Below are 142,968 nucleotides of genomic sequence, written 5' to 3'. Positions count from 1 at the left end.
TATTTATTCCCTTTTGTTGTCCTTGTTGTTTTATTGTTGTGGTTATTATTGACATCGTTGTTGTTGGATAGGACAGAGAGAAATGGAGAGAGGAGGGGAAGACAGAGAGGGGGAGAGAAAGACAGACACCTGCAGACCTGCTTCACCACCTGTGAAGCGACTCCCCTGCAGGTGGAGAGCCGGGGCCTCGAACTGGGATCCTTACACCAGTCCTTGTGCTTTGCACCACGTGCGCTTAACCCACTGCACTACCACCCAACTCCCCTAGCCCTGAGTTTTATATAGAAATAGAAAATAATTGGAAAGTTTGAAACATCTGAGTATATGCCCTGGGTCTGCTACTAACCAACTGTGCAAATTTAGGCAACTGATTTAGATTCTCCAAGCCTCAGATTGCTGTAAAAGTGGAATAATACTCATGACCACAGAATGTGAGCTCAGGTCTACAGGGATGCAGAGGTCACATAGGCTCCTAAGCTGAATATGGGCTCCTGATCACATCAAATCGATGGGGTTTATAGTCAACAATATCATATACCTTTCCCATAATTGGGATCTCTTCCCTGATGCAGCTTTCTGGTCCTTTTTCCAGCCATGACATCATCTCCCCAGACAATAACTTGGATCCACCTGCATATCAGATTTCAGACTCAGAGGGGAAAAAAAAAAACAACTAGTAGGGAGTCGGGCTGTAGCGCAGCAGGTTAAGTGCAGGTTGCGCCAAGCACAAGGACTGGCACAAGGATCCTGGTTCGAGCCCCCAGCTCCGCACCTGCAGGGGAGTTGCTTCACAGGCAGCGAAGCAGGTCTGCAGGTGTCTGCTTTCTCTCCCCCTCTCTATCTTCCCCTCCTCTCTCCATTTATCTCTGTCCTATCCAACAATGACAACATCAATAACGACAATAATGATAACTACAACAATAAAACAACAAGGGCAACAAAAGGAAATAAATGAATAAATATTTTTAAAAAGTATACTCATGGGCCCTTTGGAATATAACTAAAATATGCCTACTATCTATCTACAAAACAGAGATCCTTAACTCTTCATCTAAACTATTCCAGCCTTTAGGTTCATGATTAACCAGCAATTTGTTTGGCTTTATATGTTAACTCTCTTTTCAGCCACCAGGTTCCAGTTGCTAGCATGATGCCAACCCGACTTCCCTGGGCAGATGATCCCACCAATGTGTCCTGGAGCTACGATTCCCCAGACCCCCATCCCACTAGGGAGAGAGAGAGACAGGCTGGGAGTATGGATGGACCTGTCAACACCCATGTTCAGCGGGGAAGCAATTATACAAGCCAGACCTTCTACCTTCTGCATCCCATAATGACCCTGGGTCCATACTCCTAGAGGGATAAAGAATAGGAAAGCTATTGGGGGGGGGGGGATGGGATACAGAGTTCTGGTGGTGGGAATTGTGTAGAGTTGTACCCCTCTTATCCTATGTTTTTGTCAGTGTTTCCTTTTTATACATAAAATTTTTTTTTTAAGTGGAATAATGGGAGTCGGGTGGTAGCACAGTGGGTTAAGCACATGTGGCGCAAAGCGCAAGGACCTATGTAAGAATCCCAGTTTGAGCCCCCATCTCCCCAGCTGCAGGGGAGTCCCTTCATAAGCAGTGAAGCAGGTCTGTAGGTGTCTATCTTTCTCTCCTTCTCTTCCCCTCCTCTCTCCATTTTTCTCTGTCCTATCCAACAATAACAACAACATCAATATCAGCAACAATAATAACCACAATAAAAAAAAGTGGAATAATAGCCAGTTTGTCGAGCTTTTGTGAAAGTTAAGAGGGGAACATGTAAAGTGAAGTGCCTCACCCCAAGTGATTTTTATTGAATAGCTATGACTACAGTAAAGACCATGGATTTATACAGGCAGAGGATAAAGACTATTGTTTAGACTTTGCTGACTGGGACAAGACTAATGTCCACCTCCAGGGATTTCATCTTGTGACTGAGATCAAGAGTCTGTGTTTCTCTTTCTGGACCCCCTAGTCCTGGCTCTAGACCCACAGACTGACACAGAACTCTGAATTGCAGTGGCCAAACCTGCTGACTGCCTCATGGCGCCTGTAACACTGGCTGCTTTGTGCCACCTCACCAAGGCTGTTCTGACCTGTTTCAAACTCTCACTGGCAGGAGCTGGTAAAGCCAGACAGAGGCACAGGAAGGGGACAGTGGTGACCACAAGGAGTGGAAATATCTTCTACACAAACCTCCAGGCTTGGAGGTGTGTTGCTTCCCCAGAGCAGACATAACTTTATTTATTTATTTATTTATTTATTTATTTATTTATTTATTTATTTCCTCCCTCGTTGGGAGGTGAAGGAGAAGAGAAAGAAGAGGTACAAGATGTCTTAAGCCAAGGGTAGTCTTCAAGTTTATATCATTTTAAAAAATTACTTCTATATTTTGGATGATACAGAAAGAAATCAAGATGAAAGGGGGCATGAAAGAGAGACGCCCGTGCACTGCTTCACCGCTTGGGAAGCTTTCTCCCTGCAGCTGGGGACCTGGGGCTCAGACACTGGCAAATGTACACTCGGCCAGGTGTGCTGCCAATGGTCCCCAAGTTTATATTCGTTAGAGACCTCTGAGCCTCTCTGCTACCTAGACAGGTGCCCTAGTTTCTGCAAGTGAGACTAAGACCAGGCTCCCAGGGTTCGATTCAGTTCTCTCAATGACTTACAAGGTGGAACGGATGCACTTGGGCTGGACTCTGCAAAGCCCTACCCAGATATGAAAGGGACAAAAACCCAACTCTATAAAACTGAGATGAGCCAACCTACCCCCAGGTGGGTGTGCCCAGTGCCCAGGTTCCTGACCTTGATCTTATATTCTTCCTCACTTCCAGATGCTACATGGAAATACATCTGTCACCCAGTCCCAGCATAACAGCCTTCTAGAGAGAGCAGGCTGTGAAGAGAAAAGCAAGGGTCTACCACTTACCACTTCTCGCTGGCAGATCTGCCCCATGATGGGGAGACCCCTGCTGCGCTTGGTCCTCTTCTGTTCTTGGCAGCAGGGTCTAGAATGCCTGGAGAAAAACAAAGCCCACAGGCAGCAACAGCATCAGGGCTTGTCGGCATTGGCCCTGCCTTTACCAGTAGGGAAGCTAGAGACCCTGATATTTAAGACCACAAGGAGGTCTGTTTCCAGGCCTCTGCTTCCAGAAGGATCTAAAATCCCAACAAGTAAAATGTCAGGAGGCTTCTGGCAGGATATTTATTATCTAGAAGAAATTTCTTGGGCTCTTGTTCGCTACAGTGATGTCTCATCAACTCTTCTATTTACAACAACTCTGGAAAAAGGGATGTCCTTTGAGGAGGGAATCAAACAGAAATGGAAACTAACCAAGACAGCTTCAGAAGTTCAAAATCTGAATGGAGGGTAGATACCATAATGATTATACAAAAAGACTCTCAAGCCTGAGACTCTAAAGTCCCAGGTTCAAGCCCCTGATCTGGTAGAAAAAAAAAAATTCAGAAGTGTGATCTTCACCAAGATATTATTCTTTTCCAGAACAAGGAGTATCTCTGTATAAAAGATATTTTTCAAACTATAAGATCAATGTACATTCATCACACACATACACCTAAGTTAGAAAACATACGTAAGGAGCTGAAGAAATACCATAATGGTTATAAAAAAGGCTTTCATGCCTGAGGCTCTGAGGTACTGTGTTCAATCCCCAGCACCATAAAAAAAAGCTGAGCAGTGCTCTGATCTTTCTGTGTCTTTCTCTCTGTATCTGTATCTCTATCTCTCTCATTAAAATAAAATGTTTTTATAAAATAATGAAAAAAGAAAAGAAAATATAAGATAAGTAGCTTAAAGAGCTAAAATCATTTTTACTCCTATGCAAATGAGTTCTGTTAACATTTTGGTATATAGCTTTCCATCTATATATTTATTTCTGGATAACTGCATTCCAGTAACAAAATAAGATGTGACTCTAGTCCTACGTCCATAATCTGGTACTTAGATGGCCTCGAGAAGATGCTCAAGCACTCCAATACTCCATGTTACCTAGTACCAGTCAGCCTCCTGTGTTTACCTCAGGGTCACTGTACTATCACAGAGGGCTACTGGCGACCCTCAGAGAAGCTACCATCATGGACTGAATAGAAGCCGGCAGCAAGAAATGTTGTTGCCAGTGATCGTTAATGGCGTCGCAGAAGAAAGAGTTCCACTCATAGAACACTGACTATATCACACTTTTCACACATTCTCTTATTTGATCCTCACAATGATATCACAAGAGGATCCAAATGGGATCTTTTTCCAGAGATGAGAATGCTTTAGAAAGGTGCCGTGACTTATCCAAGGTCACACAGCAGGACATGGGAGACAAGCAGGGGCACAGATACACTCATGTCTTTCTCATACCATATTGTGTTCCCCGGCTCTCCACAAGGACAGTCTGCAGAATCTAACCACTAGCACTCAAAACAGTCCATCAAAAACTTCTCCATGCACTCTTGTTTTGTCTTTGGATGCCTGGGCAACTTTCCAGGACTAGTTCAAACACTGCTTTGAATCACTGAAGCACCAGTTCAGAGAACAAACGTGACAACTTTTCTGTTAGTGTTCTCTCTCTTTCCTTTCTTTATACTTAGTTATTTTTTATTATTTTTGTTATCATTTGGGTTCCACCTCTCCAGGACAACTTTTCCAGATAGGAAGAAAGAGACAGAGACAGAGAAGCATAGACTGAGAGGAAAAGATACCAGGACACTGATCACTTCCTCCAGTGTGATAGGTTGGGGGGTCTCTAACCTGGCTCACATGCACAGAAAAGCAGAGTACAGTACCCTGGTGAGCTGTCATGCTGAACTGGTATTTATTTCTTTTTCCTTTTTTTTTTTTTTTTGTTTTTTACTCAAAAGTTCTGATTTACTTATTTTTTTCTAGAGTGGTATTTATTCCTTAAAGTCACCACAGGTCTGTCATACACTAGAGAAGATTATGCTATAGGCCTATTATTCCTTGTCTTGCTATTACTACCCAGTTAGTTGATAGGCAGAGAGTGTTTAGTACTGACCCAGAATTTCCAGCTGAAGCTCAAAGTACCTTGCTTGTCCTGGAGTTCATGTAGAAAGTGGTGGCTCCAGGGGCAGGTGATGGCGCACCTGGTTGAGCGCACACATTACAGTGCACAAGGACCCAGGTTCAAGCCCCTGCTCCCTACCTGCGAGGGGGAAAGCTTCACAAGTGGTGAAGCAGGGCTGCAGGTGTCTCTCTGTCTCTCTCCCTCTCTTATCTCCCCCTCCTCTCTCAATTTCTCTCCATCTCTATCCAATAATCAATCAATCAATCAATAAAATATTTTTTAAAAAAAGAAAGTGGTGGCACTTCCAGGACAAGAAGAAAGAGAAATGCCTGAAAAGCATGCCCATAAAAGCAGACATGAGCCCAAGGTCAAATAAATGAGGTTTACAGTTAATGGTATTTGTATGCTTTTCTCATATTTGGGAACTACTCTGCCCTGATCTAACTTTCTAGTTTATTCTCAACTCTGACACCATCTTCCTAGACTCCCAGCCCACCTACATGTTAGCAGTTGGGCTCAGTTAAAAAATTACTAAAGTTGCATCCAATAGCACAGCTATATACAAGATACTGGGTACTGTACAGCAAACCCTAACAAAAGGACTTTTCAAAGTTAACCCAATTACCAAATAATGTGATGATAACATTAACTATCGATTGTCTTTTTGAACCCTAAGACAGCAGGAAGCTCACATCTCCACTATAGAGCCCCTACTTCCCCCAGTCCTGGAACCCTTGGATAGGGCCCACTTTCCCGTATGCCTCTCCCAATCCATATCAAATAATATTGCATCCGCCGACCACAACCTAACCAACGCAACGATTGCCACCTCAACATGCTTCACCTCAGACTGTGTCCAGAGACTTCACGTGTGGAATGACAACCCTTCAGCTTCATTACTCGGGTGAGATCTTTCTTTTCATAGTACACTCTGATTTCATCTCAGGTGGTTCACTTTCTAACAAAGTCCCAAAACCTAGATATACACCAGTTTCTGTGAGAGAGATCATATGTTCACACGTATCCATAAACTACTGCAAAATATATACCTGAAAGCAGAAGTACACTAGAGTTTGCAGTGAGTACCTCCTTAACACTTCCTCTCCACTATTCCAAGCTTTGGGTCCATGATTGTTCAACAATTTGTTTGGCTTTGTATGTTAACTCTCTTTTCAATCACCAGGTTCCAGATGTCATCAGGATGCCGGCCAGGCTTCTCTGGACTGAAGACCCCACCAATGTGTCCTGGAGCTCAGCTTCCCCAGAGACACACCCTACTAGGGAAAGAGAGAGGCAGACTGGGAGCATGGACCAGTCAATGCCCATGTTCAGTGGGGAAGCAATTACAGAAGCCAGACCTTCTACCTTCTGCAACCCTCAGTGACCCTGGGTCCATGCTCCCAGAGGGATAGAGAATGGGAAAGCTATCGGGGGGACAGGGTGGGATATGGAGATTGGGTGGTGGGAATTGTGTGGCATTGTACCCCTCCTACCCTATGGTTTTGTTAATTTATCCTTTCTTAAATAAAAAATTTTTTTAAAAAAATTACTAAAGTTATGGGCCCTTTGGTATATAACTAAAATAGACTTCCCAGCTCCTTCCAACATGAAGACCCCAAATTTCACCTGCTAAACTTTTACCTTTAGGATCCTGATTATTAAACAAATTGTTCTGCTTTATATCTTAATGCTTTTCAGCCACCAATCTGCAGGCACTACCATGACACCAACCTGACTTTCCTGGGCAGATGACCTCACCAATGTGTCCTGGAACCCTACCTCCCCAGAGCCTTACCCCACTAGGGAAAGATAGAAACAGGCTGGGGACATGGATCAACCTGTCAATACCCATGTCCAGCAGAGAAGCAGTTATAGAAGCCAGACCTCCCACCTTCTGCACCCCATAAAGATCTTCGGTCCATACTTCCAGAGGGATAAAGAATAGAAAAACTTCCAATGGAGTGGAGGGGACATGGCACTCTGGTGGTATGAATTGTATAGAATTGTACCCCTCTTATCCCATAATCTTGCTGACCATTATTAAATCACTATAAAAAATTTAAAAAGAAGAAATTGGTGGCATTTCCACTGACCCACTATGGTTCAATTCTGTGTGCACACCCTATGCCAAGATGGAAGCTGGCCTTCCTGTCACTCAGTGACACTGGGATTCTCCTGGGGGCCTGAAGAAACCTCTGTATAACTCTCTCCTCAGAATCTAAATAATTTATATAAGCAAAGCATTGCCTTCCCCAAAAAAACTGGCCAGCACACCATCATAATACTATTTTTTAAATGCCTGCTTTGTTTCCTATGTCTAATAAAAATATTTTTTTTTACTATTCCAGCACTTTAAAAATAGAAACATCCATAATTAATTTGCTTTTGCTAATGGCTGGATTCTGTTTTCAGCTATGTTTTTTATTTCATTTTGGCTTTTTTCAAAGAACACAAGTAATTATTATCTGACTGAGCTACACATACCTCAAAGTAGTAATTTATAAGAGTCCCTCATAAGAAAGATTCCCTATTTTACAGATGAGAAAACCAAAGCTCCAAGATTTCAAGTAACATGTTAAGGTCATAGCTGGAGCTGAGGTTTGAAATCAGGCTGACTCCAACTTCTTTGCTCAAACACCATGCTACACTCACTCCTGACATCCTAGCATCAAGTCAGACACCAAGGTTACCAAGAAGGGCACAGGAAGCCAGAGAGAGAGTCCGTTCAATAGACGCATGGCTTACCATGTATGTGTCCCAGGATAAAGCCCCAGCGTCACATGAGAGTGACATAGCAGCACCGGGGAAAGTTCTAATGCAATGGTCTGTCTGTATATCTATCTGAAAAGTTGGACTGAGAGTAGTAAATCATGTGTGCATAGGTCCCACCTCTGAAAAAAAAAAAAAAAAGAAGGGTTTAGGGTTGGGAGAGGGAGGACTTATCAAGCCAAGAGGAATATAGCACATTATTTGCCTTCAGAACACTCACTCGGGAGATAGCATAATGGTTACTCAGAAGACTTTGATGCCAGAGGCACCAATGGTCCCAGTTTCAAGCCCTAGTGCCATCATAACCCAAAGTTTAGCAGTGCTCTGGTAAAACAACACTCACATCATGACAACTAGGGGAAAGGTTCAGCTGGTAGAGCACTGAACTTGATGCTTGAGGCTCCTGGTTCATATACCACAGCGATCCTTTGCCTTCTCTCTCTGTCTCATATGAAACTGTCATATGTATTAAATGAAATAAATCACACTGAAGATGGCAGTAGTTATTTCAAATAGACCTAGAGCTGCAGGTTTGGTCCATTTACAAATTACTGTGCAATCTTGAAAAAGAATACATTCCTCTCTGGACCTATCTGTAAAGTAGATGGATTGAAACTTCAGGATCTACCCTTTGAGATCAGGGACTTGGGTATCTTGTCTTGTTTTATGGAGAAGGATAAGAAATTATTAATGCGGAGTCAGGCTATAGCTCAGCAGGTTAAGTGCAGGTGGCGCAAAGCACAAGGACCGGCATAAGGATCCTAGTTTGAGCCCCTGGATCCCCACCTGCAGGGGAGACGCTTCTCAAGCGGTAAGGCAGGTCTGCAGGTGTCTATCTTTCTCTCCCCTTCTCTGTCTCCCTCTCCTCTCTCCATTTCTCTCTGTCCTATCCAACAACGACGACATCAGTAACTACAACAATAAAACAACAATGGCAACAAAAAGGAATGAATGAAGAAATATTTTTTAAAATTTAAAAAAAGACAGGTACATTGGTAAGATAGTTGATATTTAAAAAAATTATTAATGCAAAAAACCAGGAGGAGTTGGTTCAGGTAGTGTGAGGCCTCTAGGATTTCATTTCCCACTCACTTGTCTCAGATGACTGAAGACACCTCTGCTGACTCTTCACTCGGTCTTATTCTCATTTTTCTGGGAGTGACAACATGCTGTTATTGTAGCCCTGCTATAGATTCTCGGCTAAAACAAGGTGTGAGTGGGTGTCTTGGTTCTTTCCTTCCACTGGGTAACAGTTCTTTGGTTGGTTAGCTGGAGTCCTAAGAACAGAAGGGGACAGAAGATGCGTTTGTCATGAAATCAAGAGTCACCAAAGAACTGGAAAGGGTAGAGCCTGTTGCAACTATCTGCAACAGGAAGGGCACAAACATTGTTTCCAACAAAGAGGGCATCACTGCAGCTTCATGGCTCATGCTTCAGAGGCTGGGGCATCTGGGTGCCCCGACATTCAGATGGGGCTTTCTGGTTAGAAATTCTCTGCCAGATGGGAACCTCACAGAAAACTTGAGTGGGGGAAATAGGGATGGTGAAAACAGTGACGAGAGTGTGTTGAAACATGGCATAGAGCACAGAAGCGGCACACAGGATTTGTATGCAAGAAGTCCAGGGTTCAATCCCCGGCACCACAAATAGCCAGAGCTGACTGGTGCTCTGGTCAGAAACAAAGCAAACAAATTTTTTTTTAAAAAAAGGTAATTATGACAACATATATGCTGAGCCATAAACGTGCCAGGCTCTGTGACAAAGACTTTTTATGTATTGATTCTAGGACTTTAATAACAAAAGCAAGGAAAACACCTTTCTTCTGGTCCATGGACACTGAAACTTAAAGAAGTCTCTTATATGTGGAAATCTAGATGTAGCAGAGTCAGGTCTGGACTAGGGGCTCCTTCACCCTAGGACTTTTACTCTATTTTAATGTTATAATATCAGAGCCTTAGAACAAACAAGTAGCAAGTAACTCAGATCTAGAAAAACAATTCAAGTTTTGTAATCTATTACTTTTTTTTTTTTTTTTTTTTTTAAGCCAGAGCCTTGCTCAGGTCTATCTTATGGTGCTGCTGGGGACTGAACTAGGGACCTTGGAGTCTCAGGCAGGAAAGCCTTTTGCATAACCATTATGCTATCTCCCTACCCCCCAAAATCTATGGCCAGCTTATTGAGAAAACAGAGATTACATAATGTCAAACAGAGCAGGGTAAATTAAGCCCAAAGTTCTAGGCAATACCTCAGACCTCCTTTCTCCCTTCTCCATCCAAAGTTGCTTTTTTTTTTTTTTTTTTTTTTTAACAAGAGCACCGCTTAACTCTGGTTTATGGTGGTGCAGGGAATTGAACTTGAGACTTTGGAGCTTCAGGCATGAGAGTCTCTTTGCATAATCATTATGCTATCTACCCCTGACCCAAAAGCTGCTTTTTTAAAGGGAACATTCTCTTCCATAATCTTAGGGTGACCCAAATGTTTCACTTCTTTTTTACTATTCTTTTTTTTTTTTTTTTTTTTTCCTCCAGGGTTATTGCTGGGCTCGGTGCCTGCACCATGAATCCACCGCTCCTGGAAGCCATTTTTCCCCCTTTTTGTTGCCCTAGTTGTTGCAGCCTCGTTGCGGTTATTATTGCCATTGTTGATGTTGCTTTGTTGTTGGATAGGACAGAGAGAAATGGGGAGAGGAGGGGAAGATAGAGAGAGAGGGGAGAGAAAGATAGACACCTGCAGACCTGCTTCACCGCCCGTGAAGCGACTCCCCTGCAGGTGGGGAGCCGGGGGCTCGAACCGGGATCCTTACTCCGGTCCCTGCGCTTTGCGCCACTTGCGCTTAACCCACTGCGCCACCGCCCGACTCCCCTTTCTTACTATTCTTAAATCCTGCTGCCCTCATGAAACTTAACAACTTATAGGAGAGAGAGAGATATTGCTTATGAAATGGCTAGGGAGGTATCATAACAGTTACACAACAGACTTTTACGCCTGATGCATGGGCTCAGAGGTCCCAGGTTCAGGTTCTAGCACTACCATAAACCAGAACTGAGCAAGTGCTCTCATGAAAAAAAGAGAGAAAATAAGTTATATGAACCACAGTGATTTGTTTTGTTTTTAGGTAGAGACAGAAGGAAAAGGCAGAGAGTGAAAGAGACCACAATATTGAAGCCTTCTTCAGTGTAAGGGGGGCCAGACTTGAACCTGGGTCGTGCACACAATAAATCAGTACACTATTCAAGTCAGCTAGTTCGCCAGCCCATGAATTACAATTACAAATTGAATTGTGTGCAGAAACTATCATAAAGAGCTACAAATAGCAGAGGTCAGGCAGTGGTGCACCTGGCTAAGCACACATGTTACAGTGCATAAAGACCCAGGTCCAGGCCTGTGGTTCCCACCTGCCGGGGAAAAGCTTCACGAGTGGTGAAGTAGGGCTGCAGGTGTGTCTCTCTGACTCTCTACTTCCCCCCAATTTCTCTCTGTCTCTACCCAATAATAAATAAATAAATAAATAAAAACATGTTTTAAAAAGGAAGGAAAAAAAACACCTGGGGAATGTTATGCATGTACAAACTATTGTATTTACTGTTGAATGTAAAACATTAATTCCCCAATAAAGAAATTAAAAAAAAAAAAAAGGAAGGAACGAACAAACTACAAATAGCCACACAATGTCTAGACCCAGAGGTTCATGGAAAGCTTCCTAGAGAAAGTGACCATGGGTCTGAGATATATTGATATGGCCTGATTTTCTTTGGAGGTCCCAGAGGCAGGGACAGATAAGCCCTAATGAAAGAGGGAAAGAAAGTAGCAGAAGAGAACGATGGACTCCTAATACTTATTAACAAACATTGCTCCTTCCAGACTCGGTTCTTGCAGACAGTGAGTGGGTCTGGGTCTCTATCCAGTGGTTCTCAAAGTGTGGTCCCTGGACCAGGGGCAGCAACTTTATTTAGGAAATTGTTACAAATGTACATTCTCAAGCCCTGCATGAGACTTAATGAATTGGACATTTTGGCTACAGAACCAACCATCTGTGTTTAGCAAACCCAGCAGTCCATTTTGTGACTTGCTAAAGTTGAGAATCATATTATAAACACCTGTAGTCAAGTACATTTACAACTACACACACACACACACACACACACACACACACACACACACACACACACTGTTAAGTATAACAGATTCTAGTTTTCTTCCTCTCTCTCATGCTCACCACATGGAAGAGGAGCTTGCAGGTGATATTCTGAGAGAAGGTGTGCTAGGAGCCCACAGCTGCCAAGATAGACTGTTTGATAGACTGGGGTGGGAGATTAAATATAAGGATTCTAGTAATGCAGAGTTATCGCCTAAGGATTGGTACCCCACTCTCACTTGCATCCAAGATGAGATCTCACCATTCCCAGCAGGCTTTTCCACTGTTGACTGGGAAATCTGAAGTCTGCTTCCTCTGACTTCCTTGCATATGACTTGACTCTCTGGATTCCAGCAGAAAATCTGTTTCTTTTCTTATGATTCTCCAAGGACGACAACTATACTTATTCATGGTATTTAGTGAAAACACATCACTGACCAACCAAACGGTGTAAGGAAGACCCTGAGCTTATAAAAGCTCTCTGTAAAGCTTCTGTTCGAGTTTGGCTGGTAAAAGAGCTGACTTGGATAGAGTGTGCGGCCTTGCCTTACGCATGACCCAGGTTTGAGCCTGGCCCCTACAGCACTGAAGGAAGCTTTGGTGCTGTGACCTCAAAGCACTTTGTTATAGTCTCTTTGGACAGGTTAAGAACTTCTGCTAGGTCAGCTGCCTGAGGGCGATTTTGCATATTGGCTCACATCCTGAAGAATGTTAAGTGAAAGGTCATGAGGATCTCGTGTCTAACCTTGGTCTGATCTCTTAGGTCACTAACATCTTGTGTGTGTGTGTGTGTGTGTGTGTGTGTGTGTGTGTGTGTGTGTGTGTGTGTGTGTGTGAAGTTTTGCATTCATGATTAACTAGTTAGGAAGAAGTTTTAGAAACATATATTGAAGCTACTGACATTTTTCATAGGCCTTAACTACTTCACAAGACAGTACCTCTTTTGTTTTGGGAGGAAACAAGACTCAGCCTATTTCTTATATCATCTGAGACTCCTCATCTCATGAGTTGTGTATTAGTTACATATTACTTTAGCCATTATGCATGTCATTCATGTTCTACCCTCCTCAGTCTACCTGCAACTGGACACTATCCAGTTCCTTCACATGGAGAAAATGCCAACCCCAGATAGATTCTATCCCAGAGAACATGCTAAAAAGACTCAATTCAGGGCGGAGGGTAGATAGCATAATTGTTATGCAAACAGACTTTCATGCCTGAGGCTCTAAAGTCCCAGGTTCAATCCCCCACATCACCATAAGCCAGAGCTGAGCAGTGCACTGGCAAAAATAAATAAATAAAATAATTTTTCAAAAGACTCAATTCAGAGGGGCTGGGTGGTGACACACCTGGATGAGTGCACATGTTACAATGTGCTAGGACCTGGGTTCAAACTCCCAGTCCTCACCTGCGGGGAAAAGCTTTCGAGTGGTGAAGCAGTGTTGCAAGTTTCTCTTTGTTTCTCTCCTTCTCTATCACCCTCTTTCCTCTCAATTTCTGGCTGTCTCTATCCAATAAATAAATAAAGATAATAAAAACAAATAAAAAACTCTATTCAGAAAAAACAAAAACATGGCAGAATAAAAAAAAACTTATCAGGTACAACACAACAGACCCCTTTGTGGGCCCCCATAGGACCTTGTCTTCAACTTAAATCAACAATAGTAGAGAATGTTCCATCCTCTGAAGGGAAGATGGACAACATACTCTATGCTACACCTGAGGAAGATGAGTCGATATTGGGTTAGCTTGGAATGTTCCTACTCATGACGACAGAATGTGAGCTAAGATCTACAGGGATGCAGAGGTCACATAGGCTCCTAAGCTGAATATGGGCTCCAGATCACATCAAATCGATGGGGTTTACAGTCAACAATATTAATACACCTTTCCCTTATTTGGGAGCTACTATCTTTCCTGATCCAGCTTTCTGGTCCTTTTTCCAGCCATGACATCATCTCCCCAGCAATAACTTAGATCCACCTGCATATTAGATTTCAGACTCAGAGGGGGAAAAAAAACTAATATAGCCACAGCCCCTTTGGAATATAACTAAAATATGCCTAATAGTTATCTACAAAATGGAGACCACCTTCCCCCACCCCAACTCTTCATTTGCACTATTCTAGCCTTTAGGTTCATGACTGGTAAACAATTTGTTTGGCTTTGTATATTAACTCTCCTTTCAGCCACCAGATTCCAGATGCTAGCATGATGCCAACCGGACTTCCCTAGGCAGACAACCCCACCAATGTGTCCTGGACCCTCGCCCCACTAGGAAAAGAGAGAGGCAGGCTGGGAGTATGTATCAACCTGTCAACGCCCATGTTCAGTGGGGAAGCAATTACAGAAGCCAGCCCTTCCACCTTCTGCGTCCCACAATGACCTTGGGTCCATACTCCCAGAGGGATAAAGAATAGGAAAGCTATCAGGGGAGGGGATGGGATACAGAGTTCTGGTGGTGGGAATTGTGTGGAGTTGTACCCCTCTTATCCAATGGTTTTTGTCAGTGTTTCCTTTTTATAAATAAAAAAATAATAAAAACAACTTAATTTATCTTTCAAACTTTTATTCTCCTCCTCTTCCTTTGTAGTAAGAGCAAAAGGGCAAAGAAATGATGATCCCATTTAGAAAGTCATACAAAATAGAGTCACCTCTTAATCTAATCATCCCACTTACAGTCTATAGGCCCAAAAGGCCCTCAGGCAAGCTTCTATCTGGATAGTGTGAGGATGAACATACAGGGTGCTGGTAAGAAGCATATCAACCAAGATAAAAGATCAAAAGAAACTTACTAGGAAACGGGGCTCCAGAACAGCTCGCATAAAGTTGATCACATTCCATGAAAGTTTACTCTTCTGAGACTGGAGTCACAACTTTTGTGCACTTGTTGATGCCTGACAGAAACTGACTACATGCTTTTAAACTAGCTCCCCACCAAATGCTGGAGAGAGAGAGCGAGAGCGAGAGAGAGAGGGAGAGAGAGAGTGCTCATCTACCAGTCATCCAGTAGCAACCTGAGCCAATTTTCTATTTTATTTTCACACACACACACACACAAGAAAATTCATTTTACTAAATAACAATCCATTGAATTAGGCCTCTTCATAGAGGAAGCAAAAGACTTCCTAATCTCAAGCAAAAAAATGCCAGCTATGTGCTCCCACAGGGTTTCAGCCTCTGAGAGGCAGCTCAGCTCACTGGGCTATCACAATCAACTCCCAGCTGGAATGCAATTCACTTCTTTTTTTAAAGCAGAACACCAAATGCCACTCAACAGTTCAGATCCCAGCTTCAGTCTCAGGACAACCCACTCTGTTCTCAACCCAGAAACATTCCCTGACCTCACAAGCAGACTCCAAAACCTAAACAGATTAAAGCAGGACCCAGAGTTCAACCACGGCCACGGCATGTTAGCTCTCTTTAAGAAGAGAGGTAGACCTCCAATTTTTTTTTTAAGTTCATGTTTTTTTTACATTTATTTATTTATTTATTTATTTTCCCTTTTGTTGCCTTTGTTTTTTATTGTTGTTGTAGATATCGTTGTTGTTAGATAAGGACAAAGAGAAACGGAGAAAGGAGAGGAAGACAGAGAGGGGGAAAGACACCTGCAGACCTGCTTCACCGCTTGTGAAGCGACTCCCCCGCAGGTGGGGAGCCAGGAGCTGGAACCAGGATCCTTACTGGTCCTTGCGCTCAGCGCCACCTGTGCTTAATCCGCTGCGCTACCACTTGACTCCCGTACCTCCAATTCTATCCACTTAAGTGCTGCCTTCCATGTATGTGCCAGGCACTGGGCGGAAAGGGTGTGAGGGGGGGGGGGCAGAGATCAGAGTGAAACTTTGAAGTCTTCAAAAGGTTGACGGACAAAACACAGATCCAGCCCACATATACCGAAGGTGAATCAGGTGATCAGAGTTGGGACAATATGTGCTTTCGGGGTCAGAGGAAATGTGGAGTGCTTCCAAGAATATGGATCTAAGGCAGAATGCTGGCTAACCTGTCCATTTCCCTGGGAAATGGCAAACTCCTCTCCTCTACCCCTCAGGCCACAATTCCACCACGAGGTTTTTTGTGTGTTTAACTCTCCGTTGTTATCTCCAAAGCTCACTATAAAGCAAAAAATATTCCCAGCACTGGAATGATTAGTATTTTAGTTAGGTTCGGATGGAACTATAAAAAAAAAATTGGGAGGTGGGGGCGTCAGCAAGATATCTGCTTTGTTATGTACATGGCCTAGGTTTGAACCCAGCTCCCATTACACTGGGGAAGCTTTGGTGCTGTAGCATCTCTCTGTCTGTCTCTGTCTCTGCCTTTTTCTTAAATCATCCCAAGCAGTGAAGCTCCAGTAACAGCAAAAAAAATGGGTGTGGGGGAGGATACAAGACTTTGGTGGTGGGTAGGGTATAGTGATTATAGTGATTTACACACACACACACACACACACACACACACACACACGGGTATGAAACTATACCCCTGAATTCCTACAGTTTTGTAAACCACTGTTAAATCACTAATAGTAAAAATTACCCAAAAATGACATAATCATAATGGTTATTCATGAATATGGCTAAGTCTCCCCCCCAAAAAAAAAAAACGCTAGATACAGAATAATATATGAAGTAGAAAATCATTTTTATTACCAGTGCTACAAATACAAACCATATCCCTGTGTATCAGCTGAACCATATGAAACATCTGGTTTGATAGGCAAAAAAAGAAGAAGAAGAAGAAGAAGAAGAAGAAGAAGAAGAAGAAGAAGAAGAAGAAGAAGAAGGAGAAGGAGAAGGAGAAGGAGAAGGAGAAGGAGAAGGAGAAGGAGAAGGAGAAGGAGAAGCAGAAGCAGAAGCAGAAGCAGAAGCAGAAGCAGAAGAAGAAGAAGAAGAAGAAGAAGAAGAAGAAGAAGAAGAAGAAGAAGATTTAGAGAAGAGTAATTACAGGCCTGCTCCTGTGGTCAAGGAAGCACCTCAATGGGTGAAGGGCAGGACTTGCATGGGTGAGGCCTTGGGTTCAATCCCAGCACTGTATATACAAGAGTGGTGCTCTAGTCTCTCTCTCTCTCTCTCTTTTAACCAGGCTTATTTAATCTGGTTTATGGTGGTGCGGGGGATTGAATTTGGGACTTTGGAGCCGCAGGCATGAGAGTCTGTTTGCATAACCATCATGCTATCTACCTTCCACCCTCTAGTCGCTCTCTTTCACTTTTTTTTTTAAACTGTTCTTGAACCAGACACTCGTGCAATGGTGGCAACTTGTAGTGCCACCTTACACCAGGATGAGCTGTGCTCCCGTCTTCCTCTCTGTCACACACAGTCATAGATGCACTTTTAAACATCTGCTCCTGGGGGTCAGGCGGTGGCACACTGCTTAAGTGCAAATATCATGATGCGCAAGGACTCTGGTTCATGTCCCTGCAGGGGGAATACTTCACAGTGATGAAGCAAGGCTACAGGTGTCGCTCTGTCTCTTTCCCTCTCTATCTCCCCATGTCTTCTCAATTACTCTCTTTCTTCACCCAACAATAATAAAAACATATACTTTTAAAATCTGTTCCTACCTCTTGTTTGCATATTAAGCCCAATACAAGCACTTTGTGTCCCTTTGTTAGGGGTAGGAATGTGTCCAAACTCTAAGCCCCAGCTTAGGGGCTGGGCAGTGGCACACCCAGTTAAGTGCACATAGCACTAAGTTCAAGCACCTGTGGGAGGATCCTGGTTCAAGCCCCCACTCCCCACCTGCAGAGCGGAAGCTTCATAAGTGGTGAATCAGATCTGCAAGTGTCTTTCTCTCTTCCTCTCTACCTACTCCTTCCTTTCCCAATTTCTCTCTGTTCTATCCAATAAAATAAAATAAAATAAAATAAAACCCTCCTTAGGTAAAGAGATGGGAAAGTCGTTAAGGCTTTTCTAGCTGCAGGCACTCACGCACTCATTTCTGGGAGCTCCTGGGTGGTAAGCTACTGAGATACTGAGGTGCTTCCCCTTAGCACTACTTCCCCTTAAAACACTAAACACCAGTCCTGAAGTTCCTGAGCTAGGAGAATAGCTGCCACAAACCAAAGTGTTTAACTCTACGTTTAGTAGGCCCTGGACTCGCCACTATTATCCGTCTCTCCTGTCAATGAACCCATTCTACAACCTCAAGCTAGGGTCTAATATTAAGCCCTGACCTAATAAAGACAATGAGAGAGCAGAGGATGACCTTAGGCATATAAACCGATCAGGCAAAACTAGCTCAACATCTGACAAACAAAACTTGAGAAGGATGTCAACAAACTGGGAAGCACAGACTTTGAAGCAGATACACTAGTACAAGCAAAGAATATAAAAGATCACAGATATAAACCCACAACATACATGATACTAAGTAGTAAAAAGCACAAAACTTTTTGTCTAAGATCTGAAACAAGGCATGGACATCCAGTCTTATCACCTTAATTCAATGTTGTATTGGAAGTCCTAGCTAGAGCAACGAGGCAACAAGTGAATAAAAGCACCTTTGTTAGTAAGGATGGATGGAAGTGCCACTTTTGCATATGACATACATAGAAAACCCTAATGTCTCCACCCAAACACTGTTAAGATTAAGAAATTCAACCCCCCCATAAAATAATTTTAAAAGATGACTAATTCAGTCAAGTTACAGGATAAAAAGATCAATAGGGAGTCAGGCGGTAGCGCAGCGGGTTAAGTGCATGTGGAGCAAAGCGCAAGGACCAGCTGAAGGATCCCGGTTCGAGCCCCTGGCTCCCCACCTGCAGGGGAGTCGCTCCACAAACGGTGAAGCAGGTCTGCGGGTGTCTCTCTTTCCCTTCCCCTCTCTGTCTTCCCTTCCTCTCTCCATTTCTCTCTGTCCTATCCAACAACAACAACATCAATAATAACTACAACAATAAAACAAGGGCAACAAAAGGGAATAAATAATAAATATTTTTTAAAAGATCAATATACAAAATCTATTGTATTTCTATACACTAAGGATAAACTATCAAAGAACTTTTAAAAATTATTCATTCATTAATGGCAATGGGGAGAGAGCTTCATAGCTGAGCTGTAACTTCTGTGTTGAATTTATTTCTCTCTCTCTCTCTCTCTCTCTCTCTCTCGATTTATGGCTATGGCAGGGATGAAGAAGAGAGTCAAGAAACCTACAACCTGACCCCAGTATTGCACTAGTCTTTGGAAAAGCCTGTATTGCTGATCTCCACCTTTGGTTTGTGGTCTGATCTCCAGATTCCTCATATTCCTAGGGGGAGAAGGGAGATGACTCAAGCTCCTATCAGCCTACTCACAGTATTTGCCCCCAGGCCTCAGCCGCTCCCAGCAGTGCAGGTTCTCCGCCACTAGGAACTATGGCCCCACTGCCTCTCCCTCTAGCTCAGTGGGCCGACAGCAGCCACTGTCACTGAGGCCACAGTGCCTCACTTGAGAGGGGAGAGTTGCCTACTGCCTCCTAGTTATGCCTTTAACTGTTTAAAAAAACAATAACTCCATAGTTTTGGACTATATAACATGTATGTATAGACGCAAATTATATGTCAATACTAGCACAAAGACAAGAGGAAGGTCAGTAGAATTATAAGTAAGATTTTCCCATTGCCTGTGAGTGGTAAAACATTCATTCCAGGTGAGTTGTAACATGCAAAGAATCCATACTGTAATCCTTGGAATGCCAATTTAAGAATATCAATTTTCCAGTGTGGCAACATCAATATTATCTATTTAAATCATGTCAGTGTCATCATTTGATGAAACTCATCAAATAGAACACATTTTTTTTTCTTTTTTGCCAGAGCACTGTTCAGCTCTGGTTTATGGTGGTACGGGGGACTGAACCTGGGACTTCAGAGTTTTAGGCATGACAGTCTTTTGAATAACCATTATGCTATCTCCTCCACCCAAATATTTAATATTTATTAATTTCATTATATCTAAACTTTATCACTAAAGAAAAAAGTATAGGCATAATTCAAATGCATGAAATAATATGTAGTAAAAATATTTGATTAAACCAAAAGAATAATGTGATATGTAAAACAAAATAGTGCATTAAGGTGGAAGGATTAAACCCACTAATAATAGTAACTGCATTATAAGCAGATTCCTCCAAGTTAAGAATTTACATTCAGGGAATCGGGCGGTAGGTAGCACAGCGGGTTAAGCACGGATGGCGCCAAGTTCAAGGACCTGTGTAAGGATCCTGGTTCCAGCCCTTGGCTCCCACCTGCAGGGGAGTCCCTTCACAAGTGGTGAAGCAGGTCTGCAGGTGTCTATCTTTCTCTCCCCCTCTCTGTCTTCCCCTCCTCTCTCCATTTCTCTCTGTTCTATCCAACAATGATGACATCAACAACAATAATAACTACAACAATTAAAAAACAAGGACAACAAAAGGGAATAAATAAAAAATTTTTTAAAAAGAATTTACATTCAACACAAAAACTAGACAAAATACATTCTAACTCAATACTATTTGCAAGAGACACATTATAAACGTAAAGACGTAGCATATTAAAAGTAAGAGGACAAAAAAAAAGTAAGAGGACAAGTGGCTGGATAATGGCACACCTGATAGAATATCCCTGTTACCATGTGTGAGGACTCAAGTTCAAGCCCCTAACCCCCAACTATAGGAAGGAGAGGATGCTTCATGAGCAGTAGAATAGTGCTACAGGTGTCTCTCCTTCTCACTATCCTCTCTTTCTCTTTCACCCTCTATCAAAAAATTTTAAAAGGACAGAATTGAAATAACATGCAAAATATCAACCATAGGATTTCTGTTACGTCTATATTAATATAAAAGTAGGTGTAAAAAGACCAAAAGCAAACAAAAGTCTCCTATAACATTGAGAAAAGGAAAGAGAATGCTCACAAGAATGGTATTAATGGAGATGGACACATAGAAATTTTAAAAATTATTAAGAGAAATTGGTGTATTGCACCAAAATGAAAGACTCTGGGGTGGGTGGGTGGGGGAGAATACAGGTCCAAAAAGGATGACAGAGGACCTGGTAGGGGTTGTATTGTTATGTGGAAAACTGAGAAATGTTATGCATGTACAAACTATTGTATTTACTATCGAATGTAAAACATTAATTCCCCCATAAAGACATTCAAAAAAATTATTAAGAGAATGTCAGTAAATCTTTAAGTCATGCGTATAAACAAACATATAGATAAATAGAACTGAGACTTCAGAAGTAAAGCCATGCATTTATGGTCAATAGATTTCTGACAAGATTTCTAAGACCAGGCAATGAGGAAATAATAACCTTTTGATAAATTATACTAATTTTTGACATTGAATAAATATATGCGAAAGAAAGAGGTTGAGTATTATCTAACACTATATCTAAAAATTAACCTAAATTTATCAAAAAGTAAAATGTAAGGACTAAAATTATCCTACATTTACAAGGAGACGTAAAGGTAAATGTTGTTTTTGGCCTTGCAATAGGAAGTGGTTTTCTAACTATACCATCAAAAGCAAAAACGAAGTAGTAAATTGGACTTTATTAAAATTACAACTTGTGCACTTCAAAGGACACTGTTAAGAAAATAAAAATTACTCATCAGAATGAGAGATTGTTTGTGGACCTGATTAAGAACACTTGAAATTCGATGATAAAGAGATTCCGTTGCAATTACAGAAGCCAGACATTCTACCTTCTGCATCACACAATGACCTTGGGCCCATACTCCCAGAGGGATAAAGAATAGGAAAGCTATCAAGAGAGGGGATTAGATACAGAGTTCTGGTGGTGGGAATTGTGTGGAGTCAGACCCCTCTTATCCTATGTTTTTGTCAGAGTTTCCTTTTTGTAAATACAATAAAAAATGTTTAAAAGAAAAAAAAGAGATTCCATCTTTTTGCCACATGCGCTTAACCTGCTGTGCTACCGCCCAACTCCCAAGATTCCATCTTTTAATGAGTTTAGAGTTTTATTAAGACTATGTCCAAAGAAGATATCTAAGTGGCCAATAAACACATAACAAGATGTTCAATGTTGTTAGTCACCAGAGAAATGCAAAGCAAAACTATAGATGCCATTTCACACCCACTAGATAGCAACGATCAAACAGACTAAGAGCAACAGGGCAGGTGAGGATATGGTAGTAATGCCCCTACATGCACACACATTGTTGGTGGGATTGTAGACAGAACAGGGTGAAGTAGACTATAAATTGTCATTTTTATGTTGTTACGTGTACAGGAGCTAAAACAAGTGTGCAGATATTATCAGTGAGTAATGTAAGGTAAATTCAGTTGATTGTATTATTGGAAATGTTCCTTAGGTTTCAAATTTTTCAAGGTAAAAGGGTTAAAGTAATAGATACATTTATTAGGGGGTCAGATGTGACATACCTGATAGGACATACATGTTACAATGTGCAAGGGCATGGGTTCAAGCCCTTGGTCCCCAGCTGCAAGGAGAAAACTTCACAAACATTTAAGTGGTACTGCAGGTCTCTCTCTCTCTCTCTCTCTCTCTCTCTCCATCTCTTTCTCTATCTTCCCCTTCACTCTTGATTTCTCTCTCTACATAAATAAAAATATATTATTAAAAGAGGTCTCTGGTGGTGAGAACAGCGGTGTGGAATTATACCCCTATTATCTCATAATTTTTAAAAGATTTTATTTATTTGTTAATGAGAATAGGATGAGAGAAGGAAAGAAACAGACATCACTCTGGTACATGTGAGGCCAGGGACTGATCTCAGGAACTCATGCTTGAGAGTCCAATGCTTTATCCACTGTGCTACCTCCTAGACTACTTATCTCATAATTTTGTAAATCAATATTAAATCACTAATAAAATAAAAGTTTATTATAGCAATTGTATAAAAGTTCAATAATAAAGTGGGCTACATTTTTAGTTTATTTTTTTCCCTGCCACCAGAGTTATCACTGAAGCTCAGTGCCTACACTACAAATCCATTGCTCCTGGTGGCCATTTTTTTTTCATTTTTCAAAAATTATTTTTTTATTAGATATGACAAAGGGGGAAGCATAAAGGGAGAAAGAGACACCTGCAGTACTGCTTCACTGCTCATGAAGCCTTCCCCCTGCAGGTAGGGAGCAGGGGTTTGAACCTGGGTCCCTGCACATGGTACTCTCTACACTAGACTGGGTGTACCACTTACTGACCCCTTAGGCTGCATTTATTTGCACTAACAACCAAGTAATCAGGAAGCTCGAACCGAGATCATTACACCGGTCCTTGCGCTTTGCACCATCTGTGCTTAACCTGCTGTGCTACTGCCCGACTCCCTAAAAGCAAACTTTTAATTGTTGATCAAAACCATAAAGAAAAGCTATGCAAGGTGAGAAGATATTTTAAATGTTTAAAATTGACAAAGACTAGATACAGAATATATAAAGTACTCCTAAAATTTACAGAAACAACAAACTCAACGGAAAAATAGGCAAGTGGTCTGGGAGGTGGTATAATTAGTAGAGCTTTGGAAGGCGAAATATGAGGTCCCAAATTCAATCCCCACAGAATATATGCTAGTGGGCTGCTCTGAGATCTGCCCCTATCTATCTATCTATCTATCTATCTATCTATCTATCTATCTATCTATCTACCTATCTACCTACCTACCTACCTACCTATCTATCTAAAACAAATCTTTAAAAGTCAAGGAAAAACAAAACCTGAATAAGGCATTCATAAAACATAAGGTCAGCAAATATATGAGGGTTAATCTCAGCGAAATGTAAACTAGATCCCCAGCTAAATACCACAGCATAATGATTAGAATGTTTAAATTCAAAAACAACAATAAATGTGCTGGAAAACACCTGGGGACACTGGAATTCTCACATATTGTTGATGACGCTGTAAGTAGTTCAACTCCTTAGTTTACCATTTGCCTAAAACTTTTAACTAGACAACCAAGCTCTCCTACTGTTCTTCTGCTTCTAGTTATTTAATCAAGAGAAACAAGAGCACATGCTCATAATTTATTTGTTGTCCAAAGACCCCCATATAGAAACTGTCTGAAGATGCCTGCCAACCGACCCAAATTTTCAGATGATATAGGCTGATCTAGACCAATTTTACTTCATCTTTTAAAACTCTCTAAAAGGGACAATTTAAAACTCCACCCTTAGCTCTGGACCCAACTATGACTCTTATTCCCAAATAAACACTTTCTTTTTAAAATTTATTTATTTGTTGGATAGAGACAGAGAGAAACTGAGAAGGAAGAGAGAGATAGAGATATATATAGAGAGATACCTGCAGCCCAGCTTCACCACATGTGAAGCTCCCCCACACCACAGGTGAGGACTGGGGGCTTGAACCAGGATCCTTGTGCATTGTAATGTGTGCTTTCAACAAGACATGCCACCACCCAGCCCCAAATAAACACTTTCTTGGTTATATTACAGTTAATTATGTAACTTGACAGAATCAGGATGGGGTGGGGGGGGCATCTATTTATTTTATCTATCAACTAAAAAAGGTCACTGAGCATGGTCCGGGAGGTGGCGCAGTGGATAAAGCACTGGATTCTCAAGCATGAGGTCCCGAGTTCAATTCCCCGGCTGCACATGTACCAGAGTGATATCTGGTTCTTTCTCTCTCTCCTCCTATCTTTCTCATTAATAAATAAATAAAATCTTTAAAAAAAAAAAAAAAGGTCACTGAGCAAAGATGCCCACAAGGGTAGAAACTATAAATGAAGATGCTATTCCTAAGAAGAAAAGTTTGTGAGGTTCACATGAGGATGATTTACCTTATTGTATGATTGATGGTCTTGCCTAGTAAACTTTGAGAAGTTAGCCCTCCATTGCCCCAGGTGTTTCAGGGGCTGGCCTGTCCAAAGACCACAAGATGGGTGCTTGACTTCTCTATAGTTCCGTTCTGGTTCAAGGATTCTATGATGCCAACAATTAGTTTGAATGTGCAAGGTTGCCTAGATACTTGCAACCTTTCTCGTTTGACAATAACTAATGTCAGGAAACCTGCATCTTTCAAAGTAGCAAATTCTTCCAGATTTATTCTTTCAGCATCTCAATCTCTGGGTTGGATGACAAAGAAAGAGATTCACCCCCCCATCCCTGTCAGTGGAATGACTAAGAGAGAATGACTGGGAGTTGGGGGTGACTCACCAACAAGTGGGAGAACCGGGTAAAAATAATGAGTTTTTGAGACTGACTAAGAGAAGATTTGATATGGCAAGATAGTTTCCTAAAGAGGTATAATTTCAAAATAAAAAGGATAAATTTACTAAATTCATACAAACTCTCTCCAGAACGTATAACCTTAAAATAAGAAAAAGTTTATTTTGTTAAATCTAAATACCACAGCAGCATCTCTATGTAGGCTTACTGAATATATGAAAAAAAATTAAAGGGAACCATGGTCTGGTAAGTAATGCAGTGGATAAGACACTGGACTCTCAAGCATGATGTCCCAAGTTAAATCCCTGGCAGCACATGCATCATCAGAGTGATGTCTGGTTCTTTCCTTCTCTCCTCCTATCTTTCTCATTAATAAATAAATAAACTCTTTAAAAAATTTTCCTAGGGAATGCCAGCTTCCTTTCTTTGACTTCTCATCCTTTTAGACACAGTCTCCTTCAGTTTTTTGTTGTCGTTTGTTTTTTTGTTTTTTTTTTTTAATATTTATTTTCCCTTTTGTTGCCTTTGTTGTTTAACATTGTTGTGGCTATTGATGTCGTTGTTGGATAGAACAGAGAGAAATGGAGAGAGGAGGGTAAGACATAGAGGGGGAGAGAAAGACAGACACCTGCAGACCTGTTTCATCGCTTGTGAAGCGGCTGCCCTGCAGGTGGGGAGCCGGGGGCTCGATCCTCATGCCAGTCCTTGTGCTTTACACCATGTGCGCTTAACTCTTTGTGCCACCGCCCGACTCCCTGTTTGTTTGGTTTTTTTTTCTATCTGAACATCCTCTTTCAGCATCAATAAATGCAAGTCCTTATGAACCTCAATACACTAAAATATGCTCAGGTGTTCTGGGATACTATTGTTTCAGTCCATTTCCCATGACAATGGTAGCCAACTTTTCCAAGGAAAAGTTTATTTTATTTTAAAATTGATTTTATTGAGGAAATATTTTACAAAACTGTTAGTCTTAGAGGTTCAAGTTCACTTTATTTTTTAATTGTATCTCCATCAAATAAATATTTAAGAAGAATGTACTATATTCACTAAGGCAATTCAAAAAATGTGTCTATTTAAGAATTTACAATCTCCTAAACCAGACAAGAAATGCATAGAGATCTGGAACGTGATGGCAGAAGAGGACCTAGTATGGGTTGAAGTGTTATGTGGAAAGCTGGGAATAGTACACATGTACAAACTATTGTGTTTTGCTATCAACGTAAGCTATTAATTCCCCAAGAAAGAAATTTTTTTTAAAAGTGCATAGAGGTAAGTCTATGGCATGATGTAAAGTCAGCAGTAGCTCAGATAAAAAGAAGATGAAGTAGGGCATCAAAGTAAAAACCCAGTGGTGAGGGGTAGACATGCAGCTTCCTGGGCCAGTGGGGGGTGGGAGTGGGCGGGAGGGATGGGTCACAGTCCTTTGGTGGTGGGAATGGTGCTTATGTACACTCCTAGCAAAATGTAGACATATAAATCAGTAGTTAATTAATATGAGAGGGGGAAATCAATTGTATGTCTCAAAGTTTCTCAAAAGACAAACTGAATCTTTTTAATATACAGGCTGTGTATTTGATATGCGGACTCTCTCAAAAGCCTAGACCAAGTAGATTAGAAGCATCCAATAGCACAGCTATATACAAGATACTGGGTACTGTACAGCAAACCATAACAAAGGGACTTTTCAAAGTTAACCCAATTAACAAATAATGTGATGATAATATTAGCTATCGATTGTCTTTTTGAACCCTAAGACAGCAGGAACCTCACATCTCCACTATAGAGCCCCTACTTCCCCCAGTCCTGGAACCCTTGGATAGGGCCCACTTTCCCGTATGCATCTCCCAATCCAAACCAAATAATATTGCATCCACCGATCACAACCTAACCAAAGCAACGATTGCCACCTCAACATGCTTCACCTCAGACTGTGTCCAGAGACTTCACGTGTGGAATGACAACCCTTCAACTTCATTACTCGGGTGAGACCTTTCCTTTTATAGTACACTCTAATTTCATCTCAGGTAGTTCATTTTCTAACAAAGTCCCATAATCTAGATATACACCAGTTTCTGTGAGAGAGAGCTTATGTGCACACGTATCCATAAACTACTGCAAAATATATACCTGAAAGCAGAAGTACACTAGAGTTTGCAGTGAGTACCTCCCTAACACTTCCTCTCCACTATTCCAAGCTTGGGATCCATGATTGCTCAACAAATTGTTTGGCTTCGTATGTTAACTCTCTTTTCAGTCACCAGGTTCCAGATGCCATCAGGATGCTGGCCAGGCTTCCCTGGATTGAAGACCCCACCAACGTGTCCTGGAGCTCAGCTTCCCCAGAGACACACCTTACTAGGGAAAGAGAGAGGCAGACTGGGAGTATGGACTGACCAGCCAACGCCCATGTTCAGCGGGGAAGCAATTACAGAAGCCAGACCTTCTACCTTCTGCAACCCACAATGACCCTGGGTCCATGCTCCCAGAGGGCTAGAGAATGGGAAAGCTACCATGGGAGGGGGTGGGTTATGGGGATTGGGTGGTGGGAATTGTGTGGAGTTGTACCCCTCCTACCCTATGGTTTTGTTAATTAATCCTTTCTTAAATTAAAAAAAAAAAGAAGAAAATGGAGAGAGAGAGAAGAGAGGTGTCCACTTGAAAGGTCCATTTCACTTAGCTCTTTAAGAGGAGTAGGGAGACTAGGCTATGTGGATTGTAGGGAAGTCATTGTAGAGGCAGAAAGGACTTCTTTCAAGGAGGGCTGAGGACTTTCAACTGTTCAAAAGCAAGAGTTATAGGGTCATATGGCAAGTGGTCACTCACTGGATGGATTCATTCAAATAAAATTTGACTACTTGTTAAAGAAATGTATTGATAAAAGAAATTCCATTCCCACCTGTTGGTAGGAAGTTTGAACTAGAAAGATACTCTCAAAAACTTCTGACTCTGTGACCCTTATTTCATCAGCGGAGTATGAAGTTACTTAGTGACTCTCCTAGATGAAGTAATACCTCATGCAAAGATTCTTGGGAAATCAGAGATTTTTATTCATTTATGGGCTTTTATATACTGAACAGTCTCAAAGACAACTATGAACACTGGCAATGAATACCACAAGTAAAATTAAAACAGATTTCTTCTAAAGGTGTCTCTTTCCATAATATATGTGTAATAAAATCTGCAGGGGTAGATAGCATAATGGTCATGCAAAGAGACTCTCATGCCTGAGGCTCTGTAGTGCCAGGTTCAATCCCTGATACCATCATAAGCCAGAGCTGAGCAGAGCTCTGGTAAAAGAAAAGAAAAGAACGAAGAAAGAAAAGAAAGGAAATTTCACAGGGTCCTGACATAAATCATTTTAAGCATAAAAAAAGTTCCCAACAGGGTTCCCCAGCAGTCAACTCTTCTTCTTCCTCCTGGGGATGGACACCCCAGAGTCTCTGTTCTTTCTTCAGATTTGAAATCAGCACAAGTTAAAGACAAGTTAGGTTAGGTCTCCAGTGTATTACACAAGTCCTTATCCTTCTCAAATATTTATCTGCTAGTGGAGATGTAATCTGCTCCAGGTGGTGGCTAAAATTTCCCAGTGGGAAACTTGGATAGTTGGAATACATGGTTGACTATGAATGTTTCCTAGCCCACCAGCCACAGGACTCAAAGTCATAGAAAACTGACAGATCAAACATCAGTTGAAAATGTACTGGATGGGGATCTGTTGGACAGCATGCTATAATTCAATAAATCAGTTCATCTTTGGCTCTGATATGCCAAGTAGAGATATCATGTCATGCCCTTGAAAACCAATAACGGAATATCAAGAGTTGTCAAGAACCTGGGATTTTCCTCAGTCAGCCAGAAAGCAAGGTCAGTCAGAACTTTGTCTGTTACTCCCTAACTCAACTGCTGGAGATGAGACTGGTCAGCATCCAGGGTGTATCTACCATGACCCTAGTTCTCCTGTGCCTGCTGCAACCTCTTGGCCACAGCAGTAATTAGAGCCGCTCCCTTGCCACTCCCATCTTCTGACAGCATGAAGGCCACATCACACTGAGGGGCCAGTTCCTTCACAGTTTCTTTCAGTATCCGAGAAAAGCTATGAAAAAGAAAAAAAAGAAAGAAACATTATCAGCATTCACATATGGGACCAGAGTATTTACAAATGATTTCGATCTAGTTTTTGTTTGTTCCTTGAGGTCCCAGAACAATTTCTCTTCTTTCTTTCTTTCTTTTTCTTTCTTTCTTTCTTTCTTTCTTTCTTTCTTTCTTTCTTTCTTTCTTTCTTTCTTTCTGTTTCTTCCTTCTTTCCATTCTCTCTCTCTCTCTCTTTCTTTTCCTCTATTGGAGGTGATTAATAGCTCACAGTCAACAGTCAAATGCAGTAGTTGGTACATGTGCAACATTTTTTAGTTTTCCACACAACACTCTAACCTCCCCCCCAATAGGCCATCCTCCACCATCATGTTCCAGGACCTGAACACTCCCCCCACCCCAGAGTCCTTTACTTTGTAGTTTCAATTTATGTTTTCCCTTCTAGAACAGGTTTTTTTTTTTTTCTGGGGGGGGGGTAATCTTTATTTATTTATTTATTTGGATAGAAACAGTCAGAAACTGAGAGGTGAATGGGAGGTAGGGAGGGAGAGACAGAGAGATACCTGCAGCCCTGCTTCACCACTCGAAAAGCTTCCCCCCTTCAGACTCAAACCCAGGTCCTTGAGCATCATAACATGTCTACTCAGCCAGGTGTACCACCATCCAGACCCTAGAACACTTTCTTAAGCAGCTTCTTAAATACATATTTTAACAGTATCTTTATCTGGCAACTACTAACGCCAAAGGATATTCTAGGTGCTTTATACACCCAACATCAAAATGTAAGATATGATAGTTGGGAATTTTCACTATCTTTATTACATAAATTTATGCTCAAAAGTTCAGAAATTTGACCAGCAGCAACATAGTTCACCTGACAGTAGACCTGCTTTGTCATAGGCGCTACCCAGGTTCATGCCCCTGGGCTACCTAGCTAGGAGGCCTATGACACTAGGGGAAAATTCAGTGTGGTGGCATCTTTTTTTTTTTCCTCCAGCTGGGTGCCTGCTCTATGAATCCACTGTTCCTGGTAGTCATTTTTTTTATTGTATTGAATAGGACAGAAACAAACTGAGAGAAGAGGGGAGATAGAGGAGAGAGAAAGACCCCTGCAGACCTGCTTCACCACTTGTAAAGAGACCCCTCTGAAGGTGGGGAGCCGGGGTTCAAACCAGGATCCTTATGCGGTTCCTTGCTCTTTGTAGTATGTGTGCTTAGCCCATGCGCCTGGCCCTTCGTATTCATTCCTTTCTTCCTTTCCCTCCCTCCCTTCCTCCCTCTCTTCCATTTTTTCTTTCCCTTCCTCTCTTTCCTGTCTTTCTTTCCTTTTTTTTCTTTCTTTCAAATTCATTATTTTGTTCTTCCTTTCCCTCCCTCCCTCCCCCACTCTTCCTTTCTTTCTCTTTCTTTTAACCAGAGTACTTTTAACCAGAGTGGTGCAGGGGACTGAACCTGCCATTTTGGAGTCTCAGACATGAGAGTCTCTTTGCATAACCATCATATTATCTACCCCCCAACCCCCATTGCTTTCTCTCTCTTCTCTCTCTCTCTCTCTCTCTCTCTCCAGAGCACTGCTCAACTCTGGCTTATGGTGATGCTGGGGATTGGACCTGGGGCCTTAGAACCTCAGGCCTAAACCATTTGCATAACCATCTTGCTGACACCCCAGCCCCTTGCCAGTTATTCTGAATGAGACAGGATAAGGATCAAGGAATACAATAACAGTAGTCATAAATACATTTCAACATGATCAGAAATAAGTGCACAATTTTTCTCTATATCAAAATAAAATGTAAAACACTGAGCAACAAAAGTTCTCATTATTGACGATTTATGATTTTTATGTCATACTCTGCAGACACCACTTAATTCCTGCAGCATCCTGTGAGATGGGTATGATGTTTGCCTTCATTTTATATATAAAGATCTGAGCTCGTGGCAAAGGAGTTTGCTGAGTGAGTACAGCACAGGACTTGCATTGTGAGTTTCCCAAGTTTGAATCCCAGCACCACATATGGTAGAATGGCATTCTGAATCTTTCTCTCTCATTAAATAATGTTCCAAGTCTCTGATTGTCAGAGAAATGCAAATAAAGACAACAATAAGATACCACATCACTCCTGTGAGAATGTCATACATCAGAAAAGGTAACAGCAGCAAATGCTGGAGAGGTTGTTCAAAAGGAACCTTGCTGCACTGCTGGTGGGAATGTAAATTGGTCCAGCCTCTGTGGAGAACAGTCTGGAAAACTCTCAGAAGGCTAGAAATGGACCTACCCTATGATCCTGCAATTCCTCTCCTGGGGATTCCTCTCCTAAGGAACCCAACACACCCATCCAAAAAGATCTGTGTACACATTTGTTCTTGGCAGCACACTTTGTAATAGCCAAAACCTGGAAGCAACCCACGTATCCAACAACAGATGAGTGGCTGAGCAAGTTGTGGTATATATACACAATGGAATACTACTCAGCTATCAAAAATAGTGACTTCACCGTTTTCAGCCCATCTTGGATGGACCTTGAAAAATTCATGTTAAGTGAAATAAGTCAGAAACAGAAGGATAAATATGGGATGATCTCACTCTCAGGCAGAAGTTGAAAAACAAGATCAGAAAAGAAAACACAAGCAGAACCTGAACTGGAATTGGCGTATTGCACCAAAGTAAAAGACCCTTTTACTTTTTGCACAAAAGTAAAAGGTTTGTGTGTGTGGGGGGAGAATACAGGTCCAAGAAGGATGACAGAGGACCTAGTGGGGGTTGTATTGTTATATGGAAAACTGGGAAATGTTATGCATGTACAAACTATTGTATTTACTTTTGAATGTAAAACATTAATTCCCCAATAAAGAAATTTAAAAAATAATAATAAACACCAGGGGAATAAAATAAAAGAATTAAGAAGTGATGTTCAAAGAGAGTAATAAATGCTTTCTGGCCTCCTGGATTCTAAAGTGGAGTTGGGATTCAAACTTGCACTGTTCAGCAGGGTTCTTATACTTGTCCAGAATATCATAACCTGCTCGTACGTGACAAATGTTCTACGCTTGGCAAATCAAGCAGATCCACCAGGGCTCACATCTGTCTGGTCCACATTCAGCCTCAATACCCTCCCACCCATTCTTGCGAACTGACTGTGGGTGCAGCTTGTACAGGGTGCCATCCACGCCCACAGTGATCTTCAGGTGCTCCAATCCTTGGTCTTCCCTTCTTTTTTCCACAATTGCAGCTAGTCCAGCACCACAGAGCTGGGCCGCCCGCCGGGAAACAGCTCCACACACCTCCTTCACCACAATACTGTCCTCACATGTGCTGTCCAGGCCAAGCTGCTGCAGGATACTCCGGACCTGGAGAAGGGCCAGTCGATCACTGGGGTCAAAAAGAGGGAGATGTTAAGACCTGCTTCCTGGGGCCCTGGCAACTGTTCCACATGACTCACAGCCCTCACTGCCCTCTGGCTGCTCTAGATGCCCTAGCAGGAAAGAGGAGAAAACAACGCAGGTGGTGGCTACATCGAAACAGATTATCTTAGCAGCCAAGACTGGAGAAGGTTCTGACAGTTCCGGGATATCCCGTCATTATTTATGTATGTATGTATTTATTTATTTATTACCAGAGAACTGCTGACCTCTGGTTTATGTTGGTGCTAAGGATTGAACCTGGGACCTTTGGTGCTTCAGGCATGAAAATATTTTTGCTTAACTGTTATGCTGTCTGCCCAGCCCTGTCCCATCATTTTTTTTACCCCTCTTCTTTATGGTTTTATTGATATTTTCTATTTTTTTATTTTATAAATAAAAAAGAGGAAAATTAGGGGGTTGTGAGTTGAGTAACTTACTGAGCTCAAGCAAAGTTAGGAGATAATCAAAGAACAGCTAGAACTATAAGTGAAAATTTCTCTGAACAACAATGGTTAAACTGTGGTCAGAATGATATGTTTAATATGATTACAATTACAAAAATATGTTTTATATACATTCAAGAATTTAAACATCAGCGGGGGAGGTAACGTATGGTTATGCAAAAAGACTTTCATTCCTGAGGCTGCAAAGTGACAGGTTCTATCTCCTGCCACCACCATAAGCCAGAGCTAATGGTAAGTTCTGGTAAAAAAAAAAAAAAAAAAAAAAGTTGAAAGAAAAGAAAAAAGAAGAGAAAGAAAAAAGGACAAAAGAGGGAAGGAAGGAAAGGGAAAAAAATAATTTGAACAGTAATATAAATTCCAAAATCAAAACAGATGTATTTAGTAGGGTAAATGTGATTATTTTGAAAAGTACTTTTCTATGGTAGACACATCATATTTTCAGAAACAAACGGAAATCACTGTAAGCTTAAGCTAACTTCTGCGTGATAGCTCAGGACATGCGGGCTGCTGGCCCACATCCTCATGCTTTCACACTGATACGGCAGGAGAGAAGGGCACTCGATGCAGGAGGACGGTGTCCCATCCTGGGTTTTGTGTGCACTGTTTAAGTCTCAAATCTGCATGGCACCAGCACATGTCGATCTAGGCCTCTCACATCGAAAAGAGGAACTTGATGACACATTACCTTTCAATCTGGGACAGGAATTTGGTTTCAAAGATGCCCCGGGTCCGGAGACGCTCTGAAATCTGCCCACGGAAGAGGAGACCCTGCTTAGTCAGGTCAATCAGGATCTGCCTCACGATCTCCCCCAGGTACATCCCACTGGTCATCTTCTCATATCTATTGGAGGAGGAGAGATAAGGTAGGTGTAAGCAGGGAAATGAATGCTGTGAATAGTTCCTGTGGTTTGTGTGTGGGAGGCATCTGGTCTGGAGACATTCAGAATAGGCAGCAGATTCAGAGAAATGCAATGCAAAAAGCAGCAGGCGGTGGGAAAGCCAGGCTTTGATGTGATCTTGACAAGGAGCTAGGTCCCAGTTCCACTGCACATCAGCTGCTTCATAGGAACAAGCACTGTCAGTTATCATCTAGGATAGAGAGAGCAAAACTCTGATCCCACAAGACTTTTGAGAGGCAAGCATCTAGTGCACCAAGCGAAGAGCAAGTCCCTCTCCCAGCCCCCAAGCCAAATCTCCTTTGTCTTTCTTTGCATTACAAATCTATTCTGCTAAAGAATCGTGCTTGGCTATATAATTTGCGGAAATCAGTTCTATTAGAGATTTTGCTCCAGTAAACTGCACACATCAGGCTGTCAGCATTCTACACCCTTTCTATCATATTGTGTGTTTCACGAGGGAAGGAGAAAGAGGAAAAAAGGGCTTTGAAACCAACAAACATGACCAGAAGGTCAGACAAAATGTGTAGCGATTATTGTACTATGTGCACTTAACCCAGTGTGCCACTGCCCGACCCCAAATGTGTGACTCTTATCAATAATGATAAGCTGCACTGTCACTGCCTATAGAGACAGGTGAAGATCTGAGTGTGCCCGAGACATGTGCGCTGAGATTGTGTTCTCTTACTGCTCAAGACCTCTGCAGTCTAAGGAACCAAAGCAGAGACAAATTAGGAGAACTACAAAGCAGAGACAAATTAGGGGAACTTCAAGGCAAGTTCGAATGTGCTACCTCCTTACGGGGAAAAAAAAAAAAAAGCTTCTCGTGGATTCAGACAGAAAGTTAGATTGCTTCATGGTGCTCAGATGCCCTCCTGTGATATTCAGGCCTAAGACCCCTCCCTTTTGAGCAATCCCTGAGGTGCTGGCTTTACCACGCCTGCCTTCTAGACGCAAAGGTTGGTGCCAAGGAAGACAAGGGACCACCAGGACTGGCCTTGGCCTTGCCCACGCCACTCCCATTACAGTGTTCTCAGTGAAAGAGTTTCCAAGGTGTCCATGGTATGTGTGACCCACTGAACTTCTTGATTGGCTCTCCACTTGGATATCTCTATTCTCACCTTAAATTAAGACACTAAATTTAGTTGTGACAAAGGCTACTTAGCCTGACAGTAAGACATTTACTATTTGGTACTTTACAGAAAGAGTTTACCAACTGCTCTAGTAGATTTATACAAAAACATTCACTAGTTTCAATCTTTTTAGTATGTCGCAAGTGATTCTGAGCCGCAGTGGAGATGACATCGTAGATGAGAACTAGAGTCCCTGTGCATCACTGTGGTCCCTTCCCATTTCCAGAACAACGGATTTCAGCAGGCTGAGAACCAGCTCATAAAAAAGTAGAGGGGTGGGAGTTGAACGGTAGCGCAGCGGGTTAAGCGTACACGGTGCAAAGTGCAAGGACCGGAGTAAGGATCCCAGTTAGAGCCCCCGGCTCCCCACCTGCAGGGGAGTCGCTTCACAGGCAGTGAAGCAGGTCTGCAGGTGTCTGTCTTTCTCTCCCCCTCTCTGTCTTCCCCTCCTCTCTCCATTTCTCTCTGTCCTATCCAACAACAACAACTATGACAACAATAGCAACTACAACAAGCACGACAACAACAAGGGCAACAAAATGGGAAAAATAGCCTCCAAGAGCAGTGGATTTGTAGTGCAGGCACCGGGCACTAGCAATAACCCTGGAGACAAAAAAAAAAAAAAAAAAAAAAAAAGCAGAGGGTTAAAGAATAGGAAAGCGGGGAGTTGGATGGTAGCGCAGCAGGTAAAGTGCACGTGGCACAAAGCACAAGGACTGGTGGGAGGATCCTGGTTCGAGCCCCAGCTCCCCACCTGCAGGGGAGTCACTTCAGTGCGAAGCAGGTCTGCAGGTGTCTATCTTTTACTCCCCCTCTCTGTCTTACCCTCCTCTCTCCATTTCTCTCTGTCCTATCCAACAACAATGACATCAATAACAAAAATAATAACTAGAACAACATTAAAAAGACAACAAGGGCAACAAAAAACAAAATAAAATTTTAAAAAAAGAATAGGAAAGCTATCAGGGGATGGGATGGGATATGGAGTTCTGGTGGTGGGAATTGTGTGGAGTTGTACCCCTCTTGTACCCCTCTTATCATATGGTTTTTGTCAGTGTTTCCTTTTTATAAATAAATTTTTTAAAAAAAGGTTTAGGATGAGCTGGGGAGACGGCATAATGGTTATGCAAAAGACTCTCAAGCATGAGGCTCCAAGGTCCCAGGTTCAATCCTAGCACCACCATATACCAGAGCTGAGGATCGCCCTAGTCTTTCTCTTTGTATCTCACTCATTCTCTCTCTCTCTTTCTCTCTCTCTCTCTCACTAAAAAGGCTTAGAATATTGGTCGCTGGGAGTTGGGCGGTAGCGCAGCGGGTTAAGCGCAAGTGGCACGAAGCACAAGGACCGGAGTAAGGATCCCGGTTCGAGCCCCCGGCTCCCCACCTGCAGGGGAGTCGCTTCACAAGTAGTGAAGCAGGTCTGCAGGTGTCTTTCTCTCCCCCTCTGTCTTTTCCTCCTCTCTCCATTTCTCTCTGTCCTATCCAACAACGGCAACATCAATAACAACAACTACAACTACAACAATAAAACTACAAGGGCAACAAAAGGGAATAAATAAATAAATAAATATTTAAAAAATATATTGGCCTCTACACTGTGCCTACTACACAGCCATCCTGAGATCCCTCATGAAGCCACCAGGCCCTGCTCTGTTACTCCTGCCCCACAGTGCGTGAACTTTCCCCAAACCTCTGCCTCAATTCCAGAGCCACCCCCAGCCTTTATAGTACCATGTGGTAAGCATAAAGCAGCATCCCTTCCTTATACTTGTTAAAAACTTGAATGGCACGTGGATTCTGTTCAAGTAAGATACTGACATGTTACAGAGGACTGTGCTAAGTCTATGAAACTGCAGTTTCTAAGATTTGAAAAAGGCGTCCCCCTTCAGCCTGGCAAAGTCATTTATGCTCAGCCAGCATAAATGGACACATGCACCCTGCTTACCTCTGTTTGCCAGCGTTCAAAGAGCCCTCATCCACCTCTTTGTCATACTGTGTCCGGATGTCATCGATGCAGCTGTTATCTCCAAAGCCTCCCCACTCGGTGTTAATGCACATCTTCCCCTCATCTCCGTCCACCATCTCGATGTTCTTCATGTCTTCCATGTAGCACATGTTGCTTCCTGTTCCTAGAAGGAATCGTACAGAGACTATAGTCTTTCAGCAACCCTGCACTGTCTCTGGGAGCCAGTGGACAGGAATTTAGGCCAGGTGGTGTCAGATACAGCTGAGTATGAATGCCAGGTTTTCAGTCATATCTAAGGACAACCTTCGACAAGCATCTCATCTTTCAGAGGTTTGGTTTCTTCATCTGTAAACACGAAATATAGGACTAGGGAGACAACATAATGGTTATGCAAATAATTTTCATGCCTGAGTCTCTCAGGATCCATGCCCAGCACCACTATAAGCCACAGCTGAGCAGAACAGTTCTCTGGAGGGAGAGAGGGAGGGAGAAAGAAAGAGAAAAGATTAGTTACAAAGATTAGTTACAAAGGGGGTCAGGTGGTGGTGCACCTGGTTGAGTACATATTTCATAATGCACAAGGACCCGGGTTTGAGCCCCCAGTCCCCACTGGCAGGGGGAAATCTTTGCAAGTGGTAAAGTGGGGCTATCGGGGTCTCTTTGTCTCTCTCTTTCTATCTCCCCATACCTCTTAATTTCTGACTATCTCTATCAAATAAAAATATAATAAAAAATAAAAGAATAATAAAATTTTTTAAAAAATAGATCTGTTACAAAGAAAAGGCTGATATTCAAAAATTTCCTCCACATAGAAAATATCCAGCAAGTGATTTCCTTTACAAGAGATTTATCATAACACAATTACACTATCATATTATTATCATCACACTTATCATTAATGTTAGTTAATCAATAGGTAGACAAAGTAAGTGGCTAAGTGGTCATCAAGTTAGCAGTCAGAGCTGGAAGGAGTATTTTAGTCTTGGATAAGTATACCATTATCTACCCTCTTTTTCTTTGTCCATAACTTGGTCTCCAAACTTTTCTCAACACAACAAACTAGGCAACTATGGTATCAGTGTTTAATCAAATGAGACTTTCCTCCTTGTCCTTCTACAACTACCCCCACACAAAAATGAGAAAAACCAAGTCCAAAGAGAATAAGTAGTTTTCTCAATGTCACAAAGTGGGTAAGAGTCAGAGTGAGGGGTGTTGAAGACATATCAGTATGTCCCCATTTCCTTATTCCATCTGCCTGGTTCCAAACAACTAAATGAAGCAATTTCTATCATTACTTAAGTCTGCTACTTGGAATGCCTTTTATCTTTGCTTTCACCTGTTCAGATTCTACTCAGCCCCTCACCTATTAGAAAAAGTCATCCCCTTGGGGGGCACACCTGGTTGAACACACATGTTACCATGCACAAGGACCCAAGTTCAAGCCCCCAGTCCCCATCTGCAGGAGGAAGCTTTGCGAGTGGTGAAGCAGTGTTGCAGGTATCTCTTTGTTTCTCTCCCTCTCTACCTCCCCTTTCCCTCTCAATTTCTGGCTGTCTACCCAATAAACAAATAAATATAATAGAAAAATTTTAACTTCTTTTAAAAAAAGAAAAAGAGTCATTCCCTTGGAATCTATCCTTGCCCAGATTTCTCCCAAAGACCCCTAAAATAGCTATATCACATTGAAGTCCACTCTCTTCTATTCTCCTTGGATTCTTTATAGTTACAGGAAAGGAGGGGGGGAGGACTAGAACACACACTTTGGAACCAGAATAAAAATTCAGTTCCCTCAACCCCATACCCACATGATTCAGTTGTGTGGTCCCCTTTCTTCCAGATTTGAAAGCCCACTCCTCTATGCCAGTTTTTTTTTTCTTTATTAGTAAAGATAACTATTACTTTGAACATTTAGTGAAGAATGATATTAAGTAAAAACTTGGAAATTAAAATACTTGGAATCTCCACCCTAGCTTCACCAACCTCATCTGCTTTTAATAAAGCTGCTTCACAGCTGATGTCTACAAAACAAAGCCCTCTCATCCCTCAGTGTATTAAAAGAACCTCCATCAAGTTGCAGATGCTACCACCCCTCTAGAGCCCCGCCCCACTAGGGAAAGAGAGAGACAGGCTGGGAGTATAGATTGACCTGCCAACACCCATGTTCACCAGAGAAGCAATTACAGAAGCTAGACCTCCCACCTTCTGTACCCCATAATGATCCTGGGTCCATGCTCCCAGAGGGATAAAGAATAGGAAAGCTTCTAATGGAGGGGATGTGATACAGAACTCTGGTGGTGGGAATTGTGTGGAATTATACCCCTCTTATCCTACAGTCTTGTTATCATTGTGTGGAATTATACCCCTCTTATCCTACAGTCTTGTTTATTTTTTATTAAATCAATAAAAAATAAAAATAAAATGTAATAAAAAAAGAGACTCTGATGGGAATAGGTTAACAGCACAAGCTTGAACACTTACCTGCAATCAGACCAATTTCACAATTGGGGTTTTCATAGCCACAGGTCATCATTGTTCCCACTGTATCATTCACAACTGCAACTATGTCCAGATCAAACTCCTGCAAAGGAAATGGTCTAATGTAAGCAGAATGTACCTGCGGAAGTCTTGGGGAGGGTCAGAGGAAGAGTCAGCTCAGAGGAAGAGGCTAGAGTCACAAGGACCATGCCTGGGATGGCAGAGCTTAAAGTCCAGGGACAGAATCAAAGTCAGGCATGAACCCCAACATACATTTCTCCTTTTGATGGCTTCCCTAAGCATGTCCACCACATCTTCCCCTTCACAGTCAGTGGCCTTGAAGCCTTTGGTCCACTCAATAAGGATTCCCTGAAATAAAAGGATAGGAAATTCATTTCAGTTACAGTTTGCTGGAACCTCTACACAGCCTTAACATCTGAGAGAAGGCACTGTAGCTGACTGCTGAACAAATGCACATGCTTTTAACTATGCTTCCGTCTCTGCAGCTCTAACACTAGGTCCAAGAGTGTCACAAAGCATTATGATCATCAGACAAGGCCTACTACTGTCCGAGATAACAGCAACAATTCATCTTCATTAAGGATCAGTTGATGTTCTCTGGCCTTGATTGGACAGAACCAAGGCCTGGATTGTTGTGACCCTGCTTTCATTTGGCCAAGAACTAATAAAACGTAATTAAAGACAAAACTACAAAATATGTACCAAAGCATTATATCATGGAAAACTAGAGGCTATCATTGCAACAGTATGGATCTATTGGGTTACCATAAAAATCATGGTGTAATTTTGCATAGAAAAACAGAAAAAAATATGTCATGACTTCTATAGGAAATGCTATCCAACAACGAGAAGTCACTATTGCAGGAAAACACTGGGTGTTAGAGAAAGATAGTCACCAAACATTGCTAAATGAACACTAACTGGACAAAGCAGATGGTGAATTATTCTAGCAATGAGTTTTAAAAATCACAGACATATATACAATCAAACCTGGAAAATTATCTAGGACAGTGTGCAAACCAGAGGGTATACAGTGGTTCTGGTTACAAGGTTGTGGATGCTTTTTACTTTTTTTTAATACTGAGAAAATTTTTTTTTAATTTTTTCCATATTTTTATTTATTTATTATTGGATAGAGACAGAGGAAAATTGAGAGAGGGAGGGGAGATAAAGAGACAGAGAGACATCTATAGCCCTGCTTCACCATTCGTGAAGTTTCCTCCTTCAGGTGGGGACCAGTGGCTTGAACCTGGATCCTTATGCACTGTAGTATGTACACTTAACCAGGTGTGCCAACATCTGATCTATTTTTTAATTTTTAAAACGAAGCCCAAGCTTACACTGTTGAACAGAAGCAGGAATTAGTCTAGTAGCATTAAGACTCTGGAGTACAGAGGAGGAATGGGTTGAAGGCAGACAAAGATGACAATGACACCAAAGATTTGTTAAGACTTAGTCTAATTCACTCAGTGTCTCCATCACATACATTTTTTTTTTATCATCATGAGGTCTCTGGCTGACTGACTATGCTGATCTGAGTTCTTCCTGCAATTCAGAAGTATTGTTTTTATGCCAGTCCTGTGATGCTGACTGATGTTAAGTATCAGAGCAAGAGAGTTCTGCTCTCCATGAAGTGGTGAATGATTTTTAAAATGTTATTATTTATCTATTTATTTATTTATTTATTTATTTTACCAGGTCATTGATCAGCTCTAGTTGGGACTTCGTAGCTTCTAGTAGGACAACCTCTTTGCATAACCATTATGCTATCTACCCCTACCCCCATGAATGATGTTTTTATCCAAGAATCTAAGAACCTAAACTCTAAATAACCTAATCCTAAGAACTTAAAATTCTTATGAAATAAAAACCTCATGATACAAGTTCCTATTATATTATGAATAATTTATAAAGATTATTATCCAAAATGATCTTCACTATTGCCTAAATAAGTGACCATGTGATAAAAACTCCTCCAGAGGGGGTCGGGCGGTGGTGCAGTGGGTTAAGCGCACGTGGCGCAAAGCGCAGGGACCGGTGTAAGGATCCCAGTTGGAGCCCCCGGCTCCCCACCTGCAGGGGAGTCGCTTCACGGGCGGTGAAGCAGGTCTGCAGGTGTCTATCTTTTCTCTCCCCCTCTCTCTCTGTCTTCCCCTCCTCTCTCCATTTCTCTCTGTCCTATCCAAAACAACAAAAGCAACGTCAACAATGGTAATAATAACCGCAACGAGGCTGCAACAACTAGGGCAACAAAAAGGGGGGGAAATGGCCTCCAGGAGCGGTGGATTCATGGTGCAGGCACCGAGCCCAGCAATAACCCTGGAGGAAAAAAAAAAAAAAAAAACTCCTCCAGAGATTCTAATGTGAAGGGAAAAAAAAGTACCTCCACCCCCTCTGATAACCGTCATGATTCTCACAAAGTTTTAGAAGCACTCAGGCTCTCTCTCTCTCTTTCTTCTCCTTCTCCTCCCCCTCCCCCTCCTCTTCCTCCTCCTCCTCCTTCTTCTTCTTCTCCTTCTCCTTCTTCTTCCTCCAAATCATCACTGGGGCTTAGTGCCTGCACTACCAATCCACTGCTCCCATATTTGTGGCCCATTTGTGTTGCCCTTGTTGTTGTCATTGGATGGGACAGAGAAAACTCAGAGCTCAGAGCAGAGGGGAAGACAGAGAGGGGGAGAGAAAGACAGAACCTGCAGACCTGCTTCACCGCTTGTGAGGCCCCCCCCTCCCGCAGGTGGGGAGCCGGGGCCCCAAACTGGGATCCTTACGGCAGTCCTTGCGCTTTGCACCATGTGCACTACTGCCCTCCCCTTTTTATACGCCCCTTTGTTGTGTGCTACCTTAAAAACTCTTGTGAACTTCAATTAATGATACTAGTGATGATAGAATAATAAAGTAGTCCAAAGTTTCTCATGTTTCTGCAGCTGCCCTGAAGGGAAAACAAAACAAAACAAAAAACCCTAAGTGAAATAAGTAATGACTCAGTGGTACCATGATAACCCACTGATGGAAGAGAGAAGTCCGCCAAGCTGGCTGTGCACCCGGCAGGCCTGCTTCCGTACCTTGTCTATGTTCTTCTGTCTGCAAGGAAATGAGAATGTGAAGCCCAGCGGCAGCTGTGCTCCCTTGAGGCCCATGTAGTCTAGGAAGTCAGCAATGCACTGCACGATGTGGTCAAACAGCTGCAAGGAGAGAGGAGCAGTCACTCCCGGCCAGCAGAACAGACTGGCGCTGAGGAGCACAGAACCCCCTAGCCAGGATATACCTCCTCGCCTGTGCCCTGCATGATCTCTAGGGGGATGGCAAAGATCTTGTTGTACATTCGCACCGACCTTCGTCCACTTCTCATCTTCACCAAGAGGACCCGGAAGTTTGTTCCCCCCAGGTCCAAGGCAAGGAATTTTCCTTTCTCTGTAGTGGAGAAGGGGGAGGAGAGTGTTACATTCAACCATGATACAGAGAGCAGAACTGAGACGGGAGACATTTGGATGAGGAAGAAACACTGAAACAGAGCAGACGCAGAACCTCCTGGGACTAAGGACCAGAAGGACAAAGTATTAATGTGGCACAGTGTCAGAACACTAGGTAAGTCCTCGGGACTTGTCTGAGGCCTATGATAAAGGTTCAGACACCACCTAAACCAACATCAGAGAGCTGCCCTCGAGACAAAGACCCCAGAGTTTCTGAGAAATGTTTTTTTCTTGAGTAAGAGAGTCCACGCACAGCAAGAGAGTCTGTCTACCAGGGCCTGGCAGTGGTACACCTAGTTAAGTACACACACTAGAGAGCATAAGGATTCAGGTTCAAGTTCCCACATACAGGGGGAAAGCGTCACAAGTGGTGAAGCAGGGCTGCAGGTGTCTCTCTGTCTCTCTCTCTTTCTATCTCCTCCTCCCCTCTCAATTCTCTCTGCCTCTACCCAATAATAAATACATTAAAATTTAAAAAGAAATTTAGAGAGAGAGAGTCTGTATACATTCACCAAGGAGACAGGACTCTGAGGGCATTTCTGGTTTTCTAACTTCCCTGATTCAAAGCATTCCAGGCCGTGTTAGAGATGCAGGGTGTCCGATAAAGACTGCGTGTGATATCTATGCTCATGGAAACCCTTGGGGTTATAGCTATTTTGACAAAAATTAAAAAGTGGGAAATAAGAACAGGATTATGTCATGGAGCCTCAGTAGTAAAATTAGACAAAATCTTAAGAAATCTCTCTCTTTATCCTCATGAACTCTCTGGTTGACTGACTATTCTGACCTGAGTTCTCACTGAAATTCCTAAGTGCTGTTTGGGTTCTGGTGTTAGAGTCAGTTTGGGCCAGGCTACCCTGCTAAGCTCTTTCACCCAATGCACCGTGTATGTATGGCCCAGAGGAAATGCCTATCACAGTCATGAAAGGATTCATCCCACTCCCACTGTCTTCTTCCCCAAGTTCTTCCACTCCACCTGATGAATAAGAAACTACATCAGGTCCAGCCCTCATTACTATCCAGAACCATCCACATGTAATGGCAGTCATTTGGGCGATGTTATATCGTGTCCATATATTCTATATAAACTGTCACCTTACTTCTAGCCTCATATAGTCTGTTCTAGTCATACAGGTCATTTTACATTGCCTTGACTTTGCTAGGCATCACTCTCAGTCAGTTCTCTAACCCCTCCACCTGCTCTGTTTTTCGTGATAGCACCTGTCATTAGAAGGATTCACATGGCAGTTGTTTACTGTGTGTCTGCCCCATAGACTTAGAGTTTCACAAGTCTAAGGCCTGTGTTTTCCTCACTACAATATCACCAAGTCACAAACAGAGCCCCATATGTAGTGGGCACTTAATGAAACTTTTCCCCCCTCCAGAGTTACCGCTGGAGCTCAGTGTCGGCAATGCAAATGTGCTGCTCCTGGAAGCCATTTTTTCCATTTTTTTTAATTATTAGTATTAGGATAGAGAAAAATTGAGAGAGGAGGGGGAGATAAAGAGGGAGAAAGACACCTGCAGACCTGCTTCCCTACTCATGAAGCATGCCCCCTGCAGGTGGGAAGCTGGGAAGCTTTCAGAAATGAAGGTAGAAGGATAAACTAGATGGAGAAATAATTAAAGTATTGTCTTTCACTTCTCTCAGTTTTCTTTTTCTTGAGTAAACTCAAAAGTTATTAGTTCTGGAAAAGATCTTTGTTCTCCACCATCGCAGTGTACTGCTCTGCAACTTTGAGTATGTCGCCTAATCTCTGTGATTCTCAGTTTGGCATCCACAAAACACACATCATATATGTAGCACACAAAGTGGTTGTAAGGATGAAATGAAACTTATGGTTCAAAAGAAACCTGGAAGATGTAAAGTGCATTACAAAGACCAGGTGAAGATCATGAGATTCAGAGAAGTGAAGTAACTTGTCTAAAGAACCAGCACCAGGGGGGTGCAGAGGTGGGGGCACCTGGTAGAGTGCACACCCCACCACGTGCAAAGACCAGGGTTCAAGTCTCTGGTCTCCACCGGCATGAGGGATGAAGGAAACTTTACAAGTGGTGAAGCAGTGCTGAAGATCTCTCTCTCTTCTCTTTCTCCATTTATCTCTGTCTCTATCTAAAGCAAACAAACAAACCAAAAACAGGAGCTGCCAGGAGCAGTGGCTTCCTTATGCAGGAACCAAGTCCCAGTGATAATTCTGGTGGCAATTAAAAATATAATAAAAATAACTAATTCCACTGTGTAGTGATTCCTCTCCATTCCCTTTTAGAGTACAGAAGACCAGGAGAAAGAGCAAGGATCAGAAAAGTCAGAAGCAGAAATTGATAGAGAGTGGGGAGGTCGACACTCGATCCCCAGAAGAGAGACAGACAGGAAGACAAATGTGACGATAGGAGTCCAAGTGGAAGCTCCCAAACGTAGTATCTGGCCCTTCTGTTTGCCAACAGTATGGGTGCGTTCTTGTCAACTACAAAGACTTACATGTCTTCCCGTTGCAAACTGCTTGACTTCAATGGACTCATTAGCGCTGACCTCCTGCCGACTACCCACGCTTCAGTTCATTACAGACATGGATTGAAGACACCAAGACCAGAAGAGTCGGATTGGGTTTAAGGAATTTTGATGGAAACTTAGGCAAGGAAAAGGATGGTGACCAACCTACCTGTGCCATCTGGCATCCCATAGACATACGTGGGCAGCATCTTGACTGTAGCCAGTGGGTGGGTGTCCCTCTTCAGTCCATATTCAAACTCAGCCCGCATCTTGTCCTGAATACCCACTAGTTGCTCTTGGGTCAGCTGGAACAAAGCTAGCACCCTATCAATTTGCTTCCGCTGGGCCTGCAGGCGGCAGGCAACCGCTGTCACCATGGCAGCCCCCTTGGTGCTGCCACTCTCCGACAGGAGAAAACGGACATCACAGTTCGGGACCAATCTCCTCACCACCTTGTGCAACCGCTTTGGATATCTGAAAGCAGGGATGATGGCAAAATATGTAATGATCACAAGATCTGGGTGCCAGGCCAGCAGGAGCAGACATAGGAATAGCCACGGGGTAAAAGCCTTCTGGGCCAGGCTGCCCCTCTTTAGTTGCTGGATGGGGTAGAGGAAATATTGGGGAGACGTGAATGAGAATAGCTGAGGATGCAGAAGGAACCCCCAAAAGGCTCAAGTAAGTGGCTTATTTTATCACCGACATTCCAACCAGTAGGGTTTGATTGCCTGTAATGTATTAGCTGAACATATATCATCCCAAAGGAGAGGGTTTCTTTTATCTCTTTTGGGGGTCTGGGTGGTGGCACACCTAGCTGACTGCACAAGTTACAATGCTCAAGGACCCAGGTCCCTTCCTGCAGAGGGAAATCTTAGCGATTTGTGGTGAAGCAGTGCTGCAGGTGTGTCACTGTCTCTCCCCCTCTCAATCTTTGGCTGTATCTATCTAATAAAGATAGTAAAAAAAAATTTATTATTATCTTTATTAAGGAGAGAGGATTCACTTCCCCTCTTCTGGGAAATTCTCATTTCATATTTTCCTATCAGGATCCTTCATGTGAAGTTTATTTATTTTTCCTCATCTATAGCTGAAGATATCTTACTTATCAATCTTTTTTTTTCTTTATTGGGGGGGATTAATAGTTTACAGTTGAAAATACAGTAGTTGTGGGAGTTGGGCAGTAGCACAGTGGGTTAAGTGGGCACAAAGCACAAGGACCGGCTTAAGGATCCCGGTTCCAGCACCCGCCTCCCCACCTGCAGGGGAGTCGCTCCGCAAGCGGTGAAGCAGGTCCGCAGGTGTCTGTCTTTCACTCCCCCCTCTGTCTTCCCTTCCTCTCTCCATTTCTCTCTGTCCTATTCAACAACAATAATAACTACAACAGTAAAACAACAAGGATAACAAAAGGGAATAAATAAATGAATAAATACAAAAAAAAAGAAAATACAGTAGTTGATACATGCATAATATTTCTCAGTTTTCCATATAACACTCTAACCCCCCAGCTAGGTCCTCCTCCACTTATCAATCTTGACAAAAGGGTTGGTCAACTGACTACAGACGATAAATAGCTAGATAGATAGAAGAACAGAGAAATGGCCTTGCTAGTCAGGAAATTGACTTCAGCAGAATATTCTTTAAAAATATCCCCCAGGGGCCCTATTCGGGGAGTCCTGAGATTCCCAAACAGACATGATGGGCCTAGACCTCAAATAAATCCCTCTCTCCATTGTTACCAGTCATCTCTACCAGGAACAACACAATAGACCCCTTTGTGGGCCCCCATAGGACCTTGCCCTCAACATGGATCAACAATTGTAGAGAATGTTCCATCCTCTGAAGGGAGAATGGACAACATACTCTATGCTACACCTGAGGAAGATGGGTCGATATTGGGTCAGCTTAGAATGTTCCTACTCATGACCACAGAATGTGAGCTCAGATCTACAGGGATGCAGAGGTCACATAGGCTCCTAAGCTGAATATGGGCTCCAGATCACATCAAATCGATGGGGTTTACAGCCAACATTATTTATACCCCTTTCCCATATTTGGGAGCTACTCTCTTCCCTGACCCAGCTTTCTGGTCCTTCTGCCAGGCATGACATCACCTCCCCAGACAATAATTAGGATCCACCAGCATATCAGATTTCAGGCTCAGGCAAAACAAACAAACAAAACACTAGTATTGCTACAGGCCCTTTGGAATATAACTAAAATATGCCTAATAGCTGTCTACAAAATGGAGTACCCACCAACTCTTCATCTGCACTATTCCAGCCTTTAAGTTCATGATTGGTCAACAATTTGTTTGGCTTTGTATGTTAACTCTCTTTTCAGCCACCAGGTTCCAGATGCTAGCATGATGCCGACTAGACTTCCCCTGGACAGACAACCTCACCAATGTGTCCTGGAGCTACGATTCCCCAGAACCCCACCCTACTAGGGAAAGAGAGAGGCAGGCTGGGAGTATGGATCAACCTGTCAATGCCCAAGTTCAGCAGGGAAGCAATTACAGAAGCCAGACCTTCCACCTTCTGCATCCAACAATGACCTTGGGTCCATGCTCCCAGAGGGTTAAAGAATAGGAAAGCTATCAAGGGAGGGGATGGGATACAGAGTTCTGGTGGTGGGAACTGTGTGGAGTTGTACCCCTCTTATCCTATGTCTTTGTCAATGTTTCCCTTTTATAAATAAAAAAATTAAAAAATTAAAAAAAGAAAGTAAAACAACAATAAAAATTCATCAGTCTTTGTAGAAATTATATATATATATATATATATATATATATATATATATATATATCCCCAAAGGAAAGGGGTGAATTGCATAATGGTTCTGCAAAGAGACTCTCATGCCAGAGGCTCCAAACTCCCAGGTTCAATCGCCTGTATCACCATAACCCAGGACTGAGCAGTGCTCTGGTAAAAAGAAAAGATAAATATTTTTTTAAAAAGATTAAAAATAGCCCCCCCCAGGGGCTGGACGGTAGCACAGTGGGTTAAGCACACATGGAGCGAAGCACAGAGACCCGCATAAGGATCTCCAGTTCGAGCCCCCGGCTCCCCACCTGAAGCAGCAGGGGGAGTTGCTTCACAAGCAGTGAGGCATGTCTGCAGGTGTCTTTCTCTCCCTTCTCTGTCCTCCCGTCCTCTCTTGATTTCTCTCTGTCCTATCCAACAACAATGACAGCAATAATAATAACAACAACAACGATAAACAATAAGGGCAACAAAAGGGAAAAACTAGCTTCCAGGAGCGTAACACCAAAGCCTTCTCCACAGTAGTGGGGGAAGGAGGCTTGAAACTGAATTAAAATGTATGGCAAAAGAGGTGTACTAACCAAATGAGCTACTTAAAATAAATAAATAAATAAATAAATAAATAAATACCCCCCCCAAGCAACCCAGCTAGTAAAACAAGTGGCAGTCTCTAAACCCAGCCTTTCCCATGTAATCTCAGAACCAGCAGGAGACAGCTGGCTGCAGCTGCCCAGGCAAGTCTAGAGAGAACACTGGGATTCCGCGCCAGGGAAGACTATTGCTGGGAGTGCGGTGGGCAGGCAGCACTCACTGAGGGTGTATCTTGTAGACGGTGCCGTCCATGCCCACTGTGGTCCGAAGCCGCTCGAGCTTCTTGTTCTCCTGGAGGCGTGTCAGTATAGCCGCCAGGGCTGCTGCACAGAGATTGGCCGAGCGGAAAGAGACGATGGTGCAGACATGCTGGACGGCAATGCAGTCAGCCTCCGAAGGCTCCAGGCCCAGGTCTGTCAGGATCTCCCGAGTATTGGCAAGGCCTTCTTTATACCTGGTCAGGGGACATGAATGAGAGAACCACACTTCTCCATCTCCTGGAGGACCCCCTTTGAAAGTCAGTCTCCCCATCTCTTGGGATTGTGAAAATTAGTAGGTTGGCATTGGGATGCATTGGATCGACCTTCTCGTGGTGCATCCCATGAGTACCCATGCATTGGGGAAACTGACGATCCTTCCGAGCAGACTGAATCCACATGGATCCCAGTCACTTTCAAAGCCAGCAACAAGCAGCTCCTGACAGCTTTCAACATGACGCTGTTGACTGGCTATGGAAGAAGGGCAAACGCTAGAAGAAGAAGTAGGTTGGCACATGGTTACATGACAACAATTCCAACAGTGATTTAGCAGCTGCCATTCATTTACTGAACGCTCACTCTGTATCAGGTGTTTGTCCAAGGATTTAACATGTATAAAGTCAATCTTCCCAACAATCCTAGGGGAAGTATTATCTCTGTTGCATAGCAGAGAGAGGTGAGGCATCAAGAAGCTAAGTAATGCATCCACAGTCAGACAGCTAGTTAATTCCAGGACCAGAATTTGAATTCAGATGTTTAGATTACAGATTAAGCACCGCAGTATCTTTCACTGAAACAGTCCTTGCCAAGTAACTCTGAAAACTCAGGTTCTCGGGGGCAGGTGCTAGTCTGCTGCCATGATTACAAAGCTGAGGACAATGCCAGGGGTACTAAGCCTGAGAAGCATGAGCCTCAGTTGACAGGCGCCAGCTGCCTTCACCAGAGAGCTCCCCACTGTGGAGCTTCCTGGAAGGCCTCAAATTACTAAAAGACAGTTCCCAATCCATCATATAGGAAAGGGTTTTGCCAGGTTCTATGCCCAGTACCACCATAAGCCAGAACTGAGCAGTGCTCTGGTCTCTCTCTGAATCTTTCTCTCTCTTTTCTCTCTGTCTCTATGTCTTTCTCTCTGTAGCTCTCTCATTAAAATAAATAGAGGGAGTCGGGCGGTAGCGGCAGCAAGCTAAGCACATGAGGCGCGAAGCTCAAGGACCAGCGTAAAAATCCCAGTTTGAGCCCCCGGCTCTCCACCTGCAGGGGAGTCACTTCACAGGCAGTGAAGCAGGTCTGCAGGTGTCTATCTTTCTCTCTCCCCCTCTGTCTTCCCCTCCTCTCTCTATTTTCTCTCTGTCCTATCTAACAATGATGACATCAATAACAACAACAATAACTACAACAACAATAAAAAACAAAGGCAACAAAAGGGAAAATAAGTATAAAAATAAATTTAAAAGTTTTTTGAATTTTTTTCACTTTATTGTTAACCACTGAATGTTATCCAAAATTATAGATGTAATTGTAACTTAATTGTATCATACAATATTAAACTAATGGTAAAATCCTCCTGGAATTTACCAAATACTCACTAATATATGTTTACATTGCTATATGAACATGTGCTCTCAGCTGCTAATAACAGAAGTATAACTGGTTTAATCATTATGAAAACCCATATTGTGGGAGTCGGGCGGTAGCACAGCGGGCTAAGCACAGGTGGCGCAAAGCACAAGGACCAGCATAAGGATCCCGGTTCGAACCCCGGCTCCCCACCTGCAGGGGAGTCGCTTCACAGGCGGTGAAGCAGGTCTGCAGGTGTCTATCTTTCTCTCCTCCTCTGTCTTCCCCTCCCTCTCTCCATTTCTCTCTGTCCTATCCAACAACGACAACAACAATAATAACTACAACAGTAAAACAACAAGGGCAACAAAAGGGAATAAATAAATAAAATAAATATTTTAAAAAACCCATATTGCAAATAGTTGTTCCTGCAAATACAATGTTTTTAAGAAGTTTTGCTACATCATCAATTCTTCATTTGAATGCCATGCATGGACTTAATAAGTCCAAGAATTATACTGTATGCAAAAGTGTATACAAATAAGTATTTGGGGTATTATACAGAGCTTGAATCATATTCACAAAGGGGACTATAATCCCTAAAAAAAAAGTCATGTCACTCCTTTAGGAAGGAAGAAAGCAACAAACAAACATGAAGAAGGGACAGACCCACAGCTGAATCCCTGACTGATAAAACCAACAAGAACATCTAGTCTGAGCCATGCCAGGAACTGCTAGCCCCACTGAAATATGTCCAGTGGTGAAGAAAAAAGACCTGAGTCCTTCTGCTATAGCACAGCCATGAGCAAGCCATGGCCTGCCCATTCCAGAGGGCCAAGGTAGGAAAGACCCAGTTAACTTACTTCTCCATGGAAGCCACATGTCGTGTTTCAATCTTGCCCTTGGTGTGGAGAGCAGACGATTTCTTGCCGCCAAATAGGAGGCCAGCCTTGGCCATCTTCAGCAGGATGAGCCGGACGAGTTCGCCCATGTACAAGCCACTGATCATCTTCTCAAACCTACAGTTTGGTCAGTAGATCATTATAAAGAATGACTCTGGTTATGCAGCATCCTTTTCCCAAAGCCCATGAGCCACAGTGCACAGTTAGGAACATTTGCAGTGGAAGGGCTGCCTGATGGGTTAGGAGACATCCATGCTTCCTATCCTCGGTATGATGTGCCCTTGGGCGTCCACACCTGCTCTGCGCAGCATTCTCCCCACACACAGGAAAGAGGTGACTAAACTAGAGAAGAGTTAAGATTCCTTCCTGCTCACAAAACACTAGATTTCCAAAATCTTTCCGTGTGTGTGTGTGTGTGTGTGTGTGTGTGTGTGTGTGTGTGTGTGTGTGTGTGTGTTTACTAGGACTTCACTGCTTTGGGCCAACTTTTTCAGGGAGGGAGGGAGAGAGAGACCGAGATCCCACAGCATCAAAACTTTCTCCAGGGGGTTGGGTGGTAGTGCAGCAAGTTAAGCGCAGGTGGCGCAAAGTGCAAGGACCAGCGTAAGGATCCCAGTTTGAGCCCCCGGCTCCCCACCTGCAGGGGAGTCACTTCACAGGCAGTGAAGCAGGTCTTCAGGTGTCTATCTTTCTCTCCCCCTCTGTCTTCCCCTCCTCTCTCCATTTCTCTCTGTCCTCTCCAACAACCAACGACATCAACAACAACAATAATAACCACAACAAGGCTAGAACAACAAGGGCAACAAAGGCAGGGGGAGGGGGACTGGAGAATGGCTTCCAGGAGCAGTGGATTCATGATGCAGGTACTGAGCCCCAGCAATAACCCGGGAGGCAAAAAAAAAAAAAAAACTTTCTCCAGAGAGGTAAGGCCCAGGTCTGAACCTAGTCATGTGCTAGACAAAGTAGATACCCGATCGAAGCGAGCTGCTGTGCCCACCTGACTGCAAGAGTCTGCATCCAATCACTGCTGGTCATGTGGGTGCCATTCTCAGGACAGACACAAAGAACTTCAACTTCAGAAACCTCAGCTACATTCCCAAGATCACCCAACTATGGCATAGCAACTCCAAATTTGGAGAAAAGGAACTGATGTAAAGTGAAATGTAGATGGTGAGGATAATTAAAGCCCCCAAACTGGGCAAAGATCAGGTGCCACTGTTTTTGGATCCTCACCAGTGAAATGAGCACATGGGAACAGGTGTGTCCCAGGCAGAAATCTGGAGGCATATAGTTCCAGGGTTCAAGAGGTTTTCATGAGTTACTTAAAATATTTCTTCATGGGGGTCGGGCGCAGTGGGTTAAGCACACATGGTGCGAAGCACAAGGACCAGTGTAAGGAACCCAGTTCAAGCCCCCGGCTCCCCAACTGCAAGGAAGTCGATTCACAAGTGGTGAAGCAGGTCTGCAGGTGTCCATCTGTGTCTCTCCCCCTCTCTGTCTTCCCCTCCTCTCTCCATTTCTCTCTGTCCTATCCAACAACAATGACATCAATAACAACAACAATAATAAACCACAACAATGATAAAACAACAAGGGCAACAAAAGGGGGGGAAATATTTCTTCACCAGCTCTTTTTAGAAAAATGGTTGATTCCGAGATCGCTTTCTCTCCTCTCCTCTCATCTCGTCTCGTCTCGTCTCGTCTCCTCTCCTCTCCTCTCCTCTCCTCTCCTCTCCTCTCCTCTCCTCTCCTCTCCCAGATCAACTAGGAATACCAAAGGAGACCACCCAGGACCAAAACAAGACAGGACTAGAATGACCACAGGAACCCAGTAAATCACCTGTGAGTACAAACACACGTGGCTGATGACAGAGAGGAGAGAGGGGCCTAAGGAGAGATTAAGTGACTGCTAACAGTTCAACAGTTTATCAGTGGAGACACCACCTCCAGTCTGCTCCACCAACAAGGGGACAGCTGAAGGGAGGAAAGGACTCCCCAGAGACTCACCAAGTGCAACTCTGAGTCTCCATTGCTACTACCCTCAGAATCTGGAGCAGCAACAGGGAGGGACACCAGGGTACAGAGATCTAACCGGGAAACTCAGAAGACCTATACCTCGGTGGCATAGCTGAGGGGCTGTGAAAGTCTCTTTGCATAACCACTGGATTATCTCTGCCACACCCTGCTTTATCTCTTGGTCAGGAGTCAGTGATTAAGCTAAGAAGCCTATTGATAGTTTAAAAGCCCTCAGGCTCCCATAGCCTACAGGGAAGAAAAAAAAAGAGGTTTTTACACCACTGAGCTCCAACTCAGGGATTGAAAAAACTGTTAACTTCCACCACGGTAAACCCTTTAATTAAATTACTTAGACACAAGTCAATCCAGGCAATAGTAATCAATAATTTGAAAAGTACTGATAAAGGGAACTCATAACATAATATATAAAATGGTTAAAACAACAAGAAAAAATATTGGAGACTCGAACCAGGACAGGAGTCCAGCTAAAAGTCCTCCAGAGGGTGAAGCACAAAACAACGAGTTCAACATCCAAACATTAGCTAAGGAAATAATAACAGGAGTGAGTAAAGAATTTGAAAAAATTGTAATCAGAAATGCAGGAACAACAAATGAGAATATGGAAGAAAATTCTCCAAAACTAAGTAAAGAAGAAGTGGATAACATGAACAGGCCCATCACAGCTAATGAAATTGAAACAGTTATCAAAAATCTTCCCAAAAATAAAAGTCCTGGACCAGATGGTTTTACAAATGAATTCTACAAAACTTTCAAAGAAGAACTAATACCTCTACTTTTAAAAGTCTTCCAGAAGATTGAAGACACTGGAATACTCCCTGCCAGCTTCTTTTTTTTTTTTTTTATTTAAGAAAGGATTAATTAACAAAACCATAGGGTAGGAGGGGTACAACTCCACACAATTCCCACCGCCCAATCTCCATATCCCACCCCCTCCCCCAATAGCTTTCCCATTCTCTATCCCTCTGGGAGCATGGACCCAGTGTCATTGAGGGTTGCAGAAGGTAGAAGGTCTGGCTTCTGTAATTGCTTCCTCGCTGAACATGGGCGTTGACTGGTCGGTCCATACTCCCAGTCTGCCTCTCTCTTTCCCTAGTAGGATGGGTCTCTGGGGAAGCTGAGCTCCAGGACACATTGGTGGTGTCTTCAATCCAGGGAAGTCTGGCCGGCATCCTGATGACACCTGGAACCTGGTGACTGAAAAGAGAGTTAACATACAAAGCCAAACAAATTGTTGAGCAATCATGGACCCAAAGCTTGGAAAAGTGGAGAGGAAGTATTAGGGAGGTACTCACTGCAAACTCTAGTATACTTCTGCTTTCTTACTTTGGTGCCATACTCCAAACTCAGTCAATTTCTGCTTTGCGTTTCTACTTCTTTTTTTTTTTTATATGCATAACATTCCCCAGATTCCCATTTAGCAATAAAACCCCCACTATTTCATTCATCATTTTTCATGGACCTGTATTCTCCCCACCCACCCACCCACCCCAGAGTCTTTTACTTTGGTGTAATACTCCAATTCCATTTCAGGTTCGACTTGTGTTTTCTTTTCTAATCTTGTTTTTCAACTTCGGCCTGAGAGTGAGATCATCCCATATTCATCCTTCTGTTTCTGACTTATTTCACTCAACATGATTTTTTCAAGGTCCATCCAAGATGGGCTGAAAACGGTGAAGTCACCATTTTTTACAGCTGAGTAGTATTCCATTGTGTATATATACCACAACTTGCTCTGAATGACTCTGAAAATGTCCAATAGTTCTAGGTTATCTATCTCTTCATTTAGCTCCCTTATGTCTTTACTGATTTTCTTCCTGGATGATCTGTCAAGTTGAGATAGTGGGGTGTTGAAGTCCCCTACTATGATTGTGTTACTGTTAATATATTGCTGTAGCTCTTTCAGTAGAAGTTTGATGTATTTAGATGGCTTCTCATTGGGTGCATAGATATTAATAATTGTTAAGTCCTCTTGATTGATCCTCTGAGCATTAAGTAGTGTCCATTCCTATCTTTTTTAATCTTATGTATTTTAAAGTCTATCATGTCAGATATGAGAATAGCTGTTCCTGCCCTTTTTTGTGGGCCATTGGCTTGAATGATAGTTTTCCATCCTTTCACTTTAAGTCTGTGTTTGTCTTGTTGCGTTAGGTGAGTTTCCTGTAGACAACATATTGTTGGGTTGTGTTTTCTGATCCATCTTCCTACTCTGTGTCTTTTAATAGGTGAATTTAGGCCATTCACATTTATTGATATCAAAGATTGAAGATATTTTAACGCCATTCTTGTAGAGTTTTAGAGTGTTTTGATATATGTTCTATTTGTGGTGGTCTGGTTGTTTATAGGAAACCTTTCAGAACTTCTTTCAAGGCAGGCTTGGTGATGGTTGCTTCCTTCAACTGTTGCTTGTCTGAGAAGGTTTTGATGCTTCCATCTAGTCTGAATGACAGTCTAGCAGGATATAGTATTCTTGGCTGAAAGCCTTTCTCATTGAGCACTCGATAAATATCTTGCCATTCTCTTCTGGCCTGTAGTGTTTGTATGGAGAAGTCTGCTGCTAATCTTATGGGTTTTCCTTTGTAGGTGACTCTTTGTTTTTCTCTTGCAGCCTTGAGGATCCTTTCTTTATCCTTATTCCTTTCCAATCTAAGTATGACATGTCTTGGTGTCTTTAGGTCTGGGTTAATTCTGTTTGGGACCCTCTGGGCTTCTTGAATCTTTATGTCTTTGGTGTTGTCTAGACTAGAGAAATTTTCAGCTATTATGGCCTGGAGAACGCTTTCTTCCTCCCCTTCTCTTTCTTCCTCTGGTAAGCCAATAATGCATATATTGTTTCTTTTGAAGTCATCCCATAGGACTCTGTTGTTGTTTTCAGCATCTCTTAATCTCTTTTTGAGATCTCTTACTTCTTCTTTAGTTGTCTCTAATTCATCCTCAATCTTGCTAATTCTGTCTTCAGCCTCATTGATTCTATTCTCTGTCCTCTACTGCTTTCTGGAGTTCATCTATTTTGTTGCCCTGCTCTGATACTGTTTTAGCTTGTTCAGCTAGTTGCCTTCTTAGCTCAGCAATTTCAGCTTTCAGCTCTCTAATAACCATGAGATAATTAGAATTTTCTTCCATATTCTCATTTGTTGTTCCTGCAGTTCTGATTACAATTTTTTCAAATTCTTTACTCACTCCTGTTATTATTTCCTTAGCTAATGTTTGGATGTTGAACTCGTTGTTTTGTGCTTTGCCCTCTGGAGGACTTTTAGCTGGACTCTTGTCCTGGTTCGAGTCTCCATTATTTTTTCTTGTTGTTTTAACCATTTTATATAAGTTAAGAGGTTTTTCAATCCCTGAGTTGGAGTTCAGTGGTGTAAAAGCCTTTTTTTTTTTTCCCCTGTAGGCTATGGTAGCCTGAGGGCTTTTAAACTATCAATAGGCTTCTTGGCTTAATCAATGACTCCTGACCAAGAGATAAAGCAGGGTGTGGCAGAGATAATCCAGTGGTTATGCAAAGAGACTTTCACAGCCCTTCAGCTATGCCACCGAGGTATAGGTCTTCTCCTGAGTTTCCCGGTTAGATCTCTGTGCCCTGGTGTCCCTCCCTGTTGCTGCTCCAGATTCTGAGGGTAGTAGCAATGGAGACTCAGAGTTGTACTTGGTGAGTCTCTGGGGAGTCCTTTCCTCCCTTCAGCTGTCCCCTTGTTGGTGGAGCAGACTGGAGGAGGTGTCTCCACTGACAAACTGTCGAACTGTTAGCAGTCACTTAATCTCTCCTTAGGCCCCTCTCTCCTCTCTGTCACCAGCCACGCGTGTTTGTACTCACGGGTGATTTACTGGGTTTCTGTGGTCATTCTAGTCCTGTCTTGTTTCGGTTCGGGTGGTCTCCTTTGGTATTCCTAGTTGATCCCCCTGCCAGCTTCTATGAAGCCAACATCACCCTGATACCAAAAGCAGACAGGGACACAACCAAAAAAGAAAATTACAGACCAATATCTCTGATGAACATAGATGCGAAAATATTGAACAAAATTCTAGCCAACTGGATACAGCAGTATATCAAAAAAATTGTTCATCATGACCAAGTGGGGTTTATCCCAGGCATGCAGGTTGGTTTAATATATGTAAATCAATCAATGTGATCCACCACATCAACAAAAGCAAGACCAAAAACCACATGGTCATATCAATAGATGCAGAGAAAGCCTTTGACAAAATACAACATCCCTTTATGATATAAACACTACAAAAAATAGGAATAGATGGAAAATTCCTGAAGATAGTGGAGTCTATATATAGCAAACCTACAGCCAACATCATACTCAATGGTGAAAAACTGGAAGCATTTCCCCTCAGATCAGGTACTAGACAGGGCTGCCTACTATCACCATTACTATTCAACATAGTGTTGGAAGTTCTTGCCATAGCAATCAGGCAGGAGCAAGGAATTAAAGGCATACAGATTGGAAGAGAAGAAGTCAAACTCTGCTTATTTGCAGATGACATGATAGTATACATGGAAAAACCTAAGGAATCCAGCAAGAAGCTTTTGGAAATCATCAGGCAATACAGTAATGTGTCAGGCTATAAAATTAACATTCAAAAGTCAGTGGCATTCCTCTATGCAAACACCAAGTTAGAAGAAATTGAAATCCAGAAATCAGTTCCTTTTTCTATAGCAACAAAAACAATAAAATATCTAGGAGTAAACCTAACCAAAGAAGTGAAAGACTTGTATACTGAAAATTATGAGTCACTACTCAAAGAAATTGAAAAAGACACAAAGAAGTGGAAAGATATTCCATGTTCATGGGTTGGAAGAATTAACATCATCAAAATGAATATATTACCCAGAGCCATCTACAAATTTAATGCTATCCCCATCAAGATCCCAAGCACATTTTTTAGGAGAATAGAAAAAATGCTACAAATGTTTATCTGGAACCAGAAGAGACCTAGAATTGCCAAAACAATCTTGAGAAAAAAGAACAGAACCGGAGGCATCACACTCCCAGATCTCAAACTGTATTATAGGGCCATTGTCATCAAAACTGCTTGGTACTGGAACATGAACAGACACACTGACCAGTGGAATAGAATTGAGAGCCCAGGAATGAGGCCCCACACGTATGGATATCTAATCTTTGACAAAGGGGCCCAGACTATTACATGGGGAAAGCAGAGTCTCTTCAACAAATGGTGTTGGAAACAATGGGTTGAAACATGCAGAAGAATGAAACTGAATCACTGTATTTCACCAAACACAAAAGTAAATTCCAAGTGGATCAAGGACTTGGATGTTAGACCAGAAACTATCAGATACTTAGAGGAAAATATTGGCAGAACTTTTTTCTGCATACATTTTAAAGACATTTTCTTTTTTTTTTATTTTTTTTTTATTTTTTTTTATTGCTGTAGTTATTATTGTTGTTATTGATACCATCATTGTTGGATAGGACAGAGAGAAATAGAGAGAGGAGGGGAAGACAGAGGGGGAGAGAAAGAGAGACACCTGCAGACCTGCTTCACCTCTTGTGAAGTGACTCCCCTGCAGGTGGGGACCCAGGGGCTTGAACCGGTATCCTTATGCCGTTCCTTGTGTTTTGCGCCATGTGCGCTTAACTGGCTGTGCTACCTCCCGACTCCCTAAATTTTTAAATTTTATTTATTTATTTATTTATTTATTTAAGAAAGGATTAATTAACAAAACCATAGGGTAGGACGGGTACAACTCCACACAATTCCCACCGCCCAATCTCCATATCCCACCCCCTCCCCCGATAGCTTTCCCATTCTCTATCCCTCTGGGAGCATGGACCCAGGGTCATTGAGGGTTGCAGAAGGTAGAAGGTCTGGCTTCTGTAATTGCTTCCTCGCTGAACATGGGCGTTGACTGGTCGGTCCATACTCCCAGTCTGCCTCTCTCTTTCCCTAGTAGGATGGGTCTCTGGGGAAGCTGAGCTCCAGGACACATTGGTGGTGTTAAAGACATTTTCAATGAAACAAATCCAATTACAAGGAAGACTAAGGCAAGTATAAACCTATGGGAATACATCAAATTAAAAAGATTCTTCACAGCAAAAGAAACCACTACCCAAAGCAAGAGACCCCTCACAGAATGGGAGAAGATCTTTACATGCCATACATCAGATAAAAGTTTAATAACCAACATATATAAAGAGCTTGCCAGAATCAACAACAAGACAACAAATAACCCCATCCAAAAATGGGGGGAGGACTTGGACAGAATATTCACCACAGAAGAGATCCAAAAGGCCGAGAAACACATGAAAAAATGCTCCAAGTCTCTGATTGTCAGAGAAATGCAAATCAAGACAACAATGAGATATCACTTCACTCCTGTGAGAATGTCACACATCAGAAAAGGTAACAGCAGCAAATGCTGGAGAGGGTGTGGGGTCAAAGGAACCCTCCTGCACTGCTGGTGGGAATGTAAATTGGTCCAGCCTCTGTGGAGAACAGTCTGGAGAACTCTCAGAAGGCTTGAAATGGACCTACCCTATGACCCTGCAATTCCCCTCCAGGGGATATATCCTAAGGAACCCAACACATCCATCCAAAAAGATCTGTGTACACATATGTTCTTGGCAGCACAATTTGTAATAGCCAAAACCTGGAAGCAACCCAGGTGTCCAACAACAGATGAGTGGCTGAGCAAGTTGTGGTCTATATACACAATGGAATACTACTCAGCTGTAAAAAATGGTGACTTCACCGTTTTCAGCCCATCTTGGATGGACCTTGAAAAAATCATGTTGAGTGAAATAAGTCAGAAACAGAAGGATGAATATGGGATGATCTCACTCTCAGGCCGAAGTTGAAAAACAAGATTAGAAAAGAAAACACAAGTCGAACCTGAAATGGAATTGGAGTATTACACCAAAGTAAAAGACTCTGGGGTGGGTGGGTGGGTGGGGAGAATACAGGTCCATGAAAAATGATGAATGAAATAGTGGGGGTTGTATTGTTAAATGGGAATCTGGGGAATGTTATGCATATAAAAAAAAAAAGAAGTAGAAACGCAAAGCAGAAATTGACTGAGTTTGGAGTATGGCACCAAAGTAAGAAAGCAGAAGTACACTAGAGTTTGCAGTGAGTACCTCCCTAATACTTCCTCTCCACTTTTCCAAGCTTTGGGTCCATGATTGCTCAACAATTTGTTTGGCTTTGTATGTTAACTCTCTTTTCAGTCACCAGGTTCCAGGTGTCATCAGGATGCCGGCCAGACTTCCCTGGATTGAAGACACCACCAATATGTCCTGGAGCTCAGCTTCCCCAGAGACCCACCCTACTAGGGAAAGAGAGAGGCAGACTGGGAGTATGGACCGACCAGTCAACGCCCATGTTCAGCGGGGAAGCAATTACAGAAGCCAGACCTTCTACCTTCTGCAACCCACAATGACCCTGGGTCCATGCTCCCAGAGGGATAGAGAATGGGAAAGCTATAGGGGGAGGGGGTGGGATATGGAGATTGGGCGGTGGGAATTGTGTGGAGTTGTACCCCTCCTACCCTAAAAAAATATATATATATGGAAGAAAATTCTAATAATCTCATGGTTATTAGAGAGCTGAAAGCTGAAATCGCTGAGCTAAGAAAGCAACTAGCTGAACAAGCTAAAACAGGATCAGATCAGAGCAGGGCAACAAAATAGATGAACTCCAGAAAGCAGTAGAGGGCAGAGAGAATAGAATCTATGAGGCTGAAGACAGAATTAGCAAGATTGAGGATGAATTAGAGACAACTAAAAAAGAAGTAAGAGATCTCAAAAAGAGATTAAGAGATGCTGAAAACAACAACAGAGTCCTATGGGATGACTTCAAAAGAAACAATATATGCATTATTGGCTTACCAGAGGAAGAAAGAGAAGGATGGAAGAAAGCATTTTCCAGGCCATAATAGTTGAAAATTTCTCTAGTCTAGACAACACCAAAGACATAAAGATTCAAGAAGCCCAGAGGGTCCCAAACAGAATTAACCCAGACCTAAAGACACCAAGACATGTCATACTTAGAATGGAAAGGAATAAGGATAAAGAAAGGATCCTCAAGGCTGCAGGAGAAAAACAAAGAGTCACCTACAAAGGAAAACCCATAAGATTAGCAGCAGACTTCTCCATACAAACACTACAAGCCAGAAGAGAATGGCAAGATATCTATGGAGTGCTCAATGAGAAAGGCTTTCAGCCAAGAATACTATATCCTGCTAGACTGTCATTCAGACTAGATGAAAGCATCAAAACCTTCTCAGACAAGCAACAGTTGAAGGAAGCAACCATCACCAAGCCTGCCCTGAAAGAAGTTCTGAAAGGTCTCCTATAAATAGTCAGACCACCACAAATAGGACATATATCAAAACACCCTAAAACTCTACAAGAATGGTGTTAAAATATCTTCAATCTTTGATATCAATAAATGTCAGTGGCCTTAATTCACCTATTAAAAGACACAGAGTAGGAAGATGGATCAGAAAACACAACCCAACAATATGTTGTCTACAGGAAACTCACCTAACTCAACAAGACAAACACAGACTTAAAGTGAAAGGATGGAAAACTATCATACAAGCCAATAGCCCACAAAAAAGGGCAGGAACAGCTATTCTCATATCTGACATGATAGACTTTAAAATAGATAAGATTAAAAAAGATAGGAATGGACACTACTTAATGCTAAGAGGATCAGTCAATCAAGAGGACTTAACAATTATTAATATCTATGCACCCAATGAGAAGCCATCTAAATACATCAAACTTCTACTGAAAGAGCTACAGCAATATATTAACAGTAACACAATCATAGTAGGGGACTTCAACACCCCACTATCTCAACTTGACAGATCATCCAGGAAGAAAATCAGTAAAGACATAAGGGAGCTAAATGAAGAGATAGATAAACTAGAACTATTGGACATTTTCAGAGTCATTCATCCCAAGAAACTGGAATACACATTTTACTCAAATCCACATGGATCATTCTCAAGGATAGACCATATGTTAGGCCACAAAGACAGCATCAGCCAATTCAAGAGCACTGAAATCATCCCAAGCATCTTCTCAGACCACAGTGGAATGAAACTAACACTTAACAATCAACAAAAGATTGGTAACAGTCCCAAAATGAGGAAGCTCAACAGTATACTTCTTAACAACTTCTGGGTCAAAGAGGAAATCAAGGAAGAAATCAAAATGTTTCGAGAGTGCAATGAAAATGAAGACACAAGCTATCAAAATATTTGGGACACAGCTAAAGCAGTCCTAAGAGGGAAGTTCATAGCTATACAAGCACACATTAGGAAACAAGAAAAGGCACAAATAAACAGACTGATTACACATCTTAAAGACCTAGAAGAAGAACAACAAAGGAATCCTAAAGCAACCAGAAGGACAGAAATCACTAAAGTTAGGGCAGAAATAAATAACATTGAGAATAGGAAAACCATACAAAAGATCAATGAAAGTAAATGTTGGTTCTTCGAAAGAGTAAACAAAATTGACAAGCCTTTAGCCAGACTCACAAAACAAAAAAGGGAGAAGACCCAAATAAATCGGATAGTAAATGAAAGAGGAGATATCACAACAGACACTGCAGAAATTCAACATATCATGCGAGGCTTCTATGAACAACTATATGCCACCAAGCTAGAGAACCTGGAAGAAATGAATGATTTCCTAGATACCTACCAACTTCCAAAACTAAGTAAAGAGGAAGTGGATAACATGAACAGGCCCATCACAGCTAATGAAATTGAAACAGTTATCAAAAATCTTCCCAAAAATAAAAGTCCTGGACCAGATGGTTTTACAAATGAATTCTACAAAACTTTCAAAGAACTAATACCTCTACTTTTAAAAGTCTTCCAGAAGATTGAAGACACTGGAATACTCCCTGCCAGCTTCTATGAAGCCAACATCACCCTGATACCAAAAGCAGATAGGGACAAAACCAAAAAAGAAAACTACAGACCAATATCTCTGATGAACATAGATGCGAAAATATTGAACAAAATTCTAGCCAACCGGATACAGCAGTATATCAAAAAGATTGTTCATCATGACCAAGTGGGGTTTATCCCAGGCATGCAAGGTTGGTTTAATATACGTAAATCAATCAATGTGATCCACCACATCAACAAAAGCAAGACCAAAAATCACATGGTCATATCAATAGATGCAGAGAAAGCCTTTGACAAAATACAACATCCCTTTATGATCAAAACACTACAGAAAATGGGAATAGATGGAAAATTCCTGAAGATAGTGGAGTCTATATATAGCAAACCTACAGCCAACATCATACTCAATGGTGAAAAACTGGAAGCATTTCCCCTCAGATCAGGTACCAGACAGGGCTGCCTACTATCACCATTACTATTCAACATAGTGTTGGAAGTTCTTGCCATAGCAATCAGGCAGGAGCAAGGAATTAAAGGCATACAGATTGGAAGAGAAGAAGTCAAACTCTCCTTATTTGCAGATGACATCATAGTATTCATGGAAAAACCTAAGGAATCCAGCAAGAAGCTTTTGGAAATCCTCAGGCAATACAGTAAGGTGTCAGGCTATAAAATTAACATTCAAAAGTCAGTGGCATTCCTCTATGCAAACACTAAGTTAGAAGAAATTGAAATCCAGAAATCAGTTCCTTTTTCTATAGCAACAAAAACAATAAAATATCTAGGAGTAAACCTAACCAAAGAAGTGAAAGACTTGTATACTGAAAATTATGAGTCACTACTCAAAGAAATTGAAAAAGACACAAAGAAGTGGAAAGATATTCCATGTTCATGGGTTGGAAGAATTAACATCATCAAAATGAATATATTATCCAGAGCCATCTACAAATTTAATGCTATCCCCATCAAGATCCCAAGCACATTTTTTAGGAGAATAGAAAAAATGCTACAAATGTTTATCTGGAACCAGAAGAGACCTAGAATTGCCAAAACAATCTTGAGAAAAAAGAACAGAACCGGAGGCATCACACTCCCAGATCTCAAACTGTATTATAGGGCCATTGTCATCAAAACTGCTTGGTACTGGAACATGAACAGACACACTGACCAGTGGAATAGAATTGAGAGCCCAGAAATGAGGCCCCACACGTATGGACATCTAATCTTTGACAAAGGGGCCCAGACTATTACATGGGGAAAGCAGAGTCTCTTCAACAAATGGTGTTGGAAACAATGGGTTGAAACATGCAGAAGAATGAAACTGAATCACTGTATTTCACCAAACACAAAAGTAAATTCCAAGTGGATCAAGGACTTGGATGTTAGACCAGAAACTATCAGATACTTAGAGGAAAATATTGGCAGAACTTTTTTCCGCATAAATTTTAAAGACATTTTCAATGAAACGAATCCAATTACAAGGAAGACTAAGGCAAGTATAAACCTATGGGACTACATCAAATTAAAAAGCTTCTTCACAGCAAAAGAAACCACTACCCAAAGCAAGAGACCCCTCACAGAATGGGAGAAGATCTTTACATGCCATACATCAGATAAAAGTTTAATAACCAACATATATAAAGAGCTTGCCAGAATCAACAACAAGACAACAAATAACCCCATCCAAAAATGGGGGGAGGACTTGGACAAAATATTCACCACAGAAGAGATCCAAAAGGCCGAGAAACACATGAAGAAATGCTCCAAGTCTCTGTCAGAGAAATGCAAATCAAGACAACAATGACATATCACTTCACTCCTGTGAGAATGTCACACATCAGAAAAGGTAACAGCAGCAAATGCTGGAGAGGGTGTGGGGTCAAAGGAACCCTCCTGCACTGCTGGTGGGAATGTAAATTGGTCCAGCCTCTGTGGAGAACAGCCTGGAGAACTCTCAGAAGGCTAGAAATGGACCTACCCTATGACCCTGCAATTCCCCTCCAGGGGATATATCCTAAGGAACCCAACACATCCATCCAAAAAGATCTGTGTACACATATGTTCTTGGCAGCACAATTTGTAATAGCCAAAACCTGGAAGCAACCCAGGTGTCCAACAACAGATGAGTGGCTGAGCAAGTTGTGGTATATATACACAATGGAATACTACTCAGTTGTAAAAAATGGTGACTTCACCGTTTTCAGCTGATCTTGGATGGACCTTGAAAAAATCATGTTGAGTGAAATAAGTCAGAAACAGAAGGATGAATATGGAATGACCTCACTCTCAGGCCGAAGTTGAAAAACAAGATTAGAAAAGAAAACACAAGTCCAACCTGATATGGAGTTGGCGTATTGCACCAAAGTAAAAGACTCTGGGGAGGGGGTGGGTGGGTGGGGAGAATACAGGTCCATGAAAGATGATGAATGACATAGTGGGGGTTGTATTGTTAAATGGGAATCTGGGGAATGTTATGCATGTACAAACTATTGTATTTACTGTTGAATGTAAAACATTAATTCCCCAATAAAGAAATAAATTATTTTAAAAAAAAAAAAAAAAAGAAAAGAAAAATGGTCAATTCCAGGGTTGGGTCTGTGAAAGTGTAAGATGAGCATCTTATTGTGCCAGAAAATAAGGTAGCCCCTAAACAGTAATGGGAACATGGCGAAAGAAGCAGACGCCAACTTGAAGGGCTTTCTCTCTCTCTCTCTTTTTTTTAATTTCTTTATTGGGGAATTAATGTTTTCCAGTCGACAGTAAATACAGTAGTTTGTACATGCATAACATTCCCCAGTTTCTCGTATAACAACACAACCCCCACTAGGTCCCCTGTCTTCCTTCTTGTCATCTGTATTCTCCCCCTCCCACCCACTCCAGAGTCTTTTACTTTGGTGCAATACGCCAACTCCAGTTCAGGTTCTACTTGTGTTTTCTCTTCTCATCTCTTGAAGGGGTTTCTTTAAAATCAAGCATGAGGCCAGAGCAGACCTGGATGGTGCGCCTGCTTTGCCTCACCCCAGTTCGCATTCTGACTCAGCCCTCCACCTCTTAGAGGAAGTTTGGTGCTGTAGTGTGTTGACCTCTCTCTCTTTTTCTCTGTCTCTCACTTTCTATGTGAAAATGCTAGTCCATGTCAACTGTCGTGTAACCACTATAACCCCTCCAAAATGATAAAAAAAAAAAAAGAATACATACACACACACACATATATCGTCAAAAAGAAGTCAATCTAGTAATGACAAAAAAAATCTGAATTAAATGCAATTTCACATCAATATAGGCCTCCTATTTCTTTTCCTTCTTCCTTTTCCTTCTTTCTTCCTTTATTTCCTCCTTTCTTTTTTTCCCAACAGCACAGCTCAACTCTGGTTTCTATCGGTGCTGGGGATTGAACCTGGGACCTTGGAGCCTCAAGCATGAAAATTTTTGCATCACCATTGTACTATCTCCCTAGCCCAGGCATCTTATTTCTTTTGCGTAGTAGATTATTGTTGTAATTCTATAATGAACATTTATAAGCAAACATCCTATTGTGTGAAACACCTAATATGACCTGATCAAGCAAGAAAAAAAGACATAACAAGTCTCAAAAGTTTAGAAATATATCCTGGAAGATAAAACAGATTGTAAGAGAGAACTTTTTTTTTCCCTCGAGGGTAATTGCTGGAGCTCATTTCCTGTACTATGAATACACTGCTCTTGAAGGCCATTTTTTTCCCATTTTTGTTGCCTTTGTTGTTATTATTGTTATTGTCATTGCTGCTGTTGTTGGATAGGACAGAGAGAAATCAAGAGAGATGGGGCAGATGGGGGGGAGAGAGATAAACACCTGCAGACTTGCTTCACTACTTGTGAGGCGACCCTCCCTGCAGGTGGGGGCCGGTGGCTCGAGCTGGGATACTTATGCCAGTCCTTGTGCTTCCATGCCATGTTCGCTTAAGCTGCTGCACTACTGCCTGGCTCTAAAAGAGAGAACTTCTTAGAAGATGGACATGTGGGGGCCGGGCAGTAGTGCAATGGGTTAAGCACACATAGTGCGAAGCGCAAGGACTAGAACCCCTGGGCCCCCACTTCACGGTGAAGCAGGTCTGCAGGTGTCTGTCTTTTTCTCCCCGTCTCTGTCTTCCCCTCCCCTCTCAGTTTCTCTCTGTCCTGTCCAACAGCAACAACAATAACAACAATGAATAGAAAAACAGTGGCCACCAGGAGCAGTGATTCGTAGTGTGGACATCAAGCCCCAGTGATAACCCTGGAGGAAAGAAAGAAAGAAAGAAAGAAAGAAAGAAAGAAAGAAAGAAAGAAAGAAAGAAAGAAAGAAAGAAAGAAAGAAAGGATTGTTTTCCCTACTAGTCAGGAAATCTACATGGAGGAATTTTGTACTATTTTCACAACTCTTCTGTTTAATCTATAATTATTATTCTTATTATTTAACTTCTTTGTTAAATTTGCTGTTTTCATTCAACAAACACTGAGTTGCAATCGTGGATAGAGAGGAAACACCATCACACATACAGCCTGACTTATGAAGTGCTTTATGTAGATGAAGAGCTGAGGCAGACCCTACGTAGACCTAAAGAGTCTCACTGCCGGCGAGCGTAGGGTGAGAGCAGCATGAGTCTGTGAGGTGAAGTGGCACCACACCACGTGCTGTGTGACTAGCGCTCCAAGCACACAGGTTGGTGAGGGAGCGGTGCAGACATGGCTGAGGTACTGGACTGGTCCTGCTTCCTCCAGTTGCTCTGGCTTATTCTTGAGCCCGTAGTTTAAATGTCCTAAGGGGACAGGAACCAAAAGGCCAGGCAATGGCCCACAGGGTTCAGGCCCTATGTCCCTACCTGCAAGGGGAAGCTTCAGGAGTGGTGAAGCAGGTCTGCTAGTGTCTTCCTCTCCCTCTCCCTCTCAAACTCCTCTTCCCCTTTCAGTTTCGTTCTGCACTATCTAATTAAATACAAAAAAAAGAAAAAGAAAAAATCGCAGTTGGAAGTGGTGGAGTCATCGCTCCAGCACTGAGTCCATCGATGACCCTGGCGGCAGAAAAAAAAAAGACAGGACTGGAGTCATCCAGTTCACAACTTTATCTCCTCTGTCTCTCACATAGGAGCTCCAGAAATATGGATCAGAATTAGTGATAGCCTAAAGAAAATTACTCAGGGCTGGGGGTAGATAGTATAATGATTATGCAAAGAGACTCTCATGCCTGAGGCTCCAAGGTCCTAGAGTCAGTCCCCTATACCACCATAAGCCAGAGCTGAGAGCAGTGCTCTGGTTAAAAAAAGTAATAATAAATTACTCAGTTTCTTTGGCTTTGAATTTTCTCATCTAGTCAGTGAAACTGAAACATAAGTTTCGTGTCATAAACTTCTCTGGTTAAGCAAATACTACAACGAAGTCTCCCAGGTATAAAACATTTTGTATACTTTCTACACACACACACACCGAGTGACAGTATCAACCTGGTGCCAATCCCCACCCCCATTATAACTTGAAAGGACTCACAGTTGCTTTCCAGGATTAAGAGAGCCGAGGTCCAATTCCCGGTCAAACTCGGTGCGGATGTCTTCCAGGGCCCCGTCGTCCCCAAAGGCGCCCCACTCGGTGTTGATGCACATCCTGCCCTCGTCACCTTCCACCAGGTCAATGTTGCTCATATCTTCCATGTAACACGCATTAGTGCCGGTGCCTGAACAGGGACCAGAGGAAATATGCAGACACAATGGTTCCCGGCTGGGCGATACAGAGAGAAGATGTGCCACAAAGTGCTTTTGATCCCTTATGGGCACTGTTTCTCTCTGAGGGAGAAAGCTCTGGCGAACCAGGGGAGTCATGAGAAGAGCTGACATACCAAGTCTACGCTTCTCAGGGTGTTGTTGCTTTGCTATTTTGGGTGGAGTCGGTTGTGAGGAAGCCCCTGGTGAGTTTGTATGAAAGCTGACAAAACACTTTTTTTTTTTTTACTCCAGGATTATTGCTGGGGCTCAGTGCCTGCACCATGAATCCACTGCTCCTGGAGGCCATTTCCCCCCCTTTTGTTGCCTTTGTTGTTGTAGCCTTGTTGTCGTTATTATTGTTGTTGTTGATGTCGTTCGTTGTTGGATAGGACAGAGAGAAATGGAGAGAGGAGGGGAAGACAGAGGGGGAGAGAAAGATAGACACTTGCAGACCTGCTTCACTGCCTGTGAAACTACTCCCCTGCAGCTGGGGAGCTGGAGGCTCAAGCGCAAGGACCAACATAAGGACCTGCTTCACTGCTTGTGAAGTGACTCCCCTGCAGGTGGGGAGCCAGGGGGCTCGAACCAGGATCCTTACACTGGTCCTTTCGCTTTGCACCACCTGCGCTTAACCCGTTGCGCTACTGCCCAACTCCCCCACAGTAATTTTTAAAAGCTTCTCTCTAAGTTAACTTAGCTTTCTTTCTATTTGACACTCAGACTAACACAACAGGCTACAAATCATTCCTGGCATAAGCTGCATCCTTATCTTTAACAGCTCTCACACAGGAAGGCCACATACTCTTATTCAAATGCCAAAGGAAAAAAAACTACAAGAAAACTCCTCAAACAAGAGTGATGAGTGCAATCTGTTAGAATCTGATGGAAATGATTCGCTGATGGAAATGTTCTAATAATAGCTTGTGGTCATGGTTATAAAACTCTGTAAATCTATAATCATTGAATTGTACACTTAAAATGAGAGCATTTATATGCCATAGCAAAGATGTTTGAGCCAAAAAGACAGTGCAGTGCTAGTGCAGAATAATTGCAAGGCCTAGGTTCAATTCTTGGCATAGCACAATGCCACAGCCAATCACTGTGCTGGTTTCTTTCTCATGAAAAAAATGTGTGTGTATGTGTGTGTGTGTGTGTGTGTGAGAGAGAGAGAGAGAGAGAGAGAGAGAGAGAGAGAGAGAAGTAGTAGTAGAGAAAGTAAGAGACCACAGCTCCACACTTTCCTTTAATGCGGTGGGGGTTAGGCTTGAGACTGCACTGCACACACAGCAAAGCAGCACACTATCTAAGTGAAGCATTTCATCAACTCTCATTTTTTTTAGCTACAGGGTTGTCACTGGGGTTCAGTGCTGGCACTACAAATACACTGCCCCTGGAGGCCTTTTTTTTTTCTTCCCCCAACCCCCAATTTTTATTTGACAGGACAGAGAGAAATTGAGAAGGGGTCAGATAGAGAGGGAGAGAGATGGTAAGTAGCATAATGGTTATGCAAAGAGACTCTCATACCTGAGGCTTTAAAGTCCCAGGTTCAATCCCCCACACCACCATAAGCCAGAGTTGAGCAGTGCTCTGGTTAAAAACAAGCATATTGTTATATGGAAAACTGAGAAATGTTATGCATGTACAAACTATTGTATTTACTGATGAATGTAAAACTTTAATTCCCCAATAAAGAAATTAAAAAAAAAAAAACTACTTCTGAGAGGAAGAGGCCAGGGTAGATAGCATAATGGTTATGCAAAGAGACTTTCATGCCTGGGGCTCCAAAGTCCTAGGTTCAATCCCCTGTACCACTATAAGCCAGAGCTGAGCAATGCTCTGCTAAAAAAAAAAAAAAAAAAAAAGTCGTCCAGGAGGTGGCACTGTGGATAAAAGCATCAGACTCTCAAGCATGAGGTCCTCGGTTCAATCCCTGGAGCACATGTACCAGAGTGATGTCTGGCTCTTTCTCTCTCCTCCTATGTTTCTCAAAAATAAATAAATAGATAGATAGATGGATAGATAAAATCTTTAAAAAAAAAAAAAAAAGGGAGGGGGAGAGAAAGACACCTAATTAGGGACCTGACTCTGACCTGCTCCTTGGGCGTGGTAATACCTGCATTCAGCCAGGGCATCATTTTGTTCTTGATGTAAGTATCTTCCCCTGACACTCTGGTCTGTGGTATATATATATTCTTTTTTTTAATTAAATTTAACCTTTTAAAATTTATTTAAGAAAGGAGACATTAACAAAACCGTAGGATAGGAGGGGTACAACTCCACACAATTCCCACCACCCGATCTCCATATCCCATCCCCTCCCCAATAGTTTTCCCATTTTCTATACCACTGCTTCATCACTCGGGTGAAACCTTTCATTGTATTGTCTAATTCCATTCCAGGTGGTTCACTCCCCAATAAAGTCCCCAAACCTAGATATAGACCAGGTCCCCTGAGATAGAGCATAAATTTAACTTTATATATATATATATATATTTTTTTTTTTAATGTTTTACATTCAACAGTAAATACAATAGTTTGTACATGCATAACATTCCCCAGTTTCCCATTTAACAATACAACACCCACTATGTCATTTATCATCCTTCATGGACCTGTATTCTCCCCACCCACCCACCCCAGAGTCTTTTACTTTGGTGCAATATGCCAATTCCATTTCAGGTTCTACTTGTGTTTTCTTTTCTGGTCTTGTTTTTCAACTTCTGCCTGAGAGTGAGATCATCCCATATTTATCCTTCTGTTTCTGACTTATTTCACTTATTTCAATCATGTTGAGTGAAATTTAACTTTTTTAACCAGAGTACCACTCAACTCTGGTTTATGGTAGTGCTGGGGCTTAAAGCTGAGACTTCAGAGCCTCAGGCAAACAGCATTTTTGCATAACCATTATGCTCACTCCCCAGCCCTGAAGTTGACTTTTTAATTTCTTTTTAACAGAAAAAGTGAGAGCAGAGCAGAGCAGTGCTCTACCATTTTATGGGGTGCCAGGGACCAAACCCATGGCTTCGTGCACATAGTTCTGCACCAAACCTCTAGATCACTTCCCAGGTCCCTGGCCTGAGGGTTTTAAAGCAACATGAGACAGAAGACATTAGGTGGGATGGGAGGTTAGGTTCACTGGGCAGGGTGTTAGCCTTGCCATTCAAGTAGCCCTGGTTCAAGTCTCAGTACCACACAGGAGGGCCATGGCCCTGGGAGGATGCTCTGAGGTTGTCTGTCTGTCTGTCTGTCTGCATCTGCTTCTTTCTCTGTCTCTCTACCTGGATGAACAAGTGTCCTGAGAGTGGTGAAATCATGCTTGTGCAAAGCCCCAAAAGGGGAGTTAGAGCAGTGGGTGCAATGCTGGACTCTCACGCATGAGGTCCTGAGATCAGTCCCTGGTATCTCTCTCTCTCTTGCTTCCTCTCTCTCACCTCTCATTAGTAAATAAATAAAATGTTGTTTTTTTTTTAAGTAGAAGGGAAAGGGAAAGAGAAATGAAAGAAAAAAAAAAAACACAGAGAGAAGCAGGATGTAATACAATATTTGGGGAAAAAATTTTTTTTCAGCAAGGCCTGGGCCCCGTTTAAGCATGAAGCCTAATCTGCAAGCTATCAGACATAACCACTGAGACAGCGAACTGTAGCCCGGTCCCGTGTCTGCAAAGTGTCTCTCCCAGATATGGAACTCCAGAACCAGGAAGAAGGCAGATCAGATCCCGCGTATGTAAAGATGAGAAGTTGAGAGCCACCCACAGGACCCTCCCCTCCACTGCACAGACTCCCTGGTCCAGCCTCCCACCTCCCACCTGTCCACTGCAGCAGCTTCCTGACCTAGCTGCAAGTCTTCCACACTGTAGTCAGTTCTCCAAATAGCAGCCCAAATGAGCTCTTTAAAAATGCAAACAGCATTTATCCAGCTCCCACCCAAAGTCCTCCAGTGACCTCCTGCCTTCTATGGGGTGAAAAAGTAAATGGGGGGTGGTGGTGGTGGCACAAACGGTTAAGCACATAGTACTAAGTGCAAGGACCTGTGCAAGGGTCTGAGTTGAGTCTCCGGCTCCCCACCTACAGGAAGGATGCTTCACAGCAGAGCAGTAGGTCTGCTGGTGTCTTTCCTTCTCCTTCTCTGTTGCCCCCTACCACCCCGCACTTCTCTCTCCTATCTAATAAAGTGGGAAAAAATGCCCTCCAGGAGCAGTGAATTCATAGTGCTGACACTGAGCCCCAGCAATAACCCTGGAGGCAAAAAAAATAAGGGGGCAGGGGAGATAGCACAGTGATTATGTAAAAAGACTCTTATGCCTGAGACTCCAAAATCTCAGGTTCAACCCCCCCGTACCACCATAAGCCAGAGCTGAGGGGTGGTCTGGTAAAAAAAAAAAAAAAAAAGTCTCCCGTGGACTGTGTGCCATGTCCTCTGTGATGTGCCCAGTTTTGCCCACCCTTTAGGACCTACTACTCTCAGTTTTGACTAACAAGTCTTTGAGTCCTTGAGTACCCCAGACACATTCCCATTTCAGAGGTCAGACAGTTCCTCTGTCTCTTACTCTCAATCTTACTCCACATCACCCTTTCCTCCTCACTTCCAAGGTACTGCTTAAACATCACCCCTTTGGAGAAGCTCTTTCTGCCCACCACACCTCACTCAATTTTAGTTACATCATTCTGCTTTATTTTCTTTATCACACTCACCACCACCTGAAATTATTATTATTAACTATTGTTACTGCTATTTTTACCAGAGCACTGATCAGCTCTGGTTGATGGTTATGGGGGTTTTGAACCTGGGACTTTGGAGCCTCAAGCATGAGAGTCTCATTGCATGACCATTATTTTATCTACCCTCACCCCCTGAAATTATCTGGTTTGCTGATTTCTCATTAACTCATCTCTCCACTAAGAGGTCCCTAAGCAAAGAATACTTTTTTTAAAAAATATATTTTATTTATTTATTAATGAGAAAGGAGGAGAGAGAGAGAGAGAAAGAACTAGACATCACTCTGGTGATCACATGTGCTAGACATCACATGTGCTGCCAGGGACTGAACTCATGACCTCACGTTTGAGAGTTCAATGCTTTATCCACTGTGCCACCTCCTGGACCACAAGGATCCCTCCCAGCAGTAACACACCACTGTGAACAAAGCACAGGACCCAGCACACAGCAGACACTTGGAAAGCCACTGTTGAATGAATGGAGCATATATTAATTTTCCCTCTCCTCACACCGCTCATCCTAAATGGAACGTACTCAGCATATCTGAATCTACGTCTCCAGTGAGCCCTCCCCCGCCCCATCCTCATAAGCAAGTTGATGTGACTTACCAATAATGACGCCAACTTCACAGTAGGGATCGTCATAGGCGCATGTCATCATGGTGCCCACGGTGTCATTGACCAAGGCCAGGATGTCTACATCTATGTCCTGCTGGAATACAAATCCAGAGGGCATCAGAGGGTGGGAAGAGGAAGTGTCCCTTTGTCTTTCCCCAAAAAGGAAGTAGAAATAGAGAAATAGGGGGGCCAAGAGGTTAAGTGCATGTGGTGTGAAGTGCAAGAACTGGCATAAGGATCCTGGTTTAAGCCCCTGACTCCCCACCTGCAGGGGAGTCGCTTCACAAGTGGTGAAGCAGGTCTGCAGGTGTCTATCTTTCCCTCCCCCTCTCTGTCTTCCCCTCCTCTCTCCATTTCTCTCTGTCCTATCCAACAACAACAAATAACAAGAGCAACAAAAATGGAAAAAAAATCTTAAAAAGGCCTCCAGGAGCAGTGGATTTGTAGTACAGCACTGATCCCTAGCAATAAGCCTTGAGGCAAAAAAAAAAATAGTGAAAGAGATTGATTGATGCAGGTCCTGGACACTCCAGGTCCCCCGCCTCCTCAGATGTTGGGAGATGGAGGTCAAAGTGGCCCTTGGGTAGCTCCGCTTATCGAGGGCAGAGTGCTCAGAGAGACAGTCAGCTCTGGGAAAGCCTCAGTGGGGGCAACTCATTTACTGAGGGAGAAAGCAGACAATTATACCCATGGCACAGGGAGAAGGTTGAGATAATCATTAACCCAAACACAGAGCAACACAATGCATAGCTGCATTTTGACTTGCAAACTATTTGATCACAAGTAGAACGTTACCGTACAAGGTTTGATCACAAGCTTCACAACTCACAGTTCCCCGGGGGTAAATTACAGGCACCTTAGGCAAAGTGGGGTGGGGAGCTGAGCAAGAATGTATGTGGTGGCTTTCAAGTTAGGCCAAACACAAGGTACAGTAATTCATGGTCTTTGTTTCCAGGGGAAAGGAGGGGCATGTGCAAAAAGGTAGCCCCCATTCCAGAGAAGCCATCGTTCAGGAGGTCAGGCGAACCTGCCCTTGTCTCAATCCAAAGACTGATTTTTTTTTTTTTTTGCCTCCAGGGTTATTGCTGGAGCTCAGTGCCTGCACCATGAATCCTCTGCTCCTGGAGGCCATTTTTTCCCTTTTGTTACCCTAGTTGTTTTTTTTATCATTGTTGTGGTTATTATTATCATTACTATTGATGTTATTGTTGTTGGGTAGGACAGAGAGAAATGGAGAGAAGAGGGGAAGACAGAGAGGAGGAGAGAAAGATAGACACCTGCAGACCTGCTTCACCACCTGTGAAGCAACTCCCTTGCAGGTGGGTAGCCAGGGGCTTGAACCAGGATCCTTACGCCAATCCTTGTGCTTTGTGCCGCGTGCACTTAAACCACTGCACTACCACCTGACCCCCAAAGGTTGATATTTTTTAGCATTTTTTAAAATTTGTCACCAGGGTTATCTCTGGGGCCCAGTACATGTACCATGAATCCACCCCTCCTGATGGCCATTTTTCTCCACCCTCCCCCACTTATTTGATAGGACAAAGAAGAGAGCGAGAGAGACAGAAAGACACCTGCAGATCTGCTTCACTGCTCATGAAGCTTCCCCCTGTAGGTGGGAAGCAGGGGACTGAACTCAAGTCTTGAAGCATGGTAATGTATGTGCTTAACCAGGTGTGTCACCACCTAGTCCCTAAAGTGATGACTGAGACAATCACTACATCCTTGCTACTGGGCCAGCCTGAAAGAAGCAAGATCTTTGCTAAAGATCAGAGACCTTAAAGAGAGAGCAAGCAGTCAGGAACTGAAGGGGGAAACCCAAGCTTCTGATTTCCAGGTGAAGTTCCCCATGCAATGGAGATGCCAGCAGATCACTGGGCTCCAATCCTCATAGAAGGGCCCTGAAGGAAGTATGCCTGTCCTGGAAGTAATGGTGTTTCCAGAAAAAGACACCAGATTCCTCACCCACAGGAATACCCTCATCAGCCTAGACCAGGACTTCTCTATTGACAACAGCATGGGTCTCCTGTTCTGCCAAGCCACTGACTTATAGCACCACAGCTTCTCAAGGTTCCAGGAAGCATTTCAAAGCAAAGTGAAAATGGTTAAGAGGAAAACAAACGACAAAGGAAGATGACCACAGGTTAGACAAGAATCAGATTGGAAAGATATACATCAAAACACTTCTCTTGCTCTCTGGGTAAAAAGTAATTTGGGTTGTGGTCCAGGAGGTGGCGCAGTGGATAAAGCATCAGACTCTGAAGCATGAGGTCCTGATTTCAATCCCTGGCAGCACATGTACCAGAGTAATGTCTGGTTCTTTCTCTCTCTCTCTCTCTCTCCTTCTCTCTTCATGAATAAATAAATCAAATCTTTTTTTAAATGATTGTTTTTTAATATTTATTTATTCTCTTTCATTGCCCTTGTTTTATTTTTGTATTTATTATTATTGTTGTCATCATTGTTGGATAGGACACAGAGAAATGGAGAGAGGAGGGGAAGATAGGGAGAAGAGGAGAGAAAGATAGACACCTGCAGACCTGCCTTACCGCCTGTGAAGAGACCCCCCCCCCCTGCAGGTGGGGAGCCGGGGGCTCGAACCAGGATCCTTACACCGGTCCTTGCGCTTTGCGCCACCTGCGCTTAACCTGCTGCGCTACCACCCAACCCCCAATAAATAAAATATTTTTAAATAAAGTAATTTGGGTTGAGTTTCATTCTTTTCAGCTCAGCAAGCAGCATGTCTGGCTTTTGTAGTTACTTGAGTTATTATGAAATGTATTCAACAACTAGAGATATTCAACAAAGAGAAAATTTGGAAAGTGGAACAGAGAGCCAGCATGGGAAGAAAGTTTTCCTGTGCGTCAGGAAGGTGGCTTAGCAAGAAGAGCTCCATACTTGTGTGCTGGAGGTTCTGGGTTAATGCCTGGGCACCAGAGGGGCCAGAGTGATGTTCTGACTTCAATCTCTCTTGGATGATAATTTTTTGCACTATATTTTAGTATTTAAAAATGAGAGATGGATGAGGGAGATAGCATAATGGCTATGCAAAGAAGCCTTTTCTGCCTGAGACTCTTAAAGTCCCAGGTTCAGTCCCAGCACCACCCTAAGTAACAACTAAAAAGTGTTTGGTAAACAAACAAACAAACACATAATAATAAGAGGAGGAGGATAAACTAGAGAAACTGATCTTTTAAGCCTCAAAGAGCAGAGTTTAGTGTTGGAATGATACACAGGACAGGGTCTGCTAAGCCTATCCTGAAGGAGACTGTGACAGCTGCAGGAGGTCCAGGGAGGTGCAGGGTCACCTTTCAACAGTGACTGGAACAGGCCCCCAAGTCAAGGCCTGCCGGTGAATTTATCAAATTGGTCACATCTGCTGTATAGGATGAGCTTCCCCTAATATCATTTCCTTCTCTGACCTTCCTTCCAGGACAAGAATAGCAGAAGACACCCCATCTCACCCTGCAAGAGAAGAGGGCAAGGGCTGGGAGACACCCCTTTCCAGAAAATTCCTCACCTTGTGCTTTTGTATGGCTTTTTTCAGACTGTTCACTACATCTGTGTGCTGAACTCCCCGGGCTTTAAACTTCTTCGTCCATGAAAGCAGCACACCCTGTGGGGAGATTTCCAATATGGTCAAGGGAAAGAAGACGTTCATTTCTGAAACGAAGTCCCTGCGACCTTCTCTTTTCTAAACAGAACCATCCCAACTCTTTCACAATGTCACCAGAGGATGTGTCTAATCACTTAGACATCTTAATCATCTCAGTCACTACTGAAAGAGCACATGTGGATTCACAAGACAGTAGACAAATCATTTAAGCAGCCTGCACCTGATTTTACTCATCTATAAAATGGAAACATCCTTCCCTTCATTCTGTCAAAGGAATGCCCTGATGAAAATGTCTAAAAGGTGTAGATTTAGTTTACATGTGCAGAATGCTTGTTTGTTAGGACTACAAAGCAATCAACATGCTTGTCACATTGTAGAATTTCCTTGGGAATTGGATGTCAATTTAGTAAAGAAAAAAAAAGTTTTCAATTCACATGGTCAATCATTTGCTTTAAAATTCATGTTTACCAAAAGTGTTTCTGCAGTATCAAACTGGTAGAGAACTTGGAAGTTAAAAAGATAACAGCATTTGAGCCCAAACTCAAGAACTACCTCACAGGGGCATGAGTAGACAGCATAATGGTTATGCAAAGAGACTCTTATGCCTGAGTTTCCAAAGTCCCAGTTTCAATCCCCTGCACCACCATAAGCCAGATCAGTGCTCTGGTAAAAAAAAAAAAAAAAAAAAAAAGAAACAGACAGACAGAACTCCCTGACTATGCTTCTCCAGGTGTCTTCAGTTCATGGATAACGAAACAGAGTTTCAGAGGAAGGAAATTGGTCTGGGCTCACCACGACAGAAGGATAAAGCTTATCTGGAATGCAGGTCTCTGACACCCTATGCGCAACCAGGACTTTTTCCTGCAGCACAGTGCCACCTAGTGGTATCTTCCCCTAATTTCTGCCTTCAAAGGCTACAGTAAGAGGAGAGTTGGTTGTGGCTCTCTGAGAGTGCTAGGGATAGTATGGGGTATGTTGGGGTGACAGTGCATATGAGAAAGTGGGAATAAATTCACATGAATAGAAAGTATACTAATATTATTTGAGAATTATATAGTGGCCAGGTGGTGGCTCACCGGGTTGATTACACACACTACAGAGCACAAAGATACTGGTTCAAGCCCCAGGTCCTCAACTGCAGAGTAGGCAGCTTCAAGAGCCATGAAGTAGTGCTACAGGTCTCTCTCTCTCTTCCTCTCTCTCTCTCTCTCTCTCTCATTCACTATCTTCCTGTCTATTTCCCTTTTCCCTCACAATATTTCCCTTTTTCCTCACAATATTTGGAGCCTCAGGTCTGAGAGTCTCTTTGTATAACCATTAAGCTATCTACCCCCTCCCCTCTCAATTTCTCTCTGTATGTATCAAAAATAAATCTATTTTAAAATAATTATTTAAAAAGTAAAATGTTAGGGACCGAGCACCTGATTGAGTTCACTTTTTATCATGAGCAAGGATAAGGGCAGAGCCTCAGCTCCCCACCTGCTAGGGCAGGGGCTTCATGAGCAATGAAGCACATCTGCAGGTGTCTCTCATTCTCTCCCTACCTCCTCCTCCTCAACTCAGCTTCTCTCTGTCATATCTAGTAAAAGAAGAAGAATGTGAAACACAACCACCAGAGCAGAAATAACTCTGGTGGCAATTTTTTTAAAAGTTGGGGAAGGGGAACAACAAAAAAAGAAAAGGAAACAAAAGAAGAGAAAAATGTATGTAGCATGTAAGACCAGTCCTTAATATAAGCTTATGAGTGGGCGAAAATAGCAGCCCTGGGGAGTTCGGCGGTAGCGCAGCGGGTTAAGCGCAGGTGGCGCAAAACTCAAGGACAGGCGGAAGGAACCCAGTTCGAGCCCCCGGCTTCCCACCTGCAGAGGAGTCGCTTCACAGGTGGTGAAGCAGGTCTGCAGGTGTCTATCTTTCTCTCCCCCTCTCCGTCTCCCCTCCTCTCTCCGTTTCTCTCTGTCCTATCCAACAACAACGACATCAACAATAATAACTACAACAAGGGCAACAAAAGGGAATAAATAAATTTAAAAAAAAAAGAAAAGAAAATAGCAGCCCTAGTACTGGGGACCTTGAAGGCTGGAATTACAGATGATTTCTACGCCACTGTTTAAACTTTCCAATTTCCCCTCTTTTTCTACACATTGAAGAAATATTCCCACTTAGCCTCAGAACACAGACACGTGCACATGCAGCTAGAGCCTGGGGAGATGTGGCTCTCAGCAGTAACCCTTTGGCCCTAGAAAACTTGTCTTCTTTACATGGCAGCTTTTCCATTTTTACAGACTCACACAGGATCAAATTTGACTTCTCTCTGTTTACCAATTGGCAAGCTGAGATACACAGAGTTGAACTCACCAAAACCCCAGCTTATGACTGCATCCCAGGCACGCAGCTATTCCTGTATGGCCCAGGCTCTGTATCTGCTCAACATTATTGAGCGAATGAGCCCGCCTCACCCCTTCTCCCCAGGGTTCACTGGAAGATGTGAGAACTCCCATGCCCTCCCACACATCTCTCATTTCCAGTATAACTGCTATCTATACCTACATTTCCAGCCCCCATTCTGCAGAGGCTCCTCCTAGAATCAACCTTACCTCTTCCAATTTATTCTGTAGGCAGGGAAAGGAAAAAGTCAGGCCAAGGGGCAATTTCTTACTCTCCAGCCCTTTAGTCTTCATAAAATCTGCCAGGCAGTCAGCTACGTATTCAAACAACTGCAGAAAAGAGAAAGCACAGGACACTGGGCTGAGACATAGTCACGCACCACTTGACACCAAGGCCTTCCCCCTGCTGTAGAGGCTGGGTACCTCTGAGCTGTTTCCTCGGATAATTTCATTGGGCGTTGGATAGAACTGACTCTCCATCTGGACATTTCGTTTCCCCTCTTCAGAGACTTGGACCTTCAAGACTCGAAATTTGGATCCTCCAAGATCCAAGGAGAGAAACTCCCCATGTTCTATTAAAGGTAAAACCGAATGTGTTATTCATTCATGTTCAACTAAATCAGACATGTGATACATGCATTACATGCCACAGGCACTCCACAAATTAGGGTAAAGTCACTTGCTAAAGCTCTGGAAGTGATGTCATTGATCTGAGTTCTCAGAGAAGGCACAGAGCTGGGGCGAGACCCAGTCTGTCTGATTCTGCAGCCCGAGTCCTGCCTCCTGAGCCAGCCTCTAGACAGAAGTGTTCACCTGGAGAAGGGAGATGACGCGTCCCCTTCTCCCTTTGGCAGAAAGCATTGGAAATGAGTTTCGGGGAAGGCACAGAGCTGTGGTGGTGGGTGCGATGGGGAACTATGCCTCCATAATCTTACGATCTCATATCACTGGGATGCATTGGATCGACCTTCTCGTGGTGCATCCCGTGAGTACGCATTCATTGGGGAAACTGACGATCCTTCCTAGCCGACTGAATCCACATGGATCCCAGTCACTTTCAAAGCCAGCAACAAGCAGCTCCTGACAGCTTTCAACCTGACCTGTTGACTGGCTACGGAAGAAGGGCAAACGCTAGAAGAAGAAGACTGATACTAATAAAAATAAATTTAAAAAAAAAAAAAAAGAGCTTTGAGTGGGGAGCTGATTCTAGCACGCCACAGCATGGGAGAGAGAACACTGGTTCACTCAACACATAGCAGTCATGTGGGAAATGCAGAGAAGGTACGAAGGAAAAGGGAGGGGTGCAGGGAAGAGCAACTAGCACCACATAAGCCTCAGTCTCTCAGGCATCAGACTGTTCCAGGAGGGAAGTAAGACTATGACCGAAGAATGATGCTCAAAAAGACCAGAATGCTCAGTATATGGGGCCAGAGCCACTCCAAAAGGACATGGATCATGACCCAGTCAGTCCAAGACACTTGCTATTAATAAAACCTGTGTTAGGGTGACGCGACCCACCCTGCTGGCTTCTACTCAAGATCCAGTCAGAACTTCCGCCTAACCGCAGAAATCAGATGGGAACTCAGATGTGCACATCCTTGAGCCAACAAGCCTTTGTGTAGAATTATCTGTGCCTGAGAAGTAGCTATATCTGCAAGACATGCTTCGTGATATGCCCACTTTATCTGTAGGTGACAGTTCATGCCCACAGTCTGGCACCTGAAGGGCCTAGTTTTGTATCCTGCGGCTCTAGACCTCGATTTAAGGGAGCGGCTGGTCATGAAGACCCGTGAAGTAAAACACAGCAAGTTGTTAGCAGGTAGTAAAAACTGACATGAAAGTATATCCCAGACAGAGAGCAGCCTGGTGGCCTAAGTGGCCCTGTATGCACAGGCCAAAAGCCATGGATCAGGAAATCCTTGGGTCCTGGTTTCACTGGGGCCTACGTGCACCACAGTTCCTGCCCTTGGATTCCCATGAGACCTTGGCTATGTCTCTGTTCTTGGTCCATGTGTCCTTACATAATAAACCTTTTGTGATCTGGCTTCGTTTGGCTTCTCTGTTCCCAGCAGCCAAAGAGCAAGCGGCAGGCCCTTCATTAGCGATGCCGTAGAGCTGTTCTCTTCAGACTTGAACAGGTGATGTGAGAGCCACGGTGTAATGTGCAAAGACTCACTCTCTCCTCTTCAGCGGGGTTGCTGCACTATTTACTCACCTTGCCCCACCTTGCTTTGAGATGTTACTTCAGGGAGACCATGGAACACTTTCCATCTTGTGACTCTGATGCCAGAAAAAAGGACTCATTCCTGGGGGAGGAAGAATCTGCCTAGGGAGATTTCCTGCAAATAACTCTCCATTGACCTCTCAGGCCCCAGTTGCTTTAGACTCTGGGACTTTCCTTCTCCTAAGCTCCAGCCCCTGCTCCTTCTCCACTCCTACTACAGCCTTCCAGCAAGCTCACAGTGACTCCATTCAGATGTTTTGATCAGAAAATGGGGGGTGGGGTCAGTAGAGGTAGGAGCCATATTAGGAATCACCTCAGATGTAAGTGATGCTTAGATATGTATGGGACCTGGCCCCAGATCAGCTGATTGCTTTGGAGTTTCCTGTACTCATTCATCCCAAGACTCCCCCTCCAGGAAGCCTAGGAGGCTGTCCAGAGACAGGGGTCAAGGAGAGAGGCAGTTCAGGTGTGGTCCTCACAGCATGGAATAGTGTCGCCAGTTTCTTCTTCATGATTATAGAGAAGGTACAACTCATAATGCTGTAAGGAATTTTGAAAGAATGCACAGCTCTCTGAGTGATAGGCTTCCCCTCAGGGAGGTCCAGATAAAATGAAAGGAGGGGAAATCACAGAATATTGGTAAACTCAAAAGGACTTCCATGAAAACTGCCTGTTTTTAAAAGGGTGCCCCAAGGGATTAGGAAAGTTTTGCTGTTTGTAATTATGAAATGACACAACTGGCTCATAGGAACCAGAAAGAGTAACTCTTTGGAGGTTTTAAAACAGTTCTTCTACATGAAATCATCTGATCCCAACAACCCTGAAAGTGGCTGCAACAACGAGCTGATGAGGACAGGAATCCAGTGACCTAAGATTCATTTGTCAAAGCACTTGGCTCCAGAGCAGCTCTGGAATCAGGACCTCATGGCAGCAGGATTACTTCTGAAGTTTTATGTGATAAAAAGTTCCATGGACTATACAGCTATTAAGAACAATGAACCCACCTTCTCTGACCCATCTTGGACAGAGCTAGAAGGAATTATATTAAGTGAGCTAAGTCAGAAAGACAAAGACGAGTATGGGATGAATCTACTCATCAACAGAAGTTGAGAAAGAAGAACAAAAAGGAAAACTAAAACAGGATCTGATTAAATTGAGAGTAGGGCACCAAAGTAAAAACCCTGAGGTGAGGGGGAGGGTGGACATTGGGCTTCCAGGGGTGGTGGGGGGTGGGTGGGATGGGACACAAGGTGGTAGGAATGGTGTTTATGTCCACTCCTATTAAAGTGTAGTCATATAAACCACAATTTAATTAATATGAGAGGGGAAAATTTGATCATATGTCTAGAACTTTTTTAAACACAGACTGAGTCTTTTTAATACATAGGCTGAGTCTTTGATATGTTGACTCTCTCAAAAGCCTAGACCAGGGAGAACAGAAGCAACTGGTAGCACGGCTATATACAAGATGCTGGGTATTATACACCAAACCCTAACAAAGGGACTTTTCAAAGTTAACCCAATTACCAAATAATGTGATGATAACATTAACTATCCATTGTCTTCTTGAACCCTAAAACAGCAGGAACCTCACATCTCCACTATAGAGCCTATATTTCCCCCAGTCCTGGAACCTTAGGGTAGGACACAATTTCCTGCATGCTGCTCTCAGTTCATACCAAATAATACTGCATCTGCCAATCACAATCTAATCAACGCAACAAGTGCCACCTCAGCATGCTTCACTTCAGACTGTGTCCAGAGACTTCAGGTGTGGAATGACAACCCTTCAGCTTCATCACTCGGGTGAGACCTTTCCTTTCATAGTATTCTCTAATTCCATTCCAAGTGGTTCACCCCCCCCCCCCAATAAAGTCCCCAAACCTAAATATAGACCAGGTCCCCTGAGATAGAGCATATGTTCACATGTGTCCATAAACCAGGGAAAAACATATACCTGAAAGCAGAAGTACACAAGAGTCTGCAGAGTAGTCCCCCAACACCTCATCTGCACTATTCCAGCCTTTAGGTCCATGATTGTTCAACAATTAATTTGGCTTTGTATGCTAACTCTCTTTTCAGCCACCAGGTTCCAGATGCCAGCATGATGACAACCAGACTTCCCTGGACTGACGACCCCACCAGTATGTCCTGGAGCTCCGCTTCCCCAGAGACTCACCCTAGAGGTAGGCAGGCTGGGAGTATGGACCAACCTGTCAACACCCATGTTCATCGGGGAAGCAATTACAAAAGCCAGACCTTCCACCTTCTGCAACCCACAACGACCCTGGGTCCATACTCCCAGAGGGATAGAGAATGGGAAAGCTATCAGGGGAGGTGATGGGATATAGAGATCAGGTGGTGGGAAGTGTGTGGAGTTGTACCCCTCCTATCCTACAGTTTTAAGTTAATGTCTCCTTTCTTTAAAAAAAAAAAAAGTTCCATGGAAGGGCCGAGTGTGGGGGCTGGACAGTAGCAAGCCAGGTTACGTGTGCATAGTACAAAGTGCAAGGACTTGTGTAAAGATCCTGGTTTGAGCCCCCCACTTCCCACCTGCAGGGGAGCGCTACTTCACAAGTGGTAAGGTAGGTCTGTAGGTGTCTATTTTTCTCCCCTCTTCTCTCAATTTCTCTCTGTCCTATCTTAATAAAAAAAAAAAAGGGAAAAAAATGGCCTCCAGGAGCAGTGGATCAGCACCAGGCCCCAGCAATAACCCTGGAGGCAATGTTGCAAAGCATAAGGACCTGGGTTGGAGACCCTGGTCCCCACCTTCAGAGGGAAAGCTTAATGAGTGGTGAAAGAGTGCTGCAGGTGTCTCTCTATTTCCTCCTACTCTCTTGATGTCTGGCTGTCTCTATCCAATAAATCATTTTTTTTTAAAGTTTAATGAAAACAATTAAAAAAATTTAAATTCTGTGGAGACAGCAAAAACTTAACATATTCCGGTCTAAGTAGGAGGACATTTCTAAAAGTTCAGTTAGTGTCATCTCCAAATCTTCCCATAGCAGTCAGGGCCGGGAATGCATATCTCGCCGCAGAGCCCCCAAACCATCAAAGTTCACCATCTCTTGTCTGAGGACACACCTCTACTGGAAGAATAGCACAGGAAGCCAAAAGGACTTTGCCCTAGCTCTCCCCTCCCGTGCACACACGCACAACCTGTGACTCAGGTGCTCCTCTGAATGACACTGGGTGACCCTTCGTAGACCTCTTGGCAATATGCTAGAGCAGCAGGAACAGGACAGAGATTTCAAAGTGGGTCTCCTCTCTCTTTCTCTCTCTCTAACTCTCTCTCTCTCTCTTACATTCCTCCAGAGTTGTATACTGACTACCCAAGCACCCACTGCCAGTGAAGGATAAAGACTTTTCCCACCACAGTTTCTAGAAGTCACTCACCTAATCCAATCAAAGACTCCATGAGGGCTCTCAAAACTTCATTTCCTGTTCCTGTGAAAGCCCCAAAGCTCCTACTGGAACACTGGAGCTGCCCCTTAATCCTGGCTTTCCCATGTAACCTGAAGATAACAGTTACACCCTGTGGTTCTTATGAGGATTCTGTGAAACAATTATTTCCTAGTACCCCATGACTGCAAGAGGCATGTGGTGGATACCAGTCCCTTTCTCTCCTGTGGTTTTTCTCAGAGTCAGAGAAAAGAAAAGTCAGATGGAACTTCATATACTCCACTCTGGACAGGCCTGTAGGCTGTGAAAGAAAGATCCTCTGAAGATGCTGATGTCCTGACCCTTGGGTCCTACGGATATATTGGATCACATGGCAAGGGGATGAAGGCTGCCGATGGAATAAAAATTTCTGGTAAATTTAACCCGAAGCTGAGAGATTATCCTGGTGACTGAGTGGGCCTAATATAGTTACAGGGGTTTTGTTTATTTGTTTGTTTTAAATATAAAAGGAGAGAGCATGTGGTCCAGGAGGTGGCGCGGTGGATAAAACATCAGACTCTGAAGCATGAGGTCCTGAGTTCAATCCCTGGCAGCACATGTACCAGAGTAAAGTCTGGTTCTTTCTCTCTCTCTCTCTCCTTCTCTCTTCATGAATAAATAAATAAAATCTTAAAAAAAATAAAATAAAAATAAATAAAAGGAGAGAGCAGAGGGATTGAAGTTGAAGAGAGATTTGAAGAAACTCCTCTGCTGGCTTTCACACCAGAAAGGCCACAAGCTAAGGAATTCAGGAAACAGGATACTTTCTTACTCAGACAGACAGACAGAGGAGTCGCACAGAGACACCCCAGCAGTGGGGATCTTCTTCTACAGCCATAGCATCTTTTATGAGGTGCCAGGGCTCAAACGTAGGCCATGGACATGCAATGCAGACACCCTACCCAGTATTCTCTCTCTCTCTAGAAGCTGGAGAAGGCAAGGAAATCGATTCATTCTCACCTAGTTTACAGGAGGAAGGCAGCCCTGTCAATACCTTGATTATTGAAACCCGTATCAAACTTTTGACCTGTGGACTCCAAGAGGACTGATAGATACATCAGTGTTATTTGAAACTATTAAATGAGTGGCAATTTGCAGTGATAGTCACAGGAAGCTATTACTTAACTCTCTTCTTCCAGAGGGAGAAACCAAGGCAAAACACTTGGCCAGAGGTCACTGGGAAGTGACAGAGCTGAATCTGTTTGACTCTGTGAATCAGAGTTCCTTGAATCACTTAATATTCTTCTTTTTAAAAATCCAGAGTGGTGGTTCGGGAGGTGTCACAGTAGAAACAAAGCATTAGACTCTCAGTTATGAGGTCCTGAGTTCAATTCCCAGCAGCACATGTACCAGGGTGATGTCCGGTTCCTTCTCTCTCTCCTCCTATCTTTTTCATTAATAAATAAATAAAATCTTTTTAAAAATCCAGAGTGAACAAATAAACAGAAAAGTGAGAGAGCTACCTATATTAGCAGACAGATGCACTCAGTATAGAAGAGTAGGTTATTAGAGTAATTGCCACACATATTTACAAGAAATTTACAGAAGTTTTACTGTTAGTTGAAAAAAGACTTGACATTACATAACAATAAGTTATAAAGCAGGTGAGTGACAAAGATATAGTAAAATTCTCTAATAAAAAAGTCAGTAAATGCAACAATATGATAAAGTCACAAATGAAGTAAAAGTTCTAGACTGGAGAGTAATGAAATTAAGTGACAAGGAAAGGAACCATTTCAAAACTGAAACAAATCTCCAGTGAAGTATCTTGGTTGTTTATTTGGGCACCCCAAGTCCGTTTTTTAAAAATATTTATTTGTTTATTCCCTTTTGTTGCCCTTGTTGTTTTATTGTTGTAGTTATTATTGTTGTTGATGATGTCATCATTGTTGGATAGGACAGAGAGAAATGGAGAGAGGAGGGGAAGAGAGAAAGGGGGAGAGAAAGACACCTGCAGACCTGCTTCACTGCTTGTGAAGCAAGTCCCCTGCAGGTGGGGAGCCGGGGCTCAAACTGGTATCCTTAAGCCGGGCCCTCATGCTTTGAGCCATGTGTACTTAATCCATTGCACTACCGCTGGACTCCAAGTCTATTTTTTATGACATTTTAAAATCCTTGATATCAAATAGCATCCAGATATGTAAATTACCAATAATTGTTCATGTTATCTTTAGTACTAATGAATCTTACTCTGATTTATATCTGAAACCCAATTTATTGAGATTATATATGGAAAACTAAATAAAGCTATAACATATAGCTAAAATGGGCCTACATTTTTATATCTCTTTTTATTTTTTATTTATTATTTGGATAGAGACTAAGAGAAACTGAGAGGGGAGGGGAGATAAAGAAGGAGGAAGACAGACATCTGCAGCCCTGCTTCATCACTCAGTGTAGAACAACAATGATAGAAACTGCTCCACTCTCTGAATGGAGGCTGGGTCAACACACTCTGCTATTTGAGGAAGACTGCTCTTAAAAGGAGTGCAGCCTAGAATGTTCCCAGCTGTGACCATGGACTGCAAGTTCAGACTTACAGGGATGCAGAGGTTACACAGACTAAATATAAATAGATATGGACCCTAGGTCAGATAGATGGGGTTTATAGTCAACAGTATTTATATACTTTTCCCATATTTGGGAGCCACTCTGTGCCCTGATCCAGCTTTCTAGTCCTATTCTCATCTCTGACACTATCTTTCCAAACAATACTTTTAGCCCATCTGCATGTTAGCTATCAGGTTCAGGTAAAAATTAATAAATTCATGGGCCCCTTGGAATATACCTAAAATAGACCTCCTAGCTCCCAACATGAAGACCACAAATCTCATCTGCTATATTCTTGCCTTTAGGTTTCTGACTATTAAATAATTTCTTCTGCTTTATATCTTTTTTTATTTTATTTATTTTCTAAAATTTATTTCTTTATTGGGGAATTATTTTTTAAATTTATTTCTTTATTGGGGAATTAATGTTTTACATTCAAAAGTAAATACAATATTTTGTACTTGCATAACATTCCCCAGTTTCCCATTTAACAATACAACCCCCACTATGTCATTTATCATCCTTCATGGACCTGTATTCTCCCCACCCACCCACCCCAGAGTCTTTTACTTAGGGGCAATATGCCAATTCCATTTCAGGTTCGACTTGTGTTTTCTTTTCTGACCTTGTTTTTCAACTTCGGCCTGAGAGTGAGATCATCCCATATTCATCCTTCTGTTTCTGACTTATTTCACTCAACATGATTTTTTCAAGGTCCATCCAAGATGGGCTGAAAACGGTGAAGTCACCATTTTTTACAGCTGAGTAGTATTCCATTGTGTATATATACCACAACTTGCTCAGCCACTCATCTGTTGTTGGACACCTGGGTTGCTTCCAGGTTTTGGCTATTACAAATTGTGCTGCTAAGAACATATGTGTACACAGATCTTTTTGGATGGATGTGTTGAGTTCCTTAGGATCTATCCCCAGGAGAGGAATTGCAGAGTCATAGGGTAGGTCCATTTCTAGCCTTCTGAGAGTTCTCCAGACTGTTCTCCACAGAGGTTGGACCAATTTACATTTTCACCAGCAGTGCAGGAGGGTTCCTTTGACCCCACACCCTCTCCAGCATTTGCTGCTGTTTCTGCGTTATATCTTAATGCTTTTCAGCCACCAAGTTGCAGATGCTACTATGATGCCAACCTGACTTCCGTGGGCAGAGACCTCACCAATGTGTCCTGGAACCCCACCTCCCCAGACCCCTCCCCAACTAGGGTAAAATAGAAATAGGCTGAGGGTATGGGTCAATCTGCCAATTCCCATGTCCAGCAAAGAAGCAATTACAGAAGCCAGACCTTCCACCTTCTGCATCCCATAATGATCCTGGGTCCATGCTTTCAGAGAGATAAAGAATAGGAAAGCTTTCAAGGGAGGGGATACAGAACATTGGTGGTAGGAATTGTGTGGAATTTTACACCTTTTATCCTATGGTCTTGTCAGTATTTTTTATTTTATAAATAAGCTTAAAAAAACATCATCACACACAAAAAATTTCTCCTCCAAAGGCCAAATGCATAAGCTCATTTCTGAGTCATATGCCACTTTTTTTTGCAGCTTGACCTTTAACTCCATATTCAGTCTGACATATCTCTGAAGTAGCAGTTTGTAGAAGCCAACTCTGTGGGCCAACTGTTAGATGATGGGACAGGTATCACACAGCCAAGCTCCCTTGTAAGAGAAAATGGTGATTGAAGGGGCCTATCGGTAGATGAGTTCCATTAGTTTTTGTAAAGGTTCGTCTGTTGTAACCTGGCCATTTATGGTGTCTGCAAACTGATCTAAATTTCAAAACCAACAGACTTGCTGTCTAGGAAGCGGCACAGTGGATAGGGTATTAAAGGTATCAAGTTCAATCTTGACATTGCATGCGTCAGAGCAATACTCTGGTGTTTCCTCTCTCTCTCTCTCTCTCTCTCTCTCTCATTAATAAATAAATAAACCCTAGAAATATAGAAAGGCCACATGCTTCAGATTCTCTGAAGAGTCATTAAACATGCCACTCCTGGCCTGTGACCAAACCAGAACCACCAGGCTGCTGGGTAAAATGATTCAAAATGTCCCGAGCATATTTTGCTACAGTGGGGTAATCCTCATAGTCATCCTCAGAGGATTCTGTCTCATCAGGAGAATAACATGACGGCTAGAACTTGGGGGCTGGGGTCAGCCATTACTGACTCCAGGGTCTGCTGTAAACTGCTGCCCTGTGAACTACTAGGCGAAGCACTCAGGGGCCTCACTGGCTGTAGGTGAGTCCCTTGAGTGTGCAATGGTTTTCAGGAGAGAAAACAACTACTTGATATTCTTTGCATTCCACCATGCTCCCTTCCATTTCCTACTCCCAGCAGACTAGACTCTAGCTACCTAGAAATCAAATGTCATCTATTATTCATTTGACAAACATTTCTCTAGGAGTCAGGCATTACGCTATGTTCCCAGAATAATGTGGTGAGGAAGACTTGGATCCTGTCATCTTGAAATGTTGGTCAATAGGGAGACTCATACACAGGCTTAAAAAGCACATGGCTTAGTGAAGGGTTGGGTACTCCTCAGATGGAGGCAGTGAGGTAGAAGGCTAAGCTGCTGGTTACCCAGCGGAGAATGTTGGCGTGTTCTAAAAGGATAGAAAACAAACTGTATGTGGCCAAGACAGGCAGAGAAAGCAAGACTTCCGTGCCTATGGGGCTGTGGTCCAAAGCTTAGTGTTCACCGCAACTAGAGTATAGAGGCATAAAAGACACAGGTGGGAAGGTGTGGACAAAGGGTAGAAATGAGCTGATGTACAGGAACAAAGCTCAGGTGTCCGTCAGTTGGGAAAAAACCACAGTGATCAGGATCCCTAGCAGGATGCCACAGGCTCACTCACCTGAGCCATCTGGAATGGCCCTGACAAAGGTAGGCAGCATCTTCACTGAGGCAGTGGGGTTGGTGTCCTTGTCCAGGCCCTTCTGCATTTCAGCCTGGAACCGTGCCATGATGTCCAAAAGGATCTCATCAGAAAGCCGCATGTGATACAGGAACCTGTCCACCTAGACAGACAGCAGGAAGACCAATGTTGGCTATGTGGGGCCCTTGCCCTCCAGTTGAGGTTAAAAATTCCCATTCCTGTCACGAAGCTGCACTCCCAGTTCTGGATACAACATACTGATGTGAATTTCCAAGGTTTCCTTGATTGGAAACCCCCCCACACACACACACACACATCAAGCTGAGGACACGGTGAAGAGTTGAAAGGATAGAACGCAATAGAAGCAGGGCCAGGCAGTAGTGCAGCAAGTGAAGCTCACATGGTTCAAAGCACAAGGACCGCTCTAAGAATCTTGGGAAGCCACCTGCAGGGGGGTCACTTCACGAGCAGTGAAGCAGGTCTGCAGGTGTCTATCTTTCTCTCCCCCTCTCTATCTTCCCCTCCTCTCTCGATTTCTCTCTGTCCTATCCAACAACAATGACAGCAATAACAACAATAATAATAACAATGATAAGCAACAAGAGCATCAAAAGGGAAAAAATAGCCTCCAGGAGCAGTGGATTTGTAGTGCAGGCACCGAGCCCCAGCAATAACCCTGGAGGCAAAAAAAGAAAAAGCAATAGAAGGCTGGCGAAGTGGGGGTTACTTCTCTGAAGGACAAACTCTGAGGAAGAAATTATTCACCCCAATTTTCAGATAGGACAAACACTAAGATATATTTAGGGTTTTTAAATTCCTAGCTCAGGCTCTTTCTCTAATAAAAAAAGACTAGCTGCATGGGCTGGGAAGGTAGCATAATTGTTACGCAAAAATATTTTCATGCAAAACTCTAAGGTCCCAGGTTCAATGCCTAGCACCACCATAAATCAGAACTGAGCAGTGTTCTGGTCTCTTTTTCTGTATCTCTCTCATTAAAATGAACTAATAAAATATTTTTAAAAGAAAAAAAACACTAACTATAACTTGATCCTTAAATTCCTAAACACGGAAGGTGGGGGTAAATAGCATAAAGGTTATGCAAACAGACTCTCATGTCTGAGGCTCCAAAGTCCCAGGTTCGATCTCCCATACCACAAGCCAGAGCTGCTCAGCGCTCTGGTAAAAAAAAAAAAAAAAAAAAAAAAAGTTAAACATGGAAGATTTCTTTATCCTATGATGGCAATATATACACAAGCATGTTTCCCTATATTTACTGGCAATTGAGAAGCTCAAAGATAAGTTTCTGATTGCAATCTCAGAAATCTAACCTCTTAAATTTGCACCTTATTGTCCGGGAAGTGGCGCAGTAGATAAAGCATTGGACTCTTGGGGCAGGGGTAGATAGCATAATGGTCATGTAGAGACTCTGATGCTTGAGGCTCCAAAGTCCCAGGTTCAATCCCCTATACCACCATAAGCCAGAGCTGAGCAGTGCTCTGGTAAAAAAAAAAAAAAAAAAAAGCCTTGGACCCTTAAGCATGAGTCCTGAGTTTGATCCCTGGCATCCCATGTACCAGAATGATGTCTGGTCCTTTCTTTCTCTCCTACCTGTCTTTCTCATATAATAAATAAACAAAATCTTTTATAAGAATTTTCACCTTGACTTTTGAGCTTGTTCTAATTCAGATAAAGTTTAATTCTAAAAGCCAGCTCAAACTGTTACTGGAAATTAGTGAATGTCACTCAAGTAAACAGGATGTTCAGGTAAAGGAACATTCTCCAATGGAGAAAAATTGTAAAAGAAAAAAAAACCCACTATACTCTATCTACTTGGAAGTAATGTGCTGTATCGAAAAAACTGCTTCTCCATGTCAGTATTGATCAATCAGTGGAGTGACCCAGGAGATGGGGCCACAAATAATGTGTCGGACCCTCAAGCATGAAGCCCTGAGTCACCCCTGGGAAAGCATGTGCCGGGCTGATGCTCTGGTTCTCTCTCCTGTCTCACTAATAGACAATTAAAAGAATCAACTGGGGGTGGCAGCCTGAATTACCAGGACTCACTGGATAGCTTATCGATGGGGCAGAAGGAGGGCCGGTGTCCTGTACCTGAAGATAACCCTGTGTCTGCAGCCACTGTTTCATACATTGAGCTGTTTTGCTACCTCTACAGGTCTCGGGGAGACTTGAAGAGGGATGTTTCTGGAGGAAATAGCCTCCCACACTTTTATCTAAGAACTGCACTGTAGTCTACGTGATGCTTTCAGCTACGTCACTTCATCTAGTTTCCATAACATTCCTTGGAGGCAGTCCAGTAAGGCCAAAGCTATTGCCCTTAATAGAGAGATAAAGATTCCAAGATTCACAGTTACTCAGCAGCACTGGTGTGCCAGGGAGAACCACAGTCGTAGAGCACTGGACTCCAAAGACGGACGTGCAGGGTTCAGTACTCAGCACTGCACGCACTAGAGCAATGCTTTAGTGTTGCAAGACCAGTTAAGCTCACACATTACCATGCTCAAGGACCTGGGTTCAAGCCCCCGCTCCTCTTCAGCAGGGAGGATGCTTCATCGCTACGGGAGGATCGCTTCATCAATTTGCAGGAGTCTCTCTTTCTCTCCTCTTTCTATCCTCTCTCCTCCATTTCTATCTGTCCTATCCAATAAAAATGGGGGGGGGGATGACCTCTGGGAGCAGTGGATTTGATTCATATGTAGTGCCGGCATTGAGCTCCAAATAAATAAATATTTAAAAAAGAATATTTTAAAAAAATTAAAAGAATATCTATTTAATAACACTTTCTTGTTCTTCATTCTATCTTCCATAGCACCTGGTACAGTCTATATATGTTAGGACAGAAAAGCTATATTTTAAATCCAAACAGGTCATTTGGAAACTGTGTAACCAAGCACATATGTTGAAGCACTAAGAAAGGGTGTCTATATTGCAGAAAACTAAGCCCATTTTTGGAATGAAAACCCATAATTTGGATATCTTGAAACCAAAAATGAATGACACATGGAAGTCAGGAAGAGCAAAGTCAAAAGATGTAAGTGCAGAGCTGCTGGGTTATAGAATGCAGGGAATGGTGAAGGTTTCCGAGATCTCGTAGTCCAAAGGTCCTACTATATGATTTGGATCATAAAAAGAGCCAACTCTTTGACCCAGTGAGTTTACCTATGGTAATTTGTCCTTTGACATGATCTCAAAGACAGACACTATTAAATACATGCCAACGTCTACTTCAGCAATGTTCTAAATATCTTTAAGTTCTTTTGAAAGGAGTGAATGTCCAACAAGAAAGAAAAAGCTATATAGTTTCTTTAATAGATATTTTCTACTATAAAGAAATGGGAAATTGTTGCATTAACATCTTAAGATTATTATTGTAGGCATGGGAGATGGACAAAAAGCAAAAGGCTCCTCCACATTCAATCATGTGACCATGAAAAGGCTGTATTTTGGCATATCTGATTACCTGAATGAGACTTGCATGTGAAATGCAGGTAACTGAACAAATGTATAACTGCAACAAGAAGAAAGAAAGGAAGGAAAGAAGGGAGGGAGGGAGAAAAGAAGGGAAGAAGGGAGGAAGGGAGGAAGGGAGGAAGGGAGGAAGGGAGGAAGGGAGGGAGGGAGAAAAGAAGGGAAGAAGGGAGGAAGGGAGGAATGGAGGAAGGGAGGAAGGGAGAAAAGAAGGGAAGAAGGGAGGAAGGGAGGAAGGGAGGGAGGGAGAAAAGAAGGGAAGAAGGGAGGAAGGGAGGAAGGGAGGAAGGGAGGGAGGGAGAAAAGAAGGGAAGAAGGGAGGAAGGGAGGAAGGGAGGAAGGGAGGAAGGGAAGAAGGGAAGAAGGGAGGAAGGGAGGAAGGGAGGAAGGGAGGGAGGGAGAAAAGAAGGGAAGAAGGGAGGAAGGGAGGAAGGGAGGAAGGGAGGAAGGGAGGAAGGGAGGAAGGGAGGAAGGGAGGAAGGGAGGAAGGGAGGAAGGGAGGAAGGAAGGAAGGAAGAAGAAAGTGCCCAAATTGTCTTTGAAATGTTGTAAGAACTTTGGTGGTGGGGCTAGATGGTGGCACACCTGGTTAAGCAAACAAACTACAGTGCACAAGGACCTGGGTTCAAGCTCGGGTCTCCACCTGCAAGAGGAAACCTTCAAGAGTAGTGAAGCAGGGTTGCAGGTATCGGTCTCTCTCTCTCTCTATCTCCCCCTTCCTCTTGATTTCTGCTAGCTCTTTTTTTTTTTTAAGAATTTATTCATTTATTCATGAGAAAGACAGGAGAGAGAAAGAAGCAGATACCACTCTGGTACATGTGCTACCAGGAACTGAACTCAGGGCCTCATGGTTGAGAATCCAATGCTTTCTTCACTGTGCCATCTCCCGGACGATTTCTGCTATCTCTATCAAATAAATAAAGATTATAATTTTAAAAAGGGGGGACCAGGCAATGGCGCACCTGAGTAAGCGCATACATCACAGTGTTCGAGGACCCAACCACCTATAGGAGGAAAGCTCCACAATTGGTAAAGTAGGGCTGCAGGTGTCTCTCTTTTTTCCTCTCTATCTCCTACTCCCTCCTCACTTTCTCTCTATCCAATAATAAATTAATTAAAAAGTTGATACATTCCAACTACTGATACAAAAAACTTGAATAATGTCTTTTGCCATAAAATAAGTGGAACTGGAAAGGGTCATGCTAATAATAAAAAAGGGAGGGGAGTCAGGCGGTAGCGCAGCAGGTTAAGCACAGGTGGTGCAAAGCACAAGGACCAGCGTAAGGATCCCAGTTTGAGCCCCGGCTCCCCACCTGCAGGGGAGTCGCTTCACAGGCAGTGAAGCAGGTCTGCAGGAGTCTGTCTTTCTCTCCCCCTCTCTGTCTTCCCCTCCTCCATTTCTCCCTGTCCTATCCAACAACAACATCAATAACAACAACAACAATAATAACGATAACAATAAAACAACAAGGGCAACAAAAGGGAATAAATAAATAAATATTTTTTAAAAGAAAGAAAAAGAAAGAAAAAAGAACTTTGGTGGTGATCACTTGGGGGTGGGTGTTGAGGGGTCAGAGAACTTTGGTGGTGGTGGGATATGGAACGACACCTTATAATCTTATAACCTTGCAAAACCATTATTAAATCACTAATAAAAACAGGAAAAGAGAATTATAAGGATGAAGAATATGGAAACGTACATATGTAGGGTTCCAGAGCACTGATCAGCTCTGGTTTACGGTGGTGGTGCAGGAGATTGAACCTGGGACTTCGAAGCCTCAGGCATGACAGTCTGTTTGCATAACCATTATGCTATCTCCCCCTGCCCAGCGTTTCAATAGTACCATAAGTGGAGAAAATAAGATTCAGAACTGCATGTACACTAACTATAAAGACATATGCCATGAAAAAAGACTACAAGGGCTCCCACACAGTAAATATGAGTGTTTGTGAGAAGACTTTTCGTAATGTTGACCTAACAAACTGTAAAAAGTACACACTGACAAGGCAGACAGTGCTTCTATTATGAGTGAGCGATCTGCAGGTCAGTGACCAGCCCTGGCCCACTGCTGTCAATAGGCCAAATAATGTCAATATGGTGGGTTAGGAGAGAAGCTGTCAGAGGGGTTTCCTTCCTTCTTTCCTGTTTTGTTCTAATGTTTGCATGGGGAATTTTTTAAAAAATCATTCCAGGGACTGAATAGTAATCCTGAAGTCCGGATCTTGACAACTTTTCCCCCCAGTTCTTTTTTAATTCAGAGAAAACGGGAAAGAGAGGTAGAGAGGAAAAGAGACGCCATAGCACTGCTCTAAGTGACGCCTCCCCCTGGTGCTCTCCATGATGCTCCCATGAGGTGCTGGGATCAAATTCGGCTCCTTGCCCATGGTAAGAAGTGAACTCTAGGGGCCAGGTGGTGGTGCACCTGGTTAAGCACACACATTACAGTGCACAAGGACCCAGGTTCAAGCCCCTGGTCCCCACCTGCAGGGGGTGGGCTTCACAAGTGGTGAAGCAGGGCTGTAGGTGTGTTTCTCTCCCTATCTCCCTCCCCTTTCAATTTCTCTTTCTATCCAATAATAAATAAAATTAAAAGATTTTAAAAATTAAAAAAAGAAAAAGAAGTGAACTCTACTAGCTGAGCTATCTCCAAACCTTAACAACTTAATTTAAAAAAAATCATTAAAATGAGAGACAGACAGAAGCATAGCATCACTCTGGCATGTCCAGTACTAGGAATCAAACCCAGGACCTCATGCTTGCAGCTCTGCATCTTAACCACTACACCACCTCCTGGCTACCCCAACCGCTCCAGAGGAGGATTGGCTACCTGACCCAAGACAGACAGAGTTCCGTGCCTTTTGACCGAGTGCTTTCACCACGTGGAGGAATGAATGAGTTAGTGTTCTTAAGAACTCATGAGTCATCCCACATCATACCCACAAACCAGACATTCACACTATCCTCAGATACCTGTAAAGTCATATGCTTAAGGTCACTACAAATTGCTCCTGTCTGTCCCTGTTCAGTTCACTGGCAGAAGTTCCTGGAGGAAGGGAGGGATCAACTCCAGGTCTTGATAAAGGTTGTACAACTAGGAGAACCTGCAACAGGTCAGTGAAGGCTACCTTTCTCATCAAGTGAGACTCCAGAGTATTTACCAGAGAGGGAGGGTGAAATGCTTCAGCTAATTGTAGGATCTAATGAAAGGCTAACCACCATAAAATGGTCTGAGGAAATGCAACCAACTTTTAGGATGCAAGATGTGAGGGTTCCAAAGTCTTCCCTTTAGGGGGTTGTAGAAATACAGTGCAATGTTGTCTTTTCCTAAGCAGGTTCTAACAGAATGTGAGCTCCTAGGCAGTGCTGTATCGAACTTGCCCACCTCCTCAAGGTATCGTAGAGGGTTTAGTGAATCTAATCAACAAATTAAAATTAAAATGTTAGATCTCATTGCTTCTTGTTTTAAGATCTGCTCCAGTCTCTAACCGAGCTAATGAACAAAATATGGTTGGAGCTTAACTCAATCAGCAGAGCCTGTAGAGGCCATGCTTCCTATTTGCAAAGCCAGTAAGAACCATGGTATACAGAAAGGAATGCTAGGGGAGCCAGCACCTTGGGATTAATCTTCTGGTCCACCTCAAACACCTGGGTGACTTTGATTAGCTTGACCTGCAGGAGCGACTTGTCATCTGTAAATTGAGAGATGGTATGCAGAGTCTAGCCACTGGCAGCTGATGAGGCAAGCCTAGTTCCTAGCTTCTAGGAGAGAATGCTGGGTGGTTCCTTGCAACTTTCAACCAACCCATTTTGGAGTGAATTGTCTGTTGAACAGAGTGACAAAATAATTCATACCATTGGCAAACAGCTCTATTAGCAAATGTTATGGCAGGGGTAGCAGCAAATGTTAACAATAAATTTTTCAGTTATTACACATCAAAACTCACATTCTTCTTGGTACCTATATTATTTCAAGCACATGAAGAATTGTGAAAATCACTGTAAAAGTGCTCCAAATTTCTTTTTTTCTTTTTCCTCCTCCAGGGTTATTGCTGGGCTCGGTGCCTGCACCATGAATCCACCGCTCCTGGAGGCCATTTTCTTCCCCCTTCTGTTGCCCTTGTTGTAGCTTCGTTGTGGTTATTATTATTGCCCTTGTTGACGCAATTCGTTGTTGGATAGGACAGAGAGAAATGGAGAGAGGAGGGGAAGACAGAGAAGGGGAGAGAAAGACAGACACCTGCAGACCTGCTTCACCGCCTGTGAAGCGACTCCCCTGCAGGTGGGGAGCCGGGGGCTCGAACCGGGATCCTTACGCCGGTCCCTGCGCTTTGCGCCACATGCGCTTAACCCACGGCGCCACCGCCCGACCCCCTCTATGTTTCTTTTAAAAAGAAAAATGGCCTAAGGATCCCAGTTCAAGCCCCCAGCTCCCCACCTGGAGGAGGGTTACTTCACAGGCGGTGAAGTAGATCCGTAGGTGTCTGTCTTTCTCTCCCCGTCTTCGCCTCCTTTCGCCATTTCTCTGTCCTATCCAACAACGACAATATCAATAACAATAACAACAATAACTACAACAATAAAAATACAAGGGCAACAAAAGAGGAATTTTTTTTTTTTAAAAAATGACCTTCTCCGGGGGGCAGGTGGTGGTGCACTTGGTTAAGTGCACATATTATAGTGCACAAGGACCCAGGTTCAAGCCCCTGGACCCCACCTGCAGGGGGAAAACTTTTCAAGTGATGAAGCAGGGATATAGGTGTCTCTGTCTCTTTCTCTCTCTATCACCCCCTTCCCTCTTGATTTCTGGCTGTCTCTATCCAATAAATAAATAATTAAAAAATAATAATATTTTTTAAATGACCCTCTTTTCCTTTGTAGTCTTATCCTCTCAAATCTCCCTTACATCGAATACAATTCTAAAAAGTAATCAAACCTATCCAAAGACCTCCTCCTCACTCTTCTCTTCCCCTTCTGATATGCGTCAGGAAGCTGAGTAAATTAAGACCGAGGATAAGATGTAATGGCAAATATGTAGGAGACTTCCCCATCTCCCTGTCCCCCACCCCACCCTGTGCTTCCTGTATCTTTTCTATCAACACTCTTAAATCTTTCTGGACACAGGCAGCGTATCAGTTCTGTCCATGAAGACTAAATCAGGCATCTATTTGCTTTGGGAGTCTTACCTTCTTGATCTGATCCTCCTTGAGCTTGGCAAAGTAAAATGCCATCAAATGTACCGCAAACATTGTTCCCAAGTTTGATTTCCCCTGAGATTGGCAGAGATTTCTGGCAGTGTTTACCCGTATGTCTCTCTCTCTCTGAAGTGCTGCCCACTTCCATTCAGGCTGGAGACCTCCGGGACACAAGGTGCTATAGATTAAATAGTTGTAGTCTGCTTCGTTCAATGATTAATCTTTGTCCCCTCTCTGGCCCCTCCCACCAGCACAGTTAGTGGTGTAATAGTAGACTGAATGGCTGCAAGAGAGAGAGGCAAAGAACGGATAGACTGCTTGACCCTTTAGGAACTGAGTGTCACAAACATCTCATTGCTAAGCAACATTTTTAAGCTGTACTCTACCAACCCCACTCATCTGAGGAAAATCTTCTAAGAAGTTGGGCCTTAAACAAAGACAACCTCCAAACAAAGTGGCTCTACTCCTCTGTACATGTCCACTCCTGGGCATTCCTCTTTAATCATTTTCCTCCTTAGCCCAGTGAGAAAACTCCAAGTCTCCTTGTTTATCTGTAGGACTGCCTTCTTTAAGACTAAACATTTTCCTGGTCAGGGAAATTTCAGTAACGTTGGAGCCAAATCCTCAATTTGTGACAAATCAGATCTCTTAGCTGACTGTCCATGGTAATGGTAAAGAATAAAGACTTATTGATTCACAATATTTAAGCCAAAAGACACTTAGTGCATTGGCAGTGACCCCCCCCCAAAAAAAAAAAACACATGCATAAGGAAAAAATGAACTGAAGTCCAAGGACTCCCTAGGAAGCTGCTAGGAAAACTGAAGTGATAGAAGGGAGAAGCCTTGTGACACTGGTTTCAAATGCTGACTCACTTAACTCACTCAGCATATGGATGGAAGGATGCACAATCACAGGAATGATTCAGCAAAGAGATTTTCACGCCTGAGGCTCCAAAATTCAATCCCCTGCACAACCATAAGCCAAAGCAGAGCAGTGCTCTGGTAAAAAAAAAAAAAAAAAAAGAGAGAGAGAGAGAGAGACTAATAGTACAAGCACACTCTTCCTGCACTTAACAGCTAAGGAAGGCAACAGCAGCTATGTTGATAGCAGTAACAGAGGCCCTCTGCTACTCTTCAACACCAGGGGGGAAAAGCATTTCATCTTCTTGGCTAGTGCAGCAGTCTCGGCTTCGTTGGCTTTTCTACTGCAGCCTCATTAATCAAAACCATTTCCAAATGATTGCCTAGTAAACAGTGCCTCTTCAGAAACCACTAATTCTCTGAACAGTGCTCTTGACTCATCTGTCACTCCGGTGAGCTAGTGGAAATCGTTTCCTGTTTCATTAAAATTATTCCAGATACTTTAAAAAAATATATTTATGCATTTTCCCTTTGTTTTTGCCTTGTTGTTTTATTATTGTAGTTATTATTGTTGTTGTTGTTGATGTCTTCATTGTTGGATAGGACAGAGAGAAATGGAGAGAGGAGGGGGAGACAGAGAGGGGGAGAGAAAGACAGACACCTGCAGACCTGCTTCACCGCTTGTGAAGCGACTCCCCTGCAGGTGGGGAGCTGGGGGCTTGAAGTGGGATCCTCTTGCCGGTCCTTGTGCTTTGTGCCACCTGCACTTAACCACTATGCTACCGCCCGACTCCCTCCAGATACTTTTCTTGGAACTATATAAAACTGTCTCACATAGAGAAACCTTACCCTATTCTATTCCTACTATTAACAGATTTGTCCCTGAGACACATGGTACCAGGATAAGATCCAGGCCTTACTATACAAATACTCTACTCCCATCACTGAGCACCTCCCTCACTGTCCTATGCTCTTTTTGCCTTGTCTTCACTGGGGCTTTACTGCTCTGGGCTGACCTTCTTAAGTAGAGAGAAATAGAGGGGGAAAAGACATCATGGGGGCGGGGGTACATAGCATAATAGTTATGCAAAGAGACTCTCATGCCTGAGGCTCTTAAGTCCCAGGTTCAATCCCCCATACCACATAAGTCAGAGCTGATCAGTGCTCTGTGAAAAAAGAAAAAAGAAAAAAAAAAGAAAAACATGACAGCACTAAAGCTTCCTGCAGCACAATAGGGACTGGACTCAAGCCTGAACTGTATAAATGGTGTCCCAGGCACACTATTCAAGAGAGCTATTTTCTGACCCTTTACTATATTCCCTCTCTCTCTCTCTCTCTCTCTCTCTCTCTCACTGCTCAGCTCTAGTTTATGCTGGTGCAGGGGTTTGAACCTGGGACTTTGGAGCCTCAGGCATGAGACTCTTTACATAGCCATTATGCTATCTAGCCCCACCCTTTTACTATACTCTTTAATGATAAATCCAAAGTTAGCAGGTACATGATATAAACTAGTGTGATCTGTCAGTATTCTACTCGTTTCCAAAAGAGTAAGTATGAACATACTTCCATAAAAAAGAGTTTATCTAGAAACTTCAAAGCCTACTCAGTAGTCAGTAGTTACTATGTTGTCTCCATGGGAGCAACACAAATGTTAACCATGGCAAGTTTCTAAAGAACACTGCTGATGACTTATATTCTAGTAGTTTAGGGAATGCTCCAAAAAAATCAAGTGCTCACAATTAACTTCTTGCAACTGTGTATCTATATGGGTAAAACACACGCCAAAGGAAGATAATATAAGAAAATGCAACCTACATGGCTTTAAATGTTTTTTTTTAAAGAAACTTTATTTCTTCCCTTTTATTGCCCTTGCTATTTATCGTGGTCCTTGTTGTTATTGTTGTTATTGCTGTCATTGTTGTTGGATAGGACAGAGAGAAATGGAGAGAGGAGGGGAAGACAGACACCTGCAGACCTGCTTTACCACTTGTGAAGCGACTCCCCTGCAGGTGGGGAGGCAGGTGCTGGAACCGGGATCCTTACACCAGTCCTTGTGCTTCGCGCCACCTGCACTTAACCCGCTGCATCACCGCCTGGTTCCCTGAATGTTTTTTTTTTTTTCTTTTCCCCAACATATTAGTGAGAGTGAATAAGAAAGAACCAGACATCATTCTGGTACATGTACCACCAGGGACTGAACTCAGGAACTCACCCGAGAGTCCAACACTGTATCCATTGGACTATGCTTTAAATGTTTTCAGAAGCCAGGTGGTGGTGCACCTCCTTGTGTGCACGTGTTACAATGCACAAGGACCCAGGTTCGAGTCCCCGGTCCCCACCTACAGGGGGAAAGCTTCACAAGTGGTGAAGCAGAGCTGCAGGTGTCTCTCTCCCTATCTACCCCTTCCCTCTCAATTTCTGGCTGTCTCTCTCTATCCAGTAAACAAAGGCAATAGCAGAATTTTAAAAAGTTTTTCTGCATATAAATGGCTCACGTAGGGCACGGCTTTGCCACATGCGCAACCCCACCCCTCACCACAATGAAGGACACTACAACGCTGTGGTTTCTTTCCCTCTCTCTGCCTATATCTGAAAAAGTCATCCAGGAGCAATGAAGCCCTGATGAAGCAATGACGATCAAAACTAATCGCACAAAGTAGCTAACATGACTTTTAGTTAAGCACAGCACAGGTGGTGGGTGGCGCAAAGCACAAGGACCGGCATAAGAATCCCTGTTCGAGCCCCCGGCTCCCCACCTACAGGGGAGTCACTTCACAGGCGGTGAAGCAGGTCTGCAGGTGTCTATCTTTCTCTCTCCCTGAATTCCCCTCCTCTCTCCATTTCTCTGTCCTATCCAACAACGATGACATCAATAACAACAATAACTACAATAAACCAACAAGGTCAACAAAAGGGAATAAATATTAGAAAAAAAGAAAATTTAAAAATAAGTAGCTCGAGGGGCTAGACAGCATAATGGTCATGCATGGACTCTCATGCCTGAGGCTCCAAAGCCTCAGGTTCAATCCCTTGCACCACTAGTTTAAATAAGCTGATAAAGGGGAGGGGGAAAAAGAGAGAGAGGGAGGGGAGGGAAGGGGAGGGGAGAGCAGAGGAGAGGAGAGAAGGTAGCTTCTTAAATTGTCTTCAAAGTCAAAATCCTTCTGTAATTGCTTCCCCGCTGAACATGGGCGTTGACTGGTCGGTCCATACTCCCAGTCTGCCTCTCTCTTTCCCTAGTAGGGTGGGTCTCTGGGGAAGCTGAGCTCCAGGACACATTGGTGGGGTCTTCAATCCAGGGAAGCCTGGCTAGCATCCTGATGGCATCTGGAACCTGGTTAAAGTCAAAATCCTATTTCAGATTATTTCTCCAGTATTTCTTGTCAGTGTAAAATTGCCTCACTGTACCAAGTGACAGCCTTTTTAGTTAACAGTGGTGACTCAGGCATGTATTTATAGACATTAACTGTTCAGATTTACTTCAAAGCTTTGGAATAGGGGAGAATAGATTGATTCATGAATCCACTGATTTCCCTAAAACATCATTACTTTCAGAAGGTTTGTGGTGGCTATATATAGAATAACTTATCAAAATTATACTCAGTCCTAATTTGAGAAGTTTGGGTGATTTGTGATGATAGTTTTGTATGTTTGTGGTTCATAGCACAAATGACTTAAGATATATATTACTATATATATATATATATATTTCTTGACCTGATTACAGGCACCTGAGGTTTTATAGCAAAGGAGCACCAATTTCACTTTACTTTCCAGGTTCAGAAGATCCATGTCCCTTTTGTAGATTTACTCTCAACCACAAATACAATGTACAAAGCTTTTAAGTTCATCACAATTCCTAACCAGTCCATACTGAACACATTTTATTAAATTCTCCAGATCAAAAGTGATGGGACTGAGTTCAGCAAATAACCCTCAGCCCATGCCTCACACTGCTGTTTAGTTGAATTTATAATGATCCAAAGAGGGTTGGTTTGCAGACAAGGACTTCAAAACCTGTTAGAAAATTGCAAGAGAAAAAAAAAACAGTACTATATTGAACCTTAAGTTATCCCAGAGTCTATAAAAAATAAGAATAGGGCGAAGGACATAGCATAATAGTTATGCAGAGACTGATGCCTGAGGCTCCATGTCCCAGGTTCAGTGCCCCACACCACCACAAACCAGAGTAGTGCTCTGGTAAAAAAAAGAAATAAAAAATAAGAATAAAAATTAAAAGATGTGACAAAGAGAAAGAAAAGGGCAAACTATTTTTTTCCTTTGAAATCTTGATGTGGGCAACAGAGAGAACCAGAGCATCACTCTGGCACATGTGATGCCAGGGATTGAACTCAGGATCTCACACTTGAATCCAACCTCTTATTCACCGCACCACTTCCCATGCCACAAAGGGTTTCTTTATTTTATTTACTATGAGAGTGGTACTGGAGGTGGTGGGGGTATGTGAACCCATCTAGGGCTTCGGGCATGCAGACAGAACCTGTTCTCTGACAGGTCAATCACCTGGACCCAAGATAAACTGGAAAAAGTAGAACAGCTTTGAAAAGCCATGTCCCTTCTCACTTAAATACAATGAGAAAAGATCCACTAGTCAGTTTAGTGCATGAATTTCTTGAAGCGTGTAAGCAAGAATGAAATAGGTCTGCTATGATCACAGAAGAAAGCAAACTCTAGAACTAAATATTGTTGCACCAACACAAATACCATCAAAAAAGCCCTTGAGACATCTCACCAATTCACTCACAGAGAGTAATATAGTCCAAAGCCATCTGTTCAGTCTTTATTTCCATAAAGGCAAAGGTTAGAAGAATAAAGATTGTCATATCAATTAAACAAATTACCATCTGAACTCTGAACTAATGAAGAGAAAGCCAGAAAAAATAACCAGCTTGGAAAACTTAGCTGTTCCTTGATCCAATTTCAACCAAATAGCAAGGGTAGACAGCATAACCGTTATGCAAAGACTCTCATGTCTGAGGCTCCAAGGTCCCAGGTTCGATGCCCTACACCACAAGCCAGAACCAAGCAGTGCCCTGATAAAAATAATAATTAAAAAAACCTGCTAAATTAGTTCTCAGAATGAACTAAGACCTTAATTTACAACCCAAAATGATCCCATACCTTTATGTTAATTCATAAACACTTTCATGTTTACATAGGCATGTTGTCCATCTGTTGCAGGAAAGACCAATCTCCAGAGAAGGCAATGACCTGATGAGAAAAGCTGTACTCAGCTCTAATTACACAAGCTCAAGCTCCCAGGGCCAGGTAGTGGTGCACCTGGCTGAATGCACATATTACAATGCACAAGGACCCAAGTTTGAGTCCCCAGTCCCCACCTGAAGGGGGGAGGCTTCACAAGTGGTGAAGCAGTGCTGCAGGTATCTGTCTCTCTTTCCCTCTCTGTAACCACCTTCCCTCTCAATTTCTGGCTGTGTCTATCCAATAAATAAAATTTTTAAAAAAAACTTAAAAGAAAAAAGAAAGGGGAGTCAGGTAGTAGCGCAGCGGGTTAAGCACACGTGGCACAAAGCTCAAGGACCAGTGTAAGGATCCCGGTTCAAGCCCTCGGCTCCCCATCTGCAGGGGAGTCGCTTCACAGGCTGTGAAGCAGGTGTTCAGGTATCTGTCTTTCTCTCCACCCCTGTCTTCCCCTCCTCTCTCCATTTCTGTCTTATCCAACAACAATGACATCAATTAACAACTGTCGGCATTAAGCCAACCACCCCCTCCATCCTGCATTGCTAATAGTATGGCCTATTTACATAATCATTGTCTTGCCTGAAAGATCCCCATCCATTGATCTATCTTCTTTCTACCTCAAGGCCTGCCCTGCCTGCAGGGTAACATTAATCCCACCAGTTAAAACCATCGTAACAGTTGCTAAGGAAGTTCTGCCTTCCCAGTGTGCCTTTTTCCTTTCTCCACCCCCTTTCCTAGCCATTTCCATTTCTGAGTTGCCACTTCCGGTTTTGTCCTGTAAAAGCCACTTCTGTTTCTGGTTTCTCTCTCTTCCACATCCCGACCTGGAGGAGGTCAGGCGTGCGGGAGGCAGATGCTGGCCATTGCAGGTTTTTAGCTCCATGTGGCTTAACTTGCTGCACTCATGCCCGACTCTGGGGCTCTTGCCTGAATAAAGATTTGTATTGCTACCGCCACTAACTTGGCTCCTGGGTCATCTCTCTCCTGCCCGTGACACAAGCCTGGCAAACAACAACAACTACAACAATAAAAACAACAAGGGCAACAAAAGGGAAAATAAATATTTTTTTAAAAACTTAAAAAAAAAAAAAAGAAAGAAAGCTCAAGCTCCTTCTAGCTGGGTCTCTAACCTGAGCTAAAAAAAACTAGTAGTGGCCATTATGCACACTGCAGTCTGGTCTTTGGGCAAAAAGAAGGCCACACCCTGTATCCAGCATACCTACTGCTACTACTTGTAACTGCTTTCCATATACTACTTCTTTCTAGTTCATCATCAGAATTGCTTCCTATGTTTCTGCTATATCACAGACACTGTAGATACAGCAGTGAATTAGGCTGACAACAATCTCTTCTCTCACAGAGCTGATATTTGTTGGTATGCTTCTAAAACCCCCTTCTGTTTCATTTGGTTTAATCCCCCCTGCTTAACACTGCATTCTATTTACATATCCACTGTATTCTATTTACATAACCACTGCATGGCATTGGTTTAATCCCCACTGGTTCATGATATCTTTTTGCTCTGCCCCCTCTCCTTGTCACACCCTGATCTTCCACCAGTCACTTTTCTCTCCACCCTATGTCACATCCTGTTCACACCCTACTTAGTATATAAAGACAACATTGTTCGTTTTAGTTAGTTGGTAGTTGTTAGTTTAGCTTAGCTTGGTATAGATTGCGCTGCATCCTGCATGAATAAAGAGATACTGTGTACAGCTCAGCCATGAGTCCTGGGCCGTCTGTCTCCCGTCAGTGAAGCTCAGCCCAACATAATGGCGCCCAAACAGGGACTGAAATAAGCCCTGAAACATGGACATCATCATGGGACCTAACCCGCCCATCCACCAGATAAGTAAACTTGGCTACCCATCCGCCATGGGTTGCCTTTCTACTTATGAAAAGGTTTGCCAATGCCTCTACTGTTTCATCATGAGACAGTTTCTCTGTCTTTGGAACATTTTGCTCTGGGCCACACTTCAGTTCCCTGACCGGGAACTTTGGTTTCTTGTGACCCTAATCATAGAGCTTGGGAGATGCATGGAGATTTCTCCTTGGACTTTCTGGATTCCCTCTCCCTTGTTTCCTGAAGAAAAGGACTACATTTTGCTCCGGGCCACAATTTGGTTCTTTATGACCGTGATCGTAGACCTTGAGATATGCATGGAGATTTCCCCTGGGACTTTCTGGACTTCTTCTCGAATGTTTCCCATGGAGAAGGACTACTCTAGTTTGAGGAGCATTCTCCAGTACCCTGGCAGTCCCCAAGAATGGAGACACGTGGTTAGTTCTACTCTCCTGATTGGATTCTTTCTTTGATGGGAAGACACTTTTAAAAATGGGTGCCTGAAGCAATCCAGCAGTAACAGTCAGAAGCACCCTAAATGGAATTTTGAGCTTTTTGGACTAGGATGCCCTCCGGGGACTCTTGATGCTACATGGTGAGATCTGTTTCGTAAGAGAGTGATTTGAATGACTGAATTTTTGTTTGACATTGACTAAAAAAAAAAAAAAATGCTGGACGCAGCCATGATTTCTAGAGACATCCAGAAACAATCCAAAAAATTGTTTTTTCCTCCTTTGATTTCTTTTTTTTACATCTTGGCATAAATCTGAAATGTTTAATCCTCAAAACGGTATGACTTATGGGCGGGGCAGATAGTGCAATGATTATGTTAATTATTCTCATGCCTAAGGCTTCTAACCGTGGTTCTTCTGTTTACCTTTCCACATCTTATTGAGTTTAAACTGTTTAAACAACCTTAAAATCATACTAGAAAGGACCTCCAATTATAATGGAGTTATCAAATATAGTAAACTTCTAATCTGCTACAAGTTTTGTTTGACAAGTAAGTGAATTTCAGCTGTCAAGTCTTCACATGAAAAAGCATCTACTCAAATGAAATTCCTGGAAATCTATTTGGACCCCTGTTCTCTGACATCGCCCACAAGATGGAATGACTACAACGCACCCCCGGAAACCAATGATGTGACCTGACACAACCTGAAGAAACAAATTCACAGACTCCAAAGCTCACTCTACAGAAAAGCGGAATTCTGGTGGCCAACATTCCCCATCAAGACAGACATGCGTTTCATCCCGACATTTTCTTCTGTGGTCATCTGCTTTCGACTGACACGTCCATCGGACTTACTGGTACAGCTCTTAGACACTTTATACAACTTTACAGCAGCTTCCCTTTATGCTGCTGGGTTTCTCAAAGATTGACTGCAGCAATGCATAGACTTTGCAGCCAGAGACTTGGGACTTTATAGGCCATTACCCCTTGCCTGCAGGCTCTGCTCACAGAGGTAGAAAACTCCCCCTCCTTACTAGGTCAAGCCCACAGAGGCATGAAGGCCCTTTGAGGCAAGAGATGCCCAGAGGCATGAAGCACCCCCAGAGGCAATAGATGCCCCCAGAGGCAAGAAATGCCATTTCGCCTGCTAGGCCTTGCCCTTTGAGGCAGGAAACGCCCCCTCAGGCCTCCCCTTGGCATCACACTGGTTATTGCTGCTCTCCTATTTTGTTCCTCCATGTTGTATGCCAGTTCTTTTGAAAATGCCTGTATGATATATGTTTCTGTTCACCCCACACTCCAGATACTATGGCCATTAGTTAAAAAGAAAGGGGGAATTGTTGGTATGCATTCTATTTACATAACCACTGTATTCTATTTACATAACCACTGCATGGCATTGGTTTAATCCCCACTGGTTCATGATATCGTTTTGCTCTGCCCCCTCTCCTTGTCACACCCTGATTTTCACCAGTCACTTCTCTCCACCCTCTCTGTGTCGCATCCTGTTCCCACCCTACTGGGCTAGTATATTTATAAGGACAAGATTGTAGTTTTTAGTTTAGCTTAGCTTGGTATAGATTGTGCTGTGTCCTGCATGAATAAAGAGATACTGCGTACAGCTCAACCATGAGTCCCTGGTCGTCTGTTACCCGCCCGTGAAGCCAGCCCGTTGAAAACAACAGATATTATTTGTTAAGCTTGTTTTTGCTGACCTCTGTATCAAACTATATCCACCACGAAGCAGAAACATTTCTGTCTCACTGCGTATTCCTAGCACCCAGAATTGGGAAAGGAATACAATCAACATTTGTCTAGGAACTCCACTCATGACCCTGGTCAAATTATTCACTAGGCACTGGTCAAACTGTTCACTAAACTGACTGTATTACTATGCAAAGAACTTTTCCATACTTACTGTATTAGTGCTACACTATAAATGGCCATTAAACACAGCTTTTAATAAGACCTATATTATAAGCCTGTATTTTCAATATGTTCAGCAGTTTAGCAGCCTTTAAGAGTCATTTTTTAAAAATTATCTTTATTAGATAAAGCCAGAAATTGAGAGGGCAGGGGAGATAACGAGGGAGAGATAAAGAGAGACACCTGCAGCACTGCTTCACCACTTTCAAAGCTTTTCCCCTGCAGGTGGGAACTGGGGGCTCGAACCCGGGTCCTCGAGCACTGTAACATGGGCACTCAACCAGGTGCACCACCGTCCAGCCCCCTAAGTCATTTTTTTCTAGGCAAAAAAAAAAAAAAAAAAAAAACAGTGAAACACACCCACATTATAGCAAGCAATAAATGCGTATGCAAAACAAAGGATTTTAAAAGATTTTATTTGCAAAAACAAATCTAATTTGAATCAGGTTGCTTCTTCTTTCTTCTTGTTCCTTTTGATGTCTCACATTCTGTTCTTTCATTACCATGATCAGTTTGTCGTGTCAGCCACTCTTTCTCTAGCTGTTTCAACATGTCTGCAGTAAGGAGTCCTTGCTGCACCAATCTGGACGCAAGGGATTTCTCTTTTCCATCAGGGTCGGGTGAGTCACTCCCTAGAGTTTTGGTGATACGCACTTTTCTGGCTTGGCTGCGTAATATTCCTGACAAACGGGACTGGTTCCCTGATGACAAATTATTATCCAGATTCAAGAGCTTACGTGACTCTGAAATTTTAATCAGTTTGGTGATATTGTGTACACCCACTTGAATAATACCATCTAGGTCTTTCTGCAGTTCTCGGATAAGGCTGGCATCTGGAAACATATCTATAAACCGGTAGCTTGAAAAAAAATGAATTATTACATTATAGCAATAGTTCTTACCATAATCACTGGACTAATATAATATCAATGATATAACTACATCTTAGATACAGGTTAATTCCAAACATTGTATTTTTGCAAACTCTCTTTATGCCTGTGCTCAACTATTATTCCCAGTTCAACTAAGGGATGTGTCACTAAAGAGATGTGTTGTCACAAGTATCATAAGTACTTCAACATGTCCCTCCTCAGAGAATCACTAATCTAGAGCAATAGCTCCCCAAATCTCCCAAATGTTAATGTATAAATAATCCCGTGTATACGAGTATATTCTGAGTATTTTGTTAAAATACAAAATTTGACTATATATATATATATATATATATATATATATATATATATATATTTTTTTTTTTTTTTTTTTTTTTTTTCCTTTTTTCCTCATTTTCAGAACACTGTTTAGTTCTGGTTTATGGTGGTGCTAGGGATTGAACCTGGGGCTCTGGAACCCCAGGCACGAGCATCTTTTGGCATAACTATTATGCTCCATACCCAGCCTGACTAGGGCAATATTCTGTCTTCCTAAAAGAATCCTGGACGGCACCAATGCCTTTGATTTAGGGATGACCCTTTGAATAGTAAGAATCTAGTGGATCTTCTTACCTACTTATCTTAACTAGAATCAAAAGAATTTCTTAAGTTATTTTTGGGATGGGTATCAACCAGGTCCAACTACCTTTACAGACAATAAACATATACAGAGCACCCAGCAAATATATGTCTAATTTGAAAGCACAAAAAGACCATTTCTAAAGCTTTGATTTGCTCTAATACTCAAAACTTAAAAGCATATAAAGGAAAAAAAAAAATGGTACCTTAGCCACAGGTAAAGATCCAAGACATCATGGATAGCTTCAAGATCCATGAGGTCTTTAATATTCTTAGGTGGAAGTAATGGCCATTTAATATATCGTCGTAACCACGCATAGGTGAGGGGTTCACTCCTGCTATATTGCCTGGCAAACTGAGAGAAACAAAAGAGTTTGGTAGGAGAACCAGAATTCACTGAAGTTTATGACTAGGAAAAGAGAGGACAATAAATGTTAATTGGTTTTTCTTTCGCTATGCTTTTCTATTTTTTGAAATATTTAATAATTTATATAGGAACTTTGAGAAAGGGATTTTTTTTTTTCCCAAGAACCAGGTCAAATCACTGGCCACTTCCACCAGGAATTCCTCATTAGTCCTACTGTGGGCCTCTGTATAGGGCTTTATCCTCCTCACTACAAATGAGCAATGGTAAGAACTGTTCCACTCTCCAAGGGAGGCTGGATCATCCTAGTTTGCCACTCAAGGAGGACTGGTGGCGTCACGTGTGCAAACTAGAACATATCCAGCAGTGACCATGGACTGTAAGCTTAGACTGACAGAGATATGAAGGATATCTAGGTTCCTGTGCTAAATATGCGTAATGTACATGGGAGCCCAGGACAGATCAATGTTGCAAACAGTTGATTATATTTATATATTTTTTCAAGTTCAGGAGCCATTCTCTGCCCTACCCCAGCTTTCAAGTTCTTTTCTCCACTCTGAAACCATCCTCCAAAATAGTAATCCTAGTCCACCCTCATGTTAGCTATCGAGCAAAGATTTCATCAAGTTCCAGATGCTACTACTATCCCATACAGTAAGGTGTCAGGCTACAAAATTAACATTCAAAAGTCACTGGCATTCCTCTATGAAAACACTAAGTTGGAAGAAGCTGAAATCCAGAAATCAATTCCTTTTACTATAGCAACAAAAACAATAAAATATCTAGGAATAAACCTAACCAAAGAAGTGGAAGACTTGTATACTGAAAATTATGAGTCACTACTCAAGGAAACTGAAAAAGACACAAAGAAAGATATTCCACGTTCATGGGTAGGAAGAATTAACATCATCAAAATGAATATACTACCCAGAGCCATCTACAAATTTAATGCTATCCCCATCAAGATCCCAACCACATTTTTTAGGAGAATAGAACAAATGCTACAAATGTTCATTTGGAACTAGAAAAGACCTAGAATTGCCAAAACAATCTTGAAAAGAAAGAACAGAACCGGAGGCATCACACTCCCAGATCTCAAATTGTATTAGAGGACCACTATCATAAAAACTGCTTGGTACTGGAACATGAATAGACACACTGACCAGTGAAATAGAATTGAGAGCCCAGAAGTAAGCCCCCACACCTATGGACATCTAATCTTTGACAAAGGGGCCCAGAATATTAAATGGGAGAAAGATGAGTCTCTTCAACAAATAGTGTTTGAAAAAATGGGTAAAACTGAACCACTATATTTCACCAAATACAAAAGTAAATTCCAAGTGGATCAAGGACTTGGATGTTAGACCAGAAACTATCAGACACATAGAGGAAAATATTGGCAGAACTCTTTTCTGCATAAATTTTGTTTTTTGTTTTTTTTTTAAATAATTATTTTCTTTTTTAAAAAATTATTAATTTATTTATTCCCTTTTGTTGCCCTTGTTGTTTTATTGCTGTAGTTATTGTTGTTGTCGTTGTTGGATAGGACAGAGAGAAATGGAGAGAGGAGGGGAAGACAGAGAGGAGGAGAGAAAGATAAGACACCTGCAGACCTGCTTCACCGCCTGTGAAGCGACTCCCCTGCAGGTGGGGAGCCGGGGTTCGAACCGGGATCCTTATGCCCGTCCTTGTGCTTTGCGCCACCTGTGCTTAACCTGCTGCACTACAGCCCGACTCCCTCTGCATAAATTTTAAAGGCATCTTCAATGAATCGAATCCAATTACAAAGAAGACTAAGGCAAGCATAAACCTATGGGACTACATCAAATTAAAAAGCTTCTGCACAGCAAAAAAAAAACCACTACCCAAACCAAGAGAGCCCTCACAGAATGGGAGAAGATCTTTACATGCCATACATCAGACAAGAGTTTAATAACCAACATATATAAAGAGCTTGCCAAACTCAACAACAAGACTACAAATAACCCCATCCAGAAATGGGGGGAGGACATGGACAGAATATTCACTACAGAAGAGATCTAAAAGGCTGAGAAACACATGAAAAAATACTCCAAGTCTCTGATTGTCAGAGAAATGCAAATAAAGACAACAATGAGATACCACTTCACTCCTGTGAGACTGTCATACATCAGAAAAAGTAGCGGCAGCAAATGCTGGAGAGGGTGTGAAGTAAAAGGAACCCTCCTGCAGTACTGGTGGGAATGTAAATTGGTCCAGCTTCTGTGGAGAACAGTCTGGAGAACCCTCAGAAGGCTAGAAATGGACCTACCCTATGATCCTGTAATTCCTTTCCTGGGGATATATCCCAAGGAGCTCAACACCCCCATCCAAAAAGATCTGTGTACACATATGTTCTTAGCAGCACAATTTGTAATAGTCAAAACCTGGAAGCAACCCAGGTGTCCAACAACAGATGAGTGGTTGAGCAAGTTGTGGTATATCTATACAATGGAATACTACTCAGCTATGAAAAATGGTGACTTCACCATTTTCAGCCCATCTTGGACGGACCTTGAAAAATTCATGTTAAGCGTAATAAGTCAGAAACAGAAGAATGAATATGGGATGATCTCACTCTCAGGCAGAAGTTGAAAAACAAGATCAGAAGATAAAAACACAAGTAGAACCTGAACTGGAATTGGCGTATTGCACCAAAGTAAAAGACTCTGGGGTGGGTGGGGAGAATACAGGTCCAAGAAGGATGACAGAGGACCTAGTAGGGGTTGTATTGTTATATGGGAAACTGGGAAATGTTATGCATGTGTAAACTACTGCATTTACTGTCGAATGTAAAACATTAATTCCACAAATAAAGAAATTAAAAAAAAAAAGAATATATACAAGGTGGGGGTCGGGTGGTAACACGGCAGGTTAAGCACACATGACACAAAGTGCAAGGACCAGCTTAAGGATCAGTTCGAGCCCTGGCTCCCCACCTGCAGGGGGGTCACTTCACAAGCGGTGAAGCAGGTCTGCAGGTGTCTTTCTCTCCCCCTCTGTCTTCCCCATCTCTCGATTTCTCTCTGTCCTATCCTACAATAATGACAGCAATGACTACAACAATAATAACAGCAACAATAAACAACAAGGGCAACAAAAGAGAAAAAAATGGCCTCCAGGAGCAGTGGATTCGCAGTTCAGGCACTGAGCCCCAGCAATAACCCTGGAGGCGCGCGCGCGCGTGCGTGTGTGTCTGTGTGTGTGTGTGTAAGCTGCTATTAGTAGCTATGTTAGAAGGCTGAGAACAGAGGAATAGCCCAGTTTAGCCTCTCTGTGGTGCTTTACTTCTTGTGCAAAGATAAAAATATGTGGGGCTGGGCGGTGGCGCACCTGGTTGAGGGCACATGTTACAGTTAGCAAGGACCAGGGTTCAAGCCCCCGGTCCCCACCTGCAGGGGGAAGCTTTGCAAGCAGTGAAGCAGGGCTGCACGTGCCTGTCTCTCTCCCACTCTATCACCCCCTTCTCTCTTGATTTCTGGCTGTCTCTATCCAATAAATAAATAAAGATAATAAATGTAAAAAAATATTTAAAAAAATTTTTTAAATGTATAATTTATGTAATTTAAAAATAACCTTAAATTTCATTTAGCGGGCATGGGTAGATAGCATAATGGTTATGCAAACAGACCCTCAAGGCTCCAAAGTCCCAGGTTCAACCCCCTACACCACCATAAGCCAGAGCTGAGCAGTGCTCTGGTTAGTAATAAACAAGCAAAAAAAAAAAAAAGAAAGAAAGAAAGAAAATTCCATTTAGAAATAGAGTCTACAAGATCAGAACTAATTTGTAGAATGCTATGATCTGTAAAATAGATGGCAATAAGACTAAATGAGTAAGGAAAAGATTCAGAGATCTTTGGGTTAGGACCAGGTAGTGGAGCACCTGGTTAAGCACACAAAATCCAGTGCACAAGGACCCAGGTTTGAGCCCCTGGTCCCCACCTCAGGGGGAAAGCTTCACACGTGGTGAAGCAGGGCTACAGCGGTCTCTCTGTTTTTTTCCCACTTTATCTTCCATCCCTTCTCAATTTCTGTCTCTATCCAATAATAAATAAAGGTATTAAAAAAGAAGAAAGAAGAAGGAGAAGAAGATGATCTTCGGGTTTAGCAGGCTGGGACCACTAAGGAGAGCTAGGAGGACACATAAGTACCCAGTAAGGTAAGGGTATTTCAATTGTCTGGAAGTTCAACTTCCAGTGCCCTTTCCTGGTTCCCTTGTTTGAGTAAATCCTATGTTCCTCACAAATCTGTATCACTACCCAAATGAATTCAAAGGAAAAAAAAGGTTGGGACCCTGGCACCATGCATACAAGATAAGTAATTCCTGACTTAATGGCATGGAGTTAGGAAAACAGAATACTGCTGCCAATATTAAAGCTCTTCCAAAAAATGATAACCAAATAACAATAAGAGAAATGTGTACCATGCAAAGATCTCCTTCCTTCAAAATGTATTCAGTTATTTTTCTTTTAGTATAGTCACAAAGACTGCCATACCAGCCCGAACACAAAGCAAAAAGTACCTGTAAGAAAGTGTCACTTTAGGGAGTGGGGCTGTAGGTAGCGCAGCGAGTTAAGCGCACGTGGTGCGACGCACAAGGACTGGCGTAAGGATCCCAGTTTGAGCCCCCGGCTCCCCACCTACAGGGGAGTCGCTTCACAGGTGGTGAAGCAGGTCTGCAGGTGTCTGTCTTTCTCTCCTCCTCTCTATCTTCCCCTCCTCTCTCCATTTCTCTCTGTCCTATCTAATCACGATGACATCAATAACAATAATAATAACTACAACAACAATAAAAAACAAGGGCAACAAAAGGGAAAATAAATATTAAAAAAAGACCGTTAAAAAAAGTGTCACTTTATATTTAAGTTCTCACATTCTATCGCATATTAAAGAGTATCCTTTAGTTGCTTTGTTTTGAATAACAAAGCATTATTTGAGGAAAACCTGAAACATCTCAAAGTATCATACAGATAAAAACAAACAAAAAACCTTACCTGTAACAATGAAGAGCAGACAAAAGGTTGTTTTTTGTTAATGGGGGCTGTGCAAAAAACATATCTTACTCGAAGACTTAATGGAATATGCTGGATCAACTCTGCAGAAAACTTAAAGTCATCCATATTACAAACAAAATACTGCCCATCAACTTGTGAAAAGTCTACAAAAATATCCTGAGGAGAAAAAGATATACTAAGTTACTGATTGTCTAATCAGACATGAGCAAAGTACTTAAGTCTATAAAAGATAATTAATTTTTTCAGACCACAATCATTCTCTAGAAAGGCCTGCTTTATTCATTATTTCCTCAAACCAACAGACTTCTCCCATAGCCTTCCCAATATGAAATACTTAAGAGAAAATACCTTAGAACCAGTTTCAGAAAACTTTGAATGCTTTCCTTTTCAAGGCACATTTCATGAATATCAACTTCACAAAGCATACATTCATTCATGCCCACAAGATTAATTAATAATAACTGACACACCAATAGTTTTAGAGATTTACAAGTAAGTTTCTACTTACAATAAGATTAGAAAGCGTTGTATCAGGAAGATGGTAGGCAAACATTTCAATCTGGTCAGCAGTAGGATGAAGACCAGCTGCCTTTAGTAAAAAGAAAAACAATTAGAAAGGTTTGTTTGTTTGTTTTAAGAAAAGGCTTTCTTAAATTATTTCAAGATAAAATTCTACATTCAGGCCAAGTTTTCAATAAACTAGTTAAAAACCAAGAGTTTGAGTAAAATAAAGCATCATTTTGTCACTATCAATTTAAAAAGTTGATGAAATGACTTAGTAAAACACATACTCATTGAATATGTACTCAGTCTTGTTTATATTTTTAGCTTTATTTCTAAAACTTGTCATGAACTAACTACTGGAAAACAAAACACACACACACATACAAAATGCTTCCTACAGTAAAATAATTTCCAAGTCTCAATTTTTTCCAATCATTTTAACGAAGGCGATACAGCAAACACACACACACCCATGGGAACATGAGAAAAATGTTTGAACTAAAGGCCAGCTACTTATTTAAATTTAAAAAAAAGTCAGTGCAGCTCAGGATGTAGCACAATGGGTAAGGCATTAGACTTTCAAGCATGGGGTTCTGAGTTCAATCCCAACATTATATGTGTCAGGGTGATGCTCTGGTTCTCTCTTCCTCATAAATAAAATTTATATAAGCCAGTGTTTATTCTATTTTTTTTTTTTAATTTATTGATTGATTCATAAAAAATGACAGGAGAGAAAGAACCAGACATCACTCTGGTACATGTGCTGCTGGGGATCGAACCTAGAACCTCATGCTTCAGACTCCAATGCCCCATTTACAGCGCCACCTCCCACACCACCTTATTCTATTTTGTTTACATTCATTTACTCATCCAACTTAAAGAAAAAAATGTTTGTTTACTTACTGACCAGAGAATTGCTGAACTCTGGCTTATGGTGGTGCAAGGGATGAACTTGAAACTTCGGGCACCAGAGTCTGTGCTCTCTCTCTGGGCCAGTCAGTTATTTCTTTAATTATATGTTGCAGTTTTAAGAAGTGCTCACAGGTACGTATAAACAAGAAAGAGAATGGGAGGGGTTGGGCCGTGGTACACCCATACAGGCGCACATGTTACCACACTCAAAGACTGGGGTTCAAACGCCAGGTCCCTGCCTGTATGGGGAAGCTTCATGAGTGGTAAAGCAGTGAGTGCTGCAGGCATCTTTCTCTCTCCTGATACCCCTCTTCCCTCTCAATCTCTATCTAATGCATACATAAAATACAACAACAAAAGTGTATATATGTTTAAGGTGGGGGGAGAATGGAAGGAGACAGAGACCAAGGCAATGCTCAACTCTGGAATACGCAGTTATCCCTTGTGCTATATGGTAATATGCGTGTCTACCAAATAAGCCACTTGCCAGGCCTTTTCATGCAACATAAATTGTAATAATTACTTTGTATAAAAATAGGAATACTTCTGACTCATTACTACACTAACCAAAATTTAGCTTGTCTTTATTGGCCTGAAGTTGTATTGCTTAGTGGTAATTTCTACCCAATACTAAAGACTTACCTCTACATTCAAGCTTCTGATACTTTTTTAATGTGATAGCACAGAGTCGCCTGCCCACCTAAAGCAACTGTCTGCTTAATCCCACCCAGTTTCTGATTCCAGAAAGAACAAAAGGAAATTTAGGTTAACTAGACTGGTTCAATCTGAATCTTGTACAGCATTCTCTGAGACTCTGATGAGTCTCCAATGTAATAAAGTAAGGCTTTCTTTTTCTTATTACTGGGACTTCATTGCTCCAAAGTGACTTTTTTTTTTTTGCTAGATTACAGACACTGACAGAGAGGGGGAAATGCCACCACACCAAAGTTTGCCCCAAGGCAAAGGGGCTAGGCTTGGACCTGGGTCACAAGCATGACAAAGCAGGCACCTTATTAAATAAGCAAACAGGGCTTTCCTGACACAATTTTTAGGACACAAATATTCTCTTGTTTACTTCTGTTTGTAGGTAACTGAGACAAGAATATAGAAGATGAGTGAAGGGTACAGTACCATAGTACATCTTACCTTTATAGGATCCACGGGTCTACTCAAAATTTCCTTTAATAAGTTGAGGTCTTCTCGATTCATTGTTGTAACCTCTCCTTCTTTATATTTCGAACTGAATCTACCAGCTCTGCCAGCAATTTGCAAGGCTTGAGAGGTGGTGATTGGTTCTATCTCTTTCTCTCCCTTTTCATTGATACTGGGCTTTATAAGGGAGTAAAAAATAATTCTTTTTATGCTTCTGAAAAAGAAATAAAAGTGATCTCAAAGACAACTTTATTTAAAAAAAAAAACTTTATTTAGACTAGTACAGAAATGTTAGTTCAGTTCTAGTTTAGAATCACTTGCAAGGAAAAGAAGTTTATTGATAATTCTTTCTTCTCAAATAGCATTTTCAAACAACTGGGTAAATCTAATACTTTACATAGCAATTTTTAATTAATTTAAAATATTTTAAGTATCAAATTGTCTATTTTCAATGTATCAACTATCAGGATGTTAATGAACTATGTGTATACAATTAATTATGTGATAAGCTAATGTACATGCTAAAGCTACAGAAAGTAACATTCAAATTCTTTATTACAGAGGACCAAGAGAAACTGTGAGAGTACAGAGAGACAGAGAGAAGGAGAGGGCGATGAGCACCCGTAGACCTGCTTTGCCATTCATGGAGTGAGCCCCTGCAGATGAGAAGCGGGAGCTTGAACCCAGGTCCTTGCACTTGGTAATATGTGCACTTGACTGGGTGGGCTACCACCCAGCCCTCCGAAATTTTTTAATAAATGACTCAAATAAGGAATTCCTGTTTGCTTTTGAAAGTACAGCTCACCAGGCAGCACGCCTATCTTGCTATGGCACATAACTGAGGTCCAAGTGCCAACACCACATGGGAGTGTCACAGCACTGGGACAGCGGTGGTGAAAAAAAAAAAAAGTTGGCTGCTATAAATTAACTTTTGGGGCCAGCGAGATCTCACCAGACAGGGTACCTGTCTTGTCATGTGCAAGGCTCTGGTTCAAGCCCCCAAAACATGTGGGGAAGCTCAGGTACCGTGGTCTCTCCCTCTCTACTGAAATGACAAAGAAGGGTAGTAAAATCGCATATGCATGATGTCCGAGTTTTATAAAACAAACAAACTTTTGACTTTGATCTGTAAGTGTACAGCTACCTTCACCTTCTGTAAAGAAAGTTTAGACTTTACACATCTATATTGCCACTAAAGACAACGGCTTGCCCCACATGCGTAGCAAGTAGTCACAGATTTACTGAGTGAAAAACAAAACTGAGTGAGTATAAGTGGTATGGAGCAGTACTCAAAAGGCCTAGTATTAGATGACATTCTTCTTTTCACTTCTTCAACAGATAAATTCAGTGAGTGTAAGTGGTAGGGAGCAGCACTCAAAAGGCCTAGTATTAGATGACATTTTTCTTTCACTTCCTCAATAGATAGAAATGTTGATGCCAAGTATAGATCTACACTATGTTTCCATCTAGCAGGTAAAGCAGACACATGCCATCTTCCTAACTCAAAAGAACACAGTCATCTAATGCCAACCAGGAAGAACTATTTATTGCCATCTAGCCCGCTAACATCCATGATGACTAAAAACGTATTACTTACAAATTAAGTCCCATGCCAATCGCATCTGTAGCAACCAGGATTTTACATGGATCATCAGGGTCATTAAACTTTTTTGCCTGAGCAAGTTTGGTCCCTAAAATAAAAGCAGTTTATATATATTAAAACAGCATACTTCTACTACTCCCACCAAATATTCAATGGAAATCTGTACTTCCTATTTATTCCATTTTATGAATAAGATTCTTATTTCTCAATCTTATTTCTTTAACAGCAATAGAATTCCCAACTAGCCTTACCATCTCAGAAAACATACACACACACACACACACACACACACACACACACACCTTTTTTGGAGTCATTGGGGCTTTCTACGCCAGACCAACTTTTCAGATTGAAAGAGACAGAGAAAGAGAAAGAGAGAAAGATACCACAGCACTGAAGCTTTAACAATGCAGTGGGGGCTGGGTTCAAACTTGGGTTCCATGTACGGTGAAGCACAAACATGATTCAGGTGCATTATACTGCCAGCCCAAAATTTATTTCTTTACATACTTTAAATGACACAGAGAGAACTAGAATTGGGCGGGGGTAGATAGCATAATGGTTGTGCAATGCCTGAAGCTCCAAAGTTCCAGATTCAATCCCCCGCACCATAAACCAGAGCTGATCAGTGTTCTGGTAAAGAGAGAGAGAGAGAAAGAGAGAGAGAGAGAGAGAGAGAACTAGAGAACTAGAACTCACTGAGATATACACAATGCAAGAGTCAAATTTAGGACCTAAGACATGTAAATCCTATGCTGTACCACTAAACTGATCTACCTTTCTGGATGCAGAGGAAACTTCACAGATTTTAGTACTACAACTTAAAAAATACCCAAGTTCACATTTTAACAAGATTTCTGCAAGAAAATTGTATTTTCCCTTCCCCTCCCCTTTTTTTTCTTAATTGTAATTACCACTATAGTAATCTCTGGGGTTCAGTGTCCCTAAGATGAATCCACCACCTAGACAGCCTTTTTTCCAATTTTTTTTTTCTTTTCTTTTGTATTTGATTAGGAAGAGAGAAACCAATAGGGGAGGGGAAAGTAGAAAGGGAGAAAGAGATCCTTTACCGCTCCACTCATGAAGCTTCCCTTCTGTAGGTGGGGTCAAGGGCTTGAACCTTGGTCCTTGTTCATGGTAACGTGAGCTTACATAGCTGTCCCACTGCCCAGTCCCTGTATTAAATTTTCTTAAGCTCAACATTAAAAATATAGCCTAATGCTAGCATAAATGGTAAGAGCTATATTTAAAATACTTTTATTCCCACAAAGATAAACTAGGAAAATATTTGCATAACCTGTAACAAATCATTACTGTATCAAAGTTTTACTTTTTCTATAGACCTCAACATAAGTGGCAAAAATAAGACATTTCATATGTGATGAAAGTCAGTAATTACCAGGTGGGAGACTGCCATATATAACAGCGGACTGCAATCCCCGGATTTCAATCTGTCGACTCACAGAATAAATATCATTCTTGTTAAAACAGACAATGCAGTCCCCTGGCTGAAGGTTGTCTAGAGATTCTAGTGCATGGTCCAACACAGAAATGGGGGTAAGCCTTTCATAGTTTCGAACCTACAAGAAAGTCATGACAGTGTAAAATAACACAGGCAACTTTTTGTGACTAATTACTAAGTGAAAAACTTGCAAGGTAATCAAGAGTAGCTGAAAAATCAACCATTTTTAGAATTACCAATAATTTTTCTTTTTCCTTTTTTTTTTTAAACCAGAGCACTGATCAGCTCTGACTTATGGTGGTATGAGGGATTGAATCTGGGACTATGGAGCCTCAGGCATGAGAGTCTCTTGCATAACCATTATGCTATCTACCCCCGTTCATTCCCCCTGCCCCAAGGGACAGTACGGGGAAAACTCTATTCTGATGATACACACACACACACACACACACACACACACACACACACACAGAGAGAGAGAGAGAGAAAGAGAGAGAGAGAGAGAACTCCATAAAGAAAATAAAAAGTAGGTATAAAGGGGAAAAAATTACTTCTCACTCTAGGAATCTGAGAAAGGTATAAAAAAATATCTAACAGGGAGTCAGGCTGTAGCGCAGCGGGTTAAGCGCACGTGGCGCTAAGCACAAGGACCCGCATAAGGATCCTGGTTCGAGGCCTGGCTCCCCACCTGCAGGGGGTCACTTCACAAGTGGTGAAGCAGGTCTGCAGTTAGTTGTCTATCTTTCTCTCTCTCTCTCTCTCTTCCCCTTCCCCTTTCCATTTCTCTCTGTCCTACCCAACAATGACAACAATAACAACTACAACAATAAAACAACAAAGACAACAAAAGGGAATAAATAAAATTAAATTAAAAAAAAAATTGGCTTGGCTACAGCCTTAAGACTTTAAAAAAAAAAAAACTAACAGGGCTGGGGAGACAGCACAGTGGTTCTGCAAAGAGACTCTCCTGCCTGAGGCTCTGACACCCCAGGTTCAATCCCCAGCATCCCCATCAGCCACAGCTGAGCAGGGCTCTGGGGGAAAAAATAATAAAATAGATAAAAAAAATGTCTAACAACCAGATATACATCAAAACATGCAAAATCTGATTTATAGATGAGTCTGAAAAACCAAACTTTTGTAGGGCATCAAATATCTAACATTTCTGGGTGTTTGTTTTAATTCTAAAGCTATCTACTCATATTCCAATAAGTTCTGTCAAGAAAATATACAGACTCTCCTATACTTCTGGAAAAGTTAAGGGATGACATTCATTCTGTTGGGCTTGCAGATCATAAGGTTAACTGGAGATATATATATATATCTACTATGAGTAATATGAGAAAGCTGATTTTATCAGTATCTAGGGCCCATGAAGCCGCTGTCAAGCACTCTGGCTATTTGCTATGTCACCTTGAGAACAAAGCACACACTCCAGTACCTCCATCTCCTCTCCTGTTGTGTATAAAAGCTCAGTAACCAGGTCTATAGCAGCAGATTCTCCACACAGATGGACTTCTTCAGCACACAGTCCTGTTAAAAATAATGATTTTTGTAAATTTAAAGATTTAAGATACATACCAAAAGTAGACTACTTGCCTACATACTGCTTTACAATGTCACCAAGTGTTTTCACACAATTTGATTCAAATCTCAAAACAATAAAAATGTTCTGTAGGCAAATGGTCTCATCATCTCCATAGGTCTCAGAGCTTTGGAGTCTCTTTAGCAAAGAGTTTTAATGTATTCAAGGATGAAGTCAGTCAGAGCCTAGCATCCTGATACTTAACTCTGAACATCCAGCCGTCTACTTGTGTTCTTCCAATTACACTTCATGGGATCACTAGGGCACCTGAGAGAGAGACTAGAGGGTGGAAAGCAGGAGAAACAGCAGGCTTCTTAGTGCTTAGCCCTTTCAGCCCTGCCTCATCTTAAACCTGTTTTACATTGCAGACTATACCTTGTACCCTTTATTTAAGGAGTGTGGCTATTTTATAAATTTGAAAATACTTGCCCTAAAGCACACTGACCAAACATAAAAGAAGAAGAAAAAAAATCACTTTGACATCAAGTAATAAAAACATGTCTTCAGGGTTGAAGAGATAGTTGACCATGTGTCAAGCATGTGGCCCAACTTCAAAACTTGGAACCACATGGGAGCAAGCAGGCCACTAAAGGAAGCTCTTGTGCTACTATCTCTCCCTCAGTCTTTAAAAATGTCAATTCAGGTCCTGTATTCAGGTCCTAGAGCACGATGGAGGAGGAGGACCTAGCTGGGGAGGGGCGGGAGAGGGTTAGATTCATCTGTAGAAAACTTGAGAAATGTGACACATGTACTAACTACTGTACTTTACTGTCAACTGTAAACCATGAATCCCCCAATAAAGAAAACAATACTAATAAATAATAAAATAAGCATAACTTCAAAGATTTTCATGGCAGCATTATTATTTATAGAAAAATATACAACTCTGAGAGGCCGGGCAGTAGCGCAGCGGGTTAAGTACACACGGTGCAAAGTGCAAGGACCGGTGTAAGGATCCCGGACCGAGCCCTTGGGGGGGGGGGGACTGCTTCACAAGCAGTGAAGCAGGTCTGCAGGTGTCTGACTGTCTCTCCCTCCGTCTTCCTCTCCTCTCTCAATTTCTCTCTGTCCTATTCAACAACAATGACAGCAATAACAACAACGATAAACAAGGGCAACAAAAGGGAAAAAAATGGCACACACAAAAAAAGAAAAATATACAACTCAGAAATTACAGTACAGCTCCTCAAGGGACTATATACAGTTCTATTAATACATGCTATGTGAAAAAATGGCTATGAAATAACAGGACTGAAAAAAAGAGCAAGATACAAATTAGATATTCACAAAGAAGCCATGTCCATGAGAAAAGTTTGCGTGAAACATATCTAAATATTAATAGTGGGTGTATAAGTGCTGCAGGATGTGAACACTTTAATTCCATGGGTTGGCTAATTTTGTAATAAAAAATGGATTTCCTATTACTAAACTAAAAGTTAGAAAGTGAAAACACACGTAGCTCACTTTTGTTGCTGTTTGATTTATTTAAGAGAATGAGTAACTCGCTGACTCTACTTGGCAATGTAAAACAGAGAAATACATCCTGGGTCAGATGTCATGAAGCACAGGTTAGAAGCAATAAAACCAACCTAGAAGGGCTCTGGTCCAAGCCCATCCTCTGCCTGGATCCTTAATCATCTGAATTTCATCAATCACGGCCACTTCATCTTAAGACAGAAATATTATTGTGAGCAGTATGATGTAATCAAACAGTAACATAAACTATAACAACAACATGTAAGCTTCCATCATCTCTGTAATTATCATCACTGTTTATAAAGCACTTTTCTGGCAAGGCTGTTCTAAGTGCTTTATAATTCTACACAGTACATTTGATCCTCACACACCTATTTAATATTCAGTATGAGGTATGACCTTTACGTTGTTTTACATAACAAATGGAGGCCTAGGAGAGATAAGTCATTTGCACAACTTATATGGAAAATGTAGTAAGTAATTGAGCTTAAGGCCTGAAAATATAAAATTCAGACCCAATATGTATAGCTCCCAAGTCCCATACTTCCCAATATGATTGGCATGTGTCTTGTCAAACAAGCAGTTCAGATATGAACCCCAGCACCAGAGAAGGTGCTATGGCACTAGGTTATGCCCTGGTGCTGTGTTCTCTCTCTCTCTCTCTCTCTCTCTCTCTCTCTCTCTCTATATATATATATATATATATATATATATATATATATGAAAAAGCCCAGAGAAATGAAATCATGTATGTGTGAGGCTCTGCCAAAATCAACATTAATCAACCCACACAGCAATAAAAGAAGCTAAATATCTATGCTTCAGTTACTCTGGTTTCTCTTCTGATCGCATCAATCTTTCACCTTTTACTAAGTATCTATGCTTCTAGGAACGGAACAGTCTCCAGTAAATGATGCATCTCAACCACAGGAACTGAAATGGGTCTCAGGAACAGAAAGTGGGCTGGAAAGTCTACTTATGGTCATCAAAATTAGAGGCAAAAAATGGAGCCTCATTTTATTTATATAAAATATGTTTCCAACCACACTGTGCTTCTAAAGCCCTACAGACTACATTCAAAAAAATTTATATGGGGCCTGGGAGGTCGCGCAGGGGGTTAAGCGCAATGTGGTGCGAAGCTCAAGGACAGGCACAAGGATCCCAGTTCAAGCCCCCAGTTCCCCAGTTGCGGGGGGGGGTCACTTCACAAGTGGTGAAGCAGGTCTGTAGGTGTCTATCTTTCTCTCCCCCTCCCCTCTTGATTTTTCTCTGTTCTATCCACCAACAATGACAGCAATAACAAAACAACAAGGGCAACAAAATGGGGAAAATGGCCTCCAGAAATAGTGGATTCCTAGTGCAGGCACCAAACCCCAGCAATGACCCTGAAGGGAAAAAAAAAAAAAAAGCACCAAAAACCAACCATGACTTAATAGTGACTTGCAACATTATAAAATTAAAAGAGAGCCAAGTGGTAGAGTGCACACATTATAGTGCACAGGGGTGGGTGTAGGTATCTGGTCCCTGTCTGCAGGGATGAAGCATCATGAGTAGTAAAACATTGCTGCAAGTCCCTCTTTCTCTCTACCTCCCTCTGTACCGCCCCTTCCCTCTTAATTTCTTTCTGTCCTAAATAAATAAACAATACTTTCCATTCCACAGGTACCATCAGAGCTGTGTCCCCACTGATCTACAGGTTACATCTCAATATTCTTCCCAAATCACTAGGGCGCTAAAAATAACTACAGGGGGCAGGCAGTGGTGCACCTGGCTGTGCACACACATTACCAGGAAGATTCAGGTTCAAGCACCCGTGCCCCACCTATAGAGGGAAAGCTTCATGAGTGCTGAAGCAGGGCTGCATGTGTCTTTCTCTTTCCTCTGCTTCCTCCCTCCTCTCACTTTCTACCTAGCCTAGCAAATAACAAAAAACAAAGACTGCTGGGAGCAGTGGATTTGTAATGCTGGCACCAAGCCCCAGCAATAACCCTGGTAGCAAGAGAGATAAATAGATAGAGATAGAGAGAGAGAGACAGAGAGAGAGAGAGAGAAAAGAAGGAGGAGGAGGAGGAGGAGGGAGAGAGAGATATATGCAATTGGGGAGGTAGCAGTAGTGACCTGGCTTCTCTCTTCCTCATATGAAGCTATCTTATAAAATATATCTTTAAAAATAAACAGCACAATATAAATAAGTTCATAAAACATTTCTAGAGAAAAATATTTTTTAAAATATCTTTGTAATTAATTTATTAGGAAGGTAGGAGGACAGAGAGAAAGAACCAGACATCACTCTGATATAGGTACCGCTAGGGATCAAACTCAGGACCTCATGTTTGAGATTCCAATGCTTTATCCAGTGCCACCTCCCAGACCAGGAGAAAAGTATTTTAAGAAAAAAACAGTGCAGTAAATATCTAGTACCTTCCATTACTAGTAAAAGCCAAACACTGTTACACTTGCTACAAAGTATTTTCTTTCTCTTTTTTCTTTGCCATTTTATTTTACTCTACTTTATTTGCCACAAGGGTTATTGCCAGGATTCATTCCCTGTAAACGAATCCACTTCTCTCGATTCTTTGCCATTTTATGTTACTCTACTTTATTTGCCACAAGGGTTATTGCCAGGATTCATTCCCTGTAAACGAATCCACTTCTCTCGATTCTTTGCCATTTTATTTTACTCTACTTTATTTGCCACAAGGGTTATTGCCAGGATTCATTCCCTGTAAACGAATCCACTTCTCTCGATTCTTTGCCATTTTATTTTACTCTACTTTATTTGCCACAAGGGTTATTGCCAGGATTCATTCCCTGTAAACGAATCCACTTCTCTCGAAGGCTGTTTTTTTTCCCTTTTTATAGAGACAAAGAGAAATTGAGAGGGGAGATAGAAAAGGAGAGAGGGCAGAGGGGAGATAGCATAATGGTTATGCAAACAGACTCTCATGCCTGAGGCTCCAGAGGCCCAGGTTCAATCCCCTGCACCACCATATACCAGAGCTGAATAGTGCTCTGGTTAGAAAAAAAAAAAAAAAAAGAAGAGAGATACTTGTAGCACTGCTTCATCACTAGTGAACCTTTCCCCCCTGCAAGTGGGGACTAAGGAGCTTGAACTCCGATCTTTGCACATGGTCATGTGTGCACTCTACCGGGTACTCCCCTGCCTAACCTCCCCTTTCTTTCTGTGGTGCAAGGGCTCAAACCCAGGGCCTCATATATGTGAGCTATGCAGTCTACAATTGAACAATACCCTTGGTCCTTCTTTCACTCTCTCTCTCTCCTTTTTTGTCCCTCCAAAAACAGACCTTTGGGGCTGGGTGGTGGTATACCTGGTTAAGCACACATCTTACCAAGTTGTAAGGACCCAGATTTGAGCCCATTGCTCCCCACCTGCAGGGGGGTGTCTCACTTCACGAGTAGGGAAGTAGGTCTGTAGGTGACTATCTTTCTCTTCCTCTCTATCTTTCCTGCCCCTCTCAATTTTTCTGTGTCATATCTAATAAAAATTAGGAAGAAAAAAAAGGCCACCAGGAACAGTGGATTCATAGTGCTGGCTCTAAGCCTCAGCAATAACCCAGGTGGCAATGAGAAAAAAAAAAATTAGGAGCACCACACAAAAGGTAAGCTTCATAGTCAGTGGAAGGGTGACATGGTGTCTCTCACCCTCTGTCTGGAAATGCAAAAAGATCTAACCATATATTTACTATTGACAGAGATAAAGAGGAAGGGAAAGGGAAGAAGGAAGAGAAAACCAGAGGCAAACTCTTGGCACATACTGTGTAGAACTTAAATCCAGGTTCACATACGCAAATCCTCTGCTCTCCCAGCTGAGGAATTGTCCTGGCCACCGTCAATGTGTATTCCCTTCCTTCCTCTCCCATCTCCTGTTTGTGATTAACAGTGGGTTACATTTCTTTTTTTAATGTGTTCCAACTTTACTTTATTTCAGCAACTGAAGAAATGCTGGTGTCTTTTGTTGGTGTTTACCCGCTGCTCAGCTCCTGCCCGGTGGTGGTAGGGACGGAATCAGGACCTTACAGCCTCATAACCATTATGCTACCTCTCTACCCTGTTCATCTGTATTTTCAAATAAAAGAAATATTACATCTCAAAAAAAAAAAAAAAAGCTAACGAAGTTTACATACAAGGCGTAGTGACACTGCTCATCTCAACAGTACAAGCAACGTGGGCAGCCTGTTTCCCATCTGGCTCTACTGTCACACGCTCTTCACCCGTTACCAAGTCACACGGCACACCCTAGGATGGCAGAAGAAACCTGGAATTATAATTATTTCTCCACTGAAAGCAATATAAAAAGAGCAAGTTTGGGAGGCTTAGTAGAGCAGTATCTCCATTTATAATATATATGTATGTATATATATATATATATATATATATATATACACTTGTCCAATAACTGAAACATTAATAATGCTTTAAAATATTTGTTAAGAAACATTTAACTCACTCTAATATAACCAATGTAAACTATCTCAGATCAGTTGAATTCTCATGTAACAAAAGAATGAGAAACTATAGCAGTTTTACTTTTGTACATTTTTTGTTCCTTTCTATTTTCAGTTTATTAAAATAAAATGAACATTGCATTCCTATATTCAAGAAGAAAGTTATATATAAAATCGAAGAACATAATAACCTCCTAATGTAATTACTGAGATGGACTAACATCACTGCTGGGACCTCTCAGGCGGATCAACCACTCTTGTTTTGCCCAGGAAGGAGGGACTGCATGGACAAAGAATTTGTCGCACTACATTTAGGAAAGGCTAGGCAAACTGAGACAGCTGGTCTGTCTAGAGGCCTAAATATAATCAAAATGAATCAGACAAACAAAAATGAGCCAGTTTACAACTGACCCATGGCTGTCCCAAATTTAAAGGCTGTGAAAGACATAGAAAGACTACAATATTGCCCAGATTAATAATATATGTCATGAATCTCTAGACAGAATCCTGTGCTGAGGAGATAGGAGAGGACAATGTTGCTACTCTGGATAATTTATAAAGTCTGAATATACGGGAGTTGGGTGGTAGCACAGCGGGTTAAGCGCACAGGGCGAGAAGCACCCTCTCTCCCCCTCTCTGTCTTCCCCTCCTCTCTCCACTTTTCTCTGTCCTATCCAATAACTACAACAATAATAAAAAACAACAAGGGCAACAAAGGGAAAAATAAGTAAATATAAAAAAAACTGAATATAAAATGTGGATTAAACAACAGTATCCCCCTAGTATTAAATGCTTCAATTTAGAGAAATATCCTATGGTTATAAAAAAAAAGACTGTTTTTTAACACAAGTCGAACCTGAACCGGAACTGGCATACTGCACCAAAGTAAAAGACTCTGGGGTGGGTGGGTGGGAGAATACAGGTCCAAAAAGGATGATGGAGGACCTCATGGAAGTTGTACTGTTATATGGAAAACTGGGAAATGTTATACATGTACAAACTATTATATTTACTGTCGAATGTAAAACATTAATTCCCCAATAAAGAAAACTAAAAAAAAAAAAAAAAAAAAAAAAGACTTTTTTGGTAAGGAAATATTTTCTTAGGTATTTATGGACAAAAATTGTCCAAAGTGTTGAATATGCAAATTATAAACTATTCAGAACAAAAAAATAGAGAATGCAAGCTACCTACAAGATTCATTACTTTCACATTATGAAGTTTGAATAAAGCAGTGGGGAGCTGGGCAGTAGCACAGTGGGTTAAGCGCACGTGGCACAAAGCTCAAGGACCAGCATAAGGATCCCGGTTCGATCCCCCGGCTCCCCACCTGCAGGGGAGTCGCTTCACAGGTGGTGAAGCAGGTCTGCAGGTGTCTATCTTTCTATCCTCCTCTCTCCATTTCTCTCCTATCCAACAACATCAATAACAACAATAAAACAAGGGTAGCAAGAGGGAATAAACATTAAAAAAAAGAAGAAAGCAGTGAACCAAAATGTGACCCACTTGAAGAAATGATGTCTTAGACCACAAAACATTTAGTTCTTTTTATATTTATTTATTTATTTATCTTTCTTCCCTTTTGTTGCCCGTTTTTTATTGTTGTAGTTATTATTGTTGTTGTTATCGATGTTGTTGGATAGGACAGAGAGAAATAGAGAGAGGGGGAAGACAGAGAGGGAGAGAAAGATAGACACCTGCAGACCTGCTTCACCGCCTGAGAAACGACTCCCCTGTATCTGGGGAGCCAGGGCCTGGAATCGAGACCCTTAAGCCGGTCCTTGAGCTTCATGCCACGTGCGCTCAACTCACTACACTACAACCAGACTCCCCATTTAGTTCTTTTCAAGCAGTTTTGACTATATCAATACTTTATGTCTTAAAATAAACTCCTTTATAGGGGGTTTCAACTGTATCAATATGCTATTCCTTTAAAAACCGTGGTAAAATGTTAGAACTTGGTAACAATTTGGATTATCTGTATGTTCTTCTTTGCAGTTCTCTGCATATGTGAAATACATTATATCCAATATGTGAGTACAGTGCCTGAAATACTACCACATTTCAATCTTCCACTCTGATACAACTTTCACACTGCTGTAGTCAGGATACATCTTCAGAACTGACTTAACCTCTGTGTTCAGTTAGCAGCATCTTTTTCCTGGTTGCACATAATGGAACATCTTACAAGCTGATGAAACATGGGACTCTAAAACAGTAAATTCCCACACATACCCCCACCCCAAATTAACAAGAGAAAGGAGAGAACACTCAGTAACAACATACTGACAGCAGCATTACTCTTTTCAAAGATCTCATGCGCCAGTAACTTTAAAGGACCACAATACACTCCAGATTTAGCTGACAAGTATTTCTGGATCGCATGGTAAGTCTTTCCACTGTTTGTGGGACCCGAGTGGAATATGATCTTTCGCTGAATAGCTCTTGCTTCTGGGTACCTAAAACATAAGCAGGTAAACAGCTTAATCCCATTAACTTCGAAATCCATCCTGGCAAAGACAGCAACTGAAAAAAACTACAAATGACACATCCTCCTATTCATCATATAATAGCATCTTTTAAAAACTAAGACAATTAGTTTCATTTGGACTATTTTCCAAGAAAGGCATTTACTAATTAGTAGGCAGAAAAATCCAAATGTGAACTATTTCTCTGTTATTTTTCCACTGTACAAACCCCTTCTATGGTACTATAACTTTCAATACTGAGATGGCACTAGAGTTTTGGAGGTGAGTGGGTAAAGGATAAACACACATCCAAGTGTGAGCTGTACTCACAAAACTATGTAATACTATAAAAAAAAACCCTAAATCCTGTGGCTATGGAGGTGGCTCAGAAGATTCATGAAAATTTTCATTTCCTGGGGCCCTAGGCCTAATCTCCAACACTGCATGCGCTAGAACAAAACTGGTGCCTCTCTCTTTAATGCAATTCATTAATTAATTGTGGGCCAAAGGTAGTGCACGGGCTAGTGCATTGAACTCAAAAGCATGAGGTCCTGAGTTTGAGCCCTGTACAGCATGTACCAGTGATGCTCTGGTTTGTTCTCTTTCTCCCCCTTTCTCATATTAATAAAGTTTGATTAAATCCTTTTTCTCAGAAGATACTTAACACATATATAAGCTAAATATTATCAGGCTTCCGAATTTCAACGTATACTATAAAAGATAACTTTCCTGTTTCTTGCTGGGATGGAAAAACTACTACTAACAACAGTACCACCAAAAAAAAGGGGACAAAACTAGACAAAATATAGGCAGAAACTACTTGGGATTAATGGATAACAAAGTCAGAACAAAATTGCGAGCCCTGAAATAAGGCAACATTTGAGATGAGCCTGGTAGGTCACAAGAGGATATAAAGCCAAGCAGAGTATGAGAGTCCCAGTGAGCTGAGCAAAGGAGATCAAGTTAAAAAATGTCAATGCAGCTAGAATCTCAAGGGTAGACTAGAGATAACAAAATATATTGGGTGTGGGTGGGCTCACTCCCATGAATCTTTGACCAAGATGGGCCGAACATGTGTAAAGTAAGACTTAGCAGTGCCTACCAAACTGCCAAGAGGGAAGGATTTAAGCAAAATGCCTCAAAGCAGCAGGGAACTGCGAGGAGATGCTGAATTCTAGCCAAGGCAGAGAGAGTTCAGTGACATTCCCAGGCACTCAGATGAGACACCAGAAAAGCCATGCCTGAGATATATGAGTAACATTCTAAAGTAATGGTGATAATTTATGTACCTTAACAAAAATCTAAAACCAAGACTGATCAGATCAAGGGAAGACATCTGCTTTCCTTTTTTTCTGTGTTCCATTACTGTCTCCCAGAATTAACTGCCTGTATTTCTAGGGAAAACAACAGAGAATCCTTATGATTTATCTTCCAGCATACGGGGGGGGGGGGGGGGGGGGAGGAGATGCAACATGTCTATTTTTCTAAAATTAGCAACTGAAAAATTAAACAGAAGAAACTAACCAGTTAGGTGGTATTCTTAAATCACTGATTTTACGTAGATCATCCTTACATTCCAATACAGGAAATATTTGTTTTGCATGCCTCAAGAAAAATGGAAATAAATCATCCACATGAGCTGGGAAAGAAAAGACCAACATATTAACATGTATATTGTACATATTACCCATAACTGGACTTAGTGAGATCATTTTTATTTATGAACGGATTTAGGAGACAATGCCAGGATAAAAAGAGAAAAATCTTAACACCAGGATCTGCTCTGACATCTTACTTTTATTTAACTTTTCTCCTCCTAACTTCACTTATATTTTCTAGGAAAAATGAAAACTGAGTGTCAACCATCGCTTCTTCAACACAAACAGGTGCAGACCAGCAGCAGTGGAAGTAAAATTAAATATGGTGAACTTGGAAATAAATATTAGCGAGAAGGAGTGTGGTTATGTAAAGAGAAACAAGAGTACAAAGGCTTTTTTAAACTACAAAGACCACCAAGAGCTAAATCATGAAAGTGAACTGATTCCTCAGCAAGAATTCTACATACCTAGTGGTTACAAAGAAGGCAGAGGGCTAGCTACCACTTCATTCTGTTTTGTGTTCAGGTTGTAGCTTCCTGCCTCACACAGGGTAAAGGCCTAAATTTTAAAATGCATTTTAAAAATATAAACAGCCATGGCCCAGGAGGTGTTACAGAAATAGAATTCTGGACTTAAAAGCTTGAGGTGCTAAGCTCAGTCCTCAGCATCATATATGACAGAATGCTACTCTGGCTCATATCCTTATGTCTCTCTCTCTCTCCCCGCAATGAAATAAATATCTTTTTTATTAAGTGGGTTAATGCTTTACAGTACAGTTAGCATTACATGAGTATAATTTCATTAAGCACCAGGACCCCAAAATTTTCTTTCAACCCTACTTCCCCCTAATAAAATATCATTATATTTATATATATTCAAAGTCAGACTGCTTGTGGTAAAGGAGGGGTCAGGTGGTGGCGCATCTGGTTGAGTACACATGTTACAATGTGTAAGGATCCAGGTTCTCCCCACCTGCAGGGGAGAAGCCTTGCAAGTGATGAAGCAGTGCTGCTGGTGTCTTTATCCCCCCCCCCCCTTTTTAAAGATTTTATTTATTTATTAATGAGAAAGATAGAAGGAGAGAGAGAAAGAACCAGACATCACTTTGGTACATGTGCTGCCAAGGATTGGACTCAGGACCTCATGCTTGAGAATCCAATGCTTCATGCACTGTGCCATCTCCCAGACCACTCCCTATCCCTCTCTACCACCCCATTTCCCTCGTGATTTCTGGCTGGCTGTCTCTATCCAATAAATAAATAAATAACTAAAATATAAAAGACAGAGGAAGAATTAAATGGAATCCACTATGTATTAATTCTATACTCTGAGAAGTCACTGAACTGTGGCTTCTCGCACACAGTAGAGAATATATGACTATGGACCAAGGTCTCAGTCTTCCTCCAGACAAAGACCAAGACCTCTGGGGGAACCAATAACTATTAATAGCTCAAGGACCAGAATAAGAGCAAAAGAACCTAAACAGCGTCCTGTAAACACAATGGATTATCGGGAGTAGGGCGGTAGTGCAGTGGGTTAAGCACAGGTGTTGTGAAGTGCAAGGACGGGCGTAAGGATCCCGGTTTGAGCCCCCGGCTCCCCACCTGCAGGGGAGTCGCTTCACAGGCGGTGAAGCAGGTCTGCAGGTGTCTGTCTTTCTCTCCCCATCTCTGTCTTCCCCTTCTCTTTCCATTTCTCTCTGTCCTATCCAACAATGATGACATCAGTAACAACAACAACAACAACCACAACAACAACAAAAAAAACCAAGGGCAACAAAAGGGAAAATAAATAAATATTAAAAAAACACAATGAATTATCTATAGATGATGTTAACAGAATAATTCTTAAATAAGTAAGAGCTGCCTAGAGAAACAAATATGGGAAGAAGCAATAAGTATCTGCAACAGGATTTTTAAGTCTTTGCACACTTGCCTGCACTGAAGCAAATATCGTTCAAAATAATGTGAATGTCCACATCCAGGGACTGAGACTGCATTATGTAATTCCTGAAGCTAATGAAAGCTTGGTGGAAGAGACGAGCTGTAGGGAACACACACAAATCAAAGACAGGGTTTAGGCTCCATTGCATTTCTCATTTTAAAAAGCAACATATACATACCACACCACATCTAAATCAAGGTGTCATTTTTTTTTCCTTTTATTTTTTTAAGGACAGCATGTTTATTATATACAGGTTAAACCTGAGGCCTGAGCACAACACAAAGGAAGACCGAAGACATACCTTCTTTTCCACATTCCAGTTCACCGAAAAAAGCCTCCAGATTATGTACTTATCCCCAGCCACACAAAGTCCCACACACTAACGGCAAGACTGTACTCTAAGAAGTTATAAAACTGCTCCACTGGAAATCAGCCTTACCATCAAGTCCATAGTCAGTACTCAATTTCTGAATTTCTTTTCTCTTATAAAACTTGTCTAAGATCTTCTTTACTTCATCTGGTAAAAAAACAAAGTTTAACATTTGGTTAAGATTTGTTTTCCAGATACAGAAATGCCCCAAAGCAAAAGAAACTTAAAGTCATAACTCTCAAAGTAAACAGAATTGGAAGAATTTGATAGTTGGTCACAAATCCTCTCTTTTTAAGAATGCGAGAGGAGGGAATAAGAGGGAGGGAGGGACAGAGAGAGAGAGAGAGAGAGAGAGAGAGAGACTATAGCACTGGTATTTTCTTCAATATGGTGGGGGCTGAGCTTGAACCCAGGCTGTGAACATGCGAAAGTGACTCACTATTCCCAGTGGACTATTTCTCTGGCCCTGATCACAAACTCTTAATAGTATAACAGAATGTTAGAAAAATTATAAACCAAGCATCACAATATACTTTATTCTGCCAAAACAATCTCGAGAAAAAAGAACAGAACCGGAGGTATCACACTCCCTATGGAATATAACTAAAATAGGCCTACTAGCTATCTCTAAAAGAGACCCCAAATCTTCATCTGTACTATTCCAGCCTTTAAGTTCACTGCTGGTGGGAATGTCAATTGGTCCAACCTCTGTGGAGAACAGTCTGCAGAACTCTCAGAAGGCTAGAAATGGACCTACCCTATGACCCTGCAATTTCTCTCCTGGGGATAGATCCTAAGGAACCCAACACATCCATCCAAAAAGATCTGTGTACACTTATGTTCTTGGCAGCACAATTTGTAATAGCCAAAACCTGGAAGCAACCCAGGTGTCCAACAACAGATGAGTGGCTGAGCAAGTTGTGGTCTATATACACAATGGAATACTACTCAGCTGTAAAAAATGGTGACTTCACCGTTTTCAGCCGATCTTGGATGGACCTTGAAAAAATCATGTTGAGTGAAATAAGTCAGAAACAGAAGGATGAATATGGGATGATCTCACTCTCAGGCCGAAGTTGAAAAACAAGATCAGAAAAGAAAACACAAGTAGAACCTGAAATGGAATTGGCGTATTGCACCAAAGTAAAAGCACCAAGTATTCTGGTGGAGAATCTTGAGATACTTTTTATTTTTACTTTTTTGTTCTGCCTCCAGGATTACGGCTGAGGCTCGGTGCAGGACGAATCCACTGCTCCTGCTGACATTTTTTCCACTTTTCTTGTTTTAATTTGATAAGACAAAGAAAAATTGAGAGAGGAGGGGAAGACAGAGAGAAGGAGCAAGCACAAGGACCACCCTCACCCCAGCAAGGATCCCAGTTTGAGCCCCTGGCTCCCCACATGCAGGGGAGTCGCTTCACAAGAGGTGAAGCAGGTCTGCAGGTGTCTTTCTCTCCCCCTTCTCTCTCCATTTCTCTCTGCCCTATCCAACAACAGCAATGAAAACAATAATAACAGCTACAACAAGGGTAACAACAAGGACAACAAAATGGGAAAAATGGCCTCCAGGAGCAGTGGATTCGTGGTGCAGGCGCTGAGCCCCAGCGATAACCCTGGACGGACGGACACACACACAAACACACACACAAAATCCTGAAAGAAATCCTCCTCTGATTTCTCAGTCTCGTGCCCTTTGCTCCTTTTCGAGCTGGAAAGAAACAAATGATGCGAGGAAAACACGATCCACTTCAGGAAAAGGTGAATCGTCTCAAAACAAGGAAGACTTAAACCAGGCGGCGTGGAGAGGCACCAAACATGCCGAGTTCCGAGAGGTTCCCAAAGCCCCTCGGAAGGAGGGAGGGGAGTCCCTGAAGCCACGATGACAAGATGCATGGGGACCTCGTGTCTCCAGGGCGAGGGGACGCGGGCTCGTCGCGAGGACCCCTCGGCCCTGAACACACAACCCCTCCACCACCCTCGCGAGCACCCGCACTCACTCTTGTCCAGAGGGCGGGTCAGCTCCGCCCCGACATCGCCATCCGTGCTGGGGCCCTGGGGTTTCACAGTCAGTGGCACGAACAAGGATGTGTTCGGGGCTTTAGAGCCTCCTGAAGCGGAGGAGGAGGCGAGGGCAGCGGCGGGAACCCGTCCCAGAGCCCCAGGAGAGAAGGCAAAGTGGGAGCGAAGGACAGAACAGACGGCTGCCCTGTGGGCACGCTGGGGCCCCACCGGGAGCCGAGCCCACAGCAGGGCACACCGGGGAAAGGACATGAAGGCCGCGGACCCCGAAAGGAGGGAAGCCGAAGCAGCCAGGGACACCGCGGCCGACAGTGACGCGCACGCCGACGACTGCGGTATGGAAAGACCCAGAGGCACGAGGGGTGCCCAGGAACATGCCTGATCACTGAGGAAAACGTTGTACCGTAAATTGCCTCCAAATGAAGGTGGAAAGCGCAGAAATGAAAACTAGTGGAAATAAAGTCTCTCCTTTTCTCTTATTGGTTACCTTTCTCTTAAGAAATAAATAATTGGGCATCTTTGAGGATATGAGGTGGGTAGGACCCCCGAGAGCCGTGTCACGTGACTTCCACCCGCCCAGTCAGTAAGCACGTGCTCAGATGTTGCTGTGAGCCGTGTGGACTCTGGTGCCGCTGGAACTGTGACCGGTGCTGCTCACCGTAGCCTGGCTTGCGGACTTAAACGTGGGAAGCATGTCGCAAAAGTTTCTTGTACTTAACTATCATTTCCTGAGAAGAGTAATTTTAGCGAACCTAACTTTATATCCCTTTCCGGAAGGCTGCTAAGAAATGTTGTTCTACAAGTTCTTAGGTAAATGTCCCCTTTGTATGACATGTAAGTATTTACTCGTTAATGCGAATCCTTTGTGTACATCTTACTAGCTATGTTACAGCCGCGTGGCATAACTGAGCTTTTTGTGCCTTGGCCGAGGTTTGACCTCTTGTGTAGATGGATATTGTATCATATGAAGTTGCAACATAGTAGATTTAAGATGCTGTTTAGACTGTTGCATCCAGTTTTAAGGAACATGTTGTACAATAAATATTACTCTGTGTCAAGGATTCAGTAACAGTTTGCCATCTGGCTTTGATTCATGGAATACTTTCTAAACAGGGATACAGATGAACTGTACTGGTCTACAGTTTCCGTTTTAGTTTTGGTACTTGCTAAATAATGTAAGTACTTCTCTCAGTAAACTATTGGGCGTTCAAAGAAAGGAACTCTTTAAGAAACTTAAGGTTTATGATAGATTTAAAAGCAAACAAAGCAAATAGAGAACTGACAAGGAAATGCTAATCTAAGGAAACAAGGCAGAGGATCAACTATAGAAAAGGAATTAAAAAAAAAATGGGGCGGGGAGAGCCATAATGAGATGTTTAAACACCAAGGTTATGGCCAGCCTTTTACGTTTTGCCGGTTGTTATTTTTGTGGCGCCACTGCAACCATGCATGACTTCATTATTTCGGGTGCTTTACATTTTATTTATTTTATTCAGATAGAGACAGAAAGTGAGAGGCACCACATCACTGGAACTTATCCCAGTTACCATGTGACAGGGTCTCAAACTTGTGCATAGCAGGGTAGGCATCATGCCTACAAGCTATTCCACAACTAAAGGCCATCATTTTGGGGGGTGGGGCTGGGGGGAGGAAGTAATTCATAATGACTAAAAGCATGTAAATTTAAAACTTCTGAAAAATCCATTTGTTCTTGCCAGTTTTTATTTCTCCTTGAATTGTTTTCCCTTTATTGGGAGATTAATGTTTTACATTTGACAGTGAATACAGTAGTTTGTACATGCATAACATGTCTCAGTTTTCCACATAACAATATAATCCCCACTAGGTCTTCTGTCAGCCTTTTCCAGGAACTGTACTTTTACTTTGGTGCAAAACACCAACTCCAGTTCTCCTTGAATTAGCCTGTAATATCTTGTGCACTTTTTAAGAGCAGGCAGGATCTCTGACTCTACTTCTTTCTTGACTCTTTTTTGTTGTTGTTGTTGTTTTTCAAGATGTAAGAACTGTGTACCTTGTGAAGACGCATGATGTAGTTAAGATTTCACAAAATTTGATTTTCTTCCTGCAGCTTTCACGTTGTGGGGCAGTGAGCAATTCCAGTTACCAGAATGTGGATGAAAGGACTTTCTTTTTTTTTTTTTTAATTTATTTTATTTATTCCCTTTTGTTGCCCTTGTTTTATTGTTGTAGTTATTATTGTTGTTGTCGTTGTTGGATAGGACAGAGAGAAATGGAGAGAGGAGGGGAAGATAGAGAGGGGAAGAGAAAGACACCTGCAGACCAGCTTCACCGCTTGTGAAGCAACCCCACTACTGGTGGGGAGCCCAGGGCTCAAACCGGAATCCTTAAGCCGGTCCTTGCGCTTTGCACCATGTGCGCTTAACTTGCTGCGCTACCACCGGGGCCCCAAACTTGATACTTTTAAAAACACCCACTAGGTCTACAACAGATTTTTTTTTTCCCCAGAAAAGGCCTGTGATAGAGTGGAACTATACACAGAGAGAAGAAAACCATTTAGCAAGGACCTCATGGCACAATGTTAGCACATCTGACTCCAAAAAAACCATTTAGCAAAAAAAATTTTAGTGGAAGGTGGTGGATCCATGTGTCCCAATTATGCTAGAGACTATGTATATGCAGTGAAGAAATCTTTCATTTTTAGGGACTGTCCAGATATTATGTAAAATGCCATTAAACAAAGATCTTTCATCAGATTCGAAAACTGGGAGAATGACTAAGTCAGACATTGAATTTGCAACTGAGACAAGTATTATTTGTTATTACACCCAACAGCTAGCTATACCTGACAATGTGATAGTGCCACCCAAATTTACAGATAGGATTCAGTGAGTTAAATAATTTGCCCCCATGTTACTAAGTATTGGAATCAGGTGTTTTCAAAGTAAATGTGCTTTCTACCTTAACATGTTGACACTGGCAGAAATAATGCACAGCTGTGCTAGCAAATAATCACACTCATTAGTGGTCACTGCATTGCTCTCAGCATGGCTTAGCTTTGTTTTGCTTTATTTTCAATACCGTTCAAGCCATGTGAGCTTTTTAGTCAGGAACAATATATGAATTGTTGGGCCAGAAGCAACAATTGCACCTAGTCTTAAGAACATAATATGCTACCTTAATGTTACCCTGACTTTTTTTTTTACTTTCTTGGATAGAGACAGAAATTGAGAGAGACCTAGAGATGTACAACACCACTTCACCATTTATAAAGCTATCCCCCTGCAGGTGGGGAGTGGGCCTTGAACCTGGATCCATGTCCCATGGTTAATGTGTGCACTCAACTGAGTGCACCGCCGGTCTTTCTTACCCTAATGTATATATTTTTAAAGCCTTTTCTTTTTACTATTTATGTATGATTGGAGCAGGTGGGACCAGGGGCTTGACCCTGGGACCTTGTGCACTGTAATGTTAGCACTTAGCCAGGTGTGCCACGGCCTGCTCCCCCCCCCAGTGTATTTTTACATAAAAGTTAAAACTATTTTATGTAGGGCTGAGGTGATAGCATAATTGTTATGCAAAGACATTTATGCCTGAGGCTCTTAGAGCCCAAGTTCAATCCCCAGCACCAGGTTTAGACCTCTTTGCAGGTATGATGTACAGCATGGATTTTGTGGTAGTTATGTGTAGAATTTCCTCTTCAGCCATTCATACAGTCATGCTAGAAACAATGAAATGGTAAAATGCAACTTTTTCTATTGGCAGGAAAGAAAACTTTCATTTATTTTTGGGAGATGTTCATAGCACTAAATGTTAACAGCACCCAGCCTATATTGAAAGCTCTAGAAGTATACTGCTGTTGAATGTCGGAGTGCAGTAGCTG

General features: G+C 42.3%; 2 protein-coding genes across 4 annotated transcripts; both read right to left on the bottom strand.

The window, feature by feature from the left end:
• Positions 1-27,974: 27,974 nt before the first annotated feature.
• Positions 27,975-100,437, bottom strand: HKDC1 (hexokinase domain containing 1). Its single transcript, XM_060196816.1, has 18 exons — positions 100,325-100,437; positions 91,634-91,796; positions 80,976-81,124; positions 80,763-80,882; positions 78,073-78,168; positions 74,544-74,646; positions 69,008-69,191; positions 51,535-51,690; positions 49,078-49,311; positions 45,674-45,978; positions 42,809-42,954; positions 42,606-42,725; positions 39,796-39,891; positions 39,526-39,625; positions 37,027-37,210; positions 33,738-33,893; positions 32,323-32,556; positions 27,975-29,190 (listed from the first exon to the last, which is right to left on the bottom strand). The coding sequence occupies exons 1-18, from the start codon at positions 100,385-100,387 to the stop codon at positions 29,046-29,048; spliced, it is 2,754 nt and encodes a 917-aa protein (XP_060052799.1). The 5' UTR covers positions 100,388-100,437; the 3' UTR covers positions 27,975-29,045.
• A 10,578-nt stretch (positions 100,438-111,015) lies between these two features.
• On the bottom strand, positions 111,016-139,391 carry SUPV3L1 (Suv3 like RNA helicase). 3 transcript variants are annotated; one of them, XM_007524153.3, is made up of 15 exons: positions 139,085-139,391; positions 137,158-137,235; positions 136,710-136,817; positions 134,701-134,815; positions 132,999-133,167; positions 130,388-130,499; positions 126,356-126,433; positions 124,623-124,714; positions 123,119-123,299; positions 121,714-121,807; positions 120,111-120,330; positions 118,057-118,137; positions 117,528-117,704; positions 112,358-112,506; positions 111,016-111,499 (listed from the first exon to the last, which is right to left on the bottom strand). In XM_007524153.3, the coding sequence occupies exons 1-15, from the start codon at positions 139,356-139,358 to the stop codon at positions 111,073-111,075; spliced, it is 2,355 nt and encodes a 784-aa protein (XP_007524215.1). In that variant the 5' UTR covers positions 139,359-139,391; the 3' UTR covers positions 111,016-111,072. The 3 variants fall into 3 exon arrangements, with proteins under 3 accessions (XP_007524215.1, XP_060052882.1, XP_060052896.1); XM_060196899.1 differs by lacking the exons at positions 136,710-136,817; positions 137,158-137,235; positions 139,085-139,391 and adding an exon at positions 134,466-134,570 and having other exon boundaries at positions 134,701-134,818; XM_060196913.1 differs by lacking the exons at positions 132,999-133,167; positions 136,710-136,817; positions 137,158-137,235; positions 139,085-139,391 and adding an exon at positions 134,466-134,570 and having other exon boundaries at positions 134,701-134,818.
• Positions 139,392-142,968: the final 3,577 nt, after the last annotated feature.

This window comes from Erinaceus europaeus, chromosome 1, assembly GCF_950295315.1.
Source record: "Erinaceus europaeus chromosome 1, mEriEur2.1, whole genome shotgun sequence".
Taxonomy (NCBI): Eukaryota; Metazoa; Chordata; class Mammalia; order Eulipotyphla; family Erinaceidae; genus Erinaceus; species Erinaceus europaeus.
This window is presented reverse-complemented; position numbering and strand designations above follow the sequence as displayed.

Coding starts and splice junctions, on each gene's coding strand:
- HKDC1 (XM_060196816.1), bottom strand. CDS start 100,387: ATGTTTGCGGTACATTTGATGGCATTTTACTTTGCCAAGCTCAAGGAG. Junction 42,726..42,808: donor TGCAGGGCACAGGCGAGGAG/GTATATCCTGGC, acceptor CTCTCCTTGCAG/CTGTTTGACCACATCGTGCA. Junction 29,191..32,322: donor CTGTACAAGCTGCACCCACA/GTCAGTTCGCAA, acceptor TCTTTTTCATAG/CTTTTCTCGGATACTGAAAG.
- SUPV3L1 (XM_007524153.3), bottom strand. CDS start 139,358: ATGTCCTTTCCCCGGTGTGCCCTGCTGTGGGCTCGGCTCCCGGTGGGG. Junction 137,236..139,084: donor GACCCGCCCTCTGGACAAGA/GTGAGTGCGGGT, acceptor TTTTTTTACCAG/ATGAAGTAAAGAAGATCTTA. Junction 120,331..121,713: donor ATTGGCATGGGACTTAATTT/GTAAGTAATACG, acceptor TTTCTTTTTCAG/AAGCATAAAAAGAATTATTT.